Genomic DNA, 122038 nt, shown 5'->3' with positions numbered 1-122038 from the left:
GTTGTTGAATGCGCCTTTGGGATTCTGGCAGCCTGGCGGAGAATTTATTGGAGAGTGCTTGGTCTCAGCCCCTCAAATGTTGATGCCTGCGTGAAGGCCACGTGTTCTCCACAACGACCTGCGGAGGTCATTCCAGGAGCCGGTACGGGTGGAGACGGGCTCGCTAAATAGTCACCTACCTGATGTCACCAGGGCACGTGCCAACAACGCCCCCAGACAGGCACTCCAGGTGAGGGAGAAGCTGACCACCTACTTCTCATCACCAGCAGGTGAAGTCCCATAACACCAAGGTTATTTTAAGAACCATCCACCGTTGTCTTGCATGGTACATCAGATCAGCAGGACCTCTAAGGTTATACGACATACAGTTAGTATGATAATGGGAAAAGTTAACCGAGGGTCCATACAAATGGTACAGTTTACCACCATCTTCACTGCTCTGACAAAATGCAGGTGGACAAAAACAAATTAGGAAGAGAATGTGTTTTTACTTTCATCTCGTCTTAGATCTGCAAAGGTGCAGGGAAGAAATAAGAAGATTAAGTCTAAATGAGATATTAATAAACAAATGAAACACCTGACTATGAAAACAGAATTTAATAAGTATTCAAGTACAGGAAAGAACATGACAGGTATGTGTTAAAATGTTATAAAAACTATTGAAAGAGGTGTGTGCATGTAAAAATACAACAATTAATGTGTAGCCTGTAATCTGTAAGAGAACAAAGAGAGGATGTATTTTTCGCACAACTGCAGACAGATACAGGGACTACTCATAAAGCCTAGAGGTAGTAGGGGAACTTCAGACATGGCCAAAAAGAGAGAAAGGGCAGGGCACTGGAGATCTGAGGGACAGAAAAGAGGGGAGGAGAGGTGTGTGTCTGAAAAAACTAAAAGTGAATGTGTAGCCACAATACAGGTAAACACACATTTCACCTTAAGTCTTGTAAAAGAACAAGAGAATCGAAATTCTCCGGTGTGTCAGTTTTCATGCAATCTATGTACAACTAATAATGAACGCTATCCTAAGTATTGAGAAACGATTTACTTTATGAATTCCATGAATTTTATTCTAAAAAAGCCTACTAACAAGGAGATAGTAAGCGGAATAAGGACAGTTGGAAAATCTCAATTGAGGACAGTTGGAGTATCTCAGTTGCATTTCCTTGATTCCTCGTGTCCTCTCTCCTCACCTCCCGCTCAAAACCCATTGGAGGAGGTGGTCAAAACAACAACCAGACAAGTCTCCTCTTCCTGTCCTTCCTGTGAGCTGGTCGGCTAAATTGACTATCTCTGGAAGGGAAGAGAAAAACCACACATACAAGCATTACATAATAACACCATAAAATGTGAGATTTATGATAACTAAATACTACTTGTGTAGTTAGTGGCATAAATATTGGCACAGTGTGGTAAAGTTGGTAATTCTTGCTGTTTACTCATGGAATTTGTATTTTAGATCAAAAGATGAATATGACAGGCAAATATTTAGACAGCAAACTGTTTTAGGATATTTTCTAAAACAGAAACAGCTATACATTTGCCTCAAGTTAATCGACATGGCAGCCACAGGACACCACGGCAAACAGCTGTAAGGTCTATGTGTCCACTGACATCAACCATGGGCCCACCTCAAAAGTGTGTATCATCAGAAAGATGCTGGAGCACAAGGGCCATGAGAATTCCCACTCTGAGAATGTGACAAACTGCATCCACCCAGACTTAGTCACATATATTGAGATCTTGTCTCTTCAATGCAAGGCATGCCACAAAATTGCCAACAGCACCATGAACTGGGCGAAGAGCAGGGGGTACACTGACATGGGGGACAGGAGATTCTTCCCATCTCTCGGGGAAATTCTGTACCTAAAGAATCGAATGAAGCCCCTGGACAGGCATCATGAAAACGACTCCTGGAGTGTTGACTCGCTTGTGAAACCAGACCTTCAAAAGGCAGAAAATATTGCAGTGTGGCAAGAATCTACTTTTTATGAACGCTTCATATTCTGGTGAGTATGGCAATAATGTGAAACCTAAACTTAAAGATATATACAGTTGAAGTCAAAAGTTTACATACACCTTACCAAATACATTTAAACTCAGCTTTTCACAATTCCTGACATTTAATCCAAGTAAAAATTCCGTCTTAGGTCAGTTAGGATCACCACTTTATTTTAAGAATGTGAATTGTCAGAATAATAGTAGAGAATGATTCATTTCAGCTTTCATTTCTTTCATCACATTCCCAGTGGGTCAGAAGTTTACATACACTCAATTTGTATTTGGTAGCATTGCCTTTAAATTGTTTAACTTGGGGCAAACGTTTCGGGTAGCCTTCCACAAGCTTCCCACAATAAGTTGGGTGAATTTTGGCCCATTCCTCCTGATAGATCTGGTGTAACTGAGTCAGGTTTGTAGGCCTCCTTGTTCACACACGCCTTTTCAATTCTGCCCACACATTTTCTATAGGATTGAGGTCAGTGCTTTGTGATGGCCACTCCAATACCATGACTCTGTTGTCCTTAAGCCATTTTGCCACAACTTTGGAAGTATGGTCGGGGTCATTGTCTATTTGGAAGACCCATTTGCAACCAAGCTTTAACTTCCTGACTGATGTCTTGAGATGTTGCTTCAATATAATCACATAATTTTGCTTCTTCATGATGCCATCTATTTTGTGAAGTGCACCAGTCCCTCCTGCAGCAAAGCACCCCCACATCATGATGCTGCCACCCCCGTGCTTCACGGTTGGGATGGTGTTCTTCGGCATGCAAGCCTCCCCCTTTCTCCTCCAAACATAACGATGGTCATTATGGCCAAACAGTTCTATTTTTGTTTCATCAAACCAGAGGACATTTCTCCAAAAAGTACAATCTTTGTCCCAATGTGCAGTTGCAAACCGTAGTCTGGCTTTTTTATGGCGGTTTTGGAGCAGTGGCTTCTTCCATGCTGAGCGGCCTTTCAGGTTATGTTGATATAGGACTTGTTTTACTGTGGATATAAATACTTTTGAACCCGTTTCCACCAGCATCTTCACAAGGTCCTTTGCTGTTAATCTGGGATTGATTTGCACTTTTCGCACCAAAGTACGTTCATCTCTAGGAGACAGAACGCGTCTCCTTCCTGAGCGATATGACGGCTGTGTGGTGTTTATACTTGCATACTATTGTTTGTACAGATGAACGTGGTACCTTCAGGCATTTGGAAATTGCTCCCAAGGATGAACCAGATTTGTGGAGGTCTACCATTTTCTTCTAAGGTCTTGGCACAGTTTGAAGGTAGGCCTTGAAATACATCCACAGGTACACCTCCAATTGACTCAAATGATGTCAATTTGCCTATCAGAAGCTTCTAAAGCCATGGCATAATTTTCTGGAATTTTTCAAGCTGTTTAAAGGCACAGTCAACTTAGTGTATGTAAACTTCTGACCCACTGGAATTGTGATACAGTGAGTTATAAGTGAAATAATCTGTCTGTAAACAATTGTTGGAAAAATGACTTGTGTTATGCACAAAGTAGATGTCCTAACCGACTTGCCAAAACTATAGTTTTTTAACAAGACATCTGTGGAGTGGTTAAAAAACGAGTTTTAATGACCCCAACCTAAGTGTATGTAAACTTCCGACTTCAACTGTATATCAATAATATTACAATGATATTTCAGGCCTCACAACTTATGTTTATGCAGTCTACGCACTAGTTGTCAGGGATGAAAGTGGGCATGGCTTCCAAGTAGCTACGTTCATCATCAGTGAATAGACCCAGCAAAACGTTGCTCATGACTTTGAGACAAGGTATTTGTACAGCTCCTCCTTGACAACTGTTTCTAGTGAATAACTATGACTTGCCATAACCAAGTCATTTTCTATAGTTTATGAATCTAAATTTAACATGTTATACCTCTTTTCTTTCTTATTGTTACAGTACATTTAGGGCCTTCATGATTTACAAAGATATGGAGGAGGTGGGGGCCATAAAGGAAGTCTTTCCAAATGCTCATGTTCTTCTGTGCTGGTTCCACATCCTGCAGGTAAAATATGATTGAAATTATGTTTGACCTAATAGATGTGTATAACATTTATGAAGTTTTTCTGGTAATAAGATAGACATTTCTTCAGAGGACTATATATTTTGAAGGCTGTAAACGGTTGGATTACCTCCAAAGACTCAGGAATAACAGGACAGGTTAACATCAAAGACAGGAGAAAAGTGATTGACTTCATGATCCAAGTGAAAAACCCACAATCAGTGAGTTGATGAGTGTTTATAAAAAAACACATGAAGGTATTTCGGGCTTCATTTAGTCAGATTAGGCAATTTGATAAATGACATTAAAGGCAAAATAATGTTATCACAGGAGATTATTACCTCATAAAAGTAGATTTGTGTAGCAACGAAACAGAACACACTACATACAACCCTCATGGGGGTAAAGCTCTCTCCTGAAAAGGAGAGCATATTCCAAACATGGAATGCTATGCAATGTCCTTTACAGGAAAATAATTATGAAAATAAAAACTGAAACATAAGGAGGATTTTAAAAAAACTAAACGACTAAAAAGCTTAAAAAGTTTGAAACTCTTTTATTTTTATTTTTATTTTTTTTTAAATATGTCCAGTTTCGGCCCCCTTCAGGTTCTCTGCCAGGCTATTCCAGAGGCCGGGGGCATAGTAACTAAAGTGCAAGAGGACCAGAGGGATCTACTGGGTACATAACTTAAAAGCATGTCTGACATGTACTGGGGTGAACAATCGTGGATTGACTTAAAAACCAATAGAATAATCTTAAAATGAATTCTAAAACTCAGACCTTAAAACCAATGTAATGTGTGCTCTTCGTCTGGTCTTTATTAGTACCCATGCTGCAGCATTCTGTAAGTTTTGCAGTTGACCAATGGCTTTCTTGGGTAGACCAGAGAGGATAGCATTACAGTAGTCAAGCCTGCTAGTAATAAAAGCATGGATGAGTCTTTCTGTATCAGCTGGAGAAAGAAACAGACGCACCTTGGCAATGCTCCTCAGGTGGTAAAACGCCATTTGATCACATTCCTAATGTGTGTTTTGAAATTCAGTTCAGAATCTAAAATAACACCAAGGTTTTTTGCCTGGTGTTTTATCTTTATTGCCCGTAAATTAAAATGTGCGGACAGATTCTCTCTCTGTGCTTAAGCTCCAACAATAAGTACCTGATCTTGTCTTGCTTTAGCTGGAGGAAGTTGTGAGCCATCCAAGTATTTAAATCACTAATATAGTCTAATAGTTTATCCGTGGAGCTAAAATCCTCTAGTGACACAGAAAATGTCAACTTGTATCGTCTGCGTAGCAGTGAAAATTAATGCTGTGCTTTATTATAAAGAGGTCAAGAGGTAACATATATAAACTGGGGTGCCGTTCCCTGTCACAGTTACATGGCAATGCCTTGCCTGTCCTTTGTTTGGTTTTTACATTCCAATTGATGTGCTAATCTGATGCTTATCTGAAAAAGAGATGGTTAAAGGGACAGGGCAGTAAAAAAAAAAATGTTTTGTGTTTTTCTGTGTTTCATATACACCTAGTGTACAAAACATTAGGAACACCTGCTCTTTCTATGACAGACTGACCAGGTGAATGCTATGATCCCTTATTGATGTAACCTGTTAAATCCACTTCAATCAGTGCAGAAGAAGGGGAGGAGACAGGTTAAAGAAGGATTTTTAAGCCTTCAGAGATGGATTGTGTATGTGTACTAGAGGTCGACCGATTATGCTTTTTCAACACCGATACCGATTATTGGAAGACCAAAAATGCTGGTACCGATTAATCGGACGATTATTATTATGATTTTTATATATATATACACAGCTCTGAAGTGACAACGATACTGAAGAGTCTGCTTAGGAGACAAATACTCTCAACTGTTTGAATAATAAAAATAGAGTTTAAGTTACCTGTGATGAATGCTGAAAACAAAAACTGTAATTTCTATATGCAGGAAATCCTATTTTAATAATGGGCATGGTAAGAATTGACTACCAAAGTGCGAGTCATAATTCCCATGACACCTTCTAGCAAAATCTGAAAAGCGGTTCCTTCATTTATTCCATAGGATATTTTTAGATGAACTTCAAATAAGGTCTGTGTTTGGTTTAGGCTTACACCACCTTGCCAATTTTATAACTGTGTAGATATCCATAGGATATAACTCTGATCAATATAAGCGAAGATCATTTTTTTTGTAGAGTGGATTTATGAAAATAAATTGACAAATGTCACCTAGTGAGATTTACACGGGTATCAAAACGCCAAGGCGGTTTAAGCACAAAACACAGACCTTAATTGAAGTAGATCAAGACATTCTCTATGGAAGACATGAACGGTAAAATAACGAAGGAACCCCTTTCAAGTTCAGCAGCAAGTTATTATAGGAATTATGGCGCGTCGACTATTTCTCTCTAAACCATATACCTTTGACTACTACGAGCCTGCTGCTGCCTACCACCGCTCAGTCAGACTGCTCTATCAAATATCAAATCATAGACTTAACTATAATATAATAAACCTTAGGTCATTAATATGGTCAAATCCGGAAACTATCATCTCGAAAACATTATTCTTTCAGTGACATACGGAACCGTTCCGTATTTTATCTAACGGGTGGCATCCATAAGTCTAAATATTCCTGTTACATCGCACAACTTACAATGTTATTTCATAGTTCCGTAAAATTCTGGCAAATTAGTTCACAACGAGCCAGATTCTGTATACCCTGATTCTGCGTGCAACGAACGCAAGAGAACTGACACAATTTCACCTGGTTAATATTGCCTGCTAACCTGGATTTATTTGAGCTAAATATGCAGGTTTAAAAATATATACTTCTGTGTATTGATTTTAAGAAAGGCATTCATGTTTATGGTTAGGTACAGTCGTGCAACGATTGTGCTTTTTTTCCCCCGCAAATGCGCTTTTGTTAAATCATTTGGCGAAGTCTGCTGTCTTTGTTAGGAAGAAATAGTCTTGTTAGGAAGAAATAGTCTTCACAGTTCGCAACAAGCCAGGCGGCCCAAACTGCTGCATATACTCTGACTCTGTTTGCAAGAGAAGTGACACATTTTCCCTAGTTAAAAGAAATTCATGTTAGCAGGCAATATTAACTAAATATGCAGGTTTAAAAATATATACTTGTGTATTGATTTTAAGAAAGACTGATGTTTATGGTTAGGTACACGTCGGAGCAAAGACGGTCCTTTTTCGCGAATGCGCACCACATCGATTATATGCAAAGCAGGACAGGCTAGATAAACTAGTAATATCATCAACCATGTGTAGTTAACTAGTGTTTATGATTGATTGATTGTTTTTTTATAAGATAAGTTTAATGCTAGCTAGCAACTTACCTTGGCAACGTAAAGCAGGTGGTTAGAGCGTTGGGCTAGTTAACGTAAGGTTGCATCCCCAAGCTGACAAGGTAAAAATCTGTCGTTCTGCCCCTCAACAAGGCAGTTAACCCACCGTTCCTAGGCCGTCATTGAAAATAAGAATGTGTTCTTTAACTGACTTGCCTAGTTAAATAAAGGTTAAAAAAAAAAAACACACATTCTAAAAAAATATAAAAATGACAATTAAAAAAATAAATAAATAGGCAAATCGGTGGCCAAAAATACCGATTACCGATTGTTATGAAAACTTGAAATCGGCCCTAATTAATCGGCAGACCTCTAATGTGTACCATTCAGAGGGTGACTGGGCAAGACTAAAGATTCAAGTGCCTTTGAACGGGTATGGTAGTAGGAGCCAGGAGCACCGGTTTGAGTGTGTCAAGTACTGTAACGCTGCTTGGATTTTCACACGCAACAGTTTCCCTTGTGTATCAAGAATGGTCCACCATCCAAAGGACATCCAGCCAACTATTTATTTTTATTTCACCAGATAGGCCAGTTGAGAACATGTTCTCATTTACAACTGTGACCTGGCCAAGATAAAGCGACAAAAACAACACATAAACAAACGTACAGTCAATACAAAAATGTACAGTGTGTGCAAATAAATAGGCAATAAATAGGCCCTAGAGGTGAAAATAATTACAATTTAGCATTAATACTGGAGTGATAGATGTGCAGATGATGTGCAAGTAGAGATACTGGGGGGGCAAAAGAGCAAGAGGATAAGTAATAATATGGGGATGAGGTAGTCGGGTGTGCTATTTACAGATTGGCTGTGTACAGGTACAGTGATCGGTAAGCTGCTCTGACAGCTGATGTTTGGCGACGGATATGTAGTGAGGGCCAGCCAACGAGAGCATACAGGTCGCAGTGGTGGGTAGTATTTGGGACTTTGGTGATAAAACGGATGGCACTGTAATAGACTACATCCAATTTGCTGAGTAGAGTGTTGGGGGCTATTTTGTAAATGACATCGCCGAAGCCAAGGATCGGTAGGAAAGTCAGTTTTACGAGGGTATGTTTGGCAGCATGAGTGAAGGAGTCTTTGTTGCGAAATAGGAAGCCGATTCTAGATTTAATTTTGGATTGGAGATCCTTAATGTGAGTCTGGAAGGAGAGTTTACAGTCTAACCAGACTCCTAGGTATTTGTAGTTGTCCACATATTCTAGGTCAGAATCGTCCAGAGTAGTGATGCTAGACGGGCGGGCGGGTGCAGGCAGCAATCGGTTGAAGAGCATGCACTTAGTTTTACTAGCATTTAGAAGCAGTTGGAGGCCTCAGAAGGAGTGTTGTATGGCATTGAAGCTCGTTTGGAGGTTTGTTAGCACAGTCTCTAAAGAAGGGCCAGATGTATACAGAATGGTGTCGTCTGCGTAGAGGTGGATCAGAGAATCACCAGCAGCAAGAGCGACATCGTTGATATATACAGAGAAAAGAGTCGGCCCGAGAATTGGACCCTGTGGCACCCCCATAGAGACTGCCAGAGGTCCGGACAACAGGCCCTCCGATTTGACACACTGAACTCTGAGAAGTAGTTGGTGAGCCAGGCTAGGCAGTCATTTGAGAAGCCAAGGCTATTGAGTCTGCCGATAAGAATGCGGTGATTGACAGAGTCGAAAGCCTTGGCCACGTCGATTTAGACGGCTGCACAGTATTATCTTTTATTGATGGCGGTTATGATGTCCTTTATGACCTTGAGCGTGGCGCACCCATGGCCAGCTCGGAAACCAGATTGCATAGTGGAGAAGGTACGGTGGGATTCGAAATGGTCGGTGATCTGTATATTAACTTGGCTTTCGAAGATTTTAGAAAGGCAGGGCAGGATGGATATAGGTCTGTTACAGACCTTTGGGTCTAGAGTGTCTCCCCCTTTGAAGAGGGGGATGACCGCGGCAGCTTTTCAATCTTTGGGGATCTCAGACGACAACTGTGGGAAGCATTGAGGATTCCTGAGTGGCGCAGCGATCTAAGGCACTGCATCTCAGTGCTAGAGGCGTCACTACAGAACCTGGTTTGATTCCAGGCTGTATCACAACCGGCCGTGATTGGGAGTCCCATAGGGTGGCACACAATTGGCCCAGCGTCGTGTGGGTTAGGGTTTGGCTGGGGTAGCCGTCATTGTAAATAAGAATTTGTTCTTAACTGACTTGCCTCATTAAATAAAATCGAAGTCAACATGGGCCAGCTTTCGAAACCTTGTAAAGTCCATGCCCCGATGAATTGAGGTTGTTCTGAGGCCATATATATTGTATATTTCGACACTGAGGTTGGAATAATATAGTGAAAATTATTATAATGCCCTTTTAGTGTAAGAGCCGTTTGACCAGACTGCATGGAATTTCATCCTGCTTTGGTGGGATGGCGTTTCGGCCTAGTGACATCACCAGGCGGTAAATTAGTTAACAGACCAATAAGAAATAGAGTTCCAAACCTCTCAGACAAAAACACATTTTCAGTTTTCCCCTCCCCAATCAGACCACTCCGACAGTCCTTGCTAAATTCTTGCTTGATAAATCGCTCTTTGCTAAGAATTGTTTTGTTTCTTTTTTTACCATTTTAATTGAACACAATCACAGTAAGGTACTTCATATTTTACCCCAGGCCAGAACTGATTTGATTAGTAGATAAAAACAGCTGCATTGGACCTTTAACCAACCCCCTTAACCTAACCTTATTTTAACCAATTCGGAAATAGATCATGGTAGATCATGACTTGACCATTTATCTGCATAAATATCCCATATCATACATCTAACTCTCCATTTTACCACATCCAGCTCAGGTTTTATATAGGCCTACTCTGCTAACTCCTCCTGCCCCTCCTTCACTGACCTCACTCCCACTTGGACCCTCGACATATGGGAAAACAAAGGACAGAAATGTTGCCAGCATGTAAGAGCAATTAGAAATGTGTCTTATCCATAAGTAAATAGCCTGTGGCAGAGGTAAACAGCAATCCTGTTGCAGCACTCACGTGACAAATGGATTCAATATTCAAGTTAAGGCTATTGGAAACACATAACAAAACATAGCATGTATGACTAACTTTATTTTCACAGAGGGAACTTAATTTGTGGTGTCAGATACATCAAGGACACTTCAATTTAAAACACACATAGCGTATTTGTATCAAATATCTATTTTCATAGTGTGAATAGGTTTGATTGTAATAATACTCTAACATCATAGCTTAGGCTACATTTTATTATATAATAAGCCCCTTTTTTTATAGGGAAGGCGATGAGAGACAAGTATTTTAAGATAAGATAGGCCTAAAACTACTTTGTTCTGTTTTGGGCAGCCCTGCCATGGTATGCCAGCTGTTTCCCACCTGGATCTGAGGTGGCAGAGACAGGCAGTTGACACCGGAGGTGGTTGAACTCTTCTTCCAGTGGGGTAGTCTCCAATTGGCATTGATAGTCCAATGTGCAGACTATAAAGGGGCAATCAGAAGTTGCTACAGTACATACATATAATTAACTTATAAGTCCAAAAACGTATCCATTGATTATTGAAGAATATAACTTATAAATGACTCATGAGCTTAGTTCAACTGTCACACCCCATCAGAACACAAAGTACAAGCTTGTTTTACTCCAACGTTTGTAAACAAAGTAAATGTAAACAAACACTATATAGCCTCAAAACATGGTTAAAACTATACTTTTGATATCATGGATGGTCAGACCTTGCATCCATAGCGCTATCTATGAATCTGAGATCAGTTATATTTCTCCAGGCCCATCCCTCAGCTTTTCACCCTACCAGGGGCGAGGCAGACACTATGTTATTGTTTCTACTGCTGATTGACGTTAAGACAGGTCTTGGAATTATTTAAAAATATATATATATATATTTTAACCTTTAACTAGGCAAGTCACTTGACGGCCTACCCGTCATTGATGGAAACAAATGTAAAAATGGCATTAATATAATAACTAATACTTTTGTTTGCATGCCATACGTTACAATATTTCTGAATTAACATTTACCATTAGGTCGATTACCTATTACCTTTCATGATACTGGTGCGTGCTGTTTTATATGTAACGACATGCACACGTCATTGGAATAAAAGTGTACAGACATGTTGTACTTTCAGAGTAACACATCATCGACAGAGATACATTGTAGTTACTAGCTACCTTACTGATGTGTCTTCACTTTCTTCCAGTGTAAGTTACTGCTCAGTCTGTCAAAGTCGCCAGTTTTTTTCTTGATTTCATGAAGTGCAACGTGGCATACCAATGTGTGTATGTCTTTGACAATGTCAATGATGCAACTTACACTATTTTTGTATCTGAAAACAAGCAATTATACTCGTAAAACATATCTAATTCGTTAGCTAGCTTGCTTCATTTACATGTAGCGTAGCATTTAACTCGCTGTCAGTCAATCAAACTAGCTGGTTGGACGCGGCACTGCTGCAGGCAGACTGCTTCTCATCGAACGCGGAGGTGAAAGCGTTGCTGAGAGCCCATTGGCTATCGAACGGCCAATGGCGTGGGCTTGATGCCTTGGGCGCTTCCCCCCCTCCTCGAAACCAGTCCGGGCGTTGCTCAGATGGGCGTGACTGGAATTGTGTCTCTCGGACAACACTGCGCAGACGCATCAGGACAACTTCGTGAAGAAAGACGGATGCTGGGCGAACGCGGATGCCCAAAGTGAACCTCGAAAAGTCAACTGTGGACAGAATACAGAAGTGTGAGTAAATTGAGAGTCTTGCTCTGATACCATGAACTTTTGACCTGAATGGTGAGTCTCGCTGCCACAGATTAAACGGCCACCGGGAGTCTGACCGAGGTGGGGGACGTCATCGCATCAGCAGGTACAAGGCATAGCCTCCTAACAATCGGCGGAGTAAAAGTCATCGAGCTAAACGAAGGTACCCCAGCTGACCACCAAAATATATCCTGGTCACAATAGTGGTTATAAAGATCTAATCGATTTTCAAAATCCTTATCCAGGACCCCTGGGCTTCAGCCTCCCCAGCCACTGGTTAGTTAATGTTAGCTAACAAGCTAACCTATCTATACTGAACAAAAATAAACGCAACAATTAACGATTTTACTGAGTTACAGTTCATATAAGGAAATCAATCAATTGAAATAAATTAGGACTTAATCTATGAATTTCACTTGACTGGGGATACAGATATGCATCCGTTGGTCACAGAAATTAAAGAAAAAGGTAGGGGCGTGGATCAGAAAACCAGTCAGTATTTGGTGTGACCACCATTTCCCTCATGCAGCAAGATACATCACCTTCACATAGGGTTGATGAGGCTGGGGATTGTGGCCTGTGGAATGTTGTCCCACTTCTCTTCAATTGCTGTGCGAAGTTGCTGATGTTGACGGTAACTGTCGTACACATCGATCCAGAGAATCCCAAATGTGCTCAATGACTGACATGTCTGGTGAGTATTTGGGCCATGGAATAATTGGGACATTTTCAGCTTCCAGGAATTGTGTATAGATCCATGCCATTATCATGCTAAAACATGAGGTGATGTCGGCAGATGAATAGCAGGACAATGAGCCTAAGGATCCTGTCACAGTATCTGTGCATTGAAATTGCTATCGATAAAATGCTATCGTTTGTTGTCCGTAGCCTATACCTGCCCATACCATAACCCCACCACGGGGCACTCTGTTTACAACGTTGACATCAGCAAACAGCTTGCCCACACGTCTTACACATCTTCTGCAGTTGTGAGGCTGGTTGGACGTACTGCCAAATTCTCTAAAATGACATTTGAGTCAGCTTATGGTAGAGAAATGAGCTTTCAATTCTCTGGCAACAGCTCTGGTGGACATTCCTGCAGTCAGCATGCCAGTTGCATGTTCCCTCAACTTGTGGCATTGTTGTGACAACTGCACATTTTAGTGGCCTTTTATTTCCCCAGCACAAGGTGCACCTGTGTAATAATGATGTCTAATCAGCTTCTTGATATGCCACACCTGTCAGGTGGATGGATTATCTTGGAAAAGGAGAAATCCTCACTAACAGGGATTAAACAAATTTGTGCACAACATTTGAGAGAAGTAAGCTTTTTGTGTGGATTTAAGATTTCTGGGATTTTTATTTCAGCTCATGAAACATGGGACCAACACTTACAGGTTGCGTTTATATATTTGTTCAGTCTAGGTGTGGTTCTGCCTAGCCCTAGGTCATGACTCTTAGTTCCGTTACACATTGTACGAAGGCGTCTTCTGTAGGGGGGAGTTTTGATAAGACCCCCGTCACTCGGTGTGAACATTGACAAGCATCGCATTCAGTAAGGTTTTGGAAGCATATGGAGCTCATCTTTCATATCAGCGAGAAATAATTTTCAGAAAACAAAAGGTTACATTTATACACACCTTGATAGGCTGGGGATTGGCTGGGGAGGTGTGCATAAGTAGCAGTGCTCCCACACTGCAATATCTCAATGTTACAGCACTTGTTTACCGAAAACAGACTGAAGACAAAAGGCGACCACCTGTGCTTATTAGCAATCTAGCATGCTCCGAACACCTGTGTGTAAACATAACTTGACATGTAGTTTGGTAGAATGGAAGCACCCATAGCTGTATGGAACTGTGCAAAACTTCTACAGTAAGTGTATGTTCTTTATCTGAAGGATTGTTTCTCGCTGATGAGAGATAAGGGCCATATCACAAGCGATGATTTGACGTTTCCAAACGTTAAAACACAGCATCGGGGTTGTAGTTCAAATAAGGCAGACGGGGAAAGCTGATGGCTGAGAACTGTAGGGAGTTTGAGAGCTATGGTTCTGCTTATGTCACACATGCATAAGTAGCAGTCTTTGCTGTTCTGTTATCAGCCATAGAACCATAGGTATGAATATCAAATTGTTTTAGAGAATAAGTTTCAACTAACCTGGCATTGGCGACACTATCCTCATTCTCGATTCGTCCAAACATGCATCTTCTAAAATGTCCAGTTGCAGGTGGTGCGTTTAGAATTTTGAAAATTCTCCATTGTTAAAATGAATAAATGTTTTTATCCATGAAGTAATCCAACAATGTGTACGGCGCCATCTTGTCTATTTCAAATCTTCTCTCACTGATTGAGACATGAGTGTCATTGTGACATGCAACACTTTGGGGTGGACCCATCTATCTCAATCAATACCAGGTTAGTTGAAAAACCTCTGGCAACGTTTTTTTATAGGCAAACCTGTAACTCGCAGTAATGGATACCAAAAATCTTTAAGACCAGATGTGATTTAACCAATCTGTAGCTAGTTGGACAGAGGAGCAGGTAGTCGTGGACGTTCAAAATCGTGCAATACATGTAGAAGTAAAACAACGTTTAGTCTCCATCGTACGTAATAATTCTAAAACATTTTCTGTGTTGCCAGGCAATAGCAGACACTACCACTGTGAGAGAAGAGTAGGACGACGTTGGGATGCTTGCGTGTCTGTGTGGTGCAGACCAGACATACAGTGAAGAGGAGTGGCAGCAATGTTGCCTGGTGTTGGTGTGTTTGGCACAGGGAGTACGGCACGGGTGCTAGTTCCATTGCTGCGGGGGGAAGGGTTTGAGGTACGTGCGCTCTGGGGCAGGAGCGAGGAGGAGGCAAGATCCCTGGCGCAGGAGCTGGGCATTCCGTTTCACACCAGCCAATCAGATGATGTCTTATTGCACCCTGATGTTGACCTGGTCTGCATCTACATCTCACCCCCACTCACACGGCAGATTGCCGTCAAAGCCCTGGGTAAGACAACACAAATACATGCATGCATGCATGCACGCTTGTACACACACACAGTTGGGTTCTATGGTGTCCAGCCCCACCCAGGAAGTGTGGCAGACTGGGGCTCTTTCCTGCCCCTGCCCCGTGGGAGAGTGTGGGTAATCACAGTAACAATCCTAGTGTTTACACCACAAACATTGGCACAATGCCTACACAACACTCAGCAAACACACAAAATACTCTTACTGTGCTTTCATAGCACACAAGTAATTGACGAGGCCGTAGGGAAGCAATGCTTCCACAAACTTACATAAACAGTACAGTCTCTGAACACTGATACTGGCTGCATTCCTCTTCTAATCTATCTGGACTCATTCCTCGCATACCTCCTTCCCCCCCATCTCTCTCCCTCTCCATGGCTGAGGCTCTCTCTTCCTCTTTCTCACTCTCTTTCACTGTATTCTGATTGATTTACAATAGTTGCCAATAAGCTTTAACTGAATCGTGAGTTTTGAGGTACTAGTAGGTTATGATGTCAGAGGAGGTGAATTGACTGTCTTATCTGGGTGAATTCCTGAGCGTTGACCTTAGCTTCCTGCTTAAGTTCCTGCTTCCTGAGAGTGTCTCCACCAACCGGCAGGTCCCTCCCTGCTCTGGGGGAGGGACATGCTCTTTGTGTGTGTGTGTGTGTGTGTGTGTGTGTGTGTGTGTGTGTGTGTGTGTGTGCGTGTGCGCGGCAGAGGGGTCTGGACAGTATGTTCTTCCTCCTTCTGTGTCGGTCGATTGGTGGAACCCCTTAGTTGGGTGGGGCTTTAAGGTCAGGGCTGAGGTTATATTTGCATATAGACACACACACAGTTAGTAAATAGTGCCACAACCTACATATACACATGGTGGTTGTTGAAGCATAGGTGTTTTCAGGAACATCTCTCTCTCTTTCTCTCTCAGGGATAGGTAAGAATGTGGTATGTGAGAAGGCTGCTACCGCTGTGGACGCATTCAAGATGGTGACTGCGGCGCGGTACTACCCCCAGTTGCTGAGCATTGTGGGTAATGCTCTGCGCTTCCTCCCAGCATTTGTAGCAATGCGGCAGCTGCTGGCAGAGGGATACGTGGGTGAGCTGCAGGTGTGTGACGCCCGTGTCTATGGCCCCAGTCTGCTCGATCAATCATACGGCTGGACCTGCGAGGAGCTGATGGGGGGTGGCGGGCTCCACACAGTTGGCTCTACCCTCGTGGACCTGCTGAGTCACCTGACGGGAGCACGGGCGATACGGGTGCATGGCCTTCTCCGGACGTTTGTGCGGCAGAATGGAGCAATCCGTGGGATCCGCCGCGTCACCAGTGATGACTTCTGTTTCTTCCAGATGCTGATGGGAGGGTCTGGTTCTGGACGAGGGACTGGGTCAGGAGTGTGCTGCACTGTGACTCTGAACTTCAACATGCCGGGGGCCTTTGTCCACGAGGTGATGGTTGTTGGGTCAGCAGGGAGGCTGGTTGCCAGGGGGACAGAGCTGTATGGGCAGCGCAATGGAGGGAACGGGGAGGAGCTGCTGCTAGGGGACAGCGGAGGGACAGGACAAGAGGTCAAGGATGTCCCCCTGCCACACCTGCGGGGGCTAGGCTCCATGGTTAAGGCTCTGAAAGATGCTTTCCAGGCACAGGAAGAGCGTCGGTCGTGGGCGCGGGGACCAGTTGCCATGGCGTCGACGTTTGAGGATGGGCTGTACGTGCAGACGGTGGTGGAGGCGGTGAAACGGTCAAGCCACAGCGGAGAGTGGGAAAGTGTGGAGGTCATGACACAGGAACCAGATCCCAACCAAAACCTGTGAGGCGCTGCAGAGAAACAAGAACTGAGTACTCGTTTATATACACACACTAATATAAATGACCTTCAGACAGCCTCTATGGCCTGTCCTGAGGAGACTGTCCCCTATCAACCACGACCCTGTGTCTGGCGACCTCTTCCGTGCATCAAGGCCACACTCAAAGCCACAGCATCCTGCCCTGCAAGAACCCACAGCCAGGCAGACTGGTGGGCACACCTTCTACTTGATGTGAACTCTTCTTCTCAGCAGTTTTTGTGTGTGCATGCCTGTGCGTTTTTTTAAATTTTCCAGCCAATCCGACCCTAGTTCACCCTAACCACACACATTCCTGTCAAATCAGTGAACACCTTGAAGGAGGAAGTGTTAAGTATTCACACTACAGTTTCTCACTGTGCCTCACTACTTCTGCTGATGTAAGAAATGTTTGGAGTTGTTTACATATGTCACAGATGAAATGAAGGATTATCTCTTATACATGTGTATTACACACAAACTGTTAATTTTAAAGAGTAACTTACTAACTCATGAATTTCATAAAAAATCTAACTTTACAACTTCTCGTAGAGTTTACAAGAAGATGCGTATCATCAGACTGCCATCACAGCAGAGTTACTCATATGCAACCGCCCTTGACTTTCAGTTATTATTTGATGTATGTTTTTGTATATTTTATTATATTGATTGTTGATCCCATGTTCCATATCAGCATCTCCTGCACTGCTAAAATGCTACTACAACCTCTGTGCTGTGTACAAGCCTGTGAATAGAATGTCTGACTATATGGTGGAAAGACTACTGTATTTATTTCATTTTTACTTTTGCGTTTTACTAAGAAAAGGCAGTTTTTTTTATTTAAGTAGGTGTTAAGGAAGTGGAAATGTGTCTAATAAGCTATAAGAAGTTTGTTAATGGATATTTATATTTTGTGTTAAGTTATCATTTCAGTTTTCCTTGGTGTTATCACTGTTACACACAATACCTGTGATTTTGTTTTCAGTGGAGGGGACAGAGGCTGTGAAAACACTGTGCCCTCTTGTTACTTCCCAAGTTAATAAATATATCAGTCTTATTGCTGCCTCCGTGCGTGTTTAATTTACTCAGAAGTGAGGATTTTGAAAAATTACTGATAAAATGTAAATGTGTAAAGTAATCCATATAACACAATGTTAATTGAATGATGGCTCCAATCTTCCCCTAGGAATTGGGGTCTCATTCAAATGTTGGATGTACAATTAGACCGACCAAAAGTGCACTGCATCACAATGTTGCTAATTTAGACGGGATAGGGGTTTCAATGAAGACTACAAATACGCTAGGTGGCAGCAAAACGCATGTTCGTGTGTCATTTTCCAGCATTCAAGCAACTAGCAACCACTTTAGGTGCCATGCATACGCTACACGATTTTGCCATGTTCTGCCGTTCCAGACAAATTTTCGTGATCGGGGTAAAATCCTCTGAATTTGGCATAGGATCATATGAACTTGGGCTAGGATCAGAACATCCGGGACTCGTGTAGTTTGAGCGGGTCAAGGACTCACCGATGATGGTTGTTCTGTTCGCCAGACCCCTGTCAGATGTCCCGAAAATGTTCTGACATGTCAGCAATTTCGGTTGTGCATTTTGTTGCATAAGCAGTGCTATGACGCGATTGCTGCCAATTTTCAACAAGTGACACCAAAGACAAAGTATGAAGATAAAACTAAAACTGCTTTTCCAATAGAAATCCCTGATCACACGTAGGCGACGTTGGCTAGCTAAGTGCATGTGCACAAATACATAATCGGGTCTAACGGTAGACTCGCGGTGACTTAATTTAGAACGTTGCAGAAATTCCGTGACCCGGAAGTACCCTTTTAGTGTTGCTGATGAGACCTCTATTAGTTACCACAAAGTCAAAAGGGCTATCGTAAAAATTCATGAAAATAAATATGTGGTCTTCATTTAAGGTTAGGTTTAAAACCATATTTTTAATAAGACAGATTCTAGAAATAGGCTAGCTTTATGACATTGAGGCTGTGGTAACTAGTGACGACTGACGAGAGGTTTATGGGAAGATGGCGCCTAGAAAGCGAAGTGTCGTTTGGTCTTTTTTCAGAGCCGTAGATGAGAAGAAAGTGACTTGTCTGCTGTGTTTGGAGACCGTCCTTCATTGCGGCCACACCACGAACATGCTAAGGCATTTGCGTAGCAAACACCTGAACGAGTATAGTAGCGCGGCAGCATCAAAAGATAGGCGGTCTGTGGTGGCGGACGACAACAGTCAACCAATGATGATTAACAGTGAAGACTATTGTGACGGTATGATTTGATATTATGTGGAGACGTTATCATACTCGAGTATCAGGTAATGCGAATGTAAAGTGTATCAAACTTTCATTCGTCAACCCACGCTTGATGCACAGACGGTGTTTAGCTATTCCGTCAAATGTTTCCATTGTGTTAGCCCAGATGCTAACTCAACTAGCTAACACACATTTGTACCCATACTAGGCCGGGCTAGCTATGGTAACGTCCTTTGCAAAGTTTGGTTGACTGCCTAATGTGTGTATTTTTGACCCCAGATGCTTAGATGTTTTTGATCATAGGGTAAATACTGCCTTTAGGCTATTTAATTTAGCAGCGGTCGGTAATTGTTGCCACCGCTGCAAAACATGTAATTATTTTATATAAATATTTCTGCCGAGCCGCCCTTTTAAATGGATAGTCGTCAGCTCAATTACTAGGCGTCTATGGTAAGATCTAGTATGATAGCTGAGCCAGTCACACTTCATATAAAATGAATGGAATGCTACTTACCAACTAGCTATATTATACTGCACACACAATGCTGAATGCTTATACCAAAAGCTAGCTAGCTTGTAACGTTAGCAGCTATGCTGTCTGTGTCCCGAATCAGCTGACCCAACGTTACAATATAATGATCGTGGAGAAACATGCTGATTTACGAACTGACTTGTGATAACATTCTTTCTTTTGGGGCAGGATGTCTACAACTTTAGGGTAATTAAACAAGCCAAGCAGTGTTGCCAGGTCTAGTAAAAATGTCTAACGCAATGACCTCTGAAAACATGCCCACTAGGTCTGAAAACTAGCCCCAAAATGTTGTTTGCAGCCTCAGAGGAGTTGCCACATTAAACCATGAAAGCCTTTTTCCATAACTTTATCGAGCGAATTAAGGAATATCTACGTATTTTTTTACGAAGTGAGTTAAGAACCAAAACTCGGTTTTCCATTAAAATAATAATTCGTCCAAGTATAAGAATGTTGCAAGAGAACATGCATAAATCGCCTTTATTGATTATTTTCCATCAATGGATATCGATTTTAAATAGTTTTGACTGCTATGATTAAACAATAAGGCCCTAGGAGGTGTGGTATATGGCCAGTATACCACGGCTAAGTGCTGTTCTTTGGCCATAGCCCTTAGCCGTGGTATATTGGCCATATACCACAAACCCCTGAGGAGCCTGATTGCTATGTAAACAAACAAAAAAATTGGGGTCATTCCTATGGTACACAGTCTGATATTCCATGGCTTTCAACCAATCAGCATTTAGGGTTCAAACACTATAGTTATGCATGTGCATAACTATAGATACATCTGACAGGAGAATTTGAGTGATGAAAGTTGGACAGAGGATCTGAATCTCTGTGCAAGAAACACTTGGAAGAACTTCAAAAAATGAATGTTAGTCTTTTCTGGCAATTGTGACTTCATTATGTGCCAGATGTTAAGGCTACAAACCGTTATAAGTTGCCTATTTGCGAGATTTACTTTTTTCAATCGGCATAGGCTACTGAAAAATCTGCGTTTATGATTGCAATTCAACTTTTCCATGGTTTGCTGAGCTAGTTGCAGGTAGCCTATAGCCCCTGAAAGGCCAACATCTAATTTCAGGGGAAAGTCCACAATGAAATGTGGAGGATGATACATTCGTGATAGATCTGTGACCATGATCACAACTGATAACTTCCTTTTTAAATTTACATGGCCATTAAGAATTGCATAACACAAGGCTACAACAACAAACGGAGCAATAAGCTATTTATTAAATCATTGTGAACTTTCCCCCATAGCACGCGAGGGAGTTCCATAATTTCCATTTCGAATGTCCACTCGCACAGTGCTCGAGACCCAAGAACTGAGCATGCATAAAACCCTTCGCTTGATATGGTTATCCATAAGCAAAGTCGACATTAGAATGCAGTTTATCTAATGCGCTCTTATAGCGCCTAAAGTTGTTTTCCTGTGCTTTGTTACCATTATTTATTGATGCGCATCAGTTCTAGAGCGTTAATGTTTTATGGAACAAGGGTTGGAAATGGGTGTCTCCATTAGAGGTCGACCGATTAATCGGAATGGCCGATTTCAAGTTTTCATAACAATCGGAAATCGGTATTTTTGGATGCCGATTTGGCCCCCAAATAAGACCTTTATTTAACTAGGCAGGTCAGTTAAGAACACATTCTTATTTTCAATGATGGCCTAGGAACGGTGGGTTAACTGCCTTGTTCAGGGGCAGAACGACAGATTTTTACCTTGTCAGCTCAGGGATTCAATCTTGCAACCTTACGGTTAACTAGTCCAACGCTCTAACCACCTGCTTTACATTGCACTCCACACGAATGCAGTAAGAAGCCAAGGTAAGTTGTTAGCTAGCATTAAACTTATCTTATAAAAAACAATCAATCAATCATAATCACTAGTTAACTACACATGGTTGATGATATTACTAGTTTATCTAGCCTGTCCTGCGTTGCATATAATCGCTTAGGTACACGTTGCTCCAACCATAAACATCAATGCCTTTCTTAAAATCAATACACAAGTATATATTTTTAAACCAGCATATTTAGTTAATATTGCCTGCTAACATGAATTTCTTTTAACTAGGGAAAATGTGTCGCTTCTCTTGCAAACAGAGTCAGGGTATATGCAGCAGTTCGGGCTGCCTGGCTCGTTGCAAACTGTGTGAATACTATTTCTTCCTAACAAAGACAGCCAACTTCGCCAAACGGGGGATGATTTAATCAAAAGCGCATTTGTGAAAAAAGCACAATCGTTGGACAACTGTACCTAACCATAAACATCAATGCCTTTCTTAAAATCAATACACAGAAGTATATATTTTTAAACCTGCATATTTAGCTAAAAGAAATCCAGGTTAGCGGGCAATATTAACCAGGTGAAATTGTACGCAGAGTCAGGGTATATGCAACAGTTTGGCCCGCCTGGCTCATTGCGAACTAATTTGCCAGAATTTTACGTAATTATGACATAACATTGAAGGTTGTGCGATGTAACAGGAATATTTAGACTTATGGATGCCACCCGTTAGATAAAATACGAAACGGTTCTGTATTTCACTGAAAGAATAAACGTGATAGTTTCCGGATTCGACCATATTAATGACCTAAGGCTCGTGTTTCTGTGTGTTATTATGTTATAATTAAGTCTATGATTTGATAGAGCAGTCTGACTGAGCGATGGTAGGCAGCAGCAGGCTCGTAAGCATTCATTCAAAATAGAACTTTCGTGCGTTTTGCCAGCAGCCCTTCGCAATGCATTGCGCTGTTTATGACTTCAAGCCTGTCAACTCCCAAGATTAGGCTGGTGTAACTGATGTGAAATGGCTAGCTAGTTAGCCGGGTGCACGCTAATAGCGTTTCAAACGTCACTCGCTCTGAGACTTGGATTTGTTGTTTCCCCTTGCTCTGCATGGGTAACGCTGCTTCGAGGGTGGCTGTTGTCGATGTGTTCCTGGTTTGAGCCCAGGTAGGAGTGAGGAGAGGGACGGAAGCTATACTGTTACACTGGCAATACTAAAGTGCCTATAAGAACATCCAATAGTCAAAGGTATATGAAATACAAATCGTATAGCGAGAAATAGTCCTATAATTCCTATAATAACTACAACCTAAAACATCTTACCTGGGAATATTGAAGACTCATGTTAAAAGGAACCACCAGTTTTCATATGTTCTGATGTTCTGAGCAAGGAACTTAAACGTTAGCTTTTTTACATGGCACAAATTGCACTTTTACTTTCTTCTCCAACACTTTGTTTTTGCATTATTTAAACCAAATTGAACATGTTTCATTAATAATTTGAGGCTAAATTGATTTTATTGATGTATTATATTAAGTTAAAATAAGTGTTCATTCAGTATTGTTGTAATTGTCATTATTATAAATATATATATATATACAAATAAAACCAGCCGATTAATCGGTATCGGGTTTTTTGGGGCCTCCAATAATCGGTATCGGCGTTGAAAAATCATAATCGGTCGACCTCTAGTCTCCATAATGACAATCTAAATAGGCTACTTACAACTGGTAAAAAGTTGTCACGAAGTGCACGATTGCTGCTCAGTCTCCTCGCACTCAGTTTCACTAGCCAATCAACACAGGTCTGTGAGCGCTGGCGCGGTGAGTGTGAAACAGAATGGGGGGTGTTTCATACATATTTTATTAGGCTACATATAACCCACCATTTGTATTTTAGATTAAGCAAAGATAATATATCTGTCCACTAACATAGGCCTACGGCATTACCCCAAGTTCTTGTTTCAAAAACATCTAATCAGTGCTTCAGAACCAAGTGTTGATCAATGACCTGTCATCATTGTCGCGCAATGGCGGGCACACATAAATGTCCAGAAAGCGCTTGTTTAATTTTTCCCGGTTTTGCCTAGCAAAGTCAAGAGTAGCCTACCTACATTCATATTATCCATATAAAATACAGTTGAGCAATCTGCTAAGGACGCATCTTTGCCAGAATAATAGGTAACCTGGTGATTTCAATAGTCATTGTCAAATGGGCCTAGTATTTGGCATGCAGGTAGGCCAAATGATCCTGCTTGCTCAGGACTCCAGATAAGTAACAATGTGACATGATATCGTAAGTTGATATTGACTGCTAACATAAATGACTTTCAGCTCAAAATGCAGGTGTGAAAAACGCAGTTTATTTCTGGATCTTGCGCATTGAGAATGCATCAGTGTTTATGACTAATGCAGTGCGTGAGCGAGGGTCGCAAGCGTTGAACAACTCCATTTTGGGGGTCACGGATCAAAAGTTTTGAGAACCACTTAGCTAGCGAAGAGTGCTGATTTGCTGTAGGTCTACAAGTAAAGGATCAGGTGCAGCGCAAACTTAAAATTGTAGGGAGGGGAGTGCCATAAATAAATATGCAGCACCAAAAATTGTTTGGTGATCAAGAATGTTACCTGCTAACTAGCAATGGGCGTCAAGGAACAATTACTACCTACTGGTCTTTTGGTATGTCAAAATTGCTTGAAATTGATGATTACTTATGGAATTTTTTTACATGAATTATTACATCATCAAAATGTGTTCTAGACAAAACAACAGAAAGGGCTGTCTGGTGCCTCAATAAATATTTGTACACTCTTTAGAAAAAAAGATGCTATCTCATACCTTAAAGGGTTATTCTGCTCTCCCCATAGGAGAACCCTAAAGAACCATTTTTGGTTCCAGGTAGAACCCTCCATGTAAAACTGTTTCAACAGTTAGGTTCTACGTGGAACCCAATTGGGTTCTCTTATGGGGACAGTCGAATAACTGTTTTTTTCTTCTTCTCTCTAAGTGTGTAGTTGAACAAGTCATTGCATGTAGGGTATATATTTTTAAACGTGATCGACTTGCTCATAGAATGCACGATTTGGACTTGACTCGACCCATTCTACTTGAGACTCAGACCTAAATAATAATGCAATATCTAATTTACATAAGTATTCACACCCCTGATTCACGACTTTGCAGAAGCACCTTTGGCAGAAATGACAGCTGTGAGTTTTTCTGGGTAAATCTCTAAGAGCTTTCCACACCTCAGTTGTGCTATATTTGCCCATTTTATTATTTTCAAATGTCTTCAAGGTCTGTCAAATTGGTTGTTGATCATTGCTAGACAACCAGGCCATACAGTTTCAGGTAGATTTAAGTCAACTGTAACTCAGCCACTCTGGAACATTCACTGGCTTCTTGGTAAGCAACTCCAGTTTAGATTTGGCCTTGGGTTTTAGGTTATTGTCCTGTTGAAATGTGAATTCATCTCTGTGTCTTGTTGAAAGCAGACTGAACCAGGATTTCCTCTCGCATTTTGCCTATACTTAGCGCCATTCTGTTTTTTTACATATTTATTTATTTATTTAAACTCCCCAGTCCTTAACAATTACAAGCATACCCAAAACATGATGCAGCCACCACTATGCTTGAAAATATTGAGTGGTACTCAGTAATGTATTGCATTTGCCCCAAACATAACACTTTGTATTCAGGACAAAAGTTCAAAGCTATGCCACATTTTTTGCAGTATTACTTTACTGCGTTGTTGCAAACAGGATGCATGTTTTGGAATAGTTTTATTCTGTACAGGCTTCCTTTCCCCCTCTGTCAATTAGGTTAGTATTGTGGAGAAACTACAATGTTGTTGATCCATCCTCAGTTTCCTCCTATCACAGCCATTAAACTCTGTAAGTGTTTTAAGGTCACCTTTGGCCTCATGGTGAAATCCCAGAATAGTTACCTTCCTCCCCGGCAAATGAGTTAGGAAGGACGCCTGTATCATTGTAGTGACTGGGTGTATTGGTACACCATCCAAAGTGAAATTAATAACTTCATCATGCTCAAAGGGCTGTTCAATGTCTGCTTTTACGTTGTTTACCCATCTACCAATAGGTGCCCTTCTTTATAAGGCATTGGACAACCTCTCTGGTCTTTTGTGGTTGAATCTGTTTGAAATTCACTGCTCGACTGATGGACCTTACAATAGTCTGTATATGTGAGGTAGTCATTCAAAAATAATGTTTAACACTATTATTTCAACTTTATTATGTGACTTGTTAAGCACATTTTCATTCACCAACTTATTTAGGCTTGGCATAACAGAGGGGTTGAATACTTATTCACTCAATACATTTCAAGCTATGAATTTATTTTTTTTTTTACATTTCAAAAACGTAATTCCACTTTGACATTATGGGGTATTGTGTGTAGGCCAGTGACCAAAACATCTACATTTACTATAATTTACTAACTCAACAACATTTTGAAAAAGTCAATGGGTGTGAACTTTCTGAAGGCACCATATGTAAAATACACTACATGACCAAAAGTATATGGACACCTACTTGTCGAACATATCTTCCGAAATCATGGGCATTAATATGTAGTTGGTCCCCCCCCCCTTTGCTGCTATAACAGCCTCCACTCTTCTGGGAAGGCTTTCCACTAGATGTTGGAACATTGCTGCAGGGACTTGCTTCCATTCAGCCACAAGCATTAGTGAGGTCGGGCACTGACCACTAGGCTTTGCTCGCAGTTGGCGTTTCAATTCAATGGGATTGAGGTCAAGGCTCTGTGCAGGCCAGTCAAGTTCTTCCACACTGATCTCAACAAACCATTTCTGTATGGACCTCGTTTTGTGCACAGGGACATTGTCATGCTGAAACAGGAAAGGGCCTTACCCGAACTGTTGCCACAAAGTTGGAAGCACAGAATCGTCTAGAATGTCATTGTATGCTGTTGCGTAAAGATTTCCCTTCAATGGAACTAAGGGGCCTAGCCCGACCCATAAAAATCAGCCCCAGACCATTATTTCTTCTCCACCAAATGGTACAGTTGGCACTATGCGTTGTGGCAGGTAGCGTTCTCCTGGCATCCGCCAAACCTATATTAGTCCATCGGACTGCCAGAAGGTTAAGTATGGTTCATCACTCTAGAGAACGCGTTTCCACTGCTCCAGAGTTCGATGGCGGTGAGCTTTTACACCACTCCAGCTGACGCTTGGCATTGCACATGGTGATCTTAAGCCATGGAAACCCATTTCATAAAGCTCCAGACGAACAGTTATTGTGCTGACGTTGCTTCCAGAGGCAGTTTGGAACTCGTAGTGAGTGTTGCAACCTAGGACAGACGATTTTTACGAACTACGTGCTTCAGCAGTTGGCGGTCCCGTTCTGTGAGCTTGTGTGGCTTACCACTTCGTGGCTGAGCTGATGTTTCACCTAAATGTTTCCACTTCACAATAACAGCACTTACAGCTCTAGCAGGGCAGAAATTTGACGAGGTGACTTGTTGGAAAGGTGGCATCTTATGACGGTGCCCCGTAGAAAGTCGCTGAGCTCTTCAGTAAGCCATTCTACTGCCAGTGTTTGTCTATGGAGATTGCATGGCGGTGTGCTTGATTTTATATACCCATCAGCAAATAGCTGAATCCACTAATTTGAAGGCCATGAATCCACATACTTTTGGCCATGTAGTGTAGCTGTAAGATAAGTTGGCTAGCAACACATTTTAGGTGAATGGTTAAGTCACAGTCCTCAGTGGAGTAACTTTCTTTTTTTAATGTTTTTTTTTTTTACACTTGTGTCTCAGTGGAGGTAGCACTAGAGGAGCAGCCCCCAGAGCAGGCAGCCTCGGTGAGTGACGCAGACATCGCAAGCGCCATCAACGGCATCCTGAAGGCAGCAGAGGATCACGCTGTGGTCAGAGACACCGGGGCTGTGATTGTGGGCCAGGTCAGTGCAGGGGCCACACCATCTGGCCGGAAGTGGAGCTCCGTGTGGACGCACTATGAGCGGTTGGAGGAGCAGAACCGCGCGCTTTGTCTGATCTGCAATGAGAAGATCCAGCACCAGAGCAGCACCAGCAACCTGCTGCGCCACCTCTCCAAGAGACATCCAGAGGCCTTTGCTCGCCTGGAGGGCCACATCAAGAAACAGAAGACCAGCGTCGTCCAGAAAACATTGCGTAGAGACGGCGACCCAGGCCCCAAACACACCAACCTGTCAAGGAGAATTGGAGGGGTTGCACTGAAACAAAGCCCAGGGAAATTTCCAGGTAGGTCTGATGACTGTATATATGTGTGCGTATCGGTGTTGCTCAAATTGATCCCAAAATACTGTATTATTCTGTATTCGAAGAACTGATGCTCATACGTGTGTTCATTTATGAAAATACGTAAGTTAGAGAACCTGAGCTCTTGATTTCATGCTGTCTTTCCTGTCTCCGCTCTCTTTCTCTCTCTGTAGATGCATTTGATGTGATGGGAGCGTGTGAGGGGGAGGTGCGTGTGTTGGAGCGGGAGCGTGAGCTGACGGAGGCCTTGATGAGGGCTCAGCAGCAGGAGGCACGGGCGCTGGAGCAGCAGAGGGAGCTCCTGGAGACACTACGTCGGGCCAACACCAGAGAGGCATCTGCAGAGAAGGTGGCCCTGGAGACCTTGAGGAGAAGCCAGGAGCAGGAGGCCCGCTCCCTGCAGAGGGAGAGGGAAGACCTGCAGAGAGAGCGAATGGAGTTGCAGATGGAGAAGGAAAGGATGCAAAGGGAGAGGGAGGAGCTGGAGTGCTTAAGAAGGGACTCTGGGCAAGAGAGGAGTCCGGTGCAGACAGTGGACCGAACCACTGGGTTGTTCCAGGGGGATGTGGTACAGGAGGTGACTATGAGGGAAGAGGTTCTTGGTTAGGGGATGTTTCAGTAAGCCAACAGGACGATACTGTAATGTTCAGAAGTTGACCACCTATCCAATCACCATGCATTGACTAACTCAAACACCTCTCTCTAAAAGAAGGGAGATGGTGGGTGAATGCACTCACAAGGGGGTTTAGTGATGTAAATACTTTTGTAACTTTTCTTAATGAAAATAAACCTATACCATGTCATTAAGTTGTGGAGTTTTTAGTTCAGGAGTATAGTAAGTCCTCATGTGGAAGACCACCTACCATTAAATCATTGTACTCTAGAACAAAGTGACACATTTGAGTTAGGAGTATAACATAGTTTGTTTATTATTACACTGTACCAGTCAAAATTTTGGCTACACCTACTCATTCAAGTGATTTCCTTTATTCTTACTATTTTCAACATTGTAGAATAATAGTGAAGACCTGAAAACTATGAAATAACACATATGGAATCATGTAGTAACCAAAAAAGTGTCAAACAAATTAAAATATATTTGAGATTCTTTGAAGTAGCCACCCTTTGCCTTTGACAGCTTTGCACACTCTTGGCATTCTCACAACCAGCTTCACCTGGAATGCTTTTCCCACAGTCTTGAAAGAGTTCCCACATATGCTGTGCACTTGTTGGCTGCTTTTCCTTCACTCTGCGGTCCAACTCATCCCAAACCATCTCAATTGGGTTGAGGTCAGGTGATCTGATGTAGCACTCCATCACTCTCCTTCTTGGTCAAATAGCCCTAACACAGCCTGGAGGTGTGTTGTTACGTTGTCCTGTTGAAAAACAAATGATAGTCCCACTAAGCGCAAACCAGATGGGATAGCGTATCGCTGCAGAATGCTGTGGTAGCCATGCTGGTTGTGTGCCTTGAATTCTAAATAAATCACTGACAGTGTCAACAGCAAAGCACCATCACACCACCTCCTCCATGCTTCACTGTGGGGACTACACATGCAGAGATCATCTGCTCTGCAGCTCACAAAGACACGGCAGTTGGAACCAAAAATCTCATTTGGACTCAGACCAAAGGACAGATTTCAACCGGTCTAATGTCCATTGCTCCTATGTCTTGGCCCAAGCAATTCTCTTCTTATTGGTGTCTTTTAGTAGTGTTTTCTTTGCAGCAATTTGACCATGAAGGCCTGATTCACACAGTTGATGGTGAGATGTGTCTTTTTTACTTGAACTCTGTGAAGCATTTGTTTGGGTTGCAATGTCTTAAAAAATAAAAAAATATTTAACCTTTATTTAACCAGGTAGGCCAGTTGAGAACAAGTTCTCATTTACAACAGTGACCTGGCTAAGAGAAAGCAAAGCAGTGCAACAAAAACAACACAAGAGTTACCAGTCTGAGGCTGGTAACTCTAGTGAACTTATCCTATGCAGCAGAGGTTACTCTGGGTCTTCCTTTCCTGTGGTGGTCCTCATGAGAGCCAGTTTCATCATAGTTTTTGCGACTGCACTTGAAGAAACTTTCAAAGTTCATAACATTTTCTGGATTGACTGACCATGTCTTAAAGTAATGATGGACTGTTGTTTCTCTTTGCTTATTTGAGTTGATCTTGCCATAATATGGGCTTGGTCTTTTACCAAATAGGGCTATCTTCCTTATACCACCCCGACCTTGTCACAACATAACTGATTGGCTCAAATGTATTTTTAAGTTAACTTCTGTAATTTCTTAACTTAACAAGGCACACCTGTTAATTGAAATGCATTCCAGGTGACTACCTCATGAAGCTGGTTGAGAGAATGCCAATAGTGTGCAAAGCTGTCATCAAGGCAAACGGTGGCTACTTTGAAGAATCTCAAATGTAAAATATATTTTGATTTGTGTAACTTCTTTGGGATAGGGGGCAGTATTTTCACGGCCAGATAAAAAACGTACCCGATTTAATCTGGTTACTACTCCTGCCCAGAAACTAGAATATGCATATAATTAGTAGATTTGGATAGAAAACAATGTAAAGTTTCTAAAACTGTTTGAATGGTGTCTGTGAGTATAACAGAACTCATATGGCAGGCCAAAACCTGAGAAGATTCCATGCAGGAAGTGCCCTGTCTGACAATTTGTTGTCCTTCTGTTGCATCTCTATCGACATTACAGCATCTGTGCTGTAACGTGACACTTTCTAAGGCTTCCATTGGCTCTCTAAAGCCGCCAGAAAGTGGAATGGGGTGTCTGCTGTCTCTGGGCAAAGTACAACAGCAGAGTTTGTAAGTGGTCAGCCTGGGGACAGTGAGACTGAGATGCGCATTCACGAGACTTCTCCATTTTTTTTCTTTCAGCCTTTGAATGAATACAATGTTGCCCGGTTGGAATATAATCGCTATTTTACGAGAAAAATAGCATAAAAATTTATTTTAAACAGCGTTTGACATGCTTCTAAGAACAGTAATGGAATATTTAGAAAAATTTTGTCACGAAATGCGCTCGCGCGTTACCCTTCGGATAGTGACCTGAACGCATGAACAAAACGGGGGTATTTGGATATAACTATGGATTATTTGGAACCAAAACAACATTTGTTGTTGAAGTCCTGGGAGTGCATTCTGACGAAGAACAGCAAAGGTAATCCAATTTTTGTAATAGTAATTCTGAGTTTAGGTGACACCGAAGTTGGCGGATGTCAAAATAGCTAGCCGTGATGGCTGAGCTATGTACTCAGAATATTGCAAAATGTGCTTTCGCCGAAAAGCTATTTTAAAATCGGACATAGCGATTGCATAAAGGAGTTCTGTATCTATAATTCTTAAAATAATTGTTATGTATTTTGTCAATGTTTATCATGAGTAAATTCACCGGAAGTTTTCGGTGGGTATGCTAGTTCTGAACATCACATGCTAATGTAAAAAGCTGTTTTTTGATATAAATATGAACTTAGTGCTGCATTTAGCTGTGGTTTGGGTTTATGTGACATATATGCTTGCTTGGAAAATGGCTGTGTGATTATTTGTGTCTATGTACTCTCCTAACATAATCTAATGTTTTGCTTTCGCTGTAAAGCCTTTTGGAAATCGGACAACGTGGTTCGATTCAGGAGAAGTGTATCTATAAAATGGTGTAAAATAGTCCTATGTTTGAGAACTTTGAATTATGACATTTTGTGGTTTTAAATTTGGCGCTCTGATTTTTCACTGGCTGTTGAATAGTGTGGGACGATTTTGTCCCACCTCCCCTAGTGAGGTTAACTTTCTGGGTTACTAAATTATTCCATGAGTTATTTCATAGTTTTGATGTCTTCACTATTATTCTACAATGTAGAAAATAGTAAAAAATAAAGTAGGTGTGTCAACTTATGACTGGTTCTGTATATGTATATTTATTACAGAATTAAAGTGTACAATCATTACAATTCATACTTTCGTTTCATCTCTGAGAACAGTTCCATCCCCCCTTTCCATCCCAGAATAATAATAATAGAAGGCTTTAGGTGAAAGGTGCATACATCATGGCATATAAAAGAGCAAATCTCATTTTAACAGAAAGAAATTAAACGATAGGAGTACAACACGTTCTTTCTTAGGGATTATCTGCTATAACATTTATTTATTTAACTATGTGATGTACTGTATGGGACCGAAGCAAAACAATTCCTTCACGGTTCTTCATTTCCATTTGTAGATTTACTTTCAGCTCAGTGAGCTAAAGCATCACAAACTAAAGTGAGCTTTTGGTCAGAACTTAGATGTATTGTCAGCAATTGCTCCCTCTTGAGGCACTGACTGCCTCGTTCTTCCAGAAGAGGGCCAGACCTCGCTTCCAACGGAGAGAATGTGGGTGCTTAAGCTCTGTCCAGTTGTCATGGAACTCTGCTCTGCCCCCCGCAGTCTCTTAACACAGAGCCATAGGAACAGGAAGAACCCTGTGGAAAACAGGAAGCAGTGTTATAAACTAGCAGAGCAGAGGTGTATCCGGAGAGCGCAACATTGCTGAATGTTCAGAAAGAAATATACTGTGTAGAACAGCCATACTTGTCTGTGGAGCTCAGCAGTACATTATTGCTATCTGCAGTGTTAGAAATGTAAAATTGTGATGTTCCTGAATAAGCATTATTTAGATTGTATGTACGGGATATCTTTCACCCCTATGTTACTTGCTTGTTTCTCTCTTATGGAAAGATAGAAAATAAAGTATGTCGTTGGCTCCCTCCGATAAGGATGAGAATTTACCCTGCAGTGAGTTGAGGATGGTGAAGATGTAGAGGATGATGTAGTTGGTGTAGCCCATGGAGAAGAAGCCCATCCCCCAGGTGAGGCCCAGGATGCAGGTCAGCCCCAGAACGCTGCAGGTGATGTTGCGGCTCTGTCTCTTCCCCTGCGGCGATGTGACAGAGCGCAGCTTGAGCATCGTTGTGATGACGATGACGAAGATGGTGCTATTGAAGAGCAGGACCACTATCAGGTAAGCCACAACAGAGCCGTACTGCACACCAGAGTCTTTGATCCAGCACCTGTGAATCAGAGGGAGAAAGTCCCTTCTAAGGGCTGGTAGGCAATGCACCAATATGATGTGTTTTGTTAATAAACTCACATTCTGTTATTCAGCCCATAGAAATCTGTACTGACAGCGGCGACTATGGATACAACCAAAGCAGGAACACCTGAGAGGAGACAGATTGATTCTTTTGATTTTTCAGTTTACTGCTGGTCTGTACATGTTAACTGTTGTTTACTGTTTAACTGTGGTATCTGTTTTGACAGTGCTGTTCTTACCCCAGCCCAGCAGGCTCAGCTTCAGCAGATAGTGTCTCATGTAGGTGTTGTAGACCAGGACCAGCAGCCTGTACAGATGCAGAGCCTCCAGGCCCATCCAGGTGAAGCAGCAGAGCAGTGAGTAGTGCAGCAGGGCGGCCACAGCAGGACACAGGCCAGGGGCCATATATGCAGGGCCCACAAAGGCCAAGCCCACACTGGCCAACAGCAGCAGGTTGAGTAACAGCAGAGATGCCACCAACTGGAGATGAACCAGCATGGCATGGTCAGTAGATTTCCGTCTGAAAGAGAGAAAGATTGTGTGTGTGGTTGGTTAGCGTTCATACAAGGATTTATACATAGCTAGACATGACCGCCTCATTGACCTGATAGCTAGTGAGGTGAGACAGACAGATATTTGGGAGCCTCGGCCATGTACATAGGCTGATAGTATGTGGGCTTCAGATTGCAGACCTGCGTAGGACAAAGGCAAAGCAGCTAGCGAGGTACTGCTCTGTCAGCTGTCATGGGCAGCGTAGCTGTATGGAGAAGAATGTGCTTTCTGTACCCATAAGTGTCCATATACTGTATCCATGACCTATTAAATGTTTGAATCCTTCTCGACTGTAATGTGATTTGTGGGTTCAATTAAAGTATTTAAAAAGTGTGTGTTTGCTTGACAGGTGTCACTCACGAATGCTGAAAGCAGTGTGTCAGTAAGGTGATGGTACAGAAGAACACAGAGATGGCTCCGCCCACACAGGTGAGCACGCTCAGCGTCCTGGCATGGACCTCACTCAGTTTCACATCAGGGATCTGTGGGAGCAGTAACATCATGCTGCACATAACATTTATAAGGATTTGAGTACCCTAAGACTACTATTATTTTGGCCGTGCGTACTAAACAAGAAGCGAGTATGGATATTGGAACACAATCTCAATGCATTGACTATTCCTCTCAGGGGCAGCATGGCACTATGGTAACTGGAGCTGACTTTTTGAATCTGGAAATATGCAAATGTTTCCCATGAATAGATGTCAGGAAAGGAAATGGAAAACAGTAAGATATAATCTGGAAAGTAATATGAAAAGTAGGATCATCTCACCATGAGGGCAAAAAAGGAGAAGTGGTCACAGCTACAGATGGTCTGGTTAGTGAGCCTCAGGGTGTGGCAGCCATCAATGACCCATTCACCTCCTTCAACAATAAGAAACAGACGTTCGTATACAACAGATCAACCGAGCCATTCTTGAATAAGTCATTCTGCTTTATATCATGCTCTATCAAATCGACGCATTAGCCCATATTTATTGATTTGGTACACAATTGCTCATTAGTTATGCAGAGATATGCAGTCCGTATTTACGACTCTGGTTGTGGTAGACACACGTTGTATTCTCTTTTTCCTGAAGAAAAGAAAATGACAGTGTAAGCAGCTTGTTTAAATCTTACCACTGGTAAGTTGATTTTGACGGTAGTTACCTGTAGTTCAGATTTGTGTTTGAAGGTCATGTTGAATGGTGTTGACAGGTGAGAGATGGTTATGTTCTCAACTTCAATACCAAAGAGAATCTTACCAAGTTGTCCCTCTACAGTCTACACACAGACACAGATATTATTCCTGACAAAAGTTTGAGATGTTTTAGCCATGTGATGTGCAACTTGGGAGTGCATGGTAACTCACCCAATTTGGTGGTGAGGTTTTAAACACAGAGAAGATGAACTTAACCATGTCAGGGGCATGTCTACGCTTTAGCCCTGAGAGAAGGTCAGGGGGCAGGTTCACCTTGAGTTCAGGGTTCAAAATCTCTGCAATGTTGAATGAGATCTAGGGAGAGATGCATAAACACCCTCATACTGATACTTACATGTACACTAATGCACTTACTGTACCAGTGACAACTCCATCTCCTACTCAGATACATAGGTCTGTATATTACTTACACACACATTTATTGAGAAATTCTTCATGAAGAGTGAGTAGTTGTAAATGTATTATGTACTTTGTTTGAGATGTACAGATGAATGCTGTGTTGAGATGTTCTTGTTATAGTATATAATTGAGAGGATTTTTGTATTGATATCCGTGGGTCGTTGGATTTTGTTGGTGTTGACAGTCGTTTGGTGCTGATATGTATTGGAAGGTAGAGGTTGCGTATATCTGATATGCTGTATGTACACTCAAAAGGGTTCCAAAAGGGTTCTTCGCTAGGGCCCAGGCCCGTGGGGGACCGGAGGCAACAAAAATAATAACATTTACAGTGAGGGGAAAAGAGTATTTGATCCCCTGCTTATTTTGTACGTTTGCCCACTGACAAAGAAATGATCAGTCTATAATTTTAATGGTAGGTTTATTTGAACAGTGAGAGACAGAATAACAACAACAAAAAATCCAGAAAAACGCATGTCAAAAATGTTATAAATTGTTTTGCATTTTAATGAGGGAAATAAGTATTTGACCCCCTCTCAATCAGAAAGATTTCTGGCTCCCAGGTGTCTTTTATACAGGTAACGAGCAGAGATTAGGAGCACACTCTTAAAGGGAGTGTTCCTAATCTCAGTTTGTTACCTGTATAAAAGACACCTGTCCACAGAAGCAATCAATCAATCAGATTCCAAACTCTCCACCATGGCCAAGACCAAAGAGCTCTCCAAGGATGTCAGGGACAAGATTGTAGACCTACACAAGGCTGGAATGGACTACAAGACCATCGCCAAGCAGCTGGTGAGAAGGTGACAACAGTTGGTGCGATTATTCGCAAATGGAAGAAACACAAAAGAACTGTCAATCTCCCTCGGCCTGGGGCTCCATGCAAGATCTCACCTCGTGGAGTTGCAATGATCATGAGAACGGTGAGGAATCAGCCCAGAACTACGCGGGGGGATCTTGTCAATGATCTCAAGGCAGCTGGGACCATAGTCACCAAGAAAACAATTGGTAACACACTACACCGTGAAGGACTGAAATCCTGCAGCGCCCGCAAGGTCCCCCTGCTCAAGAAAGCACATATACATGCCCGTCTGAAGTTTGCCAATGAACATCTGAATGACTCAGAGGACAACTGGTGAAAGTGTTGTGGTCAGATGAGACCAAAATGGAGCTCTTTGGCATCAACTCAACTCGCCGTGTTTGGAGGAGGAGGAATGCTGCCTATGACCCCAAGAACACCATCCCCACCGTCAAACATGGAGGTGGAAACATTATGCTTTGGGGATGTTTTTCTGCTAAGGGGACAGGACAACTTCACCGCATCAAAGGGAAGATGGACGGGGCCATGTACCGCCCCGATGGACGGGGCCATGTACCTCCTTCCCTCAGCCAGGGCATTGAAAATGGGTCGTGGATGGGTATTCCAGCATGACAATGACCCAAAACACACGGCCAAGGCAACAAAGGAGTGGCTCAAGAAGAAGCACATTAAGGTCCTGGAGTGGCCTAGCCAGTCTCCAGACCTTAATCCCATAGAAAATCTGTGGAGGGAGCTGAAGGTTCGAGTTGCAAAACGTCAGCCTCGAAACCTTAATGACTTGGAGAAGATCTGCAAAGAGGAGTGGGACAAAATCCCTCCTGAGATGTGTGCAAACCTGGTCTGACCTCTGTGATTGCCAACAAGTGTTTTGCCACCAAGTACTAAGTCATGTTTTGCAGAGGGGTCAAATACTTATTTCCCTCATTTAAAATGCAAATCACTTTATAACATTTTTGACATGCGTTTTTCTGGATTTTTTTTGTTGTTATTCTGTCTCTCACTGTTCAAATAAACCTACCATTAAAATTATAGTCTGATAATTTCTTTGTCAGTGGGCAAACGTACAAAATCAGCAGGGGATCAAATACTTTTTTCCCTCACTGTATGTGTATAGTATATATATATACATATATATACACATACACACATACACAAACACACACACAGTGGCAAGAAAAAGTAGTTGTGAGGCCGGTTGGACCTACTGCCAAATTCTCTAAAACGACATTGAGGCAGTAGAGAAAGGAACATTCAATTCTCTGGCAACAGCTCTGGTGGACATTCTTGCAGTCAGTATGCCAATTACACACTCCCTCAACTTGAGACATCTTAGAGTGGTCTTATATTGTCCCCAGCACAAGGTGCATCTGTATAATGAACATGCTGTTTATTCAGCTTCTTCATATGCCACACCTCGGGTGGATGGATTATCTTGGCAAAGGAGAAATGCACACTAACAGGGATGTAAACAAATGTGCACAACATTTTAGAGAAATAAGCTTGTTGTGCGTATGGAAAATGTCTGGGATCTTATATTTCAGCTCATGAAACATGGGACCAACACTACATGTTGCATTTATATTTTTGTACAGTGTGTGCATTTACTGTACCAGTGACAAATCCATCTTGGTGCATGGATTTGTTTACAGAAAATGACGGTGTGCCGGGAAGTGTGGGGGCCCTATTAAAAAAATAATAATAATAAAGCGCCGGGGCCTATGATTTCTTAATCCGGCCCTGCCTATGGGGACAGCCAAAGAACACTTTAGGTTGTAGATCACACATTTCTTTCTAAGAGTGTAGGGCAGACCTGATTATACTCACCTTGGTTGCAGATACATAGACTTTCATCCCAGTGTAGGCTGTCAGATTAATCTCCACAGCAAGACTGACTCCCTGATCAGGAGAGGTAGCTGAAGGAGGGGCTGAAGTAGTGAGAGTTGTGGTAGTGGTAAGGACAGGAGTTGTAAAGGTGTTGGTGGATGGGATTGGAGAAGGTGTAGTAGAGGGGGGTGAGGTAATGGGGGGAGAGGAAGGAGTGGTCAAGGGTACAGGAGTTGTTTCAATAGTTGAAGAAAGAGTAGCAGCAGTAGTTTTAGGGGTAGTTTTTATAGAGGTGGTAGTAGTAGTAGTGGCTGTTGTCTTGGTAGTGGAAGAACACCGGTCATCTAAAAAATAGAAAAAGAGTGAAGATGCTATCTTATGTAGCGGACTGAGCCTTCTAAACAGCATGGTTGCTTCATAAAGTTCCCTTGGTGTGTTGGAATTGATAGGGTCAGAGTTTAACATTTAACAGTATCAACTGCATTTACGTTAGCCAAACTTTAAACGTGGCTGTAATCGTCCTTCATTTTATACATTAAATCCACGCACCAAACCAGTGTTTGAATGCTAGATCCACCTACCTGTACATTTGTAGTTACCTTTGAAAAAGGGTATTTGCAAATATATAATTGTGCAGTTGCATGAAAGACATGGCCCGCAACATGAACATGTCGTTTCACATTTATCTTTGTCTTTCATATAGTTGCATATTTTACTGAACTCACAGCACCTTTGTACTAGGAAAAAGAAACAAAGAAAAAAAAATCACAAATCACCATGTAAACAAAAGAAACATGTTGTTTTGATACAATCATATCCTTTTCAGACAATTGGAATATGCCATCTTGTATATGTGTCAGCTATTGCTTATTTGTCTCTCTGAAAGCATAAACTACGATTTTTTTATATTTTTAAGTGCTGACTTGAAACCTTTAGAGAAGGTTTCGACACCACTGAACAGGCATTTTATTTGTCTAAAAAGTAGTCAGGTGTAAACAGGACTACACTGTATAAGCACAGTTCCACAGTATTGTAGTAGAGCAATTAATACAGTATTGATAATGATTGCGCAGCTCAAAGGGACGCAATCATTTATGATTAAATAATTTTTAAATTGGAGCTGGATGGTCTCACCTGTTTGACTGTTTACCGTGGATGCTATGATGTGGACTGTACAGTTGTAATTATTTTTTATAGCTGTAATTCTGATGGTGCAGATTAAGCTTTGAACTCTGACATTCAGCACAGTCCAAGTGAGGAGGAAAACATGTCCGACACGCACCCACATTGTCTCTCAAGCAACTGTCCTGGTGAGGTATTAATCCTCGACCTCAGGTCTTTCCATTGGTGTTTGTATCTGCTATGTTTCGCTTCTGGATGTTTCTGTTCAGTTGTGTCACAGGTTTCTAGGTAGCCTAAATCTAACCCATTGGACTTTATTTCAACCTGTCATCTATGTTTTCAAATGCAAATTCAAATGCAAATTCATGAAGCAGAGGGTTGGTTTCTGTTTTCTAATAATGCATGCAAATTAGTGTGTGTTTGTCTGTGCCTGTCTGCATGTGTATAAAGTAGAACTTAATCACTCCTGAACACTGGAAAAGCTTGGCTCATGTTGAGAGGCACAAGGTCAGCCACTGTGCAGTGCCCCTGAATGGTGAGCATGTGCTCAAGGGCAAAACAGCAGATTGTTTTTTATACCCGACATGCCACGGCCTATAGCCAACAGATTTGTCAATAATTGTTGTGTTTCTCCAGGTAGCCTGCAGCATCTTGTGGACTATAGATTCACTTGCACACTAAGAAAAGAGGGTTCCTCAAGGGTTATTTGGGAAGGGTGATGGTTCTATGTTGGACCATAACTCCAAGAACCATTTTAGCTTTACAATGGTTCTTTCAGTTCACAAAAGGGTTCTTTGCTCTTTTAGTGATAATTAGATTGTCGGGGGGCTTCGGCTCATTTGAATATTTTGGGGCGTGGTTTCCTCAGCTCTTTTTGTGCAAACATGACTGAGTGTCATTCCAGTTTATCTAATGTGTTGTGTTATGCCATTATACAGTATATGACCAGTGACCGTGTCTTGTGAAAGACTTGCGTTTGGGCTTCTGTCAATTGAGAACGGTTGACTTAAGCCAGTGGTTCTCCAGTCCCCCCCCCCAGCAGTTCCAGAGCTAGCACACCTGATTCAACTTATCAATTAACACAATAATAAAAGTTATGGAATTTTAACAATATAATATGGCTAACCAGAATTAAAAACAAACCTGTATGCGTCTTCAAAAGTATCTACAAAGAACCTTTTGAGATTGAGGAAGGATTTATAGAACCATTCTCCATATAGAACCATGAAGGTTCTTTATAGCCCCAAAAAGGGTTGTAGGCATAGTGGAACCCTTTTTTTGTGCTATTTTGAACCATGGTTGTTTATAGAACCTTCAAAAAAAGGTTCTACATAGCACCAAAAAGGGATCCGCTATGGTTACAAACCAAATAACCCTTAGAACCATTTGTTTTTAGTATAAATAATGTTGTGGACAGGTCAGAGGTCAGCATAACTTAAATTATTTCAACTACAGGTATAATATCTTAATTTGATCGCTCATGTCACAGAGAATTTTCCTGCACCGCAGGATTCAATTGATCCTTGTGATTTACATAAATTCACTGAAAACCTGCAGTTCTCTTTCTCTCACTAGATAGAGTCCTGGCTTTAACAATCTCTTTTATGTCAGAATCTTTGTCTTCAGCCTTCTTTCCATTAGTTGTTACGCAAGTGAGAGACCTACTCCATCCAGGGGTGTGTTTCTGTACTCAAGGAGAGCTATGTAAGGATCTCTGTTGCTGTCTCGTGCTTTTTTAAACAGGTTCTTCACAGTCTGAACTGCTCCCTCAGCTTGGCCGTTTGACTGTGGAAATCTAGGGCTCGACGTGACATGTTTGAACTCCCAGCTGGTAAAGAACTCCAATATTTCTGGACTCACCAACTGTCATCCATTGTCGGAACACAAAACATTGGGCAACCCATGCCTTGCGAATATTGACTTTAGTGCTGTAATGATGTTTACTTGTTGTCCCACTGAGCTTGGAGATTTCAGGGGAATTAGAGTAGTAATCCACACATAGTAGATATTCTGTGTCGTTGTAATGGAAGAGGTCCACTCCAACTTTGGCCCAAGCTCTCTGGGATTGGATGACACATGAGTGGCTCTCTTTGTTTTTTGTTTTTGTATGTTACATTTATTACATTACATTACATTTAAGTCATTTAGCAGACGCTCTTATCCAGAGCGACTTACAAAATGGTGCATTCACCTTATGATATCCAGTGGAACAACCACTTTACAATAGTGCATCTAAATCTTTTAAGGGGGGGGGTTAGAAGGATTACTTTATCCTATCCTAGGTATTCCTTAAAGAGGTGGGGTTTCAGGTGTCTCCGGAAGGTGGTGATTGACTCCGCTGTCCTGGCGTCGTGAGGGAGCTTGTTCCACCATTGGGGTGCCAGAGCAGCGAACAGTTTTGACTGGGCTGAGCGGGAACTGTGCTTCCTCAGAGGTAGGGGGGCCAGCAGGCCAGTGGTGGATGAACGCAGTGCCCTTGTTTGGGTGTAGGGCCTGATCAGAGCCTGAAGGTATGGAGGTGCCGTTCCCAACGTATGTGTTGCAGACTGCACATTCTGAGATATTTGGGATGACCTTTGAGATACTGCAACATTCCAATGAACCTCTGAAGAGCTGCTTTGTCCTCTGGCATTTATTGTATTGGTCTGACCTTTTCGGTTTCAGGCCTTCTTTGCTTAACACGTGCAATGTAGTGAATTTCTGTCATTCTGATTTTGCACTTGTCCTTATTCAGTTTCAAGTTGATGCTTCTCTCTCTGTCCAGTAGCTGTCTCAGTCTCCGGCCGTGCTGCTCTGTGTCATCACACCAGACAAGAATGTCATCCATGATGTTTATGACACCTTCCAGACCATCCAAATGCTGTGTGAGGCACCTCTGGGACACCTCTGGAGCGGATGCGATTCCGAACGGCAGTATCTTGAATGAATGAATACGTCCCGAACGGCGTATTAAATGTGAAGAGTCGGGAGCTCTCTTCATCCAGTTGGATTTGCCAGAATCCTTGGTTTGCATCAACTACTGAAAATACCTTGGCGTTAGGCATTTCAGCAACCTCTTCAATGGTACGTAAAGGATAATGTTCTCTCTTGATGGCTTTGTTGAGATCCTGTGGGTCAATGCATACCCATTTTTTGTTTGGCTTCACGATTGTCACCAAGCTGTTTACCCATTCAGTTGGCTCAGTTTGCCTGACGATGACATCCATGTTTTCCATGCGGTTCAGTTCCTTTTCAAGTTTTTATTTTAGTGCTACATGCACTTTTCTGGGTGAGTGAACCACTGGTGTTACTTCTGGGTCTATTTGCATGTGATGAACTCCTGCAACACATCTAAATCCTGTGAATAAATCTTCATATAAACTCCAAATGTCAGTCTCTGTCCTTTGTTCAAGCTTGAATATTCTCTTTATTAAGCCCATTTGCAGACAAGCTGATCTTCCAAGTATTGCAGGTGCATCTTATGTCACTTGAAATTCCAGTTCGAACACTGTCTTTCTATTGACATTGGAGTTTCTTGCCTTTTGGCTCTAGTTGGTGGCCACAATACGTCACTACCTTGCAGTTGGATTTTTGCACGGAATCGGCACTCACTTTCAGCATTTTCAAGTCTCTCACGGACAATACATTACAAGATATGCCTCGGGTACGTCCGATTTGGCTCCCAGTATGTTCGGAAAAGCTACTTTAATACATCCAAGTCATCTACATCATCATCAAAATCAAAAGTATTCTGGCTACGTGCAGGAATGTGGCACACTTCACTTTTTCGGAATTTCTCTGAGATGCCACTAGCTTTTATTTTCTTTATTTTTTTTTCACATTTATTTAACCAGGTAGGCCAGTTGAGAACAAGTTGACATTTACAACTGCGACCTGGTCAAGATAAAAACAAAGCAGTGCGACAAAAACAACAACACAGTTATATATTTTTTACGTTTTTTAATTTCACCTTTATTTATCCAGGTAGGCTAGTTGAGAACAAGTTCTCATTTGCAACTGCGATCTGGCCAAGATAAAGCATAGCAATTCGACACATAGAACAACACAGAGTTACACATGGAATTAAAAAAAATACAGTCAATAATACATTAGAACAAAAGAAAACAAAAAGTCTATATACAGTGAGTGCAAATGAGGTAAGTTAAGGCAATAAATTGGCCATGGTGGCGAAGTAATTACAATATAGCAATTAAACACTGTAATGGTAGATGTGCAGAAGATGAATGTGCAAGTACAGATACTGGGGTGCAAAGGAGCAAGATAGATAAATAAATAACTAAATAAATACAGTATGGGGATGAGGTAGTTGGATGGGCTATTTACAGATGGGCTATGTACAGGTGCAGTGATCTGTGAGCTGCTCTGACAGCTGGTGCTTAAAGCTAGTGAGGGAGATATGAGTCTCCAGCTTCAGAGATTTTTGCAGTTCGTTCCAGTCATTGGCAGCAGAGAACTGGAAGGAAAGGCGGTCAAAGGAGGAATTGGCTTTGGGGGTGACCAGTGAGATATACCTGCTGGAGCGCATGCTACAAGTGGGTGCTGCTATGGTGACCATTGAGCTGAGATAAGGAGGTGCTTTACCTAGCAGAGACTTGTAGATAACCTGTAGCCAGTGGGTTTGGCGACGAGTATGAAGCGAGGGCCAACCAACGAGAGCGTACAGGTCGCAATGGTGGGTAGTGTATGGGGCTTTGGTGACAAAACGGATGGCACTGTGATAGACTGCATCCAGTTTGTTGAGTAGAGTGTTGAAGGCTATTTTATAGATGACATCACCGAAGTCAAGGATCGGTAGGATGGTCAGTTTTACGAGGGTGTGTTTGGCAGCATGAGTGAAGGATGCTTTGTTGCGATATAGGAAGCTGATTCTAGATTTAATTTTGGATTGGAGATGCTAAATGTGAGTCTGGAAGGAGAGTTTACAGTCTAACCAGACACCTAGGTATTTGTAGTTGTCCACGTATTCTAAGTCAGAGCCGTCCAGAGTAGTGATGCTGGACGGGCGAGCAGGTGCGGCCAGTGATCGATTGAATAGCATGCATTTAGTTTTACCTGCGTTTAAGAGCAGTTGGAGGCCACGGAAGGAGGGTTGTATTGCACTGAAGCTCGTCTGGAGGTTGGTTAACACAGTGTCCAATGAGGGGCCAGAAGTATACAGAATGGTGTCGTCTGCGTAGAGGTGGATCAGAGAATCACCAGCAGCAAGAGCAACATCGTTGATGTATACAGAGAAGAGAGTCGGCCCGAGAATTGAACCCTGTGGCACACCCATAGAGACTGCCAGAGGTCCGGACAACAGGCCCTCCGATTTGACACACTGAACTCTATCAGAGAAGTAGTTGGTAAACCAGGCGAGGCAGTCATTTGAGAAACCAAGGCTGTCGAGTCTGCCAATAAGAATGTGGTGATTGACAGAGTCGAAAGCCTTGGCCAGGTTGATGAATACGGCTGCACAGTAATGTCTCTTTGAAGTCGTTTAGGACCTTGAGCGTGGCTGAGCTGCACCCATGACCAGCTCTGAAACCAGATTGAATAGCGGAGAAGGTACGGTGGGATTCGAAATGGTCGGTAATCTGTTTGTTAACTTGGCTTTCGAAGACCTTAGAAAGACAGGGTAGGATAGATATAGGTCTGTAGCAGTTTGGGTCTAGAATGTCACCCCCTTTGAAGAGGGGGATGACCGCGGCAGCTTTCCAGTCTTTGGGAATCTCAGACGATACAAAAGAGAGGTTGAACAGGCTAGTAATAGGGGTTGCAACAATTTTGGCAGATAATTTTAGAAAGAGAGGGTCCAGATTGTCTAGCCCGGCTGATTTGTATGGGTCCAGATTTTGCAGTTCTATCAGAACATCAGCTATCTGGATTTGGGTGATGGAGAAATGGTGGGGGCTTTGGCGGGTTGCTGTGGAGGGTGCCGGGCAGTTGACTGGGTTAGGGGTAGCCAGGTGGAAAGCATGGCCAGCTGTAGAGATGCTTATTGAAATTCTCAATTAAGTGGGTTTATCAGTGGTAAGTGTTTCCTAGCCTCAGAGCAGTGGGCAGCTGGGAGGAGGTGCTCTTATTCTCCATGGACAGTACAGTGTCCCAGAACTTTTTTGAGTTAGTACTACAGGATGCAAATTTCTGTTTGAAAAAGATAGGCAGTTAGAAAAGCTAAGGCTGTATATATTTGTTCCTGACTTCCCTGAAAAGTTGCATATCACGGGGGCTATTCCATGCTAATGCAGAACGCCACAGGATGTTTTTGTGCTGGTCAAGGGCAGACAGGTCTGGAGTGAACCAACCATTTAAACAAACGTACAGTCAATAACACAATAGAAAAATCAATGTACAGTGTGTGTGAAAATGTAGAAGAGTAGGGAGGTAAGGCAATAAATAGGCCATAGAGGCGAAATAATTACAATTTAGCATTAACACTGGAGTGATAGATGTGCAAGTAGCGATACTGGGGTGCAAAAAGATACTGGGGTGCAAAAGAGCAAGAGAATAAGTAACAATATGGGATGAGGTAGTTGTGTGTGCTGTGTACAGGTACAGTGATCGGTAAGCTGCTTTGACAGCTGATGATAGATGATATAGCTGTGATATAAAGGTTTAATTTATGGATCCACACTCACAATTTTCGGCTAGATTTTCCTCTAGGTTCAGAGTAGGTGGTGGTGGTGTCATTTGTTCCATGTTTTGTAATGTTGAGCTTTCCTTTGTATTACTTTTTAACTACTGACAACATGTAATATATTAGCACACTGAGGCGGGTAAAAGAACAACGTTCATCTGGGGCTGCAGGTAGCCAAGAGCGTTGGGCTAGTAACCGAAAGGTTGCAGGATCGAATCCCTTAGCTGACAAGGTCAAAATCTGTCGTTCTGCCCCCCGAACAAGGCGGTTAACCCACTGTTCCCCGGTAGGCCGTCATTGTAAATAAGAATTTGTTCTTAACTGACTTGCCTAGTTACATTTAAAAAAAAAAAAAATCTGATTTCATGGGTCAAGTGCAAGTACAGACGATCACACGTAGTAATTACTAATAGCGCCACCCTCAGGCACTCCAGGTAAATACATGTACATGCATGACCGTTTCTAGAAGCTAACGGAACGAGGAGGGACCTTCATGAATTTGTCTAATAGAAACTCGTTTTAGTTGCAAAACGAAACTGTTTTGCTAATGATTACACACCTGCTTCCGGTCACCACCACTTTGACATTTTCTTTTGTCTACTGGCTCACACAGTAACTTCTTTTTTTCTTATCTCTCTCGCTGGATCTCCAGCTCTGCATTGTGCTAGAAATAAGAAACCCGTGGATGTATCTTTATTGACAAATTTAGGTCCCCGAGATTGCAAAGAGCAAGGTACCAGAGGAGAACAAGCTGAAGCTAGACCAATTTATTTCGCTAGCTAGCGATAAGAGACAGATGGCAGCTGTTTAAACTTGTTTTGCTAATAACACCGTTGAGATAGCTAGCGTGAGCATTTAGCTAGGTTTAGCGTGAGCATTTAGCTAGGTTTAGCGTGAGCTTTTAGCTTGGTTTTCTATGTATATTTGTATGGTAAAGAATGTCACCTTGTGTTTTTCGGCAAGATCAGACCAAATAAAGTCAAAGAGGAAAGGTGTATATTATCTAGATATAGCTAGAACATCTAATTAGACATCGTTCTGTAATGTTAGTTAACTAACTTAGCTATCAACGTTGTGATCATAGCTTTGAGAGTTAAGACAAAATGTAGACAATGTTATTAGCTACATTGTGAGCTTTTGAACGTTTTAAGGACAGTCATCAATCATGGTCAAAACCCTTTGTAGCTAAAGTTTCAGGCTCAGCGTGATCTTGTCTGTCTGTAAAACTAATTTTGTGTTTCCAGGATGCTCTTCCACTTCTGCCCCCAGTGTGGCACCAAACTACAGCCTGGATTCCGATTCTGCCCCTCCTGTGGGGACAAGCTGCAGTGTGTTGTGGACCCCTCTGGACCTGTGGAGGCTGCTTCCTCTGGAGTATCTCTGCTTCATGTCACTGATGGTGTAACCATGACCACTAATGCAAGCAGTCCTACTCCAAACACAGGACAACTGACTGGCTGGGACACAGAAGGTAATAGGCTGGGAGGGGGGTTATTTTTCTGGAGATGAAAAGATGCACTTGTCACATCTCTCGTTTGTTTACAGGTCTCGTCTGTGCCACCCCCAGTCCTGTGTCGACCCGACCCCCGCTGCGTAGGACCCGTAACTCAGTCCCCGTGGCCCGGAACGATGAAACTCCTAGTAGTATAGCCAGTCCTCCTGTCACTGCCTCCCCGAAACGTACTACAGGTAAGGGGACGGGGGCAGTATGATTATCATCAGTGATAATGAAGGAAAGGTAATGATCGTAGCCATTGACGGGCTTTGGAAATGTTATTGTCACATTGATGCTTTTTTTAATTATGGAAAACGTGTGTCCTCCCTATCGGCAGATCAAAGCCACAAATCTGTGATGTCTCCACGGAAACGACGTGCTGTCACCCCAAAAGTGGAACAGATAAAAAAGGAACCGTCTGTGGAGCTGGCCTCCTCACCTGACTCTTCACCTCTCCCCAGGTCCCCCTCCACAGGTGAGTCTAAACTACAGCCACTTACAACTAACAAAACACATGACTCCCAACAGCCTGTCCTCATGGTTTGTGTCCTTTTTTTCCTCCCTCGTATGTGTGCGTGTATATGCATGTTCCTGTGTGTGTGTAGTCAAGGGGAAGGCGAAGAAGGCCAAGCGGGCCTGTGCTGTGGAGCCACTGCAGGAAGGAGAGGAGCTTTGTGACACAACTGGCAGGAAATGGAGGCTGGTGAAACTGTTGAGTCAGAGCGATGCAGAGATGTTCTATGGAGGTGAGAGGTCACACTGCACTCTTCAGTTCTTGTCCAGGGTACCCTCAAGGTGTACGGGCTCTTGTTCCAGGCTAGCACCAACAATTCTTGATGATTAGTTGACTATTCACTGATTCAGGTGTGTTAGTACTGGGCTGGAACAAACATCTGCAACACCCTGTGGGACCCCGAGGACCAGGATTGAAGAATACTTTCACACATGATGGAGTGTCAAACATGGACCAGGGTGATTTAATCAGACACTTATTTTTTCTTCTTCTCGTCTTCAATCTCTCCCCAGTCCAGCAGAATGGGCCAGGTGCCAATTCCAGTGACTGCAAGCACATCCTCAAACTAGTGAGTGTAACTGCACAGACTGTTCTCTAATATAGAATGATTATGTTGGCTACAGTTTTGTTTTGCATGTTATGTGGTGAATACTGATGTCTGTTCTCCTGCAGGGGGCTAAGGACGGGAAGATGTTTAATGAGCTGAACTTCCTGCAGAGAGCTGCCAAGCCCTCATCCGGTGAGTGTCAACATCTGCCTTCGTATACCTGGCCAGCACTCAGCTTGACTTCAGCTCTATACGGACCCCTGACTGCATTACCCATCCTCTTACCATAGCTATCTACGCATTTAAGTAGGTCTGGCCGTACAGTAACACATTTGACAGAAGCTCTAAAGAATACAAAGCCAAGATTGTTACAAGATCCTTTCATAAGCAGGTCACAGAGAGGGCTTGCAGATCACTGATGTTTACCTCATAGGCAGTGGTGGAAAAAGTACCCAATTGTCATACTTGAGTAAAAGTAAAAATACCTTAATTGAAAATGACTCAAGTGAAAGTCTAAAAGTATTTGGTTTTAAATATACTTAAGTATCAAAAGTAAATGTATTTGCTAAAATATACTTAACTATCAAAAATTAAAGTTTGAATCATTTCTAATTCCTTTCATTAAGCAAACCAGACGGGATCATGTATTATTTACGGATTACCAGGGGCACGCTCCAACACTCAGACGTCATTTACAAACGAAGCATGTGTTTAGTGAGTCCGCCAGATCAGAGGCAGTAGGGATGACCAGGGATGTTCACCTGATAAGTGTGTGAATTAGACCATTTTCCTCTCCTGCTAAGCATTCAAATTGTAATAAGTGCTTTTGGATGTCAAAGAGAATGTATGGAGTAAAAAGTTCATAATTTTCTTTAGGAATGTAGTGAAAGTAGTCAAAAATATGAATAGGAAAGTGCAGATACCCCAAAAAACGACTTACGGTGTACATTCAAGTATTTTTACTTAAGTACTTTTACACCAATGCCCGTATGGCGCTACTTGGGCAACTCAGATGGGTACCTATAGGTGGCCATGTAAGTTGTGTAAGCTGAGGTAGAGTAGAAGGAATTGTTTGGTTTGTGTATGACTGACTAGACTACTGGTGGTGGAAGCCCATTGTAGAGGCTCTGTTAGTTACTAATGAGCCTTTCTAACTGCTGGGATGCTGTCTCCCCCTAGTGGACAAGTGGATAAAGCACGCCAAGATGGACTTCCTTGGAATTCCTACCTGTGTAGGATTTGGTCTCCATGCAGACTCTTACAGGTGTGTGTGCGTACACTGAGATGTGTGTTTGCTGCCTGCTTGAACATATGGGGGATATGTGCGTTTTTGCTTTTGTATGTGTGTTTTGAATGTGTAATCATAGACTGTTCTCTCTGCTACTGCACGGCAAGCAGTACCAGAGCGCCAAGTTGAGGTCCAAAAGGATTCTTAACAGCTTCTACCACCAAGCCATAAGACTCCTGAACAGCTAATCAAAGAGCTACCCAGACCCCTCTTTTACGCTGCTGTTACTCTGTTTATAATCTATGCATAGTCACGTTAACTCTACCTACATGTACAAATTACCTCGACTAACCGGTACTGCCGCACATTGACTCTGTACCTGTACCCCCTGTATATAGCCTCGCTTATTTTACTGCTGCTGTTGAATTATTTGTTATTTTCTATTTTTTACTGAAAACCTTAAAGTATTGTTGGTTAAGGGCTTGTAAGTAAGCATTTCACTGTAAGGTCTACAATAAGTGTATTTGGTGCATGTGACAAATAAGATTTGATTTGTGTTTTTGTTTCAGGTTTTTGATTTTCTCCAGCATGGGCCAAACTCTTCAGTCTTTCATGGAGGAGGGGGAGGGGCTCCTGTCTGAGAAAGCGGTCCTTCAGCTGGCCTGCAGAGTAGTGAGTGCTCTCTCAGGCTCATATAGAGGCCCTGATATGACTTCAAAATAGGATTCCCTATCTGATGTGCTTCCTGTTTGACTCTGCCTTTCTCCCTCCTTTCCCAGTTGGATGTGTTGGAGTTCATCCATGAAAATGAGTATGTTCACGCAGACATCCATGCTGAAAACATCTACATCAGCCCAGCACAACAAACACAGGTTAGAGTGTGTTTGTATAGTTGTGTGTTTGTGTAGCTGCCAGAACCCTCTACTATGCTTTTACTCCTGTATGCATGTGTGTAGGTATACCTTGCAGGGTACTGCCATGCTTTCCGCTACTGTCCTGGTGGCCGGCATGTGGAGTACCGCGAGGGAAGCCGAACACCACATGAAGGAGCCATAGATTTTATAAGCCTGGAGTCTCACAAGGGAGCAGGTGAGTCATCCTACAGCCTGTCAATCATCTGCAGTCCTTCAGATACTGTGGAGGAGGTACAAGTTGCCTTTAACCAACCATAAGTGTTTGTGTGTGATCGTACCTCTAGGTCCGTCTCGGCGTAGTGACCTGCAGGCTTTGGGGTACTGCATGCTGCGCTGGTACACAGGGGCACTGCCCTGGACCTCCCTCACACACACACCAGCCCGCGTTGCTACTGAGAAGGAGAGGTGAGAGCTGAGGTCCTCACTATGGCAACAAAGCCATTATGATAAAGTTATTCTGTATTTATGAAGTGGTAAAGCCTTGAGTGAGTGGCCAAACCTGACCCTTCACTGTAATGGTCCAGGTACATGGAGGATGTTCCAGGTCTCCTGAGTCACTGCTTCGGACAGAAGAAAGTCTCCAGTTAGTCCAGTTTTCTTGTGATTTGTTTTTGTATACAGCGTAATATGTTTTTGTGTGTGCGTGGGATGTAATCCATCTGTGTGTACTATGTATCAGGTGCTCTGCAGGTGTACCTGTCTCAGGTGATGGCTCTGCAGTACTCTGACCAGCCGGACTACAGGGCTCTGAGGGCAGACCTTAGTGCAGCTCTGCAGAAGCTGGGAGGGTCACTGGAGCAACCACTTGACCTGCAGGTCAGAATACCCCCCCACACACAACCTCCACTCTATCCCCAAGCTCCAGTTGAGAAAACAGTCAGATGACCACAGAAACCTGGAACCTCCCCTCCCCCCACAACCACCACTTAACAAGTGGGGTCCAACATCTTTTAGTTGACATTACTCATTACTTTCTATTACCCCTCCCACCCAGCAGGTTTGACCAGAAACCTGTCCCTTCCAACTGGTTAGACCACTCACCCTTACACCACTACCTCTTCAGGTTATCTACTGAACTCATTTACACCTCTACACCAGTCTGAATGTTTATCTGTATCTCTCTTCAGATGAAAGCGATCGGAGGAAGATGATACTTCGGGATGAAAATTCACTAATGGGATTTTTAGCCAACTGTTTTTAAAATGCTGACTTCATGACTATGTGGTGTGAGTCCTGCTGTGGTTTTATTATGTTGGAGTGCATTCAAGGAGGAGCGTGTGAAGGTGCATTTCATTAAGTTCACTGGAGGTGCAGTGCACACACACTCATGGTTATGCCAGGTTAGTGAGCACTGCTGTACTGTGTTATTGTCAGCAGTGGTTGGCGCTGTGGCAGTGAGTGGGTAGTTAATGTTTAGCATATGAAATAATACATTTTATAACAAGGAACCTTTGGTCAGGGTGGTAATGATTGTAAGTACAAAAATGTGCACTGTTCCAGTTAGGTGTTGTAGATGTTCATGATATGCATTTTACTTTTTGTATTGTTTTGATCACAGAATAATACTAATAAAGATATTTTATTAATTCAACTGTTTATCTGTATGTGCTCATTTCTTTGGGGTTTCTGGTGTTGATTGTGAAACACTGTTCTTGTGTACCCCTGAGTGCTCAGGGTCAGTACACTGATCTGGATGACTAGATATCATGGCCCAATTCCAAACCAGTTCCCTGCTCATATCCCTAGATAGTTGTTGACCCCCTTCATCTGTCAGGAGTTGTTGCTCACATCACAAACATCATGGTGGAAGACTGTGTATGGAGGCTAGATGGAGCTATACAACACAGAATAGCCAACATGCTCTTGTCACATCTAGACTTGTGCGTCTCTCTGTATATCAGAGGGTCCCTTCCTGAGGGAACAGTTTCTAGGTCAGGACACTTCCACGGTGGGGAATCCCTGTGAGGCTGCTGGCTATGAGAAAAAAGTTAGGCTGCAGATTTATTATAAGACGGAGAGAACCTTTAAGTCCCATGAAAGGGGGGAGCAGAGAAATTCATTTTTCAAAGTTCTGTGGTTATCTTACTCCTTTTGTAGCCCTCTGCATATATTCCACCCTCCTCCCATAGCAGTTCTTCTGAGAAAATAAACATTTAGGGATGACATCTAAAATGTTAGCTGTTCCATAAAGACGTTAGGCTACCTCTTCAGCCTCTGCTGTTATAGGTTCATTGTTTATATGCCTTTTATTTTCCTGCATAAGTAAACCTCTGATTATACCTCTACTGCCATTCATTCCAATTAGACTGGTTTGGATTTCTCCCTGACCAATATAGCTGCGATGTTCACACCTTTCTGGAACTTTGAGGGTTTATGACATGCCCTTCTAGTAATTTAATAGGATCTCTGTGTGAACCACTATACTGGTGTAAGAAAAAAAAGTGAAACAGTTCTATATTTAGCACCACGTAAGCGACCACATACTGTGTTGTCATGGAAACAGCACAAACTTCGGCGTCCTAGTTTATGCTGTGGAAGAGTATATTAATCAGACCTGTTGAATAATTCAGTATAGGAAGAACTATACCCACGCTCAGAGAGACTGGCTGACCTCTCAACCCCTCTCTGCACAAAACGCTTACATAACCCAGGTGCTCGCTGTACTTGAGAAGGAAAATAGGTAGTGCCTTAATGCGCAGAGACACATTAAGGCTATAGCCTACTCCACACATGGCCCATACAACCTTGTATTAAACGTTGTGTTTCTGTGTGTGTGAGAGAGAAGGAAAGAAATATGTGCTAGAACCTGTTTCTATTGGCCCCAAGTGCAGATGGGTATGTGCGACGCTTGATGGCTCCAGAACACTGCAAGCAAATCCTGAAACTTCGTCGATGTTTATGAAAAACCTATTTTCACCTCCCCTTCCTATTCCCGAGATATAACGGGATTCTTGTAGTCAGAAACAGACGCGCTTTTTCCGTTTACCCCGAACGCCACACCCCTTACTAGGGGGGTTAGCCCCGTGGCGTCGCCAGGAGAAGAGGGGGAGGGGAGGAGGAGATGAGAGAGAGTGACAGTGACAAAGTGAAAAATTTGTTGGGAGTCGGAGTAAGGATAGCAGGACAGCGCCCATGCTGAAATAGGATAGGCCTACCTTTTTATTCTCGCATCGAAACATCGGACTCGTGCTCCGGTCGGAATAGCGGCGAATGAAACATCGGATCCTATGGACATGTACGTAACAACAGCAATTTGTAAGAATAATTTCCCTCTTTTTTTCTAATCGGGGGGTTGCATGCATAGTGTAATTTACAGTTTACAGTGTTATTTACGGCATTCTCAAACTCTTCCGCTATGTGGCAAAGTGACAGATTGCGCATAAGAAGATGTTCCGGTAGGCTACTAAACGTTTTTAACTAGGCTTGGTTTTGTTCAAACTGAAAGAGCCAAGTCATTTTCTTCTTTTCTTTTTCATTCTACCGGATTGGGCGTTACGGGGTGAACGGAGATTTGGGGTTGGGGAGAAGATGTCACGCTGTGGTTATCACCCATATCGTGACCGACAATACATCCTACTTTTCTTTTTTGGTGACCCAGAGGCGAAAACATCCACAACAACTGGCTCTAGAGTCCAGGATCTCGAGTTTACCGGGTGGCAAACTTTGAGGCCATGTTCCAACTCAGTGGAGCATCCTAAACGCTGCGCAAGTGCGCTGTTTTGGAGTTGTTCGCGATGGCCTATGTGGTCCATTTATGTCTTTGACGATAATCCTGTAATCTCTGATCTCTTTTTTTTCACACCACTGGGTGTCTGTCAATGGGTTTCTCTGCATCTATCCACATGGTCCTTCCTTTATAATCTGTGTTAAATAGTTTATTCATGCAGGGGACCAGTCCCCATCACCCCTACCCTGAATGTAACTCACTGCTTGTGCAGTGGAGGATAGTTTGAATGAATTTTTGACAGAGTTCCACATGCACAACAGTGCAAGGCCACTGTCTCACAATGATGACCTCATGGTTTCATTGAATTAATGAATCTCTGGGGTGGCAGGTAGCCTAGTGGTTAGAGCGTTGGACTAGTAACCGGAAGGTTGCATGATCGAATCCCCCGAGCTGACAACGTAAAAATCTGTCGTTTTGCCCCTGAACATGGCAATTAACCCACTGTTCATAGGCCGTCATTGAAAATAAGAATTTGTTCTTAACTGACTTGCCTAGTTAAATAAAGGTAAAAAAAAAATATATGAATCTCTTCACTGACTACATTATTACTGTAATTCTAACCCTTTTTAGGGAGATCGTTCACAAGAAGGCTAACAGTGTCTTGTAAATCTTACAAAGTTACAGTGGAGTAAGTCTTGCAATAGGCTACAGTAGGACGGTCAAGAAATATTGGATGGTTTGCATAAAGTCCATAGAGTATGGCTTCGTGTGTTTGTGTGTGAGAGAGTGGCCTGCTGCTCATGCGCTGGCCTGCTGAGTGTGTGGGAACAGCTCTATGGAAACTCAGCCTCGTGGGGTAATTCTTACAATCTGTCCTTTGTGTGCGAGTCGCCTGTGGAGAGGATTAATAATAGCTAATGATCCCATCAACTGCTCACTAACACTGGTGAAGAAATGGGTACACACACAGAAAAACATAAACATCACAAATATAGATCTACTGCAGTCTACAACTGGATCAAGAGGTGGCACTGGCAGGGATTGAGTTTCGGCATGTGTGTGTTTGGAGGTTCATGTCTGAGATGAGAGGTGTATGTGGGGGGCTGCTGTGTTTTGTGTATGTCTGTATGTGTGTTTGTGTATGTGTGTTTGTGTATGTGTGTATGTGTGTTTGTGTATGTCTATGTTAGTGTATGTGTGTTTGTGTATGTGTGTATGTGTGTTTGTGTATGTCTATGTTAGTGTATGTGTGTATGTGTGTGTTTGTGTATGTGTGTATGTGTGTTTGTGTATGTCTATGTTAGTGTATGTCTATGTTAGTGTATGTGTGTATGTGTGTTTGTGTATGTCTATGTTAGTGTATGTGTTGGCTGGTAAAAAAAAAAATCCATAAAATGTAATAAAGACAGCCTTCATTTATCAGATTTGTTACCCAAACCACACCTCTATCCAAAACTAAACCTGACCTTGACTAACCCAAGCTAATCCTCTCAGCGGCCGGCTTGGATTAAGGATTAAACTGGACGCTTGGAATTCATCATGGTCTAAGGATTTCACAATCTTAGACCAGAAATCACTTGGACAGTTCCATGGTGATGGTAGAGGTTGCATGTGTACATTATATTATTGTACATTAAATAGGCTTCAGATTAAGATGATTTTATTTATCTGTCCATCCGTCCTTCTCTCCCTCTCTGTCTGCCAGCCACTTACTCTCTCACAGAAACACCCAACCATAAAGATGCAGGGTGGAGTAAGGGTAACTAACAATGTTTGGGATAGCAATTGGTAGTAAGTGGTTTGAGTGTTCTGTGTAAAAGGTAGGCTACTGCAGAGTCGTCATGTCAGTTTCATCTACAGGCGTGTGGAGTTTTAGCCTCGCCTCAGCTCATTTACTGAACCTTTGTGTTAATGTAGGTTTGGCCTTCGCTAGTAAGATCAAGTTTAGCCTTTAATCCTTTTGTGTTACTGTCTTATCATAGCTAAGACACCTACCCTGTGGGGTGGCTGTAATGCTTATTACGCTCTGTTCTTATCATAGCTAAGTCACCTACCCTGTGGAGTGGCTGTAATGCTTATTACGCTCTGTTCTTATCATAGCTAAGTCACCTACCCTGTGGGGTGGCTGTAATGCTTATTACGCTCTGTTCTTATCATAGCTAAGACACCTACCCTGTGGGGTGGCTCTAATGCTTATTACGCTCTGTTCTTATCATAGCTAAGACACCTACCCTGTGGGGGGGCTGTAATGCTTATTACGCTCTGTTCTTAACATAGCTAAGACACCTACCCTGTAGGGGGGCTGTAATGCTTATTACGCTCTGTTCTTATCATAGCTAAGACACCTACCCTGTGGGGTGGCTGTAATGCTTATTACACTCTGTTCTTATCATAGCTAAGACACCTACCCTGTGGAGTGGCTGTAATGCTTATTACGCTCTGTTCTTATCATAGCTAAGACACCTACCCTATGGAGTGGCTGTAATGCTTATTACGCTCTGTTCTTAACATAGCTAAGACACCTACCCTGTGGGGGGGCTGTAATGCTTATTACGCTCTGTTCTTGGAGAGGCTCTGTTCATGGTGACTGTACATGTGGCTGGTGTCTTGCTTGTTTAGACTGTTATTGTACTCTCTTTTCCAGAGTACTTCAACCAGAACATTTTGTAGTGTGTGTGTAATGCGTATGACACAGTGGACACACATGCAATCTAACAAATGCCTTGAATATATGAGCAGGAGGAAGAGTGGCAGTTTTACACTCTTTCACACAGTCATACTCATATGTGTACACTTGCACACACAGATGGTTTTATATTCCTGGCCCAAGCTCCTCTGTAGAATTTCCTGTGTAGAGTCAGCCATCAGACTTCCTGTATTCAGGATTGGATGCAGAGGGGGAGGAAGTGGGGGGGAACCGGGGTAATGGGGAACAGGGAAGGAAAGGAGAACGAGAGAGGAAGCAAAAGCACAGAGTGTTTGCTGGATTCAGTGTTGGTTGTTGTGGTTGTTGAGCTATGTACAATGCAGCCACATAGCATTGGACACAACACAGCAGACAAGCTCTGAGGGAAGGAGGGGAAGTAAGTGAGTGTGAGCTGGGCTGTGGTCTGTTAAATGGCTCTCCTTCCCCATACGCATTTTGTCTTCTACAATATCACTTATCTAGTCCTTTCTCATCAAAGGTCATGAAGGAAAGGATATTAGGAAAGGATGCATTTGAAAATAAGCCATGGAGTGGGATGGAGTATGGTAGAGAGTAAGGGGAGGAAGAGAGCGTGTGTGTCCGACCTGTAATGTCTTCCCTCCTGTTCCTTTACAGGATGTGTCCTAGGATCTGTGGAAGCCACCCCGCCGTGCTAAGCCCTCCCAGCATGCAGTAGGGGCAGTCCACCTTAACTCCACAGGTAAGAGAGACACACTCAATCACACGCACACCCACACACAGACAGACTCTCCAGACCTGAATGATGTAACACACTGACTGCTGGCGCGCAGACAAAAGCAAGTCCACCCTGCAGTGTCTTTGAACTGTGACCTTATCTCCCTCATTGAGCCAAATCTACTCATTGGCAGTAGTTTGTCTGTGTGTGTCTGGTTGCCTGTGTGTGTACTAGCCACTTATCACCCCCTGTGGAGTATGAAGCCACTACGAGCAAACACCATTGCATGTGTGTGTGTTATTGTCTCTCTCTTAATCTTCAGTACTCCACTATGTCTATTACAAAGTATATTTCTCTCTCTGTGTTTAGTTCACGACATCGACCTCTAAAGGAGCCAGGATGTTTACAGGTTCTACCAAGAACCCAACCCCTAAAATACCTCAGCCTGAGAGGCTGGATGAGGTGTACTCCGCACTGAGGAGAGGCCTACAGTGAGTACACACACACACACACACACACACACACACACACACACACACACACACACACACACACACACACACACACACACAAACACACACACAAACACGACTGGCCTGGCTGTTGTAGCAGACAGGTCTACAGCGATACAGGAAATTATTCAAAGTGAAGCAGGAAATGACATCACAATGCTTTGTTCTCAGGTCATTCCTGCAGGTCCACCAGCTGGAGCTGGGCAGCCTGGGGCAGCAGATCAGAGAGAGCAAGAGAAATGGCCGTCTGGTGAGAACACACACCACCAATCACACCAGTCTGACCAATACTAACCCATCATCACCACACTGGCCAATGCCGCTTGCACCATCCCACTTAGTGGACATTTCATTTCTCAAGACATTCTGTTAGAGTAATACTGTATGCAATGTGATGTTAACTGTTATATACCTCCTTTCCTCTCTGCAGGGGTCTCTGTATGAGTTGGATAAGGTGGGTTTCAATCACACCAGGGGAGATGACTGTATTAATTCACAACTCTATTAATAAACGAATGAATATGTACATTTTGGGGTGATTTAATTACCGAATAACTTGTCTTTGATCTTTGTGCTTTATCAGCAAGTGAAGGCTATAGAGAGATTTATGCGTCGCTTGGAGTTCCACCTCAGCAAGGTATGACTTTGAGTGTGTGTGTGCATCTGCAGTGCAGTAAGATACCTGTTAGTCATACATTTGTCATAGTGTTGTCATAATGTTGTGACTACAGAGTAAACTCTGTGTTGTTATAGGGTAACCATCTCTAATACTTTTTGGTAGCAGATTAAGGAGCTTTACAGGTCTGCATCACAATAATGTTTCTGCACAGCTGTAATGTTGCTGTAACGTTCCAGGTAGAGGAGCTGTACGATGCTTACTGTATGCAGCGGCGGCTGCGGGATGGGGCCAGTAAGATGGTGGCAGCCTTTAACTCTGCCACAGGGAGCAAGGAGGCACGGGAGAGCCTGAATGAGGCCAACAGGGGCTACAGGGAGTACACTGAGGTAAGGGACAGGGGTTTATGGGTACACTGGGGAGACGTGTTAGAGAACAAGGCTATTCGCTCTTTCATAGAGCCTTTTAACGTTTAAAATAGCCATTTACAGAATGGAAAGTAAGGTAAAGTAAGTCTTGAAATAAGTAACTTATCAGAAATAAGAGTTTGACCGCAATGTCATGTTGCTCTGACAACAAACATCACAGATTATTATTGATATGAATGACTCATTCTCTCTCTCTCTCGCCTCTCTTTCTCTCGCCTCTCTCTCTCGCCTCTTTCTCCTTCGTCTCTCTCTCTCTCTGCAGCACATGTGTTCGCTGGAGAGTGAACTGGAGAACCAGATGGGAGAGTTTCACATCAAGATGAAAGGTGAGTAATTCCCCCCCCCCCTTTCTCCCACCAATTTGTTCTGGCCCTCACTCCCATCTGTTCTTACCACCCCCTCGCTCTCTTTCTCTCTCTCATTCTAGTGTTCTCTCTGTGTGCATATGTTATGTGCTGTAACTGTATGTCTCTTGTATTGCAGGTCTGATTGGCTATGCACGGTTGTGTGCAGGAGACCAATATGAGGTGAGAATAACTAATTGACACACACTCACCTACACCGACACATGCACACATGCAGTATGCGCACACACATGAGGCACTGATGGTACCCTTGACCCCCAGGTCCTGATGCGTTATGGGCGTCAGCGCTGGCGGATGAAAGGTCGTGTGGAGGTCAGCAGTAAACAGGTGTGGGACAGTGAGGACAATGTCTTCCTGCCTCTCATCACAGAGCTCCTGTCAATCAAGGTGAGAAAGCCCTTTAGATGGAGCATGATAGTGTTTATTATCAAATCAGTATTTACTGTAATTAACTCTGGATAAACGTGTTTGTGTTTATAATAACATGTATAACAACATATAGATATTATAAACATGTTTATAATAATGATACGTTATTACTGTATTGCCATGTTATTATCACATTATTGTACACAAACAGCAAAAATACCCAGAACTTAACAATAGTCCTAAAAAACATCACTTATCGCCACCATTCAACTGACTGTGGTTGTTTGTCCGTTGTGGTTGCCAAGGTGACTGAGCTGAAGAGCTTGGCCAATCACGTGGTGGTTGGCAGCGTGTCCTGTGAGACACTAGACCTGTTCTGTCCACTGCCTCAGACGGTTGCTGTGGATATCAACGACTTGGGGACAGTAAAACTGAACCTAGAGGTCAACTGGAGGTCAGTCTCACCTCAATCATCCCTCTTTACCATTTCATCCCCCTGTCTCACCTCCCTCCCCTGTCTCACCTCCCTCCGCCTCAACCCCTGTTCCACCTTCATCTATCTCCCCATTCTATTGGTGATAGCCAAACCAGGCCATTTGTGAGAGAAAGAGTACTGTTTGTGTCAAGACTGACTCAGTTTGTCAGTAGTAATAACACACGATACAGATGTTTCTATAATATATAACTCTAATGTAAATACAGTTGAAGTCGGAAGTTTAGATACACTTAGGTTGAAGTCATTAAAACTGGTTTTTCAACCACTCCATACATTTCTTGTTAACAAACTATAGTTTTGGCAAGTCGGTTAGGACATCTACTTTGTGTATGACACAAGTAATTTTTCAGTGGGTGAGAAGTTTACATACACTAAGTTGACTGTGCCTTTAAACAGCTCGGAAAATTCCAGAAAATTATGTCATGGCTTTAGAAGCTTCTGATAGGCTAATTGACATAATTTAAGTCAATTGGAGGTGTACCTGTGGATGTATTTCAAGGTCTACCTTCAAACGCAGTGCCTCTTTGCTTGACATCGTGGGAAAATCAAAAGAAATCAGCCACGACCTCAGAAAAAACATTGTAAACCTCCACAAGTCTGGTTTATCCTTGGGAGCATTTTCCAAACGCCTGAAGGTACCATGTTCATCTGTACAAACAATAGTACGCAAGTATAAACACCATGGGACCACGCGTTCTGTCTCCTAGAGATGAACGTACTTTGGTGCGAAAAGTGCAAATCAATCCCAGAACAACAACAAAGGACCTTGTGAAGATGCTGGAGGAAACAGGTACGAAAGTATCTATCCACAGTAAAACGAGTCCTATAACGACATAACCTGAAAGGCCTCTCAGCAAGGAAGAAGCCACTGCTCCAAAACCTAAATAAAAATGCCAGACTACGGTTTGCAACTGCACATGGGGACAAAGATCGTACTTTTTGGAGAAATGTCCTCTGGTCTGATGAAACAAAAATAGAAGTGTTTGGTCATAATGACCATCGTTATGTTTGGAGGAAAAAGGGGGGAGGCTCAGATCCAAAATTGATGGCATCATGAAGCAGGAAAATTATGTGGATATATTGAAGCAACATCTCAAGACATCATTCAGGAAGTTAAAGCTTGGTCGCAAATGGGTCTTCCAAATGGACAATGACCCCAAACATACTTCCAAAGTTGTGGCAAAATGGCTTAAGGACAACAAAGTCACGGTATTGGAGTGGCCATCACAAAACCCCGACCTCAATCCTATAGAAAATTTGTGGGCAGAACTGAAAAAGCGTGTGCAAGCAAGGAGGTCAACAAACCTGACTCAGTTACACCAGCTCTGTCAGGAGGAATGGGCCAAAATTCACCCAACTTATTGTGGGAAGCTTGTGGAAGGCTACCCGAAACGTTTGACCCAAGTGAAAGAATTTAAAGGCAATGCTACCAAATACTAATTGAGTGTATGTAAACTTCTGACCCACTGGGAATGTGATGAAAGAAATAAAAGCTGAAATAAATCATTCTCTCTACTATTATTCTGACATTTTATATTCTTAAAATAAATGGTGATCCTAACTGACCTAAGAAAGGGAATTTCTACTAGGATTAAATGTCAGGAATTGTGAAAACTTTTTACATTTATTTGGCTAAGGTGTATGTAAACTTCCGACTTCAAATGTATCTTGCCCTCTTTCACTTTCTCTCGCTCTCTCACACACTATCCTTCTCTCTCTCTCAGTCCGTTTGATAAAGATGACCAGACCTCGTCCTCCAGTACGATTTCCAAGCGCTTTTTGTCCAATCAGAGCCCTCCAGACACACCTTCCATGCGCGAGCAGGTGTTTTATGTGAGTCACACCTTGTCCTCCCTGCCTCTCTCCCCAGCTTTAACCTATGCTTAAGTCAGCAATTCATAATTGTCTGGAAAAACTAAATATTGTATTGTTTTATTGTTGTTATTATAACCATTGATTACTACTTGCTATTATTAGTTTAATTTTGTTCTGTTTCAGCTGCTCCCTGGCTGCTGTGTTTGTAGAGGTAGCAGTGGTGTGTGTGTGATTGTATTAGAGGAGTGTGTGAGTGTATCAGTGAGCTGTGTAGGAGAGGACTGTGTGAGCGTACAAGAGTGGGTTGTGGAGCGTGTGAGTGTATTGGTGAGCTATGCAAATGTAGGAGAGAAGTGTGTGAGGATAGGAGTGAGTTGTGTGAAGAGTGGAGATCTGGTTGTAGAGTGAATGAGGGTACCAGTGATATGTGTGAGACCAGAAGTGAGTATGAATGTAGCTGTGGTCCGATTAGCTGTTTAATAGTGGTTGAGTAGTAGTCCAATTTCTCCCTCCTCTTCCTCGGTGCGCCGAAGAGCATTTCTCCTTGGAGCAGGGCCAGACTGGGCCAACACTGGTCAACGTTGGAGGTGTTCCGTTCCACTTTGGCGGACAGGCTCTCTCCACCCAGCCGAATACACTCACAGTTGGTGTGTGGCTGCATACAGTTGAAGAAGTGTGGTTGTCTGTAGTTGAAATGTGGTGGTCTGGTTAGTGTGTGGTGGTTTGTAGACAAGTCATGATTTTCAATGTGGACTAGCCAGTGAGTGAGTCTTGGTTCATGTAGTTTGATCATTGCAATTTTCTGAAATGCAGTGCCGTCTAGGGAATTTGATTATTTTGTCCTTCAGATATTTTGAAAATCATGTTTGTATTTAAAGCATATGTTCAGTGCGCATATCTGGTGTAATTGTTCTGTCATTAATGATGTTTTAGCCAAGTTAATTGTGTGACAGGAGGCCTCCCGAGTGGTGCAGTGGTCTAAGGCACTGCATTGCAGTGCTAGCTGTGCCACTAGAGATTCTGCGACCGGGAGGCCCATGGGGCGGCACACAATTGGCCCAGCGTCGTCCGGGTTAGGGAGGGTTTGACCGGCAGGGATATCCTTGTCTCATTGTGCACTAGCAACTCCTGTGGCGGACCGAGAACAGTGCACGCTGACACGGTCGCCAGGTGTACGGTGTTTCCTCCAACACATTGGTGCGGCTGGCTTCCGGGTTGGATGGGCATTGTGTCAAGAAGCAGTGCGGCTTGGTTGGGTTGTGTTTCGGAGGACGCACGGCTCTCGACCTTCGCCTCTCCCAAGTCCGTACGGGAGTTGCAGCGATAAGACAAGACTGTAACTACCAATTGGATACCACGAAATTGGGGAGAAAAAAGGGGTGAAAAATACAAAGCAAAAAATTGTGTGACAGCAACACCAGGTCATCAAAATAGGAATTTCAATTCTCCTTTCCAGATGGAAATAAATATATATTTTTTCCCCATGTTTTGTCAGATGGACTTGCCTATTATTGATGACATCTTTCTCTCTTCCTCTGCCCCCACCCATTCCCTCTCTCATTTATCGCTGTGTAGTCTCTATTGAGGAGACCAGGGGAGCTGGAGAATGGTACAGTCTGGTCAAACTCCTCTGAATCATCAGACGACTCTTCCAGCCCAGCCATGGGACACACACACAGGATGATGGCCACTCACAGCCTACAGACCACACCCACTATCCAGATCTCCTTCAACCCCCGCCAATCAAGCGTCTCTACCCCATCCCTCTTGTCCAATCAGGAGGAAGGGGAGCCAGACGCCACCAAGGGATTTGGCAAAACAGACTCTGTGAAGTGTACACTGCTGAATGGCCATTTTAAGTGTTCTCGATCTCTCAGCCATATCAGTGAGAGAGCCATAGACTGTGTTTCGACTAACAGGTTGTCTGACCAATCAGTTGAGTCCTCTGAAATGCCAGAACCCCTACCCCGCTTAGACCTTGAAGTCTCCTGTGTGGCTTCTCACTGCTCTAACCAGGACATGCATGAAGCCTTGGACTTTCCTGAATCTGGGGTCCCAGAATCATGTGTTTCAACCCCAGTGGATCAAGGTGATGCTCCTCCGGCCTCAACACTGCAGGCCGAGAAGCCTAGGGCTGGAGTTGAGCCTCTTCCCACAGACCGTGTACTGGGAGAGGGACTGAGGGAGGGAAAGTCCTCCACGGAACACAATCACAGACTCCAATCTACCCAGCCACAAGTGCTAACACTACCAGAAGAGACAGTGACTGTGAGTGTATGTGACAGTAGACATGTAATTGTGTGTGGGTAGACATGTAATTGTGTGATGTGTGTACTAAGTCTCTTTCCTCCATAGGGTCGATCTCACAGTCGGTCCTTCAGCTTCACTCAGGAAGTTGAGACTGCCCTGGAGAGCTTTGATTTTCTCAACTGCTCTGACCTTGACGATGAAGAAGAGGAGGAGAAAGAACAAGAAGACGAGGAAGAAGATGAACAGAAGAGGGATGAGAAGGAGAAGGAAGACGAGACAAGGGACTCTGCTGAGAGGTCAGCATTCCCTTCCATTATGTATCAGGCTCTAACTGAACTCATCCTGCCATCTAGTGTTTGGAAAGCGGAATGGTATGTGAATTTAGTTGAGTCTGGATGGTGGATTTAGTTTGTATAATACTGGGTGAAGTTGCATAGTGCTGTTTTCTAATGTGGTCTGTAATATTCTCCTTTTTGCTTTCCTCAGCAGTGATGAGTGTGAGGACGATGTTATAGAAATCATTGTCGAGGCCCCTGAAGGCTTCCGGAATGAGGACTGTCCTCCTCTAGATGCAGACTGCAGCTCTGAGGTAATGATAATGATCATGGGTTTATGCCTGTATAAATAGTGCCTTAGGTTTCAGTGTTCTGAACTGTAGAGAACTTTGCATGTAACATTTACATAGGAGGAGGAGAGTAGCGAGCAGCTGCAGGCCTCCATTGAGACAAAGGAAGAGCAAGAGGAAGAAAAAGAGAAGGAGAAAGTGGAAGACAAGAAGAAGGAGGAGGAGCAGGTTACAGAGATGGACATCCCTGCCACACAGGAGCATGGTGAGGGGGAGGGTCAACACAGGGGAATCTGCTGACATGAGAGTGAATTGAAGTGTGAGTGGTGTTGATCGAGATGTGTGTGTAATTTGTATATGCAGTGCATTTGGAAAGTATTCAGACTTATTTTGTTTGATGTGCAAATGAATAAAAAATATAAAAACTGAAATATCATATTTACATAAGTATTCAGACCCATTACTCAGTACTTTGTTGAAGCACCTTTGGCAGCGATTACAGCCTTGAGTCTTCTTAGGTATGACGCTACAAGTTAAATAAAGGTTGCCTAGTTAAATAAAGGTTAAATAAAAATATAACAAGCTTGGCACACCTGTATTTGGTGAGTTTCTCCCATTCTTCTCTGCAGATCCTCTCAAGCTCTGTCAGGTTAGATGGGGAGTGTCGCTGTAGAGCTATTTTCAGGTCTCTCCAGAGATGTTTGATTGAGTTTAAGTCTGGGTTCTGGCTTGGCCACTCAAGGACATTCAGAGACTTGTCCAGAAGCCACTCCTGCATTGCCTTAGCTGTGTGCATAGGGTTATTGTCCTGTTGGAAGGTGAACCTTCGCTCAGTCTGATGTCCTGAGCACTCTGGAGCAGGTTTTCATCAAGGTTTTCATCAAGCTTTGCTCCGTTCATTTTTCCCTCGATCCTGACTAGTCTCCCAGGTGCTGCTGCTGAAAAACATCCCCACAGCATGATGCTGCCACCACCATGCTTCACCGTAGGGATGGTGCCAGGTTTCCTCCTGACTTGACGCTTGGCATTCAGGCCAAAGAGTCTAATCTTGGTTTCATCAGACCAGAGAATCTTGTTTCTCATGTCTGAGAGTCCTTTAGGTGCCTTTTGGCAAACTCCAAGCGGGCTGTCATGTGCCTTTTACTGTAGAGTGGCTTCAGTCTGGCCACTCTACCATAAAGGCCTGATTGGTGGAGTGCTGCGGAGATGGTTGTCCTTCTGGAAGGCTCTCCCATCTCCACAGAGGAACTCTGGAGCTCTGTCAGAGTAACGATTGGGTTCTTGGTCACCTCCCAGACCAAGGCCCTTCCCCCCGATTGCTCAGTTTGGCCAGGCAGCCAGCTCTAGGAAGAGTCTTGGTGGTTCCACTGCATTCTTGGGGACTTTCAATGCTGCAGACAATTCTTGGCTTGGTTTTTGCTGTGACATGCACTGTCAACTGTGGGACCTTATATAGACCGGTGTGTTCCTTTCCAAATCATGTCCAGTCAATTGAATTTACCACAGGTGGACTCCAATCAAGTTGTAGAAACATCAAGGATGATCAACGGTCAATGGAAACAGGTCTCAAAGCAAAGGTTCTGAATACTTATGTAAATAAGTTATTTCGGTTTTTTATTTTTTATAAATTAGCTAAAAATTATTAACCTGTTTTCGCTTCGTCATTCTGAGGTGTTGTGTGTAGATTGATGAGGGAAAAAAATATTGAATAGATTTTAGGATAAGACTGTAACGTAACAAAATGTGGAAAAAGTCAAGGGGTCTGAAAACTTTCTGAATGCACTGTATTGATTGTGGAGTTGTCATTGGTGGAGAGTAAGTTGTATTTATGCTTCATGCAGGTGATGAGGCATCCTGTGTTGAGGAACCCCGCTCCTCAACCCACAGCAGTATAGCCACCACTGTCCTTTAACATAATGGAGATGCCACTTCTTCAGACCATTATCAGATGCCATCCTAATCCCACCACTCTCTTAAGAGATCCTTACCATTTCACCACTAACAGATCAAAGAGCTCCGCTCCTCTTCTCGATCAGACAATCAATTTCTGCCATGGAGTTCTTCTAGATCAGACAAGCGATTTCTGCCATGGAGGTGGAGATTGTGCAAATGAACAGAAATATATTTGCCTTCCTCACTCCACTCGTGATTGAAAACATGAATGACTATTGTTGTCCACTCATCCAAAGGCCACATGTACACACACAGTCACCTTACAGTGAAGAGACATTTGTAGCCTAATGGAGCCTCTTCAATCAGAAAGTGCCTCAAGTTACAGAAAGAGGGATTGTCAGTTAACGAATACATGAAGAAAATGATATTTTATTACGAACCAGAAAATAATATGAATGAGTATAAAGAAGAGTTTTGATACATTGTTTATTTTCAGGATGACTTACAGATTGTGCACTATAAAAGATACAATTATTTACTGTTTCATATAAATAAATAATGTTGAGCAAATATGTTGCCTGCTTTCAAATGTTTAAACTTTATTATAAAAAATCTCTTGGTAAACCTACTATATTGGATGGTGTTTCTATGAGAGTACTTTCGGTGTGCTTTAAAATCAGTATTTGAAAATGACAACAATGAAACAAAACCCCTCAAATGTTCTGTGCTGGCATCCACTACCCGAAAGCAGCACCTTTACATCCATGACTTCCAGACTAACGTCTTTCTAAACGGTACTGCCCTCTCCTGGGTCATGATGGAGAGGATGCCAAACATATTCCCACAATATTATTTTTACCTTTAACTAAATTATTGATAATTGGAAGGAGGTATATGGGATATACACAGTGCTTGACTTGGACTAAAATAGGTGTTGGTACAAATGTTTGATGCCGGTACTGTATATTTTTAGGTGCAGGAGCTTCACAATACTTTTGAGCTAATATTTTATAAGAGGATTAGGAGCTCAAGCAGTAGAACGTTGGAGGTGCAGGTACTCAGCTCCAGTGAGCTCTTGCCCAAGTCAAGCATTAGATATACACTATCATAGCCTGATTCAAGCCTTCCCAGCCCCACAATAAATATTTGTTATATAATGAAAGCAACATCTTTCACAAACTATTCTTACAAGGATGCATTTATGCTGTGGTTGCATGGTAGTCTTGAAATATTTAGCTTTTCATAGTGAAATATATCCCTATTAAGGTAACGCAAACTAAGTATAGAAAAAATACAACTTTTTTGTCATGTGGAAACAACTGTTCATCCAGAACCACGCCCACGAACCCTGGAATTCAAAACTGGCGCTCAGACGTCACTGCCACACAACTGCTGCGCTACCCCCCTCCCACTTCTCCCGTCGGGCCTCTGTCTGCGCATGCACACTCGCCCGCTCCAGGCCACCATTTTGTGTAGAGATAACTCTGTCAAAGCGTTAGAGGATTAATAGCGCTGGGACGCAAGGGCAATCTTCCCTGCCGTTGCCAGAGAAAGACCGAACAAGCACTGAGCGCTCAAGCAAATTTACCAGAAAAAGGAAGACCGAGGAGCAGGTAAAACGGCACTTTCTCCGATGAAGGGGGGCATTTTTGTAGGAGCTGTCGTCGGCCTCTAGGTGTCACGGTGGGGCTCGCGGTCCAGGCGACTGGCGGGGGGGTGTTTGTCTCCCTCTATCGTTATCGAAATTTACTAAAAACATTTATAACCCAGAAGTTAGAGCTTCTGTTAAACGTATTAGTGTATTTGGACTGCTATTGGTTCGTATTAAGGCACAGATGGCTTTATAAATGCCTTAATGTTTAGTGGCTTGTTTAGGCCAGGCGTCCATCTTCTCGTGCCCTTTGTTTCCTCTTTTGAGAAGAGAACCTGCGTCTCCGGGTTCTAGAACGAAAGCTTAACATTGAGTTTAAACTTTGGATCGATGTCGATCTATACATTGTATCAATGTAACATCTTTAATGTTTCCAATCACTCATGGTGCTACACTTTGGAGAAGAAAAAAATGTAATCAATAAATCTGTGTAGTATTTCAGAATTACTACATAGTACCTGATCTGGGTAGTTATTTTAGTCGATGTTCTACAACAATCCGTTGGTTCTGATATATCAGCACTAATTGTGTAATACTTTCTATGGATTCAAGCTATTTTACGGCTTCTCAAAATGGGGCTCTAGTTAAGTTGGCTCGGTAACTAGGTAACGTTTCACAAAGGTTCCCTTGAGTAAACACGGAAGGAGGAATGTAGAGTCATCTCTTAATGTGTAGGCCAAATAAATCCGCAAGCACGGAGAGTAGATTTCTTCTTCAGAAGCTAGATAAGGAATTGGTTTTCTATAATCGGCACCACGTCCCATCGCGCCAGCCTGGTCCGCCTACAGCCGCCTTTCGATTTAAAACTTGTCATGAGAGCTCGAGCTCCCTCTATAACCTGCATGGTAATGTTACAAAAACATCCGCAATACCGGGCAAGACACATGAGGGTGAATAGGGTAGGTTCCTTTTATCAGTGAGTTTCTTATATATTAAAAAATGATCTGCTTATTTTGGGAGTGTTCTTTTTTTATTGGGACTTTGTCAAATGGTTGGTAGACAGAGAAGTAGGATTAAAGATCAAATAATCAGCTGGTGTTCGGCAATTAGGCCTGGCTTGCAGTGCTTTCCAATTTATCCCAAATGTGTTTGATGGGGTTGAGGTCAGGACAATGTGCAGGCCAGTCAAGTTCTATCACAACGATCGTGACAAACCATTTCTGTATCGCTGAAACAGGAAAGGGTCTTCCCCAAACTTGGAAAGTTGGAAGCATAGAATTGTCTACAGACAATGTTTGTCTATGGAGAGTGCATGGCGGTGCGCTCGATTTTATACACTTGTCAGCAAAGTGTGTGGCTGAAATAGCCAAATCCAGTCATTTGAAGGGGTGTCCACATACATTTGTGTATATATATATATATTAGTGTATCATGCTTCAAAGTTATTTATTTAAAAATTCTTCTGGTATTATCAGGTCGTTTCTATGGAGGGTGAAGTCGTTTCCATTGAGCCCGCTCAGGTCGAGGGTCTCCAGGACAGTGGGGAGGGAGCAGAGCTGCTCCAGACTGCAGATGCTGCCCTGATGGAGGGGGGTGTGGCACCCCAAGAGGTGACGGGGAATGTTGAAATGATGGTGATGGACACCCTGGACTCGACCCTTGACCCTGCCCTGCTACAGATGAAGACTGAGGTCCTTGAAGGGGGTGGCACAGTGACGGTCACCGGGGGAGACGAGGGACAGATCATCACCCTGCAGGTTAGTGTGATTTGTGTGAGTTGAGAGAGGTTTGGAAGATATCCCTTGTAAGCCAAACTTGTAGGCATAAATTATTCAGAGAACTGACTGACCCCGACTGTGTCTTGACTTTAGGTGGTGAACATGGAGCAGACGAGTGCAGCACTGGGGCTTGGACAGCTGCAGCTGGTGCAGGTTCCTGTCACTACAGCCACCGTGGAAGAGCTCCAGGCCAGCTTCGTTGACGCCTCAGCAGGCAATACTGAGGCAGAGCCAGTGATCTGCCACACCCTCCCTCTGCCTGAGGGCTTCCAGGTCGGACGCTACTCAACTACAAACACACTTTAAACAAGCATTTTAATATCCTGCTTAATGTTTCTATACACACTTTGGCCTGAAGGCTCTGGTGAGATGCACTGACTATAATACAACTCTAACACCTTCCTGGCAAATTGTTTTTGTCTGGTGAAGGTGGTGAAGGTGGGGGCGAATGGAGAGGTGGAGACAGTTGAGCAGGAAGAACTGCAGGCAGCCCAGGATGAGCTCCAGGTGATCCACAGGGAGGAGGAGGAGGAGGAGGAGGAAGCTGAGCCCCAAGTAGAGGACCAGACATGGTCCAAAGACCCAGATTACCAGCCAACTGCTGGCATCCGCAAGGGGAAGAAGGGCAAGAAGAGCCGCCTGCGTTACGGGGAGGGGGAGCGGGACATGGACGTGTCTGTGTATGACTTTGAGGAGGAGCAGCAGGAGGGGATGCTCTCTGAGGTCAATGCTGAGAAGGTTGTGGGCAACATGAAGCCGCCCAAACCCACCAAGATAAAAAAGAAAGGTCAGAGTTGTGTGAAAGGTCAAGTTTTGTGTCTAGGTGGGTGTATGGCAACCCCTCTCTTTTGGGGGTGAGGAGGAGATCTGTGTGGGTTAAAGGGAGACTCGGCGATGACGTAGATGCAGCAAGTAGAACGCATAGTAGGTCAATTTCCACAAACTATGAGCGTTGAGGCGCAAGGCTCAACTTCTGTGCTGTTTTGGTCCCGTGGCTACCACGCTCTTAACAGCGTGAAGCGACCCTGTGCAGATACTGTGTGTCACAGTGAGCTCGATGTCATGCATTTCGCTCATCTCAATATCTGTGAGTCTACCATTTTGCTGAGTCTACCTTTTAATGTGTTAAATAACCTCTTTTGTCTCTCTCAGGTGTGAAGAAGACGTTCCAGTGTGAGCTGTGTAGCTACACCTGCCCCCGGCGCTCTAACCTGGACCGCCACATGAAGAGCCACACAGATGAGAGGCCACACAAATGCCATCTGTGTGGGAGGGCCTTCAGAACAGTCACACTGCTGAGGAACCACCTCAACACACACACAGGTATCTACAGACTCACATGTTCAGTCACAGGCTGTTTAAAAAAAAAAAAAAGTACATGTGTACAGTTGAAGTCGGAAGTTTACATACACTTAGGTTGGAGTCATTAAAACTCGTTTTTCAACCACTCCACAAATTTCCTGTTAACAAACTGTCGTTTTGGCAAGTTGGTTAGGACATCTACTTTGTGCATGACGCAAGTCATTTTTACAACAATTGTTTACAGACAGGTTATTTCACTTATAATTCACTGTATCACAATTCCAGTGGATCAGAAGTTAACATACACTAAGTTGACTGTGCCTTTAAACAGCTTGGAAAATTCCAGAAAATCATATCATGGCTTTAGAAGCTGATAGGCTAGTTGACATCATTTGAGTCAATTGGGGGTGTACCTGTGGATGTATTTCAAGGCCTAACTTCAAACGCAGTGCCTCTTTGCTTGACATCATGGGAAAATCTAAAGAAATCAGCCAAGACCTCAGAAAAAAAATTATAAACCTCCACAAGTCTGGTTTATCCTTGAGAGCAATTTCCAAACGCCTGAAGGTACCACATTCATCTGTACAAACAATAGTACGCAAGTATAAACACCATGGGACCACGCAGCCGTCATACTGCTCAGGAAGAAGACGCGTTCTGTCTCCTAGAGATGAACGTACTTTGGTGCGAAAAGTGCAAACCAATCCCAGAACAACAGCAAAGGACCTTGTGAAGATGCTGGAGGAAACAGGTACAGAAGTATCTATATCTACAGTAAAACAAGTCCTATATCGACATAACCTGAAAGGCCGCTCAGCAAGGAAGAAGCCACTGCTCCAAAACCGCCATAGAAAGGCAGACTACGGTTTGCAACTGCACATGGGGACAAAGATTGTACTTTTTGGAGAAATGTCCTCTGGTCTGATGAAACAAAAATGGAACTCTTTGGCCATAATGACCATCGTTATGTTTGGAGGAAAAAGGGGGACGCTTGCAAGCCGAAGAACACCATCCCAACCGTGAAGCACGGGGGTTGCAGCATCATGTTGTGGGGATGGTTTGCTGCAGGAAGGACTGGTGCACTTAACAAAATTGATGGCTTCATGAGGAAGGAAAATTATGTGGATATATTGAAGCAACATCTCAAGACATCAGTCAGGAAGTTAAAGCTTGGTCACAAATGGGTCTTCCAAAGGGACAATGACCTCAAGCATACTTCCAAAGTTGTGGTAAAATGGCTTAAGGACAACAAAGTCAAGGTATTGGAGTGGCCATCACAAAGCCCTGACCTCAATCCTATAGAAAATTTGTGGGCAGAACTGAAAAAGCGTGTGCGAGCAAGGAGGCCTACAAACCTGACTCAGTTACACCATCTCTGTCAGCAGGGATGGGCCAACATTCACCCAACTTATGTAGGAAGCTTGTGGAAGGCTACCTGAAACATTTGACCCAAGTTAAACAATTTAAAGTCAATTAGAATTTGGTAGCATTGCGTGTATTTAATCTTCTGACCCACTGGGAATGTGATGAAAGAAATACAAACTTAAATAAATCATTCTCTCTACTATTATTCAGACATTTCACATTCTTAAAATAAAGTGGTGATCCTAACTGACCTAAGACAGGGAATTTTTACTAGGATTAATTGTCAGGAATTGTTAAACTGAGTTTAAATGTATTTTGCTAAGGTGTATGTAAACTTCTGACTTCAACTGTATTTATCCTTATTGAATGGATAGGGTGAGTTTTACTTATGTTAACTATTGCCCTCTCCGTTTTAGGCACTCGTCCTCATAAATGCCAAGATTGTGACATGGCATTTGTGACCAGTGGAGAGCTGGTGCGTCATCGTCGCTACAAACACACATTCGAGAAACCCTTCAAGTGCTCCATGTGTGACTACGCTAGTGTGGAGGTAAGTACGCACCTCTGATCTATTTTTACATGTTATCTAGCTGTGAACTAATTTGCAATGTATAACTGAAATGTTTCTGGAATGTTGTTTAAATGTTTCTCTCTCTTTGCCCCAGGTGAGTAAGCTGAAGAGACACATCCGCTCCCATACAGGCGAGAGGCCCTTCCAGTGCAGTCTGTGCAGCTACGCCAGCCGAGACACCTACAAACTGAAGAGACACATGAGGACACACTCAGGTAACACATACCCAATCTCTCAGCCTTACACCCAAGTATTCCTGATTTTAGTTCTGTTGATCGATGCTACACTACTTGACCAAAAGTATATGGACACCTGCTCGTCGAACATGTCATTCCAAAATCGTGGCCATTAATATGGAGTTGGTCCCTCCTTTGCTGCTGTAAGTCTCCACTCTTCTGGGAAGGCTTTCCACAAGCGCAATAGTGAGGTTGGGCACTGATGTTGGGGCATTGTCATGCTGAAACAGGAAAATACCTTCCCCAAACTGTTGCCACAAAGTTGGAAGCACAGAATCGTCTAGACTGTCATTGTATGCTGTAGCGTTAACATTTCCCTTCACTGGAACTAAGGGCCCTAGCACTAACTATGGAAACCAGTCCCAAGCTATTATTCCTCCTCCACTAAACTTTACAATTGGCACTATGCATTGGGGCAGGTAGTGTTTTCCTGGCATCCGCCAAACCCGTATTCGTCCGACAGACTGCCAGATGGTGAAGCGTGATTCGTCACTCCAGAAAACGCATTTCCACTGCTCCAGAGTCAAATGGCAGCAAGCTTTACACCACTCCTGCCGACACTTGGAATTGTGCATGGTGATCTTAGGCTTGTGTGCTGTTGATCGGCCATGGAAACCCATTTCATGAAGCTCCCCTGACGAACAGTTATTGTTCTGACGTTGCTTCCGGAGGCAGTTTGGAACTCGGTAGTGAGTGTTGCAACTGAGGACACTTAGGGCAGAAATTTGACAAACTCACTTGTTGGAAAGGAGGCTTCCAAGTGGCGCAGCGGTCTAAGACACTGCACTGCAGTGCAAGAGGCGTCGCATCAGACCCTGGTTCGAATCCAGTCTGCATCACACCCGGCCGTGATTGGGAGTCCCATAGGGCGGCGCACAATTGGCCTAGTGTCATTCGGGTTTAGCCTGGGTAGGCCGTCACTGTAAATAAGAATTTGTTGTTAACTGACTTGCGTAGTTATATAAATAAAATGACGGTGCCACATTGAAAGTTACTGAGCTCTTCAGTAAGGCCATTCTACTGCTTGTTTGTCTATGGAGATTGCATGGCTGTGTGCTCAATTTTATACACCTGTCAGCAACGGGTGTGGCTTAAATAGCCCAATCCGCTAATTTGAAGGGGTGACCACATACTTTTGTGTGTGAATATTTATTTATTTATTTTCACACATTACCGTTCAAAAGTTTGGGGTCACTAAGAAATGTCCTTGTTTTTGAAAGAAGCAATTTTTTTCCCCCCATTAAAATAACATCACATTGATCAGAAATACAATGTAGGCATTGTTGTAAGTGACTATTGTAGCTGGAAACTGCAGATTTTTTATGGAATATCTACATAGGTGTCGGAGACCCATTATCAGCAACCAATCACTCCTGTGTTCCAATGGCACGTTGTGTTAGCTAAACTTGGATTAGCTATCGTCGAAGGAATGAGCCTTACACCGAGGCCTGTACTCTGGAGCGGGATCGATTTGGAGGTCGAGGGTCCATCATGGTCTGGGGCGGTGTGTTACAGCATCATCGGACTGAGCTTGTTGTCATTGCAGGCAATCTCAATGCTGTGCGTTACAGGGAAGACATCCTCCCTCATGTGGTACCCTTCCTGCAGGCTCATCCTGACATGAGCCTCCAGCATGACAATGCCACCAGCCATACTGCTCGTTCTGTGTGTGATTTCCTGCAAGACAGGAATGTCAGTGTTCTGTCATGGCCAGCGAAGAGCCCGGATCTCAATCCCATTGAGCACGTCTGGGACCTGTTGGATCGGAGAGTGGGGGTTACAAATATTTACACATGTTAGGTTTGCTGAAAATAAACGCAGTTGACAGTGAGAGGACATTTCTTTTTTTGCTAAGTTTATATATATATACATACATACACACACACGTGTATCTGCCTCACATACAACCTAATAAAGCGTCCCTCTCTCTGGCAGGTGAGAAGCCGTATGAGTGCTACATCTGCCATGCTCGTTTCACGCAGAGCGGCACCATGAAGATGCACATCCTGCAGAAGCACACAGAGAATGTGGCCAAATTCCACTGTCCCCACTGTGACACAGTCATCGCCCGCAAGAGCGACCTGGGTAAGCGACTCGCTTGTGCACAGTCATATCTCCTCTGCTGAAATACGGTCTTGTAACCGTGAGTGGATCAGTCTGTGTTCCTTACATTTAGATTGTCCCGTCCTTCCTTTTTCACTCTCAGGTGTCCACTTGCGGAAGCAGCATTCGTTCATGGAGATGGGCAGGAAGTGTCGTTACTGTGACGCTATGTTCCACGAGCGTTACGCACTCATCCAGCACCAGAAATCCCACAAGAACGAGAAGCGCTTCAAGTGCGACCAGTGTGACTATTGCTGCAGACAGGTACGTGAAAGAGACCTTCTCTACTTGTTTCCTCAAAATTTTCACTGATTTGAAATGGTGGATGTCCACCAGATATTTGCCATCGTCAATCTCAGAGATGAGAAGCGGCCACTTTAGACAATTGAGATGCCTCCCATGGATATGTTTGGAATCAGCCGGAGACTGTTCTAGACCTCGGTGTGTTCACTGACTGTCCTATGTTTAACCTCTGACTCCTAGGAGCGTCACATGATCATGCACAGACGCACACACACGGGGGAGAAGCCGTACGCCTGCAGCCAATGTGAGAAAACCTTCCGGCAGAAGCAGCTGCTGGACATGCATTTCAAACGTTACCATGACCCCAACTTCATCCCCACTGCCTTCGTCTGCAGCAAGTGTGGCAAGACCTTTACTCGCAGGGTAAGGGGACAACACACATCCACACTGCAGGCTAAAGGACTCATTCACATACAAAGGCATATCCTCCTGAGCAGGATACAGGACACTCAAAAAAACACACCCTCCCACCAGGTTGGGGAGGATTGAAGCCTAGTTGCTCCACAGTGTGTTGTGGTCTTAGTGCCTTCAGAAAGTGTTCATACCCCTTGACTTCTTCCACATTTAGTTTTACAGCCTGAATTCTAAATATTTTTTCCTCTCACCCATCTACACACAATACCAATAATCACAAAGTGAAAACATGTTTTTTGAAATTGTTCCAAATATATTGTAAATTAAATACAGAAATATCTAATTTTCATAAGTATTTACACCTCTGAGTCAATACTTTGTAGAAGCACCTTTTGCAGCAATTGCAGCTTTGAGTCGTCTTGGGTATCACCTTCTGGATTTGGAATGTTCTCCCATTTCTTCCAGATTTTCTCAAGCTCTGTTAAAGAGACACTGAACACGGCAATTGGCAGGTGTTTTTTTTCTGTTGCTTATTAAAAACGAGATTTCAGTCTTTCCTGACCGATTCTGCATTTGGTTAATGATTGTCCCCATGAGTCACTGAATAAATCTAACATAACTCAATAAATCTGCAAATAATTTTTACGTTTTTGCCAAGGATGTTTTAGTTACACAATTTTGTTTCTAACTAAGGTGTTTGGTGCAGTATTTCTCAAGCAAACATTTTTTTTTGCAAGGTGTTTTATGTGAACATTCGGGGCTGTTGAGCAGGTCTGTCACACTGTCTATGCTATTGGATTGAGCGCAATCACCGCATATGTTCATCCCATGTTAGTGGGCAAATGAACATTGTTTTGACAATGTTGTTTTGACAATCTTAATTTACCTGTTGTGATGCATGAATGTTTTAGACGACTGACTTTGTCCCAAATTATCATGTTTACACTTGTAATAATTTTGACACTAGTTTCTGACTCATCAGCGCCACATGTCGTTTTTCAAAGGGAATCGTTGCTTTTTAAAGGCAGTCACTCTTTATGTTAGATGGGGAGCGCGGTGAACAGCAATCTTCAAGTCTTTCCACTGGTTTTCAATGGGATTCGTGTCTGGGCTTTCACTGGGCCACTCAAGGATTCTCACATTCTTGTTCTGAAGCCATTCCAGCGTTCCTTTGGCTGTATGCTTGGTCATTTTTCGGTTGGAATGTAAATCTTCACCCCAGTCTCTGAGGTCCTTTTGCACTCTGAAGCAGGTTCTCATCAATGATTTGCCTGTATTTGCCTCCATTCATTGTTCCCTCTATCCTTACCAGTCTCCCAGTCCCTACCATTGAAAAACATCCCCATAGCATGATGCTGCCACATCCATGCTTCACGGTAGGGATGGTGTTGAACGGGTGATGAGCTGTGCCTGGTTTTCTCCAAACATAGTGCTTTGCATTCAGGCCAAAGAGTGACATTGTTTATCAGACCACAATCTTTCGACTTATGGTCTTTCACGTGCCTTTTTGCGAACTCCAGGCGTGCTGGTGCCTTTTTTCTCAGTAATGGCTTCCGTCTGCCCACTCCCATAAAGCCCAGATTGGGGAAGTGCTGTATATACTGTTGTCCTTCTGGCAGGCTCTCCCAGCTCAGCCATAGAACTCTGTAGTTCTGTCATTGGGTTCTTGGTCACCTCCCTGACCAAGGTCCTTCTTGCATGGTTGCTCAGTTTGGTCGGATGGCCAGCTCTAGGCAGAGTCTGGGTAGTTCCGTATTTTTACAATTTCCCAATGATGGAGACCACTGTGCTCTTTGAAACTTTGAACACTCTAGAAATTGTTTTATACCCTTCCCCAGATGTCTCATCACAATTCTGATTGTTCCTTGGAGTTCATGGTATAGTTTCTGCTCTGACGTGCACTGTTAACTGTGGGACCATATATAGACAGGTGTTTCTTTCTAAATCATGCCCAAACAATGTAATCAGTCACATGTGGACTCCAATCACGTTGTAGTGACATCTCAAGTATGATCAAAGGAATTTGGATGTACATGAGCTCAATTGGGAGTGTCATAGCAAAGGGTTGTGAATACTTATGTAAATGAGATTTCTGTATTTATCTTCAAATGTGGAGTTTGGAGTATTGTGTTTAAATGAGTGAGAGAGAATCTATTTAATCCATTTTGAATTTAGGGCTGTAACAACAAAGTGGAATAAGTCAACTGGTATGAATACCTGTTTACATTTTTTGATCTCTTCCATTTAACATGTATTCTTTTTAAACCAGTTAAACATACACATACGAACCACAACTACATCTCATCTGCCCAGACCCACATGCTCACACCCCATCCCTAGTTCCTGCATTTGCCACATCGCCTTAAATTGTACAAATTAGTTTTTCTAGGTCGCCCATGCTATTTCAATAAATCATTAGATTTTTTTCATTATGTTAATGGTTTATTTGCATGTTTTTAGTACTTATTTTTTCAAGATGAGTGATGAGAATCGTCCAGCCCATTGACTATCTCACTGTTTTCTGAAGGCACTGTATATGACTCTTTGCTCCACAGAACACCATGCTGCGTCACGCGGAGAACTGTAACGGAGAGAACACCGGCGATGAGAACGGAACCCCGCCAAAGAAAGGCCGCCGTGGCAGGAAGAGGAAGATGCGCTCCAGACGGGATGACGACGATGACGACACCGGTACGACCAAGTCACAGTTCACTTTATTGTTCTTATACATACAATGAAACAATATCATGTAATATTGTTTACTATGCATCTTAAGAGTACATCGCTAAAATCAGGTCTTTCTTGTTCCTCTCTTCCACAGAGCCTGAGCTGGATGATATTGAGGAAGAGGAGGAGGAGCTGCTAGCTGAGATTGAGGTGGAGCAGGCACCTCCGGTTGTCCCTGTCCCTGCCCCTGTTGGCCCGCCAGCCAAGAGGAAACGTGGAAGACCTCCCAAGGCCAAACCTGCCCCAAGTGAGTCACACTCTGGTACCCTGTTGGAATAATAAAGAAATACCACCCTGTCTACTTAATTTCTTGAAGGAATCACTTTTCATGCAGACATGGCATCGAGTGAATACTTTGGCCTTCACAGATTTAATCAGATGCAGATCACTGATCAGTACCCCAAGGGACTCAAAAGTCCCAAAACAGCTGGACAGATGTATAAAAAGTGGTTTTCTTCTTCCCTCAGCGGAGGCAATTATCCGGGTGGAGGATGAGACCACAGGCGAGGTGGATGACATCATCGTGAAGAAAGAGATGAAAGCCGAGCAGGCGAGCCAGGAGGAAGAAGCTGTCGAGGATGAGGAGCCAGCAGTAGAGGTGGAGCATGCTGAAGGAGAGCCTGCCAATCAGCTAGAAGAGTCATTCCAGGGGGAGGAGGTGGTGCAAGAAGTGGCACTGTCTGTCACAGAGGCTCCGCCCAACGGTGACCTCACTCCTGAAATGATTCTCAGTATGATGGACCGGTGATGAAGTCTCTGTCTACATCTAACGATACAAATTGTCCCCTATCTGTACACTCGCATACACCCCATTGTACCCACTCTCAAACATACACCGTACACGTATACCACACATGCACACCCCAGTTATAACCTAAGATCTCTCTCTCTCTGATGTTGATGATAATGCCTGGGACATGTCTAAAGATACCTTTAGCCCATTCTATTTTTTTAAGAGCTTATTTTCCTCTCTTGCGATCTCTATCTACATCCCACTGCGAAACCCCTGACACCCTCATGTTGAATTATGTTTGTATACAGAATCTAGATAACATGCAGACTGTTGTCACTGGAAAAGATGTAAGGAGAGGGGTGGTTTAGATCATGATGATGTATTATGTCATAAATCATGTCCTCATTCTGCTGTCAATTATGTTCTCGAGGCCCTCAGAATGCCTTCTCTGTTGCATATTTTGGCCCACATTTGATCTCTTCATGTTGGCCCTTTTCTTGTGCTCTGTTGTCTGTCTAAAAACAATTATGTGCTTTCACCCATGGAATTAGCGTGTCGGATGACCTGAAATATTCTGCTTTTACAAAATGTGATGCTGTTTTAAAATGAAACACAATACCTTGCTCTTGTTAAAGCTTTTAGAATTGATTTGTTTTTTGGTTTGATGCTTTTGTCTTTTGTACCATCGAAATGAAATGCTAGGGGGCTTGAATGGCAAGATATGATTGGAGGGGTGGGAGAATGTTTGACTGTACAGCCAATAATAATACAAATAAAAAAAGATCAACCTACTGGGGTGTCATGAGTCAATTTGCTTCAGTTTCAGCCTTTATTAGGCTAATTTATGTTGGCATGTAGTACTGAAATATACACACTATAGGATGTTTGATCATTTTTACACTAGAGTATAATCTGCCCTATTTATCTGCTACAGGGTTCTGACACCTGACAGAAGGCTTATGCCCACAAGTCTCTTTTTAGAAACCTGTTTGGAGTAGTAGTAGGTGAACTAGACTATTTTGGTTGTTCCTGTTGAATTTCTTTCAGAGGATTTACCCTCTGATATTGAGTGCTTCATTAAAACACAATTTTAGTCCTCTCCATGGTTTTCCCTTGCTTGATATTATAATCACTTCTTGGAGATTTACACACACCAGAAACCCATTGCCTAGATCACCAATCATCCCCTGCATTTTCTATAACCCATCCATGTAAAATCAATTATTCATTTGTAATTTTAGCACATATTGTTCCCTTCTGCATTTTGATCAGTTCCATGAAGAACCTTCATTTTTATTATAAATGAATATATGCTAGACTGCCTTGTGCACCTGCACCGCTCTCCCTGTAACACAAGCTCTAAATTACTCCATTCTCTCTGTCTTCTCATTCTTTCGGTCTTTCTCACGCTTTCGGAGGAAGGGGGGGTTGAAAGGCGAGGCCCCTTGTTGTCAAATCTGTCAGTCTAGCTCAGCTTGGCCCCTCCTACCTTGGTGGAGGCAGTGAATACTGCTGCTGGTGCTCTTAGCAACGGTGCCACGGCAACGGCGCACCACGACAACGGAGTGCTGTGTCTCCCCTTATGGAGCTTCCATTGGGCGGGCCGGCGCTGAGGCACTACACCCGCAGCAGACCTAGACCACACCGACAAAACCAACACCTCCGCCCCAGCAGACCACAGGTACAGAGGGATGGGAAAAAAGGGGTGCTGTGTAGAGGCATAATGGTGAGGGGAGATGTGATAGGGTACAGTGGGGAGAGGGAGGGATGGAGGAAAGATGCCTGGTGCCTGCTTGATTCAAGGTACTTGTATCGCAACAGCAACCAGCTGCTTGCGTATTCAACACCAATAGTGTGTGTTTGGGGGGATTGCATTTGTGTATAGGATTGTGATTGTATGTGGCTAATTTCTAGGGCTATATAATGCTTCGTCTGAAGCTGGTGGTCTTTTTCTTGGTAGGTGTGTGTGAATTTTCTCTACCTTAGCCATCATCACCTTATCCATTGTATGCCTGCCATTGGTACTGTATCAGTCACGATCGGAGTTAACACGTAATGCTGGTTTTGTTGGATGAAGTAAACCAAACCTAATCACATGGGCAGCCTTAGTGCCACAGGAGATGACATCATAGGGTCTTACTGGTTTTCTGAGTCAGTCATTGGTAATTGTACATACCAATGGTAGTGTGATAATGTAGATCTAGGGGATATATGTATGAGGTGTTGATGTGTATATTCTGTGTGTCAGGGAAGTCTGAGCCCAGGAGGTGACAATTATATGAAATAATTACTATGTGCTATATGAAGGAAACTGCTCTCAGTAACCTGATATCCAACATAGCACTCTTTCCACCAATTGGAAACCCTTTTGCTTTCTATTTCTCTGGTAGTCTAACTGCACTCACACACATTCTCACACACAAACACCTAATAATCACAGATGTCGTAACACTTATCTCTTTCTCTGTGCGTGTGTGCATGGGTGTGACACAGGAATCGGTGGTTGACAATGAAAATGGAGTCCCTGATCACATGGGGCGAGTTGATGAGGGAGTTGAGGAGTTCTTTACTAAGCGAGTCCTTCCTGTCGACACCGTGTGAGTATCTGACCAAACTCATTTTATATAATCTGACTCTTCACTATCTCATCCCCAATACATCTTAACCAGCTCACAATAAACCTCTTTAAATTTGAGTAATTTATGAGATGCTCATATTCATAACAACCTACAATAAGTACATTCAAGAAATATAATATACATTTTCCTGAGCACATTACCTGCATGCAGGCCCTAGCTTGTCCAGGTCAGGCCACATGGCCAGGAAAAACTTGGGCCCTATGATTGACAAACACACACATGCTGGTCCTGTGCTACTCTGACTCTTCCTCCAGGAAAACACTGAATGAGTCTGAGGAACCTCCCATTACTGAACAGGAAGTGGAAGTAGCGCCTGCTAGCGCCGCCCCTTGCCCCGCCCCTTCCAGAACCCTACGGAGGAAGCTGGGCGAGTTCTTCACCCTTAAAAAGCGGAGGGCTGTGAAATCAGAGGGAAGCCAAGAGGGGAAGGCCAAGAAGACCTCCATCGCCGACCTAATTCGGCCTCTAAGGGAGGCCACCAGAGCTGAAAAAGCTCAAGTGAAGGAGAATGAAAAAGTGAAAGAGAAGGAGAGTGTGGATGTCAGCATTGTGACAGGAGATCCAGTGGAAGCAGAAACCCCTCCTGATGGTCCCACTCCACTGAGGGGTGAGGCTCTACCCCGTCGTGGGCTAAGAGAGGGGAAGTCACAGTCTCTCATTCTGCTCTCCGGATCCGCAGCCAATGCTGGGAACACCAAGAACACTGCACAAGGGAAGGTAGATATTCAAATGTCTTCAACTGACCCTTTGAAAAAAATTTGATGGGTTAAAGCAATTTGGTAAAAAATTCTACACATGCCTATGAAAGGATTGTTTTTGCTTTTATTTTGATCATTCTTTAGTTTGGATTGGTTCTTATCGGCACTGACTGCTTCTCCTTGGTTCTGGTTAGTTTCAGAAACACTCGTCTGACAGCCATCATGGCTTTGAGCAGCGCCTCCAGCTCATGCTACAATGTATTGGTGTGTCCAAAGCTCAGCCAGGAGAGACACAGGTGTGTATGTGCATTTATCTGAGTGTGTATGTGGTTGTGTGTCTAAGGAAAACATAAACATTCTTATTCCATTCTACAGAGTCAGGAGGGAGAGATGAAAAAAGCTGAATCAGAGGGTAAGTCCTTTTACTCATATAACACTTGCTACAGTATATGTGTGAGTCTGTGTGTGGTGATGGATGTATGTTTTCCTTCATTTTCTGTCTCGGTTTCAGGCACTATCATCGATAATAAACCTGAGCCCCCACCCACATTTATGAAGCCCCGGACCATGTCCACCTCATCAGGTAACACACACACGCACAAATACACTCATGCAGACAAACACAAACACACACACACACACACAAACACACACAGTATTGTATACAATTTTGTGTATCTTATGCTCATCTTCTTTCTCTTTAGATACGAGACGAGCGGTCCGACAGAGTGTGTCCGCACATGAGTCAGCTGGGAAACCTGCTCTGCCTCCTAAGCCAATAATTAAGCGAGGCCCAACCCCACCTCCCACTATCTCCGGTCATCTCACCCCTGAGAATGACCTAGCCCAAATACAGGAAGGAGAAGCGGGTTCCCCCACAGACCCCACCCCTAGTATCACTGATACCCCTACCAGTTCTAAACCTATCCCCACTGACACCACTATTCCCATCACTGTCCCAGATCCCACTAACTCTTCTATTCTCACTGACACCATCATTCCCTCCCCTGTCCCAGATCCCACTAACTCTTCTATTCTCACTGACACCATCCTTCTCTCCCCTGTCCCAGATCCCACTAACTCTTCTATTCTCACTGACACCATCCTTCTCTCCCCTGTCCCAGATCCCACTAACTCTTCTATTCTCACTGACACCATCCTTCCCTCCCCTGTCCCAGATCCCACTAACTCTTCTATTCTCACTGACACCATCCTTCCCTCCCCTGTCCCAGATCCCACTAACTCTTCTATTCTCACTGACACCATCATTCCCTCCCCTGTCCCAGATCCCACTAACTCTTCTATTCTCACTGACACCATCCTTCCCTCCCCTGTCCCAGATCCCACTAACTCTTCTATTCTCACTGACACCATCATTCCCTCCCCTGTCCCAGATCCCACTAACTCTTCTATTCTCACTGACACCATCATTCCCTTCCCTGTCCCAGATCCCACTAACTCTTCTATTCTCACTGACACCATCCTTCCCTCCCCTGTCCCAGATCCCACTAACTCTTCTATTCTCACTGACACCATCCTTCCCTCCCCTGTCCCAGATCCCACTAACTCTTCTATTCTCACTGACACCATCCTTCCCTCCCCTGTCCCAGATCCCACTAACTCTTCCATCCCCGTTTTGACTTCCGCTACTTCCTCTAATTCAACCCCCAATGACATCATCCCCTCTACAATGTCTGCACCTACCCCTATCAATACTACAGCCCCCACCCCTAACACCACCACCTTCATCCCCAGTACTAACCCTGCCACAACCACTACCATTACCTCCATCACAACTACATCTGGCCCTATGAATATTACAACTTCCACCCCCCCCACTGACATGAACTTTGGCTCTATCCTCACTATTACCCCCACCCCAACTCCCCCTGCCTCCACTGACTCCACCACCCCAACCACCTCTGCGTCGTCCATCCCTAATCTAGCCACAATCACCATTACAAGCATTACTGCCCCAACAACTGTTAACACTAATACTGATACCCATACATCAACAACCCCCACCACTAATGCTTCTACCGCTACCCTTACTGATACTGCTGCCTCAACTTCTACTGACTCGACAACTACAACACTAAATACTCCCATCTCCATAATTGCTTCTGCTGGCAACAACACTTCTACTCCCACCCCCACTACCACTCTGTGTCCCACCCCCACTAACTCTCTGTGTCCCACTACCTCTCTGTGTCCCACCCCCACTACCCTAATTACTAATTCAGTTACCCCACCTCCATCTCCTGCTGCTACTATAACAACCTCGACCCTTAATTCTATGAATGGTGCTTCCACTCCTACCCATATCTCCATAAACTCCACTGACTCCAACGCTACCCAAACCGGAACTCACAATACCAGCGCAACTAACTCTGTCAACTTCACTTCTACCTCAGGCCCCACTAACTCTACCAGTCCTATCCCTACTTGCTCTACCAGCTCAACTTCCACTAACTGTGCTGCTCACACTGCTACTATCCCTAGCAGTCCAATTCCCATTCTCTCTACTAATCACTCCCCCACTGTCACTTCTATCCCCACTGCCACTCACTCAACTAACTCCACCAATATTTCCTCCCCCACATTCTCTTCTACTCACACCACTACTCACACTACTAGTCCCATCCCAACTAACTCTACTAGCCTGACCACTACCCCCACCCCTATTAACTCTAGCCCCGTCACCACTATCTCTACAAGCCGTTCTAATATCACCACTGCCACTAACACTTCTGTCCTCATCAGTAGCCCCAACCCCACTAACTCTACTACCAACACCCCTACTAACCCTTCAAATCCCACCAACACCACTAAACCTACTAACTCTACTACACACACCACTATCTCAATCCCCACTAATTATGTTACTCATAGTCCCACTAACTCTTCCACTCATAGCCCCACTAACTCTTCCAGTCCAACCCCCACTAACTCTGCTAGCCCTACACCAACTAATACTATTCAACCATCACCTGAGGAGAGAATTAGCCTTAATCCTGCAATGGGACTGCTGTCCATGACTAAGGGTACAAGTAAGTGTGTGCGTTCAATAGTAATAATAATATTTCTTGAAATTTGGAAATAACCTGTTGAAAATAACATTTTGTCTCTCCCTTTCCTCTCCTACAGATGACCTGAATGCTGAGAGGGTAGAGAGGAACAAGGAGACAGAAGAGAAACGTAGCAAGGAAGAAGATGTCAGGAGGGCCACAGAGAAAGAAAAAGAACAGAAATCATTGGCGCACAACATATGCAAAACCATAAAAGAGGAGAAGGAGGAGGGTCTGCAGAAGGTGGATGAGATCATGAGGCAGGGAGTAGAAGGGACCAAATCAAATGAAGAAAGAGAGTTGTGTAAAAAGGATGGGGATAAAAAGAGGGAAGGAGGGACCAATGTGTCAGATGAAAAAGAGTTCAAAACTAAGGGGGTGGTAGAGAGCAAGTCAAACAAGGGACCAACTACTGTGATAGAGGCAGGGGAGACCACAGTAAAATAAACGGGGGGACAGTCCATGGGACTGAGTACAGGGACCACATCACAGCAGAAAACCGCAGAGGGTGGAACATCGGACCAAAGAACTGAGACCCCTTCTGTGTGACACAAATGGACTGACCCAGCAACGTGTCCGTTTTTCTCGACCATGTTTACATTTGCATTGCACGTATTGTATGATTATGTAATAATACATCAACTGTGGTGAAATATGTTTACAATAGATGGATTTGAGACAAATAGTTACTTATGATAATTAAACGGAATATTCATGATGTCTTTATCATGCTTCAGTCGTCTGTTAGTTCCTAGCTCCCAATCTCTTTGGAATGTCTATAACTAAGCCTAAACCAGAAATGTATGACAAAAGTTGGTGGAAGGAGAGAAGGTCTGAGTTAGAAGTGTTTCTTCATGGTAGTACCAGAGTGAATCATTGCCCTATTCCCATATGCCCTCGACGACACACCTTGACGGACAGAAATGATTGGATTGATGAAGGTAATATGTGGTAGCAGAACCATATCTGGCCATCACCTGTCTCCAAGGACAAATTGTCAAGGGCAGATGGAGGGGAGCAATTACACTAGGGGATGTTGCTCCCAATAAGTTACTCATATAGGCATAATTCCCTCATCTCCTTTCTTTTTTAAGGGTAGATGAAGGGACTATACAGGTGTTCCCCACAAGTGCTTTAATACAGACATTTTAGATAAGGGGTCATGAATACTATCAGGTGAGTTGCAATATATAATTGCAGCTGTTCCCAAATGTAATAGTGTAAATCTGAACGACATGACGACCTAGGGCAGTGGTTCCCAACGGGGGGGGGGGGGTAATTGAGTAGACTCATGTGACCATAGGCCTACTGGTCAAATGCTTTTCACTGCAATGTTTAGCTAGCTAATAAATCCACAACTGTGTATGGATATTATAGCGCTAATAGCATTTCAATCAGTGACGTCACTCGCTCTGAGACTTGAAGTAGGGTTCGTTGCAAGGGCCGCGGCTTTTGTGGCGCAATGGGTAACGATGCTTCGTGGGGTGTCAGTTGTTGATGTGTGCAAGGGTCCCTGGTTCGAGCCCAGGTTGGGGCGAAGAGAGGGACGGAACCTACACTGTTACACCATCAACTCTCACATTATTCTGTACATGCCTGTCTCCAGTATTTTAGGGTGTGTGGCCATGACTCGGGGTAGAAGGACTAAGTTGGAGCCCTGGATAGAGCATGTCATCCTGAGTTATGGCACAGAGCCAAAGTAGGAGAAGAAGAACACTCTGATAAAAGCACATGTTGTTGGGGTAATGAGGCATCTAGTACATACACTTCATGCAAGGAGTGTGTGTGTGGGTGTGGGTCAGCCGGATGTCAGAATCCCAAGCCAGGCCGACTGAGGGTTTGATAACGTTGCTGTTCCTCTCTGATGGAGTGGTGCACATCCCCACCATACTGACCCAGGATGCCTGGGAGACTCTTCAGGCATGAGTTAACATTTAGGACAAGCGTAGATTCCTATGAGATCATATTAAATGACATGTATGTCTAAAACCCACCTATAAACCATTTCTTGTTAAGCCCAGTACAAATCTAACAGCCAACATAAGGAGAAACAAGACGAGACAAAACGTATTAAGATAATTAAAAACCATACAGCAAATGGTGATGCATGTCTATCTATCTGTATCCTCTGGCAGGCAGGAGGACCATGAGTGCTTCTCCAGTCTATCTATCTATCTGTATCCTCTGGCAGGCAGGAGGACCGTGAGTGCTTCTCCAGTCTATCTATCTATCTGTATCCTCTGGCAGGCAGGAGGACCGTGAGTGCTTCTCCAGTCTATCTATCTATATCTATCTATCTATCTATCTATCTATCTATCTATCTATCTATCTATCTATCTATCTATCTATCTATCTATCTATCTATCTATCTATCTATCTATCTATCTATCTATCTATCTATCTATCTATCTATCTATCTATCTATCTGTCTATCTATCTGTATCCTCTGGCACGCAGGAGGACCGTGAGTGCTTCTCCAGTCTCATTAATTGCACAGTGTGTGTGTATTCATACACCCTGCAGTTCAACATGGACTCTGAACAGGTGCGTGTGAATGATCCTATTATACTGGTACTAGTAGTCCTTTGGTCTTGGAGAGACAGCTCCTGTTCTTTATTCTTTACCATTCATATTTTATTTTACTCTAAATGTGTCCTCATCTTCTCAGACAAGGAGCCAGTTTTACTTATCGGTTGGTGAGCTGACCACCACATCAGCTGGGGCTGTTAAAGACAATAGCCCTTGCTGGTAAGAGACGTACCTCCTGGCCTCCAAACCCAGACACCCACACATATGCACCTTAATTGGGAAGAACAGGCTCATTCTAATGACTGGAGTGGATTGAGTGAAATGTTAACAAATACATTAAACGCATGGTTTCCAGATCTTTGATGCCATTCCATTTGCTCCGTTCCAGCCATTATTATGAGCTGTTCTCTCCTCAGTAGCCTCCTGTGATACACACATTAAATGTAGTGACTCTCCAACTTGCTTTTGTTTCAGCACATCGCTCAACTCAGTCAGACAAAAGATCTGTACAAGATGGAGGTGAACATGGGGTGTGTGTATTTATACGTTTTTTTCTATTTTATTTAACTAGGCAAGTCAGTTACTGCCTGGGGCGGCAGGGTAGCCTAGTGGTTAGAGCGTTGGACTAGTAACCGAAAGATTGCAAGTTCAAATCCCCAAGCTGACAAGGTACAAATCTGTCGTTCTGCCCATGAACTGTTCCTAGGCTGTCATTGAAAATTAAGAATTTGTTCTTAACTGACTTGCCTAGTTAAATAAAGGTAAAAAATTCTTATTTACAATGATGGCCTACCAAAAGACTGGGATTAAAAATACAAATGTATTAAATAAAAATATAGGACAAAACACACATCACAACGAGAGACAACAATACATAAAGAGAGCCCTAAGATGACAACATAGCATGGCAGCAACACATGACAACAACATGGTAGCAGCACAAAACAGGGCACAGACAACAGCACAAATGGCAAGAAGGTAGAGACAAGAGTCTGTGTTTGTGCATTTCTTTTGTTGTTGCATATAATACATGTGTACATTACTTTATATATTGTATTTGTTGATCATGTGTTTTCTTTTATCCCCAGATCCCTGCTTGCACAGGATTCTGTCCATACTCAGAACACCCAGTCTTGTACGGAACTCTATACACTCTGCACTACATTGATGATTTGTATCCTTAATGTTTGCCACACCTGTGTATATGACTGTGTTTCCTATCTACTAGAGTTCAGTCTGTCAGAGCTGCTGGAGGAGTGGCAGCATGACTGGCGCCAGTCTCTGTTGAAGGATGTGATGGAACTCCTGAGGACACCCACAAACCCCCCCTCCCCACAGCCCTCCACCTCCAACGCCCTCACACACACTGGCACCAGATGGGCTATTGAAAGTTTCAGATATAAGGTGTGTGTGTGACCAACCTATTAAATGTAAGAAAACAGTAGGAAATCTGCAACTTTATTAGAAGGTTGTTGTTTTTTCCCTAGAGGGAGGATACTTTCAATGTCCCTGTGTCTCACCTACACATCCCAGATGATCTGAGTCAGAAACTACACACACCCTCAGGTAACACTTAAGGGTGTCTCACCCTCTCTCTCACACCTGAAAGTCACTTACACCTGTTCAGTCTTTCTGAGCTGACCGTTGTTTTATTTAGAAGACAACAGTGAAACGCAGAGTGGACTGGTCCCTCCATCTGAAGACAGACCCACCAGAGACAGATCAACCAATCGTTGCTGCTGACATTAGGCAGACTGACAGGCCAGTGCCTCTGGAGAGAAGACATCCTGCCCATGATCCCACACTTTTCCGTGAGTTATGTTTGTTAACTGGTCAATGCTGTAGATTAAGTATTTGCTATCAGTTACTGCTAGCTGAAGTATGCTGCTACCACAATAGAACCCAGTGTGTGTACAAATATCTATATTTTTCTCTCTCTAGAGGAGAGTATGGATGGTGAGGTGGTGTCAGGGGTGACCGGAGGAGCAGTGGCGTTCCCATGGGACATGTTTGCTCCAGCAACTGAGCTGCTCAGGACCTCCTCTGCATCTGACGGTGTGCTCCTTTCCTTTTAACTTTTCAATCATTCAACCTCTATACACACACACACATCACACCATGCACATTTGTCTTTGCGCCGTACTACAGATATTCTAACTTGTCTCTCATTGGTTCCCTAACAGAATCCATCACCTCGGAGCCCCTCCCCCTCCAAAAGAGCCAGTCTCTGCTCGACCCCACTCCACAACCAGTCACCCTTGCAACGTTTCCCCTGCCAACCAACACCCAGGTGCCAACCCTGACCCATGGGGCCACCCAAAGGTCAGGCGAGCGCTCCCTTCCTCCAAAAACCAGGCCCCTCCCACAGCCTACTCCCCTCCAGTGGCGGCTCCTCCACTGTGAGTCTATCTACAAAGCACCAACACTCTGGCATGAAGCTCCACCACAGTGGCTCAACCACAATACATCAACTTCCAGTCACGGGGCAGCAGGATCAGGTGGAAGAAGAGGAGGATGTTGTGAAGAGCTGTAGGAAGGTTAAGAAGAAGAGTTCTGTGCAGACCCCCGAGGATAATGGTATCACCTGGGACGAGGAAGATATGCAGAAGTACCGCAGCCTGCCCTCCTGGATGTTTGAAACTCAGGAGGTTTCCAGGATTGGGGAGGGAAGCAGCTGCATACAGAAGGCAGTTGCAGCAATAGCCCCCCGGAGGCCCTCCAATATAAGGGCGACCAGTTTTCAACCAAGAAATAGGATATATATTGACAATTTAGTGGAATTTTTAACCTGTCCGTTTTGTTAGATTGGTGTGAAGTAAATGATCTGTCTTGCTCTCTCAGGTTCACAGTGATGGCACTTCGTTCTCATATTCTTATCAGCTGTGTGGCCGCATTTCGAAGGATCTAAGCCATTTAAAGTGAGTAAACCGTGTGTGTGTGTACCGTGCCTTCGGAAAGTATTCAGACTGCTTTGCTTTTTCCACATTTTGTTACTTTACAGCCTTATTCTAAAATTGATTAAAAAATTAAAAATCCTCAGCAATCTACACACAATACCCCATAATGACAAAGTGAAAAACAGGTTTTTAGAAATTTTTGCAAGTGTATAAAAAAAACAGAAATACATAATTATTCATACCCTTTGCTATGAGACTCGAAATTGAGCTCAGGTGCATCCTGTTTCCATTGATCATCCTTGAGATGTTTCTACAACTTGGAGTCCACCTGTGGTAAATTAAATTGATTGGACATGATTTGGAAAGGCACGCACCTGTCTATATAAGGTCCCACAGTTGACAGTGCATGTCAAAGCTAAAACCAAGCCATGATGTCAAAGGAATTGTCAGTAGATTGTCCACATTGACCCTGTACCCCCTGTATAAAGCCTTGTTATTGTTATGTAATTTTCTTGTGTTAGTGTTATTTAAATTTTTTCGTAAATATTTTTTTAACTCTATTTCGTGAACTGCGTTGTTGGATAAGGACTTGTAAGTAAGCCTTTCATGGTAAGGTATACACCTGTTGTATTCGGCGCATGTAACAAATACAATTTGGTTTGATTTAGAGCTCAGAGACAGGATTGTGTAGAGGCACAGATAAATGTAATTTTCCATCTACGGACTGAACATACTCTCCTGCAACCCGCCTCACCCAATGTGGTACGGATCTGCTATTTTTTTTACACTTTAGAACCGGAACCCCCATCAGAAGCTAGCCAGCTAACTAGCTAGTAGTCAGTTAACCACTGCTAGCAGTCATCACCGTTAACTCGGACATCAGCCAGTCTCAGCCCGGTCAATTCTGCCAGTCTGCACAGCATATCAACCCAGAGCATATCGGACTGCTTTTTCTCTACCACATCTCCGGATTCCTACCGCAAGCTTTGAACTTTTACACCAGATCATCGCAGCTAGCTATCCGAGTGGCTACTCCTGGCTAATGTCTCTGTCCCGAAGCAAGCACCAGTTAGCCTGGTGCTAGCCTCGAGCTAGGCACATCTCCCGGCTAGCTGAAGAGGTCCATCAGCCAATTATTGGGCTACAATACCTATTTTGCCAATTGGCCTGGACCCTTTTACTGCCGACACGGAGCCCCGCCGATCCATCCTCTACTGGTCTGCCGACGTAACCATCTGAGGGGGTTTCAACAGGCTCTTCCGTTGCGACGTCCCCCGAATGCCCATCTGCTAGCCCCGGCCCGCTAGCTGTCTGAATCGCCGTGTCTCCACCTCGTCTAGCTACTCACTGGACCCTATGATCACTCGGCTACACATGCCTCTCCCTAATGTCAATATGCCTTGTCTATTACTGTTTTGGTTAGTGATTGTCTTATTTCACTGTAGAGCCTCCAGCCCTCTTCAATATGCCTTAGCTAGCCCTTTTGTTCCACCCCCCACACATGCGGTGACCTCACCTAGCTTAAATGGTGCCTCTAGAGACAAAACCTCTCATCATCACTCAATGCCTAGGTTTACCTCCACTGTACTCACATCCTACCATACCCTTGTCTGTACATTATGCCTTGAATCATCTATTCCTCTGTGCCCAGAAATCTGCTCCATTTACAATCTGTTCCGAACACACTAGACGGCCAGTTCGTACAGCCTTTAGCCGTACCCTTATCCTACTTCTCCTCTGTTCCTCTGGTGATGTGGAGGTTAATCCAGGTCCTGCAGTGCCTTGCTCCACTCCCACTCCCCAGGTGCTCTCATTTGTTGACTTCTGTAACCGTAAAAGCCTTGGTTTCATGCATGTTAACATTAGAAGCCTACTCCATAAGTTTGTTTTACTCACTGCTTTAGCACACTCTGCCAACCCGGATGTCTTAGCCGTGTCTGAATCCTGGCTTAGGAAAACCACCAAAAACCCTGAAATCTCCATCGCTAACTATAACATTTTCTGCCAAGATAGAACTGCCAAAGGGGGCGGTGTTGCAATCTACTGCAAAGATAGCCTGCAGAGTTCTGTATTACTATCCAAGTCTGTACCCAAACAATTCAAGCGTCTACTTCTAAAAATTCTCTCACTGTTGCCGCTTGCTATAGACCTCCCTCTGCCCCCAGCTGTGCCCTCGATACCATATGTGAATTGATTGCCCCCATCTATCTTCTGAGCTCGTGCTACTAGGTGACCTGAACTGGGACATGCTTAACACCTCGGCCATCCTACAATCTAAGCTTGATGCCCTCAATCTCACACAAATTATCAATGAACCTACCAGGTACAACCCCAAATCTGTAAACACGGGCACCCTCATAGATGTCATCCTAACTAACTCACCCTCCAAATACACCTCTGCTGTTTTCAATCAAGATCTCAGCGATCACTGCCTCATTGCCTGCATCCGTAATGGGTCTGCGACCAAACGACCACCCCTCATCACTGTCAAACGCTCCCTAAAACACTTCAGCAAGCAGGCCTTTCTAATCGACCTGGCCGGGGTATCCTGGAATGACATTGACCTCATCCCATCAGTAGATGATGCTTGGCTATTCTTTAAAAGTGCCTTCCTCGCCATCTTAAATAAGCATGCCCCACTCAAATGTAGAACTAGAAATAGATATAGTCCTTGGTTCACTCCAGACCTGTCTGCCCTTGACCAGCACAAAAACATCCTGTGACGTTCTGCATTAGCATCGAATAACCCCCGTGATATGCAACTTTTCAGGGAAGTTAGGAACAAATATACACAGGCAGTTAGAAAAGCTAAGGCTAGCTTTTTGAAACAGAAATTTGCATCTTGTAGTACTAACTCGAAAAAGTTCTGGGACACTGTAAAGTCCATGGAGAATAAGAGCACCTCCTCCCAGCTGCCCACTGCTCTGAGGCTAGGAAATACTTACCACCGATAAATCCACTATAATTGAGAATTTCAATAAGCATTTCTCTACGGCTGACCATGCTTTCCACCTGGCTACCCCGGACAACTGCCCAGCACCCTCCACAGCAACCCGCCAAAGCCCCCTCTATTTCTCCTTCACCCGAGGGGGTGACACTGTAGACCCAAACTGCTACAGACCTATATCTATCCTACCCTGTCTTTCTAAGGTCTTCGAAAGCCAAGTTAACAAACAGATTACCGACCATTTCGAATCCCACCGTACCTTCTCCGCTATGCAATCTGGTTTCAGAGCTGGTCATGGGTGCACCTCAGCCACGCTCAAGGTCCTAAACAACATCATAACCGCCATCGATAAGAGAGATTACTGTGCAGCCGTAATCATCGACATGGCCAAGGCTTTCGACTCTGTCAATCACCACATTGTTATTGGCAGACTCGACAGCCTTGGTTTCTCAAATGATTGCCTCGCCTGGTTTACCAACTACTTCTCTGATAGAGTTCAGTGTGTCAAATCGGAGGGCCTGTTGTCCGGACCTCTGGCAGTCTCTATGGGGGTGCCACAGGATTCAATTCTCGGGCCGACTCTCTTCTCTGTATACATCAATGATGTTGCTCTTGCTGCTGGTGATTCTCTGATCCACCTCTACACAGACAACACCATTCTGGGCCCTCTTTGGACACTGTGTTAACTAACCTCCAGACGAGCTTCAATGCCATGCAACTCTCCTTCCGTGGCCTCCAACTGCTCTTAAACGCAAGTAAAACTAAATGCATGCTATTCAATCGATCACTGCCCGCACCTGCATCACTAGTCTGGACGGCTCTGACTTAGAATACGTGGACAACTACAAATACCTGGGTGTGTGTTAGACTGTAAACTCTCCCTCCAGACTCGCATTAAGCATCTCCAATCCAAAATTAAATCTAGAATCGGCTTCCTATAAACTGGATGCAGTCTGTCACAGTGCCATCTGTTTTGTCACCAAAGCCTCATACACTACCCACCATTGCGACCTGTACGCTCTCGTTGGTTGGCCCTCGCTTCATACTCATCGCCAAACCCACTGGCTACAGGTTATCTACAAGTCTCTGCTAGGTAAAGCCCCTCCTTATCTCAGCTCAATGGTCACCATAGCAGCACCCACTCGTAGCATGCGCTCCAGCAGGTATATCTCACTGGTCACCCCCAAAGCCAATTCCTCCTTTGGTTGTCTTTCCTTCCAGTTCTCTGCTGCCAATGACTGGAACAAACTGCAAAAATCTCTGAAGCTGGAGACTCATATCTCCCTCACTAGCTTTAAGCACCAGCTGTCAGAGCAGCTCACAGATCACTGCACCTGTACATAGCCCATCTGTAAAGAGCCCCACTATCTACCTACCTCATCCCCATACTGTATTTATTTATTTATCTTGCTCCTTTGCACCCCAGTATCTGTACTTGCACATTCATCTTCTGCACATCTACCATTCCAGTGTTTAATTGCTATATTGTAATTACTTCGCCACCATGGCCTATTTATTGCCTTAACTTACCTAATTTGCACTCACTGTATATAGACTGTTTTCTTTTGTTCTACAGTATTATTGACTGTATGTTTTGTTTATTCCATGTGTAACTCTGTGTTGTTGTATGTGTAGAATTGCTATGCTTTATATTGGCCAGGTCGCAGTTGCAAATGAGAACTTGTTCTCAACTAGCCTACCTGGTTAAATAAAGGTTAAATAAAAATAAATAAAAAGTCTATGTTAGGTAAAGCCCCGCCTTATCTCAGCTCACTGGTCACCACAGCAACACCCACCCGTAGCACGCGCTCCAGCAGGTATATTTCACTGGTCACCCCCAAAGCCAACACTCCCTTTGGCCGCCTTTCCTTCCAGTTCTCTGCTGCCAATGACTGGAACAAATTGCAAAAATCACTGAAGCTGGAGTCTTATATATCCCTCTATAACTTTAAGCATCAGCTGTCAGAGCAGCTTACCGCTCACTGTACCTGTACACAGTGTGATAAACTGTGAGGTGTTGGGTTGAGCGTGCAGAGATTGACACAGAGACAGGTAGGTTTTAGTCCGCAAAAACAACTTTACTAAGACAGAAAATAAACATAACAAAGAAAATCACTTAGGTTTGGCTCGGTCCTTCTTCTCTACTTTTGCTCAGTGTCGGTCTCTCCCCGTGTGCCACAGTGCTCCTTTTATTTGGCCTCCATTTTCCCCTAATTACCTCCACTTGGAGCTGTCCGTGTCGGGGTGCCCAGCTCCCGTATTCCCAGCAGAGGGAGCCAACGTCGCCTCACGTACCTCCCCTCTATTACTGTCCCCCGGGGTAGACCTCCTGGGATACCACAACAGACAATCTGTAAATAGCACACCCAACTACCTTATCCCCATATTGTTACTTATCCTCTTGCTCTTTTGCACCCCAGTATCTCTACTTGCACTTCATCATCTGCACATCTATCACTCCAGTGTTAATGCTACATTGTAATTATTTCACCTCCATGGCCTATTTATTGCCTTACCTCCCTTCTCTTCTACATTTGCACACACTGTACATAGATGTTTCTATTGTGTTATTGACTGTACGTTTGTTTATGTGTAACTCTGTTGTTTTTGTCGCACTGCTTTGTTTTATCTTGGCCAGGTCGCAGTTGTAAATGAGAATTTGTTCTCAACTGGCCTACCTGGTTAAATAAAAGTGAAATTTAAAAAAAATATATAAAATTCTTAAATTGAAGAAGTTTGGAACCACCAATACTCTTCCTAGAGCTGGCCACTCGGCCAAATTGAGCAATCGGAGGATAAGGGCCTTGGTCAGGGAGGTGACCAAGAACCCGATGGTCACTCTGACAGAGCTCTAGAGTTCCTCTGTGGAGATGGGAGAACCTTCCAGAAGGACAACCATCTTTGCAATATTTGGTGAGATGGAAGCCACTCCTCAGTAAAAGGCACATGACAGCCCGCTTGGAGTTTGCCAAAAGGCACCTAAAGACTCAGACCATGAGCAACAATATTCTCTGGTCTGATGAAACCAAGATTGAACTCTTTGGCCTGAATGCCAAGTGTCACTTCTGGAGGAATCCTAGCACCATCCCTATGGTGAAGCATGGTGGTGGCAGCATCATGCTGTGGGGATGCTTTTCAGTGGCAGGGACTGGGAGACTAGTCAGGATCAAGGCAAAGATGAATGGAGCAAAGTACAGAGATCCTTGATGAAAACCTACTCCAGAGCACCCAGGACCTCAGACTTCAAACAGGACAATGGCCCTAAGCACACAGCCGAGACAACGCAGGAGTGGCTTCGGGACAAGTCTCTGAATGTCCTTGAGTGGCCCAGCCAGCCTGGACTTGAACCAGATTCAACATCTCTGGAGAGACCTGAAAATAGCTGTGCAGCAACACTCCCCATCCAACCTGGCAGAGCTTGAGAGGATCTGCAGAGAAGAATGGGAGAAAATACAGGTGTGTCAAGTTTGTAACGCCAAACCCAAGACTCAAGGCTGTAATCGCTGCCAAAGGTTCTTTAACAAAGTACTGAGTAAAGGGTCTGAATACTTACACTACCGTTCAAAAGTTTGGGGTCACTTAGAAATGTCCTTGTTTTTAAAAGAAAAGCAAAAAAAAAATGGTCCATAGTACACAGCGTTTTATGAGATCTTCAGTTTCTTGGCAATTTCTCGCATGGAGTAGCCTTCATTTCTCGGAACAAGAATAGACTGACGAGTTTCAGAAGAAAGTGCTTTGTTTCTAGCCATTTTGAGCCTATAATAGAACCCACAAATGCTGATGCTCCAGATACTCAACTAGTCAAAAGAAGGCCAGTTATATTGCTTCTTTAATCTGCATAACAGTTTTAAGCTATGCTGACATAAGCTTTTGCATTTTTCTATTGATCAATTAGCCTTTTAAAATTATAAACTTGGATTAGCTAACACAACGTGCCATTGGAACACATAAGTGATGGTTGCTGATAATGGGCCTCTGTACGCCTAATGTAGATATTCCATAAAAAATCTGCCGTTTCCATCTACAATAGTCATTTACAACATTAACAATGTCTACACTGTATTTCTGATCAATTTGATGTTATTTTAATGGACAAAAAATTTGCTTTTCTTTCAAAAACAAGGACATTTCTGTGACCACAAACTTTTGAACGGTAGTGTATGTAAATGTATATTTCTAAAATCCTGTTTTTGCTTTGTCATTATGGGATATTGTGTGTAGAATGATGAGGGGGGAAAAAACTATTTTAATCAATTTTAGAATAAGGCTGTAACCTACCAAAATGTGGAAAAAGTCAAGGGGTCTGAATACTTTCCGAAAGCACCGTGTGTGTGTGTGTGTGTGTGTGTGTGTGTCCTGCAGGATTCCTGATGGCATGGTGCACTGGGCTGTACGGTACCTGGTCCCTTCCATGGAGATGGAGGTTGTCAAGGACACACAGCTGCGACCCCAGACTCACCCCAGTTGACAACCTGAGGTCATCGCCCCATCTTCCCATTGTGTTGAATCCATAGTGTACAGAGGCAGCTTTGTTTTTTTATTAACCTCTATTGTTTTGTTTATATAACATTCTGAATATTGATAAATAAATATAGATTAGTAATTGAATTGTGTCAACTCTATTGAGAAGCAGGCAAATGTGAACTTAACAACTTTTAATTTGTCAACAGCAAGAATTTAATTGTCAGTTACTCAGATGTTTTTTCCTTAATTTTACTTTTGAATAAGACACATGCACTTATTTCCTTATGCAAACATTCACTGGCTGCTATCATAAAATACAAATCACATCAGATGTCCTCTAGAATAATTTGAACAAAATATAAGCACAACAAAAATAGTCACAGTTACATAATGCTTGTACATAGTGCTTTAAACAATTATATCTACTCAATGGAAGCCAGTGTCATGTGGTGGTCGGGTGGGGGCTTGCCCTGGGGATTCCTGAAGAGGCGAAGGCATAGAGGAAAGGGTTGAGGGAGCTGTTGATGATGGTGAAACCCATGAGGTCATTCCAAGCTGAGTCACACACATTCTCCACAACCTCGTTCTGCACAGCCAAGTTCACCAGGGCCAGCAGGTTGAACAGGTGCAGCGGAGTCCAGAAGCAGAAGATGGACACAACGATGCAGATGACCAGCTTGGTCACCCTCCGCTGCCTGAACAGGGCCGCCTGGCTCACCCTCCTGTGGAGGTAGAAGTAGGACACCATCAGGATGCAGCAGGGAACTACAAATCCCAGCAGCATTTGGACAAGTAGGATGGCCATTTCTTGTCTGAGGCTCTGGAAGTGTGAGCTGCAGGATTTGCCGCCGTTGTATGTCTTGACATCAAGGACAGAGAAGGCAGGAGAGGCAATGAACCCTGCCAGTCCCCACAGGGACAGGAGGAGTGCCTCTTACCCCATACGGCCTAGCCGTGCCCAGCTGTGGGGGTACAGCACCTGGACGCAGCGCTGCACACTCAGCAGGGATCATGATGGTCAGCACACTACCATTCAGGCTGCAATAGATCAGGAAGAAGAGCAGCTTGCAGGCGGCGGGGCCCAGATCCCAGGCCCTCAGTAGGTTGTTGATAACTAGAGGCAGGCACAGCAAGACCATCAGGTCACACGGTGCCAGATTCAGCATCAGACGCATGTTGAAAATTTCCGCCCCACGACTACCAGAACCACTACATTCCCAGGGATTCCCACAATGCAACAGAAGCCCATGATCACGCTGGGCAACACACGGGTCATGTGCCAGTAAGGATAGGACTCTGGGTGCTGCATAGGGCCGAACTGTCCAGACTATTAAAATCCACAAAGAATGCTGGTTAGAAACTCAACAGGGATGTCTCACTACCTCTGTCTGGCTGGGCTGACTGAGACACACTAAGCTCTGAGTCGTTCCCCAGATTGCCTTCACTACTGGTGGTAGTGATGATATGCTGTAAACAAAGAGTACCTGTGTGTGACTCTGGGCCGGGCCTGTATTGAATATACAACGTGTGTACAGCTCTGTGTTATGTGAAGGTAACAGCCTACCAACATGACACACTCATGTATAGCCTCCTGACCCATGAGAGTTACAGGAAAACCTCAACGGAGGCCCCTAAAACCCTCACAAACTTTTACAGATGCACAATTGAGAGCATCCTGTCAGGCTGTATCACGGCCTGGTATGGCAACTGTACCGCCCGCAACTGCAGGGCTCTTCAGAGGGTGGTGCGGTCTGCCCAACGCATCACCGGGGGCAAACTACATGTCCTCCAGGACACCTACAGCACTCGATGTCACAGGAAGGCCAAAAAGATCATCAAGGACATCAACCACCTGCGCCACAGCCTATTCCCGCCTCTACCTTCCAGAAGGCAAAGTCAGTACAGGTGCATCAAAACTGGGACAGAGAAACTGAAAAACAGCTTCTATCTCAACTGTTAAATAGCCATCACTAGCAGGCTTCCACCCGGTTACGTAACCCTGCACCTTAGAGGCTGCTGCACTATATACATAGATTTTTTTTTCTTGGAATCACTGGCCACTTTAATAATGTTTACATACTGCTTTACTCATCTCATATTTATATACTGTATCCTATTCTACTGTATTTGCCTAGTTAAATAAAGGTAAAATAAATAAATACCTTTTTGTTGTCAATGCCACTCCAACATTGCTCGATGTAATATTTATATATTTCTTAATTTCATTATTTTACTTTTAGATTAGTGTGTATTGTTCTGAACTGTTTGATACTACTGCACTGTTGGAGCTAGGAACACAAGCATTTCGCTACACCCGCAATAACATCTGCTAAATATGTGAACATGACCAATAAAATTAGATTTGATGGAGAAAAGTGCTTTTATTGATGCACCATCATTACCTTATCCATGCAGGGTTAGAGTTTTTACATTTAACAGAACCTTTTGGGGTATGTTGGACAAGGGCAAAGCAATTGGATAGAGTTCGACCACCTCAAAATTCAGTCTCTTAAGTAAGATTTTAATCTGCAGGAGCTACTTTATTACTGGTTATTACACTCCAGCAAGATAGGTGGCGGTAATGCCGCAATTGTCGAAGTATACCTACTGCATCAAACACGGAACAGGAAAAAGAGAAAGAGAAGAAGGCAATTTGCGCATGGTTACGTCCTTCCATTTTTCTTTGTTATTGTTCTAATACATGTTTTGCATTGCATTTCTACCTGAGGATTTTGAAGCTAGATTTTGTATAGTGGTATTGGAGCAATGTCGAGTGTGCCTGCTCCCAATCGTTCATCCGCCGGCTGGCCGCGCGGGGTCAGTCAGTTCGGCGGGAACAAATACATGAGCGCGCCTGCAAAACCACTCAGCCTGGAGAGAACCATTAATTTGTGAGTAACAGGATGAAGGGACGACGACAATTGGTTTTTAACGTCAGATTATGTGTGTATGTATAGTGGTTATGCAAAGACTACTACAATACCCGTCTTTCATTCAATTGTATGGAAGAGTTAATGGACTGCAAGCTTTGCAGTAGCCAGAATCCGACGAACGTTAATTACATTAGTCGGAACACTGCTATGGCACGATCAGGACAGCACAGAGTTGGCGAGGGATATGGTTCTGAAAATGTTCCTCAATCCCATTATTCCAACTGACAAATCGAGAAGATTGATATACTGCTAGTTTTTAATGACTGCTAGTTTTTTTCGTCAGCATGCTAGGCTAATGCTATAGCAGCCCATTGGATTCCATGAACATTTGAATTCTAGCTAAAGATGGTGGATAAGAGTTTAATCTTCCAGTCTGTGTAAGTGTGCTTCCCCGCGTGAGCTCATGGTGCCTCCATAATATCAAATACATTTTTATAAACTGGGTGGCTCGAGTCCTGAATGCTGATTGGCTGACAGCCATGGGATGTCAGACCGTATACCACGGATATGACAATTTATTTTTACTGCGCTAATTACGTTGGTAACCAGTTTATAATAGCAATAAGGCATCTCGGGTGTTTGTGATATATGGTCAATATACCACTGCTACGGGTTGTGTCCAGGCACTCCACGTTGTGCTGTGCAAAGAACAGCCCTTAGCCATGGTATATTGGCCATAAACCACACCCCCTCGGGCCTTATTGATTAAATAACTAACCCAAGATAGTTCGTCTGTGTCGTTTACAGTGGTAGCAAATTAAGCATAGTGGGCAGAAGAAACACGGAGTTAAAAAAAAACTAATATTTCACCTTTATTTAACCAGGTAGGCTAGTTGAGAACAAGTTCTCATTTACAACTGTGACCTGGCCAAGATAAAGCAAAGCAGTGCAACACAAACGACAACAGAGTTAAACATGGAATAAACAAACATGCAGTCAATAATACAATACAGAAAGTCTATATAAAGTGTGTGCAAATGAGGTAGGATAAGGGGGGTGAGACAATAAATAGGCCATAGTGGTGAAATTATTACAGTATGGCAAATTAAACACTGGGGTGATAGATGTGCAGAAGATGAGTGTGCAAGTAGCACTACTGGGGTGCAAAGGAGCAAAAAGAAATAACAATATGGTGATGAGGTAGTTGGATGGGCTATTTACAGATTGGCTATGTACAGGTGCAGTGATCTGTGAGCTGCTCTGACAGCTGGTGCTTAAAGCTAGTGAGGGAGATATGAGTCTCCAGCTTCACTGATTTTTGCAGTTCGTTTCAGTCATTGGCAGCAGAGAACTGGAAGGAAAGGTGGCCGAAGAGGAATTGGCTTTGGGGGTGACCAGTGAAATATACCTGCTGGAGCGCGTGCTGCGGGTGGGTGTTGCTATGGTGACCAGTGAACTGAGATAAGGCGGGGCTTTACCTAGCAACGACTTATAGATGACCTGGAGCCAGTGGGTTTGGCGACGGATATGAAGCGAGGGCCAGCCAACGAGAGCATACAGGTTGCAGTGGTGGGTAGTGTATGGGGCTTTGGTGACAAAACGGATGGCACTGTGATAGACGGCATCCAATTTGCTGAGTAGAGTGTTGGAGGCTATTTTGTAAATTACATCGCCGAAGTCAAGGATCGGTAGGATAGTCAGTTTTACTAGGGTATGTTTGGCAGTATGAGTGAAGGATGCTTTGTTGCGAAATAGGAAGCCGATTCTAGATTTAATTTTGGATTGGAGATGTTTAATATGAGTCTGGAAGGAGAGTTTGCAGTCTAAACAGACACCTAGGTATTTGTAGTTGTCCAAATATTCTAAGTCAGAACCATCCAGAGTAGTGATGCTGGACTGGTGGGTAGGTGTGGGCAGTGATCGGTTGAAGAGCATGCATTTAGTTTTGCTTGCATTTAAGAGCAGTTGGAGGCCACGGAAGGAGAGTGGTGTGGCATTGAAGCTCGCCTGAAGGTTAGTTAACCTCTATGGGCTAGCACCCGTGGTGCACTCCATCAACAGCAGGTGCATTTCAAGAGCGGCAAATTTGAATCCAAATAAATGTCAAAATTCAAATTTTTCAAACATACAACTATTTTACACCCTTTGAAAGATAAACATCTCCTTAATCTAACCACGTTTTACGATTTCAAAAAGGTTTTACGGCGAAAGCATAAATTTAGAGTATGTTAGGACAGTACATTTACAAGAGTTGTGTGTAATGTTTTGTCAATTCAAAGACAGGGTCACCAAAACCATAAAACCAGCTAAAATGATGCACTAACCTTTTACAATCTCCATCAGATGACACTCCTAGGACATTATGTTAGACAATGCATGCATTTTTAGTTCTATCAAGTTCATATTTATATCCAAAAACAGCGTTTTACTATGGCATTGATGTTGAGGAAATCGTTTCCCTCCAATAACCGGCAGTCAAGTCAACACCACAAATTAAATAATTAAAATTAGAAAACATTGGTAAAATATTATATTGTCATTTAAAGAATTATAGATTTACATCTCTTGAACGCAATCAACTTGCCAGATTTAAAAATAACCTTACTGGGAAATCACACTTTGCAATAATCTGAGCACTGCGCCCAGAAAAATACGGCGTTGCGATACAGACTAGACGTCATGTTGGGGAGATCTAAAATCGAAAATACTATGTAAATAATCCATTACCTTTGATTCTCTTCATCAGATGTCACTTCCAGGTATCACAGGTCCATAACGAATGTAGTTTTGTTCAAAAAAGCTCATCATTTATGTCCAAAAATCTCCGTCTTGTTAGCACATGATCTAAGTCAGCCGGACTTCTCGTCATGAACGAGGGGAAAAAATATATTTACGTTCGTTCAAACATGTCAAACGTTGTATAGCATAAATCATTAGGGCCTTTTTAACCAGAACATGAATAATATTCAAGGTGGACGAATGCATACTCTTTTATAACGTATTGGAACGAGGGTACCCAACATGAACTCGCGCGCCAGGTGTCTAATGGGCCATCATCGTTCCATGGCTCTTGTTCGGTCAGATCTCCCTCCAGAAGACTCAAAACACTTTGTAAAGGCTGGTGACATCTAGTGGAAGCAATAGGAAGTGCCAAAATATTCCTCAGCCCCTGTGTTTTTCAATGGGATAGGTTTAAAGGTAATACAACACATCAGGTATCCACTTCCTGTCAGAAAATGTCTCAGGGTTTTGCCTGCCAAATGAGTTCTGTTATACTCACAGACACCATTCAAACAGTTTTAGAAACTTTAGAGTGTTTTCTATCCATATATAATAAGTATATGCATATTCTAGTTACTGGGTAGGATTAGTAACCAGATTAAATCGGGTACATTTTTTTTATCCAGCCGTGCAAATACTGCCCCCTAGCCCTAACAGGTTAACACAGTGTCCAAGGACGGGCCAGAAGTATACAGAATGGTGTCGTCTGTGTAGAGGTGGATCAGAGAATCACCAGCAGCAAGAGCGACATCATTGATGTATACAGAGAAGAGTCGGCCCGAGGATTGAACCCTGTGGCACCCCCAGAGACTGCCAGAGGTCCGGACAACAGGCCCTCCGATTTGACACACAGAACTCTATCTGAGAAGTAGTTGGTGAACCAGGCGAGACAGTCATTTGAGAAACCAAGGCTGTTGAGTCTGCCGATAAGAATATGGTGATTGACAGAGTCGAAAGCCTTGGCCAGGTTGATGAATACGGCTGCACAGTATTGTCTCTTATCGAAGGCGGTTATGATATTGTTTAGGACCTTGAACGTGGCTGAGGTGTACCCATGACCAGCTCGGAAACCAGATTGCATAATTGCATAGTGGAGAAGGTATGGTGGGATTCGAAATGGTCTGTGATCTGTTTGTTAACTTGGCTTTCGAAGAACTTAGAAAGGCAGGGTAGGATAGATATAGGTCTGTAGCAGTTTGGGTCTAGTGTCTCCCCCTTTGAAGAGGGGGATGACCGCGGCAGCTCTCCAATCTTTCGGGATTTCAGACGGTACGAAAAAGAGGTTGAACAAGCTAGTAATAGGGGTTGAAACAGGTGGGATTTTAACAAATCAAAATGTAATTAAAAAGAAGGCTGGACTCCAAAAAACAAGTTGACCTAGAACAACTTCCATTGACACAATTAAATATGTAAATTATGTTAAGTAGCCTAATAATGAACCTATGTATTGATGTGAAAACAGATTTGAATTTATAATAATTAATATATTATCTTTGTGAAACAAGAACGAGCTGGCGCAATCTTTTTTCTTCTTTAGGATTTGGTTGTCAGATTGCATCCAACTTTTAGGTGCGTACACCACCACCTATTGCACTGGTGTGAGACCATTCACGGCCTACCGACATTAAATTGTTGATACCTTAGTGGAAAATTGCCCCTCCAATTATTAGCCATCTTTAATTAAAAAAAATCTCCACCCCATTCCACTATTTAACCCTATCTAATCCTACTCCAGACCACAGGTCTGAGAGGACAGAACACTACCACTCAACACCCGCTAGTGAGATCCTATTGGCGCGTTGTAGCATGTATTTGCATATTTCCGTTATGGAATGTGTACTCTGAAGTGTGTGTGTGCGCAATAACACAATTTGTAGTAAACACCACCATTTTTAGAAGCTTTGGAAAATGGTTAAGTCTACAAAATGCAGTCCACTCTGTTACAGATTATAGTTTTGGAAACAGAAAACTGTATTAAGATCAAATGTTTAATCGATGAGAAAATCCATCTTGCTCCATCTTCTCCCACTGCCAGCCACTGGGCTTCTTCTCATCACCATATTTGGTTGTGAGTGGAAATGCCAACCAGATGCTTCACATTTACGCATCAGGTGAAATATCTGGCTTGTTCTTTTGTCTCATTCTTCTATCTTTGAGCTAGCTTTGGTCTACTTATTGTCCCCTCCCTTTCACTCCACCTGTCTTGCCCAGAAAACATTTGCCAGTGAGATGTCTCGCCCTGGGGCACCCGCTGGACGGAGACAATAAGTAAACCAGAGTGGCCCCGCCCCGATCAGAAACAATTTGAGAGTGGGGTGTCTTGCTTTCTCTACCGTCTCTGGCCTAGCGTTGGGGTGAGTAACTACCGGAAGTGTTGTCGAATCTAGTGGACTGCAATAGTATTAGCTATCCTAGCATGCTGACGAAGAACAAACAGTCATTAAAGACTAGCAGTATTTCAATCTTCTCGATATGTCGTTTAGGATGATGAGACAATTAGTAGTACACTGCCATCTCCCATCCCTGGATTGAGGTATGTTTTCCAAGCAGTATCTTGAGCCGGCTCTGCGCTGTCCTGATCGTTGCATAGCCACGTTCTGACTGGAGAGAGAATGTAATGAATGTCTATTCGAATTCTGGCTAGCTTTGCAGCTGACTCTGTCCAATTTGACAGCCCAGTTTGTGACACAAAATGATGAATTGCTAGTCTACCGTCCTGTAGATGCATCCTCATTCAAAAGCTATACAGTGTGTGTTTGTGGGGGGGGGTTACTGGGTAGCAGTGAAGGCTGTTGAGGGGAGGACGGATCATAATAATGGCTGGAACGGAGCGATTGGTATGGCATCAGACACATGGAAACCATGTGTTTGATGTATTTGAAACCATTCCACCAATTCCGCTCCAGCTATTACCACGAGCCCTTCCTCCCCAATTAAGGTGCCACCAACCGCCTGTTATGGGTAGTGTGTGCATGTTAGTAGAGGCATGCTATGGGATGTGCACGTTTAAAAATGGTATTCATGACATTGTTTCAGATACCCTCTCACCAACTACACATTTGGGACCAAGGAGCCTCTGTATGAGAAGGACAGTTCAGTGGCAGCACGGTTCCAGAGGATGCGGGAGGAGTTTGACAAGCTGGGCATGCGGAGGGCGGTGGAGGGAGTGCTTATTGTCCATGAGCACAGGTTGCCCCATGTACTGCTGTTGCAGCTGGGAACCACCTTCTTCAAACTGTAAGCACTACCACCAACCAAGCACAGCCTGCAGGAGTTACACAAACAGTCTGTTTTTAAAGTGTGTGCATGCATGTTTGTATGGTTCTCCTATAGGGTTGTCTATTTGTCTCTTGCAGGCCAGGTGGAGAGCTGAGCCCAGGGGAGGATGAGGTGGATGGGCTGAAACGCCTGATGACAGAGGTACGATACACATGCACTCTCAAAGGAGGCCGGCCAGAGTTGGAATCACAACCTCAGATGACATCCATCCTTGTATTCTCTTAGCTCTCAAACTCTTCTTCTCCGTATGTAGTTTTCAGCCACTCCATTCGCCTACATTTGGCTCCGTGTAAACTCCAATTCTGATGCTGTGTGTTAATGTTTAGAAACGTCAATAATCATCGCTTTTGAGAAAGAATCTTTAAAAAAAACAAAACCTATTGTAGCAGTTTTGCACACATTGTGTGCCTCCAGTTGATGAACAACACTTGCTCCCCAGTTAACTTACACACAGGTGTTCGGAGCGCGCAAGATGGCTAATTGGCACAGGTGGCAGCCTATGTCTTCCGTAAACAAGCACTGTAACATGGGGATATGGCCGTGTGGGAACACAAACCTAACCCTATAAAGTTGTGTAGTAATTTACAGTTAGAAAAATATATATTTCTCGCTGATATGAAAGATGAATTCCTTATGTTTCCAAAACAGTACTGCAAGCGATGCGTGTTAATGTTTAGAGCAAGTGTCGGGGGCTTTTAACAAAACTACCCCGGTCAAAAGACACTATCGTCAATAGGCGCCAAAGTAGTTTGCGTCTATCAATGGGGTAGCATTCTCTAAGATCCTGCAGGATGCCGTGATGCCATAGTGATTGTCTTTACTGTGTCTTTGTCAGATCCTGGGCCGGCAGGACGGGGTGAAGCAGGATTGGGTGATCGATGACTCCATCGGAAACTGGTGGCGCCCCAACTTTGAACCCCCACAGGTGAGCATAGCCCAACACACAGTACAGTTTACACTGAAATGTATGGAGGAGGAGATATTGAGCCTACACTAAATATTTGTGTGTGGTAAATATTTGTTTCTGTTCTGCTGCAGTATCCCTACATTCCAGCCCACATCACTAAACCCAAGGAGCATAAAAAGCTCTTCCTAGTTCAACTGCAAGAAAAAGGTAAGTGCCCCATAGCTAGTCAAAATCTGTTCTACATACTCTACTCACATAATCTTTAGTGATATTTGCTTCTGTGTCTTTCAGCTCTGTTTGCAGTCCCAAAGAACTACAAACTGGTGGCAGCCCCTCTGTTTGAGCTTTATGACAATGCCCCCGGCTATGGGCCAATCATATCCAGCCTACCGCAACTACTAAGCAGGTAGTGTGTGTTATATATTGCATATAAATCACTTTTGTGTGTGTGTGTGTGTGTGTGTGTGTGTGTGTGTGTGTGTGTGTGTGTGAGCTCAGGTATGCTGTATATTCATATTTATTTCCTGTAGGTTCAACTTTATCTACAACTAAATGGTGTGAGAATGGGCACAGTGGCTGGCTGTCTCTGTGAGTGCAGCCATATATGGGTGAAATGAAGACATGGAGGGGAAGTAATACAATGTGGGGCAATCAAAATAAGCAACACAAGGCTACTCACCTCTGGCTTCCCGGTAAGGCTGATAAAAAAACAAAAAAAAACACCATCTCAAGAGAAGGGACTGTAAATGTGCTCTTTACAATGATGGAAGAAAATATACTGTCAGACTTTTTGTTTGGATCTGAAAAAAATCTGTTATTTCTTACATGATTAAACTGCAACCCAGTGTCTCAAGAATCAGATTTTATGCTCTTGCAACAGAATACATTTATTTGATTAAAGAAACAACAGCATTGAGTTTCCTGTTGTGTTTTAACCTGTATTACTGTCATGCTATTTCTTTTTCTTTATTTTTATTTTTTTGTATTTTCATGTAGACTGGCTTTTATAACAAGTGTGTTGATGACGTTTTGGTGTATTGTTTTCACTATATATGCTACCCTCTTGGTGATGTCATTCGGAAACACAATGTCAACTTTCACTGCTATATTGACGACACAAAATGGCCTAACTTGGAAGCCTCTATTTTAGACATAAGGAAGTAGATGGTGGCAAATGCTTTACTTTTTAACTCGGACAGAAAATATGCTAATTCTAGGTCCCAAGAAACGAAGAGATCTGCTGTCATATCTGACAATGAATATCGATGGTTGCGCAGGCCTCTCAAATAAAACGGAAGGACCTCAGCGCTACTCTGGACCCTGATCTCTTTCGATGAACATATCAAACAGTCCCCCCGACCCCCTCGATTTTTAAGCATTTTGAAAGAAGAGCCGTTTGTGAGCCGGCTCTTTTAAGTGTAATGAGCCAAATGAACCGGTTCACCGAAAAGACTCGGAACCACTAACGCACTGCTGCGTTTTTATGACGCAATTTTACCGCGACTCATTTATACTAAAATGAATTGTAAACGACAGCGAGATGGTGGCGAGAAAGGAAAGAAGAGAAAGAAACGCGAAGAGAGAGCAGAACTTTCTCCACTACTCGAGGACGAAGATGTGAAGAGGGCAGTGAAGGAAGCATGGTCGCAGCGAGCGCAGTACTCTCATGGTCAGCTACTTGTTAGCTATCTTAGCTACATGTGTTTACACCAAGCACATGCTTTGGCTAGTCTTGTTACATAGATGGTTATTTAATCGAAACGTTATTAGTCACCCTACATATCAATATTGTCAGTGAAGTGCAAAGCTTTAGTCACAACTTTGCTTTCATGACCACAGATCTGAAAACACTAAAAGATGTGGGTCAAACTACCTCTACCATTATCACGTTTCATGAAGTCCATTTTTTTTGTTGGTCTTTTCTAACAAATACGCATGGTATACATCATCTAACGAAATGCTTACTTGCAGGTTCCTTCTCGACAATGCAACAACACAAAGATACGATTACGAACTTGAAGTAGATGGCACCGTAGTATATAATAACTTTTTAAGCTTAAGTATAATACAGGAAGGCACAAATGTATAGCTAATATTTACACGTGTATTGGGGAGGGGGGCAGTGTATAATCTGAGCAGTATAATAAGAGTCTGGTAGCAGCAGTTGTGATGTGTGTAGCATTCGGAAAGTATTCTCACCCCGAGACTTTAACACATTTTGTTACGTTACAGCCTTATTCCAAAATTGATGAGAGAAAAAACGATTTAATCAATCTACACACAATACCCCATAATGACGAAGCAAAAACAGAATTTTATACATTTTTGCAAATGTATTAAAAATAATAATAAACTGAAATATCACATCTGCATAAGTATTCATACTTGTTACTCAGTACTTTGTTGAAGCAACTTTGGCAGCGATTACAGCATTGAGTCTTCTTGAGTATGACACTACAAGCTTGGCACACCTCTATTTGGGGACTTTCTCCCATTCTTTTCTGTAGATCCTCTCAAGCTCTCAGGTTGGATGGAAAGCATTGCTGCACAGCTATTTTCAGGTCTCTCCAGAGATGTTTGATCGGGTTCAAGTCCAGACTGGCTGGGCCACTCAAGGACATTCAGAGATTTGTCCCAAAGCCACTGCTGCGTTGTCTTGCTGTGTGCTTAGGGCTGTTGTCCTGTTCGAAGTCTGAGGTCCTGAGCGCTCTGCAGTAGGTTTTCATCAAGGATCTCTGTACTTAGCTCCATTCATCTTTCCCTCGATCCTGACTAGTCTCCCAGTCACTGTCGCTGAAAAACATCCCCACAGTAAGATGCTGCCACCATCATGCTTCACCATAGGGATGGTACCAGGTTTCCTCCAGATGTGACCCTTGGCATTCAGGCCAAATTGTTAAATCTTGGTTTCATCAGACCAGAGAATCTTGTTTCTTATGGTCTGAGAGTCCTTTAGGTACAGATGAACTCTGAAGCTCTGTCAGAGTAACCATCGGGTTCTTGGTCACCTCCCTGACCAAGGCTCTTCTCTCCCGATTGCTCAGTTTGGCTGGGCGGCCAGCTTTAGGAAGAGTCTTGGTGGTTCCAAACTTCTTCCATTTTAGAATGATGGAGGCAACTGTGTTCTTGGGGACCTTTAATGCATCAGAATTTTTTTGGTACCCTTCCTCAGATCTGTACCTTGACACAATCCTGTATCAGAGCTCTACGGACAATTCCTTCGACCTCTTTACTTGCTCTGACATGTGCTGTCAACTGTGGGACCTTATAGACAGGTGTGTGCCTTTCCAAATCATGTCCAATCAATTGAATTTATCACCGGTGGACTCCAAGTTGTAGAAACATCCCAAGGATGATCAATGGAAACAAGATGCACTTGAACTCAATTTCGAGTCTCATAGTAAAGGGTCTGAATACTTATGTAAATAAGGCATTTCTGTTTATTTTTAATAAATTGGCAAACATTTCTAAAAACCTGTTTTCACTTAAAAAAGATCAATTTTTAGAATAAGGTTGTAACGTAACCAAATGTGGAAAAAGTCAAGGGTTCTGAATACTGTATACTGTATGTGTATGTCTGTGTGGGTCTGTGCATGAGTGAGCGCATGTGTGCTGCTATGCGGAGAATAAGAACAGTTCAAGTGTTCAGCAGTCAGATGGCTTGTAGATACAAACAAGCTCAGTGACAGTTTCTATCAGACCTCATACTCCGATACCTTCTCCTTGTGTGTGGGGTCCTTTATGATGCTGCGTGCCTTCCTCAGGCACCTTTTTGGGTATATGTCCTGGATGGGTGGTAGCATGGTTCCAGTGATGTACTGGTCCATCTTCACCACCCACTGGAGGGTCTTGCATTTGTGCACGGAGCGATTCTCATACTAGGCCGTGATGCAACTGGTCAGGACACTCTTGATGGTGCAGCGGTAGTATTTGGAGAGGACCCGGGGCGGCATGCCGGATTTCTTCAGCCGCCTAAGGAAGTAGAGATGCTGTTGCACTCTCTTGATAAGAGTAGTGGTGGTGGTGTTGATCCATGACAAGTCCTCTGTGATGTGGATTCTGAGGAACTTAAAACTAGTGACTCTACTGCAGTCCCGTTGATGTGGATCGGGGCATGTTGCCTCCTCTGCTTCCTAAAGTCAATCATTTTAGACTCCTGAGTGGCGCAGCGGTCTAAGGCACTGCATCAGTGCAAGTGGCGTAACTATAGTACCTGGTTCGAATCCAGGCAGTATCACATCCGGCCGTGATTGGGAGTCCCGTAGGATGGCGCACAATTGGCACAGCATCGTCCCTATTTGGCCGGAGTAGGCCGTCATTGTAAATAAGAATTTGTTCTTAACTGACTTGCCTGGTTAAATAAAAATAATCAACTCCTTTGTTTTGCTGACATTGAGGGAGAGGTTGTTGTCATGAGGGAGAGGTTGTCATGCCAATTCACGTACCTCCTCCCTATAGGCTGACTCGTCATTGTTTGGTATCAGGCCTGCAACCATGGTGTCGTCAGCAAACATGATGGTGTCGTGCAAAGCCACACAGTCCTGGGGGAACAGGGATTGCAGCAGAGGACTGAGGCCACACCCCTGTGTGGCCCCTGTGTTACGGGTCAGTGTGGAAGAGGTGTTGTTGCCAATCCTCACAGCCTGTGGTCTGCCCGTCAGGAGGTCCAGGATCCAGTTGCAAAGGGTGGTGTCCAGACCCAGGGCTCTGAGTTTGGTGTCGAGCTTGGAGGGAACAATAGTGTTGAATGCTGAACTGTAATCAATGAACAGCATTCTCACATAGGTGTTCCTCTTGTCCAGATGTGTTACGGCCGTGTACATAGAGATGGAAATGGATTTGGATCTGTTGTAGCGGTAGGCAAATTGGAGTGGGTCCAGTCTGCCTGGCATGCTGGCCTTGGTGTGGGCCATGACCAGCCTCTCAAAGCACTTCATGATGACCAATGTGAGTGCGACGAGGCGATAGACATTTGGGAATGTAATTTGGGCCACTGGGACGATGGTGGTCTCCTTAAAGCAGGTGGGGACTACAGCCTGGGTCAGGTTGAAGATGTGTGAGATGCCAGCTGGTCAGCACACCCTCTGAGGATGCGGCCAGGGATGCCATCTGGGCCGGCGGCTTTGTGAGTATTCACTTTTTTTTTTTAGAGTTTTCCTCAAGTCAGCCTTGAAAAGCGAAAGCATCTGGTCGTCCGGAGCAGCGAGAGTCTTCCTGGATGGCTCTTTATTGTCAGCCTCGAAGCAAGCATTCAATGTGTTAAGGTCATCTGGGAGTGAGGCTTTGGTGGGCACCGCACAGCTGGATTTGCCTTTGTAGTCTGTGATGGTCAGTAGTTCTTGCCACATGCGACGTGAGTCTGAAATGTCGAACATCATTTCAAGTTTCAGTCTGTATTGTCTTTTTGCGTCCCAAATCCATTTGCGGAGCTCGTACATGCTTGCCTTGTATGCGTTGCGCACCACCGATTCATCGGGTTCGTTCTGCTGACATTGAATGCTGTGGTACGGGCTCTCGTATATGGCACCCAAAGAGAAGTAACAAAAGGGTGTCACAAAAAAGTATGTTTTTGGAGTATTGAGAAGGTTTACCACCTTCCTATGTGCTGTTCGATTGGGTTAGAACCTCAAATTAAAATGTTCCAGAGGTAACAACTGACTCTAAGACATACATTAGTTAATGTTACCTTTATTCACATAATTAGTGCTAACTTTTTTTATATTGGTAGACCAGTCGTTGAGTGTTCCGCTGATGTTCCTCTTAAGGGGGCCTGGAGCTGGACTGCCACCCTTTCCCTCACTGCATCATCAGAAACTTCATCCAGAGTGACAGCTTTACAGAGAACCTACAGAGGGAGCTTCTAGACCTCAACTTCCATGAGAAGTCCAACGACCTGTACAAATTTAATCAGGTAAAAAAGGAAAACTGATAGAATACAGTTTTGAAACGGGTTGCTTCTTGTTCATAATGCTTCTTTACTCTGCTTTTTGGAGTTATGACATTGGGAGTTATCATACTCATTGACAATTTCTCTTACAGTCAGACGACCTGAAAAAGAGAAAAGAGCCTCACATCACAGGCTTGAGGTAATTTCTATGTGTGTGTGAGGGCAATTTAGGGAGGTAGAGAGAACATGTTTGCTTTGTGTGTGTGTACCAGATGGGGATCTGTGTAACTCATTCCTCAGCCTGAAATGTCTCCACTTGCGCGTGCCTCCACAAGTGTCTCCATTTGGACGACTGAGTAAGACGCTTCAGGATGGCGGTCACGTGTTTGCGAGGCAGAGGTCCTAAGTTCAAGCCTCTGTATGCGCTGAATCAGGGGAAAGCGGTACTCACGAAGCAAGCAGCGTGATGTTCTTTACATGTGCATGCTCTCAGTTAGGCTGTTTTTGAGCTTTGTGTGTGTTTTCAGGGCAGCACTATTTGGGCTGTTTCGATCCTGGCTGGGGGAAGTGTTGGGGGTAGAACTGGAGCCCACAGTGGACATTTCCTGTGCCAAGTATCAATACACTGGTGAGTCACATGTTTTTACCTCTACTCTTCAAAAAAACAATGAGCAAGCCTTAATATTAGCATGCTCTTCCTAGAAAAGAGCAGAAGCACTGAGCTATCCCCCCAAGATATCCTGTTCTACCCACTGCATAGTTAGTCTATATGGACATGCATATTTCTGGAATTAATTATGAAATATACATTATCTGTCTTTATCAATGCCCTCTATCTCTCTGTCGGTAGATGTTCTGTTGTGTCATGATGATGAGTTGGAGGGGAGGCGTGTTGCCTTCATCCTCTACCTTGTCCCTCCATGGGAGAGCAGCGATGGAGGAACCCTGGATCTCTTCAGCACAGATGGTAAGTGTGTGTGTGTGTGTGTGTGTGTGTGTGTGTGTGTGTGTGTGTGTGTGTATATTGGCGTGAGTGAAAAAATGTGTTTTAATTTATAATCTACTTTGTGCATAGATCAATTCCAGCCCCATAGTGTAGTGAAGTCTCTGGTGCCCAGCTGGAACACTCTGGTTCTCTTCGAGGTTTCACCTGTCTCCTTCCACCAGGTAGTTCTTCCTATACCACTGGATAACAACCACACACCTCTCACCTGTCCAGGTAGCAGTAGTGCAATCTACGGATGGCTGTCTCTCTGTGTGTTTGTCCAGGTTGCAGAGGTGTTGTCAGAGGATAAGTGTCGTCTCTCTCTGAGTGGCTGGTTTCATGGGCCGTCTTTGGAGCGACCCCCTCGTCACACCGAGCCCCCCTTCCCAAGGAGCCCCCACCTTCCCAGAGATGTAAGTGTGTGTGTGTTCTGAAAGAGTGAACTCACAGCCATAGAGCAAGGATGTGGTCACAAGGATGTGTGTGTGTGCATTTTACCTGAGTGTGTATTTTGTGTGTCTGTTCACAGGAGACACTGTTGCTAGAGTGGCTGAATCCACTGTATCTGGATGTTGACTACCAGTCACAGGTTCAGCAAGAGTTTGAGGACAGCTCTGAGATCCAGCTCAAGAATTTCCTCAAAGTAACACCATTACTCTACTTCTTCATTTGTCCATCTCTCTCCTGCTCTCTCTCTCCTGGTTGACAGTGTCTCTCTCTACAGGAGGAGAAGTTTAAGGAGGTGAGTGAAGCACTGCGATCGACTGACGTCCAGTGGACCAAGCAAGGTCCTCCCAACAGGAGGTGAGCCTGTCGAGTAATTTGTTTGTGTGAGTGAGAGATCCCGAACGTGTTATGATGGCTGTAAATGTATATGATGTGTGTAAATATTTTTGTGTATGTCCGTTGTGCAGATGTTATGAAGTGGCTTCGTTAGAGTCCTTCCCCCAGTGTGTGAGTGCATGCTGGGAGCTGTTGTGCTCGGAGGCATTCTTCCTGCTTCTGTCCAACTTCACTGGCCTGAGACTGCACTACCTCAGCCCTAGTGACGAAGACAAGGAGGAAGAGAAGGACCAAGAAGATGAGGAAGAGAGAGAAGCCACAGGGTCATCTGTGTACACACCATCAGCTAATAAGAATAACAAAGGTGTGTTGCTTGTTTGTGTATGTACACTACCGGTCAAAAGTTTAATGGTTTTTCTTTATTTTGACTATTTTCTACATTGTAGAATAATAGTTTTGACATCTTCACTATGAAATAACACATATGGAATCATGTAGTAACCAAAAAAGTGTTAAACAAATCAAAATATATTTTATATTTGAGATTCTTCAAATAGCCACCCTCTGCCTTGATGACAGCTTTGCACACTCTTGGCATTCTGTCAACCAGCTTCACCTGGAATGCTTTTCCAACAGTCTTGAAGGAGTTCCCACATAGGCTGAGCACTTGTTGGCTACTTATCCCAAACCATCTCAATTGGGTTGAAGTCGGGGGATTGTGGAGGCCACGTCATCTGATGCAGCAATCCATCACTCTTTCTTGGTAAAATAGCCCTTACACAGCCTGGAGGTGTGTTGGGTCATTGTCCTGTTGAAAAGAAATTATAGTCCCACTAAGCCCAAACCAGATGGGATGGCGTATCGCTGTGGAATCCTGTGGCAGCCATGCTGGTTGAGTGTGATTTAACCTCTTACATCTAGACGTTCCGCTAGCGGAACACCTGCTCCAATATCCAATGATAGGCGTGGCGCGAATTACAAATTCCTCAAAAATCCATTTTTCAAACATATGACTATTTCACAGCATTTTAAAGACAAGACTCTCCTTTATCTAACCACACTGTCCGATTTCAAAAAGGCTTTACAGCGAAAGCAAAACATTAGATTATGTCAGCAGAGTACCCAGCCAGAAATAATCAGACACCCATTTTTCAAGCTAGCATATAATGTCACAAAAACCCAGAAGACAGCTAAATGCAGCACTAACCTTTGATGATCTTCATCAGATGACACACCTAGGACATTATGTTATACAATACATGCATGTTTTGTTCAATCAAGTTCATATTTATATCAAAAAACTGCTTTTTACATTAGCATGTGACGTTCAGAACTAGCATACCCCCCGCAAACTCCCGGGGAATTTGCTAACAATTTACAAAATTACTCACGATAAACGTTCACAAAAAGCATAACAATTATTTTAAGAATTATAGATACAGAACTCCTCTATGCACTCGATATGTCCGATTTTAAAATAGCTTTTTGGTGAAAGCACATTTTGCAATATTCTAAGTACATAGCCCTGCCATCACGGGCTAGCTATTTAGACACCCGGCAAGTTTAGCCTTCACCAAAATCAGCTTTACTATTATAAAAGTTTGATTACCTTTTGTTGTCTTCGTCAGAATGCACTCCCAGGACTGCTACTTCAATAACAAATGTTGGTTTGGTCCAAAATAATCCATCGTTATATCCGAATAGCGGCGTTTTGTTCGTGCGTCCCAGAAACTATCCGAAATGGTAAATCAGGGTCGTGCGCATGGCGCAATTCGTGACAAAAAAATTCTAAATATTCCATTACCGTACTTCGAAGCATGTCAACCGCTGTTTCAAATCAATTTTTATGCAATTTATCTCGTAAAAAAGCGATAATATTCCGACCGGGAATCTCCTTTTCGGCAAACAGAGGAAAAATCACAAAGACGGGGGCAGCCAGGGCACGCGCCTAAGCCCACAGTCCCTTGATCGGCCACTTGAGAAAGGCGATAATGTGTTTCAGCCTGGGGCTGGGATGACGACATTCAGGTTTTTCCCGGGCTCTGAGCGCCCATGGAAGACGTAGGAAGTGTCACGTTAGAGCAGAGATCCTTTGTAAAAGATGGAGATGGCAAAGAAGTTCAAGAAATGGTCAGACAGGCCACTTCCTGTAAAGGAATCTCTCAGGTTTTGACCTGCCATTTGAGTTCTGTTATACTCACAGACACCATTCAAACAGTTTTAGAAACTTTGGAGTGTTTTCTATCCAAAGCCAATAATTATATGCATATTCTAGTTACTGGGAAGGAGTAGTAACCAGATTAAATCGGGTACGTTTTTTATCCAGCCGTGAAAATACTGCCCCCTAGCCATAACAGGTTAAATTCTAAATAAATCACACAGTGTCACCAGCAAAGCAATCCCACACCATAACACCTCCTCCTCCATGCTTCACGGTGGGAACCACACATGCGGAGATCATACGTTCACCTATTCTGTGTCTCACAAAAACACGGCAGTTGGAACCAAAAATCTCAAATTTGGACTCCGGACCAATGGACAAATTTCCACCGGTCTAATGTCCATTGCTTGTGTTTCTTGGCCCAAGCAAGTCTCTTTTTCTTATTGATCAAATGTATTTATATAGCCCTTCTTACATCAGCTGATATATCAAAGTGCTGTACAGAAACCCAGCCTAAAACCCCAAACAGCAAGCAATGCAGGTGTAGAAGCACAGTGGCTAGGAAAAACTCCCTAGAAAGGCCAAAACCTAGGAAGAAACCTAGAGAGGAACCAGGCTATGAGGGTTGGCCAGTCCTCTTCTGGCTGTGCCGGGTGGAGATAATAACAGAACATGGCCAAGATGTTCAAATGTTCATAAATTACCAGCATGGTCAAGTAATAGTAATCACAGTGAACAGGTCAGGGTTCCATAGCCACAGGCAGAACAGTTGAAACTGGAGCAGCAGCACCAGGTGGACTTGGGACAACAGAGTCATCATGCCAGGTGAGGAAGAGAGAGAGAGAGGGAGGGAGAGAGAGACTTAAATTCACACAGGACACCGGATAAGACAGGAGAAATACTCCAGCTATAACAGACTGACCCTAGCCCCCCGACACATAAACTACTGCAGCATAAATACTGGAGGCTGAGACAGGAGGGGTCAGGAGACACTGTGGCCCCATCTGATGATACCCCCAGACAGGGCCAAACAGGCAGGATATAACCCCACCCACTTTGCCAAAGCACAGCCCCCACACCACTAGAGGGATATCTTCAACCACCAACTTACAATCCTGAGACGAGGCCGAGTATAGCCCACAAAGATCTCCGCCATGGCACAACCCAAGGGGGGGCGCCAACCCAGATAGACCACGTCAGTGACTCAAGTGACGCACCCCTCCTAGCGACGGCATGGAAGAGCAACAGTAAGCCAGTGACTCAGCCCCTGTAATAGGGTTAGAGGCAGAGAATCCCAGTAGAGAGAGGGGAACCGGCCAGGCAGAGACAGTCCTTTAATAGTGGTTTCTTTGCAGCAATTCGACCATGGAGGCCTGATTCACACAGTCTCCTCTGAACAGTTGATGTTGAGATGTGTCTGTTACTTGAACTCTGTGAAGCATTTATTTGGGCTGCAATTTCTGAGGCTGGTAACTCTAATGATCTAGTCCTCTGCAGCAGAGGTAACTCTGGGCCTCCCATTCCTGTGGCAGTCCTCATGAGAGCCAGTTTCATCATAGCGCTTGATGGTTTTTGCGACTGCACTTGAAGAAACGTTTGAAGTTCTTGAAATTTTCCGGATGGACTGACCTTCATGTCTTAAAGTAATGATGGACTGTCGTTTCTCTTTTCTTATTTGAGCTGTTCTTGGCATAATACGGACTTGGTATTTTACCAAATAGGGCTATCTTCTGTATACCCCCCTACCTTGTCACAACACAACTGATTGGCTCGAACATATTAAGAAGGAAATAAATTCCGCAAAGTAACTTAAGAAGGCACACCTGTTAATTGAAATGCATTCCAGGTGATTACCCCATGAAACTGGTTGAGAGAATACCAAGAGTGTACAAAGCTGTCATCAAGGCAAAGGGTGGCTATTTGAAGAATCTCAAATATAAGAGATATTTAGATTTGTTTAACACTTTTTTTGGTTACCACATGACTCCATATGTGTTATTTCATAGTTTTGATGTCTTCACTATTATTCTACAATGTAGAAAATAGTACAAATAAAGAAAAACCCTTGAATGAGTAGGTGTTCTAAAACTTTTGACCGGTAGTGTATGTGTGGGTTCGTGTGTGTGTGTGTGTGTGTGTGTGTGTGTGTTGAACCCTGTGTGTATCCTCATATGTGTGTTTGTGAGCCTTGACCTTTCTGTACCTCCTCAGGACTGAATATGTCTTTGTAAGTATGTGTTGACCCCTCTGTGTGTATCCTCAAGAGCCGAGCACGCCTGTGTGTGTTGGAGAACTGCGTCGCTGGGCTCACGGGGACTACACACTACTGCACGATGGAGACGCATCGAGAGCAGAGTACGCCCTTGACCTACTGCTGCCCCTGAGCTGTCCTGGTCAGTCACACACACGCTTAATCACACTCACACGCTTAATCAGACACTCATGCCTAATCACACAGACACACAATGTAGGTTAGAATCATAGTTTGGGAACTATTTTAAAAATTGTAAGTGTGAATGTTATCATACACAATATCAAATCCAAAGTGTGATAACTGTCTTTTTATTTTTCAGACTGGCAGACCGAGTTTGGGGGCTTCACCTCCTATGTTGCTAATGAAGAGGATGAGGAGGTGAGTGATGTCACTGTTCATATGGCAACTGATCAACTAGATTCCTGTGATTGTCATGGTTGTCATTTCTCATCGGTGTCCTCCTGTCCGCAGCTCCTGATGGTGTATCCAGAGGAGAACTCCCTGGCTCTTGTCTACAGGGACAAAGAGACTCTCAAATTTGTCAAACATATCAATCACAGAAGCTCCACCCTACCTATTGGTGATTATTGTAGGAGAGCAGTTTATGACTTCTCCTTTGTGTATTATGAATGAGTTTTTATGTGTATGTGTTGAGGTGTATGGGTTTGTAATATAACATCACTGTGAGGGGTGGTCGGTCTACTCTAAAGCCTCATGATGTCATGTGTTCTTCATTAAAGTGAACAGACAGGGATACCCTGTTACTATGGTTACCTGGTTTTGGTTGGCAGCCACGGAGTAACGCAAGGAAGAAAACAAATTCTACAGTGACAGCACTTGGTAGTATTTTGTGTTCATTATCGTGTGTCGTTATTGTGGCCCTGTATGGCTGGGTTGGTAGGTCATGGCGTTAGCAACGCCAGGGTTGTGGGTTTGTTTCCCGGTGCTACCCAGACGTGAAATATATGCACACATGACTGCATGTCGCGTTGGATAAAAGCATCTGCTAAATGGAATAAAATAATAATAATAATATTATTATTATATATTGCTAGTTTATTTGTGTGTGTCTGTAGTATGTGTTCAAACTATCTTACAGTATTCATGCTGTCACTGTAAAAATGAATCTGTCTGCAAGGAAAGTAAACTACAGAGCAGTGATTGAACATTAGAAAACCAAATCCACACACACTCGCACAACCACCACTCCGATGTTAAATTCTTCACTTGGATATCAAACTGAATAACAAATGAGTAATAACAGCTAGATGTTTGGCAGACCTATGATTTCACTAATCTTTTTAAATGTATTTT

The 122038-nt window shown here is 43.6% G+C and overlaps 9 protein-coding genes across 25 annotated transcripts; 8 read left to right on the top strand and 1 right to left on the bottom strand.

Annotated features, from left to right (window-relative positions):
- Positions 1-11976: 11976 nt before the first annotated feature.
- On the top strand, positions 11977-18023 carry LOC106587411 (glucose-fructose oxidoreductase domain-containing protein 2). 6 transcript variants are annotated; one of them, XM_014175772.2, is made up of 3 exons: positions 11977-12127; positions 14790-15146; positions 16074-18023. In XM_014175772.2, the coding sequence occupies exons 2-3, from the start codon at positions 14894-14896 to the stop codon at positions 16955-16957; spliced, it is 1137 nt and encodes a 378-aa protein (XP_014031247.1). In that variant the 5' UTR covers positions 11977-12127; positions 14790-14893; the 3' UTR covers positions 16958-18023. The 6 variants fall into 6 exon arrangements, with proteins under 6 accessions (XP_014031247.1, XP_014031246.1, XP_014031249.1 ...); XM_014175771.2 differs by having other exon boundaries at positions 12034-12308; XM_014175774.2 differs by having other exon boundaries at positions 12039-12251.
- Positions 18024-18798: 775 nt separating this feature from the next.
- Positions 18799-28644, top strand: LOC106587410 (centrobin). The gene is made up of 3 exons (XM_014175769.2): positions 18799-19253; positions 27359-27823; positions 28015-28644. The coding sequence occupies exons 1-3, from the start codon at positions 19010-19012 to the stop codon at positions 28446-28448; spliced, it is 1143 nt and encodes a 380-aa protein (XP_014031244.1). The 5' UTR covers positions 18799-19009; the 3' UTR covers positions 28449-28644.
- Positions 28645-32042: 3398 nt separating this feature from the next.
- Positions 32043-39129, bottom strand: LOC106587414 (adhesion G protein-coupled receptor G3). Of its 3 annotated transcripts, none has more exons than XM_045708878.1 (12): positions 38849-39129; positions 38296-38451; positions 37715-38058; positions 34825-34968; positions 34623-34736; positions 34507-34546; positions 34246-34337; positions 33834-33955; positions 33161-33441; positions 32979-33048; positions 32618-32898; positions 32043-32310 (listed from the first exon to the last, which is right to left on the bottom strand). In XM_045708878.1, exons 1-12 carry the CDS (start codon positions 39000-39002, stop codon positions 32123-32125), a joined length of 1986 nt encoding a protein of 661 aa, XP_045564834.1. In that variant the 5' UTR covers positions 39003-39129; the 3' UTR covers positions 32043-32122. The 3 variants fall into 3 exon arrangements, with proteins under 3 accessions (XP_045564834.1, XP_045564835.1, XP_045564836.1); XM_045708879.1 differs by having other exon boundaries at positions 38314-38451; XM_045708880.1 differs by lacking the exons at positions 38296-38451; positions 38849-39129 and having other exon boundaries at positions 37715-38092.
- Positions 39130-45880: 6751 nt separating this feature from the next.
- On the top strand, positions 45881-51741 carry LOC106587413 (inactive serine/threonine-protein kinase VRK3). Its single transcript, XM_014175781.2, has 15 exons — positions 45881-46185; positions 46697-46923; positions 46998-47141; positions 47285-47422; positions 47553-47693; positions 47974-48029; positions 48134-48200; positions 49188-49272; positions 49806-49908; positions 50016-50108; positions 50193-50325; positions 50435-50555; positions 50675-50733; positions 50830-50966; positions 51278-51741. Exons 2-15 carry the CDS (start codon positions 46698-46700, stop codon positions 51299-51301), a joined length of 1527 nt encoding a protein of 508 aa, XP_014031256.1. The 5' UTR covers positions 45881-46185; position 46697; the 3' UTR covers positions 51302-51741.
- A 1352-nt stretch (positions 51742-53093) lies between these two features.
- On the top strand, positions 53094-67137 carry LOC106587418 (rho family-interacting cell polarization regulator 1). Of its 8 annotated transcripts, none has more exons than XM_014175790.2 (17): positions 53094-53385; positions 57140-57224; positions 57570-57691; positions 57884-57962; positions 58143-58166; positions 58296-58349; positions 58568-58717; positions 59019-59082; positions 59240-59283; positions 59383-59508; positions 59796-59944; positions 61711-61819; positions 63377-64075; positions 64157-64422; positions 64538-64640; positions 64737-64881; positions 66458-67137. In XM_014175790.2, exons 3-17 carry the CDS (start codon positions 57600-57602, stop codon positions 66526-66528), a joined length of 2175 nt encoding a protein of 724 aa, XP_014031265.2. In that variant the 5' UTR covers positions 53094-53385; positions 57140-57224; positions 57570-57599; the 3' UTR covers positions 66529-67137. The 8 variants fall into 8 exon arrangements, with proteins under 8 accessions (XP_014031265.2, XP_014031266.2, XP_014031264.2 ...); XM_014175791.2 differs by having other exon boundaries at positions 53100-53405; positions 64541-64640; XM_014175789.2 differs by having other exon boundaries at positions 53100-53405.
- A 777-nt stretch (positions 67138-67914) lies between these two features.
- On the top strand, positions 67915-80363 carry LOC106587416 (transcriptional repressor CTCF). 2 transcript variants are annotated; one of them, XM_014175788.2, is made up of 13 exons: positions 67915-68122; positions 69576-69857; positions 69972-70151; positions 70308-70665; positions 71031-71201; positions 72962-73095; positions 73211-73331; positions 75288-75437; positions 75559-75719; positions 75939-76121; positions 78668-78803; positions 78934-79086; positions 79307-80363. In XM_014175788.2, exons 2-13 carry the CDS (start codon positions 69585-69587, stop codon positions 79585-79587), a joined length of 2301 nt encoding a protein of 766 aa, XP_014031263.1. In that variant the 5' UTR covers positions 67915-68122; positions 69576-69584; the 3' UTR covers positions 79588-80363. The 2 variants fall into 2 exon arrangements, with proteins under 2 accessions (XP_014031263.1, XP_014031262.1); XM_014175787.2 differs by lacking the exon at positions 67915-68122 and adding an exon at positions 68796-69059.
- A 702-nt stretch (positions 80364-81065) lies between these two features.
- Positions 81066-86703, top strand: LOC106587415 (mucin-2). Its single transcript, XM_014175786.2, has 8 exons — positions 81066-81253; positions 82066-82169; positions 82466-82928; positions 83104-83205; positions 83285-83321; positions 83421-83492; positions 83614-85959; positions 86057-86703. The coding sequence occupies exons 1-8, from the start codon at positions 81155-81157 to the stop codon at positions 86422-86424; spliced, it is 3591 nt and encodes a 1196-aa protein (XP_014031261.2). The 5' UTR covers positions 81066-81154; the 3' UTR covers positions 86425-86703.
- A 14709-nt stretch (positions 86704-101412) lies between these two features.
- LOC106587420 (cleavage and polyadenylation specificity factor subunit 5) lies at positions 101413-109595 on the top strand. Of its 2 annotated transcripts, none has more exons than XR_001324442.2 (7): positions 101413-101705; positions 107505-107705; positions 107825-107888; positions 108583-108672; positions 108786-108861; positions 108921-109060; positions 109185-109595. XR_001324442.2 is itself a non-coding variant. In XM_014175797.2 (7 exons), exons 1-7 carry the CDS (start codon positions 101581-101583, stop codon positions 109204-109206), a joined length of 693 nt encoding a protein of 230 aa, XP_014031272.1. In that variant the 5' UTR covers positions 101413-101580; the 3' UTR covers positions 109207-109595. The 2 variants fall into 2 exon arrangements, 1 of the variants encoding a protein (XP_014031272.1); XM_014175797.2 differs by having other exon boundaries at positions 108946-109060.
- A 249-nt stretch (positions 109596-109844) lies between these two features.
- On the top strand, positions 109845-121759 carry LOC106587419 (prolyl 3-hydroxylase OGFOD1-like). The gene is made up of 13 exons (XM_014175796.2): positions 109845-110323; positions 114420-114565; positions 114694-114740; positions 115069-115169; positions 115392-115508; positions 115617-115708; positions 115811-115939; positions 116056-116169; positions 116251-116330; positions 116441-116673; positions 120735-120863; positions 121044-121102; positions 121196-121759. The coding sequence occupies exons 1-13, from the start codon at positions 110173-110175 to the stop codon at positions 121355-121357; spliced, it is 1560 nt and encodes a 519-aa protein (XP_014031271.2). The 5' UTR covers positions 109845-110172; the 3' UTR covers positions 121358-121759.
- The last annotated feature ends 279 nt before the right edge of the window (positions 121760-122038 follow it).

The sequence above is a fragment of the Salmo salar genome, chromosome ssa26 (genome assembly GCF_905237065.1).
Source record: "Salmo salar chromosome ssa26, Ssal_v3.1, whole genome shotgun sequence".
Lineage (NCBI taxonomy): Eukaryota > Metazoa > Chordata > Actinopteri > Salmoniformes > Salmonidae > Salmo > Salmo salar.
The sequence above is the reverse complement of the archived record's forward strand: the minus strand, read 5'-3'. Positions and strand labels throughout refer to the sequence as shown.

Bases quoted from the DNA above. Each gene is read 5' to 3' on its own strand.
- LOC106587411 (XM_014175772.2), top strand. From the start codon at position 14,894: ATGTTGCCTGGTGTTGGTGTGTTTGGCACAGGGAGTACGGCACGGGTG. The intron at 15,147-16,073 runs GTAAGACAACAC...TTTCTCTCTCAG, and splicing joins GATTGCCGTCAAAGCCCTGG to GGATAGGTAAGAATGTGGTA.
- LOC106587410 (XM_014175769.2), top strand. From the start codon at position 19,010: ATGGCGCCTAGAAAGCGAAGTGTCGTTTGGTCTTTTTTCAGAGCCGTA. The intron at 19,254-27,358 runs GTATGATTTGAT...CTTGTGTCTCAG, and splicing joins CAGTGAAGACTATTGTGACG to TGGAGGTAGCACTAGAGGAG. The intron at 27,824-28,014 runs GTAGGTCTGATG...CTCTCTCTGTAG, and splicing joins AAGCCCAGGGAAATTTCCAG to ATGCATTTGATGTGATGGGA.
- LOC106587414 (XM_045708878.1), bottom strand. From the start codon at position 39,002: ATGTGGGTGCGTGTCGGACATGTTTTCCTCCTCACTTGGACTGTGCTG. The intron at 34,547-34,622 runs GTAACTACCGTC...TCTTTTCTTCAG, and splicing joins AACACAAATCTGAACTACAG to GAAAAAGAGAATACAACGTG. The intron at 33,956-34,245 runs GTGAGATGATCC...CTGCTCCCACAG, and splicing joins TCTCCTTTTTTGCCCTCATG to ATCCCTGATGTGAAACTGAG.
- LOC106587413 (XM_014175781.2), top strand. From the start codon at position 46,698: ATGCTCTTCCACTTCTGCCCCCAGTGTGGCACCAAACTACAGCCTGGA. The intron at 47,423-47,552 runs GTGAGTCTAAAC...GTGTGTGTGTAG, and splicing joins CCCCAGGTCCCCCTCCACAG to TCAAGGGGAAGGCGAAGAAG. The intron at 48,201-49,187 runs GTGAGTGTCAAC...GTCTCCCCCTAG, and splicing joins AGCTGCCAAGCCCTCATCCG to TGGACAAGTGGATAAAGCAC.
- LOC106587418 (XM_014175790.2), top strand. From the start codon at position 57,600: ATGTTTACAGGTTCTACCAAGAACCCAACCCCTAAAATACCTCAGCCT. The intron at 59,284-59,382 runs GTGAGAATAACT...CTTGACCCCCAG, and splicing joins GTGCAGGAGACCAATATGAG to GTCCTGATGCGTTATGGGCG. The intron at 64,641-64,736 runs GTAATGATAATG...ACATTTACATAG, and splicing joins ATGCAGACTGCAGCTCTGAG to GAGGAGGAGAGTAGCGAGCA.
- LOC106587416 (XM_014175787.2), top strand. From the start codon at position 68,973: ATGAGAGCTCGAGCTCCCTCTATAACCTGCATGGTAATGTTACAAAAA. The intron at 71,202-72,961 runs GTATCTACAGAC...TCTCCGTTTTAG, and splicing joins CCACCTCAACACACACACAG to GCACTCGTCCTCATAAATGC. The intron at 79,087-79,306 runs GTGAGTCACACT...TTCTTCCCTCAG, and splicing joins CAAGGCCAAACCTGCCCCAA to CGGAGGCAATTATCCGGGTG.
- LOC106587415 (XM_014175786.2), top strand. From the start codon at position 81,155: ATGGAGCTTCCATTGGGCGGGCCGGCGCTGAGGCACTACACCCGCAGC. The intron at 81,254-82,065 runs GTACAGAGGGAT...GGTGTGACACAG, and splicing joins TCCGCCCCAGCAGACCACAG to GAATCGGTGGTTGACAATGA. The intron at 82,170-82,465 runs GTGAGTATCTGA...CTCTTCCTCCAG, and splicing joins GTCCTTCCTGTCGACACCGT to GAAAACACTGAATGAGTCTG.
- LOC106587420 (XM_014175797.2), top strand. From the start codon at position 101,581: ATGTCGAGTGTGCCTGCTCCCAATCGTTCATCCGCCGGCTGGCCGCGC. The intron at 101,706-107,504 runs GTGAGTAACAGG...ACATTGTTTCAG, and splicing joins CTGGAGAGAACCATTAATTT to ATACCCTCTCACCAACTACA. The intron at 107,889-108,582 runs GTACGATACACA...TGTCTTTGTCAG, and splicing joins TGAAACGCCTGATGACAGAG to ATCCTGGGCCGGCAGGACGG.
- LOC106587419 (XM_014175796.2), top strand. From the start codon at position 110,173: ATGAATTGTAAACGACAGCGAGATGGTGGCGAGAAAGGAAAGAAGAGA. The intron at 115,509-115,616 runs GTAAGTGTGTGT...CTTTGTGCATAG, and splicing joins GGATCTCTTCAGCACAGATG to ATCAATTCCAGCCCCATAGT. The intron at 116,170-116,250 runs GTAACACCATTA...CTCTCTCTACAG, and splicing joins AGCTCAAGAATTTCCTCAAA to GAGGAGAAGTTTAAGGAGGT.